Raw genomic sequence first — 144,179 nt, 5'->3', positions numbered from 1 at the left:
AGTAACTGTGCTACCTCATTAATGAAAAGATCCATCACAGGTTTCACCTAAATCAGGTATTACGGAGATGTAGATGGAAAACTCAATGTAAGCACTCACCATAGAGCACAAGATAAATTTGAACTGATTCAAAATGTTCTGTACCAAAAGCGCCACCAAATAGCATTCAACTAAACCCACAAAAACACAAGTCCCCACTCTGGTCTGTCATTGGTTAATGGAAATATAGGGGGCTTCCACATTACTGATAGCACAAAGACTCTGGAAAAACAGTCTGGCATCATTCCTCAAAAAAAGCAATCCTGCAAAATCTGTGCTCCCAGATAAAAATGGGGTATCTCTTCTGACCCCCACAATGTGGTCTAAACCACAGTTAGCATCCACATGTCTGGCATTGTTGTAGTGAGGAAAACCCACTTAAATGTACAGGGTGCATGTTTACAGAAGCACGAGCTGGGCACAATGCACGGGCACTACAGTGACTTGGGCACAACAAGGACTTATTTGCAATTTTTAAATCTTCAACAGTCACTTTGTTTGACACCATGGGTGTTTTCCCACAGATAATACAGTAATCACCAGTGACATTATGCACAGGAGCTCTGTATATAGTGTCAGCGTACAGATAATACAGTGATCACCATTGACATTATACACAGGGGCTCTGTATACTTTATAGTAGTGTGTGTGTGTGTGTGTGTACATGTAATACACTGACTTACCAGCGATGTCTCTAGCTGAAGTTATTCATCTTTGCTTTTCCTCTTCATCTGGCGCTGACCGCCATCACCTCTTCCTGCCATGACGCGACTCTACAGAAAATAACACGGTGACCTATAGCTGATCACTCCCAGAGCACATGCCACACTCCCCCCCCCAATTTCTACACTACATCAGACTTTTTTTCCCCATTGAAGACAGTTCCTCAAAATGAACCTATATTTAATCAGTAATAATGCCTCCTAATATGCCCCTACAGAATTATGTCCCCACATGCCACCATAAACCAATAATGTATGTTCCTCGTTCTTTTCCCATATAGCAATTATGTTCCTCATCCTTGCCCCCTTTTGTTTAACAATGTCCTTCATCATGGCCCTCTTTATTTAAAAATGTTTCCCCTTCTGCGCCCCTTTATTTAATAATGTCTGGGGAAACAAGGGGAATCAAAACGGGTTTTAATTGCTTCCTGCACAAAATATCCCCCTACACACTGCTCCTCTCAAAAAAAGCCCCACAAATTGCCCTTTTCCATAATGTCCCCTGAAACTTGCCCTTTCTATAATATCTCCCCAATAGTCTTTGCATAAAGTCCCCCCCGCTCTTCATTATACTATGCTGCCTTTCACAATCCCCTTTCTAATTCCCTAATAATATCCCCCATTGCCTCATAATGTCCCCATTTCCCCATAATGGCCCTCATTGCCCCATAATGGCCCTATTTATTCTATAATGTCTCCCACTGCCCCATAATGTACCAATTTATTTCATAACGTCCCCCATTTCCTCATACTGTCCCAATTTGCTCCACAATGTCTCTCATTGCCCCACAATCTACCAGTCTACTCTATAATGAACCCACTAACCTATAATGTCCCAATAGGCTTCATATGTCCCAATTTCCCCATAGTGTCCTAATTTGTTCCATAATGTGCCCTGTTGTGAATGTCATCCGAGTGGGTGCTGGTGTGGAGCTCCCTCTGGTGGCCAGGAATGGTAATGAAGCTGAGTCTGAATCTGTGACTCAAACAGGTGATGGAATTAATTAGGAATTCAGGAAGTCCTATTGCAGATCAGCCTAGTGTATTTAGGAGAGCATTTTCTGCCAGGCGGCGGCCAGTGATAAATGTTTCCTGCTGCTTCTGAAAATAGCTGGGAGTTTTCCCCTCAGTTTCTCCCATTTATTCTGTGCCTGAATCTACTGCAGATAAGTTTACGTGTTTCTGTGCTTAATTGCTGGAATTGCACTTAAGGGTGTTTCTGCTTATTCCATTTTGGTCTGTGTTTTGGTTTCTTGTTTGTGAGGATCTGTCTGTCTGCTTTTGTGAGCAGGGCAGTTCCTCCAGCAAGAAAGGGAGCTTGCTCACTGTTCATGTTTGGATTATTTGCACTTTAGAATATTATTTGTTATGTTATTTTGTTTCTTCCCATTATATCTGCAGTTCTGTTTAAAGTGTCTGGTACAAGAGTATCTGATATAGTGGGGGAGAGACCGTGTGGTCTAGGATCTTTTTTTCTATCAGGAGTTTGGAATTTTTTGCAGGGTTTTTTGCTGGCCGCAATCAGTTGTCTTTCCTGTCCTGTTGTGTCTAGTGAGTCGGGCTTCACCTTTGCTAATCTATATTTTCTGTGTATTGTGTTTTCTTACATCACCGTCGTTTACATGTTGGGGGCTTGCTATTTCTTTGGGGACTGCTCTGAGGCAAGTTAGGACTCCTCATTTCTATCTTTGAGGTGTAACAAGTTTTTCCGGCGGTGACGAGGTGTCTAGGTGTGTTAGGAACATCTCACTGCTACTTCTATTGTTGTCCAGTGGATGGGGGATTGTGGTCGGCTTAGTTTCCAACTACTCTTGTGGTTTTGTTTTTTCTTGATTGATGGGATTTTTTGTGATCGTCCACGGTTACCAGTTCATAAAAGTGCCCTATTTAGTCCTCCACTGCTCCATAATGTTCCCCATTGCCACATAAATTCCCCCATCGCCCCATAATGTAATTTTTAAAGTAATACTGCTCCTCTAAAATCACGGCCCCTGATCTCAAATTATTCTATATCATCTTTGGCTCTGGATGGAGCACTTACCTCAGCCCTGGCAGCAGTGTGCTGACAGTCACTACATGTCGGTGCGGGGCTGAGGAGCACCTCTGCCTCAGTCCTGTCACCAGGTGCACTGTTCAAATGTATGTGCGTCTGAATGACGTATGTACATTGAATAGAGGCACTGTCTCCAGGACCTGTGCACCGCATATGTTCAGGCCTGGATCACGCAGTGCAGGACCTTTGGCGAGTCCCATGACTGTGATGTCACTAAAGGTCATTCTGCAACCGCGGAAACTGCAGTGATAGTACTGAATTTGTACTATCACTGCAATTTATGATCTAAACACTGGGGCGTCTCAGTACAAGGGGGCCCTGGATCAGCTCCCCAATCTGCCCGCACATAACGCTGGCCCTGAGAAACAGATGGCCCCACAGTCCTGTACAGCCGCCCCACACTATAAAAGGTACGGGGACCCACTGAGGACACGGCGCCTACCGAGGGATTCCCCACTACCCCGGTGGCCCAGCCCGACCCTGGTTAGAGTTTCCTTGTCTCAAACACAGTTTTATACAAGTCATTGTCACTCTAACACAGACAGGCTCTTCCACGATGGTTGCAGACATGTTGCTTATCTATTCCCCACCAATATCTAACCATGCAGGTCCACGTGTTTCACTGTGACTATGATACTCGGCACTTCTATGCTACTTTTCCTGGAGTCACTACTACATTTGTTCCAGAGTCCTTCAGCCAAGCAGCTTCTTCCTATAGATTCCTGATACACACTGGCCTGACACTGTATCCGCACCTTTTCACACAGCTTGCCCTGTGGGGTCCCCCTTTTCCTTAGCCTGCCGCTGTAGAGCTACATCTGCACTGCAAGCCTGGTCACCTTTTTTAACCTCTTGCGAATGCCTTCTCCCTTTTCGCTTCCACTACACAACAATCCCCAAACCAGAAAATACCTCTTACTATATACCCCCTATTCCACCGCACTGTGGGCCATCTCTGCAGTTAACCCCTGCCAAGATTTCTCCTATTTCTACAGCATCCCATAAAAAAACAGGGAACAGTGGTATCTTGTGGCTGTAGGCGGTACTGAGGCCAAATACAGGGAACATACCAAAAATTACTGTACATTATATAATGCATAACATATTCTATCATAAAACTCTATATCATGCATTCCACATCTCTAGTTCTGCATTAAAATCATTGATGTCTTCAGGGGGGTGCACAAACATAGGTGACCCTCTTACACACAATGGAAGACATGTAGAAGAGGTATCATGGAGGATGAAATGACAGGTCAGGGACCCCTAGGCTGGCCCTCAGACTTTGGATTCTGTGCTGTTATCTGGGACGTAGGCTTGATAGTAGCCAGGTCCAAGCCCCAGTGTGACACTGACTCCTGTGTAAGCCCTGATCTTACTCCACCTCTTCTCTACCCTCGGGGCAGGCCAGGAAACCCAATATCAAAATCCCACAAAACAGCACGGACAAGGGAGAACTGAAACTTGTACACACTGCACTCAAAACACACAGGAGAGACAATAAGTGTACATGAGAGCAAAGAAAACCTGAATTAAGTAATGCACAACAGGGGAACGTTCACACCACTCAATATTGCACAAAGATCACCATCAATAGGTTCACCAACAAGACCGGTATGGAGCTAAAGCTGAAGCTATAATCAGCACTGAAGAGTGAGATCCAGGATCTTATATAGAAAGTAGATGACTTTGATTGGCAATTGGCAACCTGAGCTCCTAGCAGAGTTCCCCAGATCAGCAGGAATTAACTCCTGCAGGACTGAGGAACAGAGCACATTAAACAGCCGACACCCAGCTCTGGCTGAACAACTAGGAAACATCAGGTTGCCTGTCAGGCTCTGCAGTGTGAACAGAGCCTGACACTGCCATGACACCTAAGTCTCGACCTGAACACCACATGACAGGAGGGTCTCAAAATATTTTTTTTTTTACAACTTTAAAAAGAGTTTAAATAAAAATGTAAAGGAGGGATTGTAATACACCCTGGAATACACATAGAAGAGGGCCTCAGAATATTTTTTTTTTACAGTTTTAAAAAGAATGGGGCACCAACAGTTATAAAGCCTATACACTGAGTGCAAGGCCTAGCAAAAAAATTTAAATGAGGGATTGCAATTGTAATACACAATGGAATACAAGTAGACGAGGGTACATTTTTTGACAATTTAAAAAAGAGTGAGACTAGTACAGTGGTAAAACTAATGCACTAAATTGGAAGGCCATGCAAAATTTTAAAAAGAGTTTAAACAAAAATGTAAAGGAGGGATTGGAAGACAAGTAGAGGAAGGCCTCAGAATATTTTTTTTTTACAATTCTAAAAATAGTGAATGCCGGCAGAGCGCCAGCACTCACAGGAGATCAGCATTTCTGTTCATCAGAGCGATGCTAAAGCACAAGCGGTCAGACTGTTCAGTCATAAAAGGGGCTAGTAAAATCAGTAAATAAAAGTAAAAAGACTTAGTTTTAAAAAATGTTAAAAAAAAATAATAAAAGTTTAAATTACCCCCTTTGCCTTATTGAGAATACAATAAAAATTTTAAAAAATATATATATTTGGTATCACTGCGTTCAAAAATGCCCGAAATATCAACATCTAAAATCAGTTAATCTGAGTGGTACAACAGAGTAGCGAGAAAAATATTTGAAACGCCAAAACATTTTTATGGTTGCAGCAAAATTGCATTAAAATTCAATAACAGGAAATCAAAACATCGCATCTACACAAAAATGGTAAAATTAAAAATGGCAGCTCAAGACACAAAAAATAAGCTGTTACTGAGCCCAAGAGCCTGGAAAATGGTGACAAAAATGTGATTTTTTTTTTTAGACAAACCTCTGAATTCTTTGTCACGACTTAAGATAAAAGTAAAACTATACATGTTTGGTATCTATGAGCTTGTACTCACCTGAGGAATCATACTTCCAGGAAAGTTTTACCGTAGTGAACATGGTAAATAAAAAAACAATCAAGCAATTTTACTTCCTTTGCAATTTCACTTGGATTTTTTTTCTACGTTTTCCAGTACATTGTATGGTAAAACTAATGGTTTCATTCAAAAGTACAACTTGTCTCGCAAAAAAACAAGCCCTCATATGGCAATACTAATGGAAAAATAAAAAAAGTTATGGCTCTTGGAAGAACGAGAGGAAAAAATTAAAACAAAAAAACGGAAAATCGCAGAGGTGAAGGGGTTAAGGTGCAGCAGCAAGAACTGTAAGGAAATACTCCCTGCCTATACGTCTTTAACACTAGAACTACTGGACTCGTGACACCTATATAGAAATACATGGTGCAAAGTAGTCAAAATGACTACCTCAGCAGTTCTAGTGTTAATGCTAAAATAGTACACTGTCCCTTTCCAAGCAACTCTCCCTACACCAAATGCAGCTAACAGCGATATTAACACCTTCACGACTGGCCGATTTTTCGCTTTCCGTTTTTTTGTCGCCATTCTTCCTCCGAGAGACGTAACTTTTTTATTTATCAGTCAATATGGTCATGTGAGGGCTCATTTTTTGCAGAACAAGCTGTACTTTTAAATGAAACCATACGTTTTACCATATAGTGTACTGGAAAATGGCAAAAAAAAATCCAAATGCGGAAAAATTGCAAAAAAATAGCACTATTGTTTTTGAGATATTTTATTCACTGTGTTCACTATATGGTAAAAGTGATGTGTGGGTGTGATGCCTCAGGTCAGTGAGAGTTCGTAGACACCAAACATGTATAGTTTTACTTTTATATAAGGAGATAAAAATTCAGACGTTTGTCTGAAAAATGTGGCGCATGTTTTACGCCATATTCCTTGACCAGTAGCGTTATCATTTTTCGGGATCTATGGCTCAGTGATGGCTTATTTTTTGCTTATGTTCAGGCTTCCGTTTTTAACTGTTCAATTATTGTGCAGATGCTACGTTTTGATCGCCTGTTGTTGCATTTTGCGCAACATTTGTGGCGACCAAAAAACGTAATTTTGGCGTTTAGAATTTTTTGACGCTATGCCGTTTACTGATCAGATTAATTGACTTTATATTTTGATAGATCGGGCGTTTCTGAACTCGGCGATACTAAATGTGTGTATATTTTTTATTTTTTTAACCCTTTAACCCCTTCAGCCCCGGGGCACTTTCCATTTCTGCGTTTTTGTTTTTTGCTCCCCTTCTTCCGAGAGCCGTAACTTTTTTATTTTTCCGTCAATCTTGCTATATGAGGGCTTGTTTTTTGCAGGACAAGTTGTACTTTTAAATGAAACCATAAGTTTTACCATATGGTGTACTGGAAAGCAGCAAAAAAATGCCAAGTGTAGAAAAATTGCAAAAAAAGTGTGATGGCACAATAGTTTTTGGGATGTTTTATTCACGGTGTTCACTATATGGTAAAACTGATGTGTAGGTATGATGCCTGAGGTCAGTGCGAGTTTGTAGACACCAAACATGTATAGATTTACTTGTATCTAAGGGGTTAAAAAAAATTCACAAGTTTGTCCAATAAAAGTGGTGCACGTTTTGCGCCATTTTCCGAAACACGTAGCGTTCTTATTTTTTGGGATCTGTGGCTCAGTGAAAGCTTATTTTTTGCGTCTCGAGCTGATGTTTCTAATGGTAGCATTTTTGCGCAGATGCTACGTTTTGATCGCCTGTTATTGCATTTTGCGTAAAACTTGCGGCGACCAAAAAAACGTAATTTTGGCGTTTGGAATTTTTTTGCCACTATGCCGTTTACCAATCAGATTAATTGATTTTATATTTTGATAGATAGGGCATTTCTGAACGCGGCGATACCAAATATATGTATATTTATTTATTTTTTAACCCTTTAATTTTCAATGGGGGGAAAGGGGGGTGATTTGAACTTTTAGGTTTTTTTTTTTTTTTTTTATTTTTTAAAACTTTTTTTATTTTATTTTACTAGTCCCCCTAGGGGGCTATAGCGATCAGCAATCCGATTGCTGATCGCTATTTGCTGATCACAGCTATACCGCTGTAAACAGCAGAAATATTCACTTTCTTTTTTCCTCTGCTCCGTGCCGAGGAAGAATGAAAGTGAAACTTCATAGCAGCAGGCGTCATCACATGACCCTGTGCTACGATGGCAACCACCGAACGTCACGTGATCACTCACGTGACGTCCGGAGGGGGCGGCGGTAAGTAGAAAACATGGCCGCGCGCATATAGATCTCGCTGCCAGACTTTGGCAGCGAGATCTAAGGGGTTAATGTTCCGGGTGGAATGCGATTCCACTCGGAACATGTAGGCACACATGTCAGCTGTTGAAAACAGCTGATATGTGTGCCGATCCACGCCGCCTGCCCGCGGCAGGGGGCGGGGCTTACCGGGACACGATCCATGACGGAAAGATCCGTCCATGGTCGTGAAGGGGTTAATTTTCAGCAGGCGAAAGGGGGGTGATTTGAACTTTTAGTTTTTTTTTAAATTTTTTAAAACTTTTCTTTTACTTTGTTTGATTTTACTAGTCCCCCTAGGAGGCTATATGGATCAACAATCCGATCACTTTGCCATATCTGCTGATCACAGCTATACAGCTGTAAACAGCAGATATGCTAATTTTCTGCCTCACTCAGCTCTGAGCCGAGTGAAACCGAAAGTACTTCATGTGAGCTACAGGAGTCATCACATGACCCTGTGCTACCATGACAACCACCGGAAGTCACGTGATCATGTCACGTGACTTCCGGTATCGGTCGATAAGTAAATGTTTACCGCTGATGTCGTTATAATGGCGCTGTCACATATTGACAGCTCCATTTAATGGGTTAAACGGCATGAGCAATAACGATTCTGCTTGTGCCTGTCAGGCACACATCTCAGCTGTGAAAATCAGATTATATGTGCGCCGATCACGGCATGCTGCCGGCAGCAGACTGCGGTCAGTAACACTATGACCATTAGGATGTAATATTTCTGCCTGTAGTCGCTAAGGGGTTAATAGGAACTAGAATAGAATAAAGGTAGCCTTGAAAATCATTTTTGGTTTTACGTTGCAGCAAGGACTGTAAGGAAATAATTAGAGATGAGTGATCCTGCCAAGGATTGGATCAGTTCAGGATTGCCGAGCCCACCTGAGATCGCCGTTCAGATCTGCCATCCTAGCCAATTTGATCGCGGATCCTAGCCAAACCCACTAAATTCAATGGAAGGCAAAAGTAATGTGTTGTAAAATGGTGTAGGGGGCTGTAAGAGAAAGAAAATAAAAAAAGGGTTAAAGCAGTACATACTTACCGAGTCTCCCAGCGGCTGCATCGCTACTTCTAGGTCCGACAATTATCCCTAATGCATATTTGCATATTCACTTTTTTCCATTTCCAGTGGCGTCTCTGATTAATATAATAATAATAATAATCTTTATTTCTATAGCGCCAACATATTCCGCAGCGCTTTACAATTCAGGAGGCTCATATACATATCATATACATAAACATATACAAACAAGTAACAATTATAGAAGATACAATATTTAAAGGGAAAAAAGGCAACCCTGCTCGTGAGAGCTTACAATCTACAATGAGATGGGGGAGGGGCAAGGTACAAGTGCTTATTTACAATGAGAATCCAGCTATCTCAAGGAAATGGGGGATAGATAATTGGCTGGTATTGGACCACTCCCCCACTCTCTGAGACAGTGTCTGTGATTGGTTGGAATCAGTATTGACACTGTTTTGATGCAGTTTTATACCAGGTGGCGTAAATTTGGTGTTGAAATGCCTGTGCAATATTTCAGCACGAAATTTTCACCTCTTGGAAGGAAACTGCATTGAAACGGCGGCAAAGCTGTTTTTGTGTATTTTTTTGCTAAGAGATACAAATTTGATGCCTACATTTTTACACCATATTACTGAACCCAATCTGCACCTCCTGGCAAAAAATTGCATCACTACCGCATCATACCAAATGCTGTAGTCATGCAGTTTTTTTTGCCATGAGGTGTAGATTGGGTGCAAGAATAAGGTGTAAACATTTTAGCCCCAAATCTGCATCTCTTGGCAAAAAAATGCAGTTTGCTGCCAGGAGATGCGGGTGTGTGAACTCAGTGAGAGTTCATAGAGGTCCCCAGAGGTCAGCTTACATGGGAACCTCCAGCTGTGACCACAACTAACCTGAGTGACATCACCGCTCATTCTGTGGCTCAGTCTCTGCCTGAAGTTGCAGCATGCGGACATGTTTTATTGCCACACACACTGTTAGTTCCGATGTAGCAGAGCTGGAATCATTGTGGGACCATATGTAGATTACGTTGGACCTGGGTCTTTGGGGGTTAATAAAGTAGTGAAATAAGGTTTTTTGTATTTTATTTCAAATAAAGGACTTTTTCAGTATTTCTGCTTATTTACTTCCACTTACAGATTAGTAATGGGGGGTCTCATAGAAGCCTCCCATTACTAATCTAGGCCTTAGTCACAGCTGTGAGCTGCCATTAACCCCTTAATATCTCGATTGCCACCATACCAGGGCAATCGAGAAGACCCAGGTAAAGTGCTGGGCTTGTTGCATCTAATGGATGCAGCAATCTTGAACAGCTGCATTCTGCTATTTTTAGGCTGGGGAGCTCAATAACCATGGGTCTCCACCACTTGAGAATACCAGCCTTCAGTTGTCAGGCTTTATCATGGCTGGATATCAAAATTAGCGGGGACCACATGCCTTTTTTGTAAAAAAATTATTTATTTAAATGATTTAAAAGAAAGCCACATGCGGTTCCTCCGATTTTTATAAACAACCAAGATAAGGGCATGGCTGGGGCTGCAGCCTGTAGCCATGACTTTATCTGTGCTGGTATCAATAGATGGGGGGGTATACCCTACACCAATTGTTTTATTTATTTTATACTAGGATGGACACCCGCACACCGCATCTGTGATTCCAACCAATCATAAATGCTGTCTGGGGATGGGGTCTGACTGCAGCCAATCAGAGACGCTGTGGCCGGAAAAAGCAGTGAATATGGATAAGGGATAATTATCGGACCTGGATGTAATGCTGCAATGGCAGGGAGCCTCTGCAAGTATCTACTGCTTTAACCCTTTTGCTTAATTTTTTTTACAGTGGTCAATCACAGCCATGCCAATACTTGACATGGCTGTGATGAGCAGGGAGAGGATGGCTTTTGCCATCCAAATGTAGCCCCCCTGATCACATCAGGAGCTACAAGGTACTGCATCCTGTCAAAGATGCAGGGCCTACCACCAGGAACCGGAAGACCAGTGCCGGTAAAACCAAAACATAATATAATCCTAGTTTTTCCTCATCCCCAAGGACTGGTGACAGACTAGATTTGGACCCAAAGGATGGCCACCCAGGGGAGGAGCCGATCCAGTCCACTAGACAACAACCAAGTGGGAGGGGTCAGACAGTCAATAGAGTCGGAGAGAGTAAGTGGAAGTGAGAGGTGACGGACGTAACTGTACTGATAGGAGTGTGTGACGGTGACCTGAGGGCCCATGCGTGTAGTTGCCGATGGAGTACGGTGGCGTACTCCCAGAACCATAGCACCGACGGGGTACAGAGCCCTAGGTCAGGCAAACGCTCCAGGCAGACCTGATAAAATCTGCACAGTGATGGGACCATCCAGGACCTCACTGACCGTAAAGTCCGGGGGCATCAGCAGTGACGTCAGAACCAGGGACCGGAACAGAACACTGACCCTACAGGGTTCAAACAACCACCATACGGACTAAAGACTGAGAGACTACCAAGAGTGGACCCCCAGATGCTCCAAGCCATGGGGACCCACCAACAAGAGAAGGGTGCAGGGGAAAGAAGCCACCAGGTCACAAAACCAGCACTGGGACTAAGGGGACCAGTGGTGAGGACCAGCCTTCCTCTGGGTACCAGCTTTCAACCTGCTATGAGTAAAGAACCCAGTTACACTGCAATCCCTTGTGTGGCCTACCTACTTTCCGTGCCTATCTCCATCACCTACCCCCCTAAGGGCCCGGCCCTACTTGCGGAAGGCCCAACATCCAGGCTGCCACAACCTTCAGCCCCAGTGGTGAGAAACTGTGCAGCGGTGGTTCCATCACCATAACCGCAACTCACAAGTGGCATCACGATACAAACTTTGTAAACACTCCCCTATACTTAACCCCCTTCAAGTGACCCCCAGGGTCACGGAACCGGGCACCGGCCCCCCAGTGAACTGTCCCTGTACATATACGGCCCAGGACCGAGTACCCCATAGCCCTAGGGCGGTACACAAACATTTACCGATCCTTGACAAGATCGCCAACATTTGCGGTAAATGTTTAGATGTCCAATCCCGATATGATCTTGCCAAAAATGTGTTTTTAACATTTTCCGATCTTTGCTGATCAGGATCACTTATCTGAAGACATAATCCCTGCCTTAATGTCTTATATAGACTCGAAGCAATGTAGCTGTCCAATCATAGAAACGCCAGTAGCCAACATGGCTACGGCATAACTATGATTGGCAGGCAATGCCCACATATTTAGACACTGAAAAACAGTCACAATACATGTGGGCGAGACTAGAGCATGGCACTCAAGCACCCGGCATACTCGATTGAGTACAGACAGCACTTGAGCACACCAATGTTTGATCGAGTATCGAGCAGTGGCGTGCACATTTGCTCATCACTAGTTCAAATTATTGCTACTTGCATAATTTTAGAATGTTTGATAAGCATTTACATTTAAAGCTGTAACCCAACAATAAGCTATCCTTGTATATACCACTGATCATGTCAATGTGTATCTTATTAATTCAGGAATTTTGTATGTGAAGTTAAGAAAAATCTGCACCAATAACATTCTGAGCTTAGTGTTGCTGCCTCAATGATCAATTGTCTCTCACATAAATAGATATGTTTTTTCCATCACTCTTTTTTTTGTACATCTGCTGAACCCCATAAAGCAGCAACAACTGTGCAAAAACCTACATTTATTCAGTTACTAGTAATAAATTGTGAAATCTGTTGAGGTCATCCAACATAAACGCTGCAGTAAAGGGACGTGTCTATCTTTAGAAAACGTGAAACTGTTTGGTGCAGTGACCTAAAAAACGTGTGACTTCACCACCTGTGACATTATCTCTCGGTCAATTAAGGTGACCGACCTAACGTACACATTCTCAAATATTCAAGTGGTCACGATTGCGGAATTGGAAAACAAAAAATGTTCTATGTAGTTTATGAATTAAATCTAACAATTTAGGAAAAATGCAGCTTTAGATTTAGTTAGTACAAAGGCTCCTCTACTACATGGGAAGACACTGTTAATATAAATCGCACATGATAAGTGGGAGTTCTAATTTAGTCCTGAGGCTAGTATTTTTCAAGTTAGGTCTTAATATAAAGTGAAAGATACAGCATACTGATACAGCAGTGCTAACAGATAATTAAAGAAAATAAATTGTCATTATGTAATGAATAAACATTTGGTTCATACTCTTGAGATAAAGGTCCTTCAACTACTGATTCTGTGACGCCCTGGACTAGCCAGGTAGTCACATACATAACAACATACACACCCCCCACCCTAGACAGTAACAACAGTCAGACAAAAACCCTTGTTGCCTCCCTCCAGGGCCTGATGTCCACACCAGGTGGGGCGGAGCCAGGCGGTTGGCCCCACCCATCGAGGAGTTCACAGGCCTGGAGGCGGGAAAAGGAGTCAGATCAGTTTTGGAGGTGAAAGTGAGAGGAGTAAAACGTCTGCGTGTGCCTGGGTAGGAGCCCAGGCACTGACAGCAAGGTTGGCAGATGGTGGTGGCCGTCTGCAGGAGTTGGTGGAACTCTGCGAAGCCGTAAGAACCGGGGTCGGGCGTTTGCCCACCGGTACCGAACCGGGGAGCGGAGTGAAGCTAAGCACATAGGCAGAGCCATCGGACCCCGACCAGGCTTGGAGCCGCCGTCAATAGTCAAATCCGAGTGTGACAGGAACCCCAGGGGTTCCCCAACAACCAAGTCACAACAGAAGGCAACAGTCCAGGATATACAGCCACCGCCACAAGCTAGAGATCCAAGGGCCAGCGCCTGGGGGCAAAACGGGCTCCTACGTCACCTATACGCCGGGGAGCGGACTACCGGTGGGCAACCACAGGAGTCAGAACATTCTAAAAGGTGCAGGGAAAGACAGCCACCATCAGCCGTCCGGGGAGAGCACAACAACACTGCAGCCGGCTGCGGGACCCGTCCATCCGGCCGTTTTGGTTTACCAGCTACTCTGTCAGTGATTGTCTGAGTGAGTACACCAGTGCCGTCCGGCACCGCACCGCGCAGGCCCTGCACCCCAGCCATCCAGCCTCCCTGTTACATCCCCGAGCCCCAGGATCACCAACCCCCTACCCACGGAGGGGACAACATCCCAGGTGCACCCTACCATCTCTCCCGGGAACCCCGTTACCAGCAGCGGTGGTGCCATCATCACCACGTCCCGTGGGTGGCGTCACGAACAATCTCCCTAAACATTTCACCCCTTTTCACTCACGGGCGAGGAGCGCTGCTCGAGTCCCCGGGTCCGGCCCACCGCTCAAGCCACCGAGCAGCAGCAGCAGAAGCCCCGGACCCGAGCGTGGAGAGCGTGTCCCCTCCGCTCGCGACAATTCCACTGCAAATACTCTATATCACAGCTATTTAGACTGTAAGGGCGGCTTTGCACGTTGCGACATCGCACGTGCGATATCGGTGGGGTCAAATCGAAAGTCACTTTCGACATCTTACTGTGTAAATGCTAGATGATACGATGAACGAGCGCAAAAACGTCATTATCGTCTCATCGTTGCATTCACCGACATTTCCATAATGCCGGTGCCGCGACAGGTACGATGTTGTTCCTCGTTCCTGTGGCAGCACACATCGCTGTGTGTGAAGCCGCAGGAGCGAGGAACATCTCCTTACCTGCTGCCGGCGGCTATGCGGAAGGACGGAGGTGGGCGGGATGTTTACATCCTGCTCATCTCCGCCCCTCCACCGCTATTGGCCGCCTGCCGTGTGACGTCGCTATGACGCCACACGACCTGCCCCCTTAGGAAGGAGGCGGGTCGCCGGCCAGAGCGACGGTCGCAGGGCAGGTGAGTGCATGTGAAGCTGGCGTAGCGATAATTTTCGCTACGCCAGCTATCACACGATATCGTACCTGCGACGGGGGCGGGGACTATCGCGTGCGACATCGCAGCATTGGCTTGCGATGTCGCAACGTGCAAAGCCCGCCTTAGGGTTTACTTACATTTGCGTGTAAAATATAGGTCCATTGTTGCTCCTGAAATGTCTTGGATTAAGATGTGAGTGACATGCAAATATCATTCTGTATGTCATGCGAGTGCCATGCCAGTGCGATTTTCCCGCTCGCCTAGTCTCCATGTCATATCAGTGTGTCATCTGTGTGACGTCCGTGTAATCCATGTGATGTCCATATGACATCAGTTTTACATGCGTTTTTAACATGGAGTTTTACATACTGTATTGTCAAATGCTAGATAGTTAGATAGATAGATAGATAGATAGACACATATATAGATACATACATAATGTCCTACCCCCCTGCATATTGTAAGTTTGTACCCTTAAGTGCCTTTCATGTGGCACAAAAGTATGTTTAGCCTTATTTTTAGCCCCAAATTCCATCATTTCCATCCCCCTTATTTCGGTAGCCAGGTAAGGTAAAGCACTCAGCTGCAGCCTGCAGACCGCAGCTGGCAGCTCTACCTTGGCTGGTAATCCAAATCAGAGTTCACCCACGCTGTTGCTTTAAATTATTTACTTAAAATTAAATAAATAATACAAAAACAAAACGTGTGGTCCCTCGAAATTGGATCACCAGCCAAGGTAAAGGGGACTGGTATTCTCTGGGCTCACAGATTTTATACACAAATGTGATTGAACCCTTAAAGGGAATCTGTCACAAGGAATGTTGCTACCATATTTGAGATGAAAACCCAGGATGAAAATAATATGGACATACAGTATACCCTGCTGTAACTATAGTGTCTTGTACTCAGTACAAACAAGGTGTGGCGCCCTTTTCTCTGAATATTTCATTAATTGCTTCCCATGGCTGTGTGTAAATATTCGGGACCCAATCACTTTCTGCCCTTATTCAGATTGAGGTCCGTTCTGACACATATTAAGGTTTTAATATTAAAGAGTGCATGTACCGTCCCGATTTGGGTACACCTTGTCGTGGTGGGATGGCTTTACGCTTTTTTGATCAAAAATAGTGTTTACTAAATACCCTATGTTTATATGCACTATGCTTTTATTTAGTTACAGTAGGGTATATGTCCATATATTTTTCATCTTGGGTATTCTTTGTCTCATGGCCAGTGTAAAAATGCGTTTATAACAAACATGTAAACCAACTCTTGCTCTGGCTCATTCTTTTGGTTTTTCATATTTGAGATGAGCATAATATAGGGGCAGAGATCCTGTTTCCAGCAATGTGTACTAGGCAAAAATACTAGCAATCCAGCAATAATAGTAGGCTCCTTTCTGTCATTTTGATAAAATCACAGATTTCATTGCTGCAGATCTATCTGTTCTCTGCATGCTGAGCTCTGTATAACTCCACCAACACCACTGATTGTGTCACAGATGTTATGGAGAAAGCTAGAAACAGGGGCTCCTAGACTGACCCTCAGGGGACCCCAGCTATCCCCGATCTCAGAATTACCTCTGAGGGTGAAAATGTCTGAGCCGCCTTCCTGGCCCTGCTCCTGACCAGCCCTGGTCTTATATTCCCCCTTCCCCAGGGGAGGGCCTGGATAGGAGTGTGATTAAACCAACAGAGATAGACAAACAGTGGAAACCAAAACTCTATCTCACAACACGCTCACAAAGAGGTATAAGACAATAAATGGTAAGGAAGAAAATAGGAAAAGGGAGGAAACAACAAAATGTTGAGAGAACACAACTCCAAGAACCACGCAATATAATCACCAGCAGGACTGGGACACAACAGCATATAAACCAATGTGACGCCCTGGGCAAGCCAGGGGTCACAGGTCATGACACCACCACACCCTACACCCCGGATAGGTACACCAAAGCTAAACCAGAAACCCTTGTTGCCTTCCTCCAGGGGCTGATGTCCACACCAGGGGGTGGGCCAGGTGGTTGGCTCTGCCCACCGAGGAGTTCACAGCCCTGGAGGCGGGAAAACCAGGCAGTTTAGTGAGAGCTGAAGTTGAAGTTAGAGTGGCGTGGTAGAGGAGGAAGTGAGAGGAGTTGAAGTGAAGGAGAAAGTGGCAGTTTGAAAGCCTGAAGTTGGTCCAGGTGTGTGCCCCGGACTGAGACAGCAAGGTTAGCAGACGGCGGTGACAGTCTGCAGGAGAGGCTGATCGGAGGTTGCCGAAAGGACCGTGGACGGGTGGTGGCCCGGCGGTACCGGACCGGTATACGAAGAGAAGCCAGCACCATTGGCAGGGGCCTTTCGGATCCCGGCAAGGCTAGGAGTCGCCGTGAATTTGCCAAATCCGTCAGTGAAGGGGACCTCCGGTTCTCCCAGCAACTAAGTCCTGATTGAAGGCAACAGTCCAACCATAGGAGAGAGACACCGCCACCGCCAAGGCACCAGTTTCTCAGGGCCAGCACCTGCGGGCAAAGAGGGGCTCCTCCGGCCCATATCCAAGCCGGGGAGCGGGTTACCGGTGGTAACCCATCGCTATCAACATTACACTAGGTGCAGGGACAGAGACCGTCACCGTCAACTACCGGGGAAAAGCAACAGCAGCCGTCCGTGGGAACCGTCTTTCCAGCTGTGTGTTTTACCGAGAACTGTGTCAACGTCTCAGGCTGAGTGAGTACCACCGTGCCGTGCGGCACAGCGCTGCCCCCGTGACCATGCACCTCACCAGGCCCCGCGCCTGGCCTGCCATCCATCCCTACCCCATCACCGGGCCCCGGGACAACCAACCCCCTACCCACGGAGGGGAGAAATAACAACAAAGCTGCTCCCTGTCACGGCTCCCGGGATCCCTATACAGAGCAGCAGTGGTGTCCACACAATCACCACAACCGTGGGTGGCGTCACGGACAATAAATCCCCAAAACCAATCCCCTTTTCACTCACGGGCGAGGAGCGCTGCTCGAGTCCCCGGGATCCGGCCCATCGCTCGAGCCACCGAGCAGCAGAGGCTGCAGCAGCAGCGGCAGCCGGACCCGAGCAGTGGGAGAGCGCGGCGTCCCCTCCTCTGCCCGCGACAACTTGGCGTCACAAACAGGATCTTACCGCTCTGCCGTTGGGTAGAGGTGCGCCTTGTTACCGCCGGAGGTGTCCGGACAAAAAATTTCGGAAGTCGCCATCTTTGGCGCGAAAAGTTCCCGCTCGAGCGTCGAAGGCCAAAACCCCGCCCCGATAGAGGAGGGGCCAGAAAGAGGCTAAGCGGGACAAAATGGCGACGGGTCGTATGTAGCCGCGGCTATAAAAGTGGGGACGCCAGGACTCTGCAGCCATCTTGTTCCTGGGAGAAGCCGCCAGCAACATGTGGATGCCGTCCCGAAGCACCGTGGCCCCCACGTCTGGAACCGCGGCGTGGGTGGGAATCCGGACCGCGCAGCTCTACCAGAGGCTGCAGGTCAAAATGCAGCTCCTCATGGAGGAGTGGGAGACCGACATGGAGGATGTCATAGCGACCGTGCGGAGACGCGAGGAGGAAGCTGTGGAAGGGAGGGTGAGTGACCCACGCCCCGATGCCCTTGAAGGGCCGGTCATCGCGGCTGCGGGACCCGGTCTAAACCCTCTCGCCCTGCTACCTCCCTTGCCACCCGTCCCGGAAGCCATGACCCCGCCACTAGGCCCGCTGCCACCACCACCGGCAGCGATACCCAGCATGTCCGCCCAGGCGGACCGACCTGTAGCCGGAACCCATAGCCGACCGGAGGTGCTGCCGTGGAAAGCCCCGAAAACCGAACCGGAGGCGTCCCCCGAGAAAGTCCCCGAGCCGGAGCCGACAGCCCGCTCCGTGCCAAAGGCCCAGCAGAGGAAAGCCCCTGTGCCCATCCCCCACACCTCGGCTGAGGTTGCGCCAGGTTGCCGCTGCAAAGCGGCGTCCAAGGCCAAGACACCGCGGGACCTGCCACCCAGATCACCAGCAGTGGGCAGTGTCCAACAGGTCCCGCGGGGCTTGACCCATGCGCCGGAGCTCTCAGCAGCGCCGTACTGGGACAGGGAGCCGGTACCGTTGGGCCTGGAAATCGAGGAGAGAGAGAGAAGAAAGGCGGAGATGGTGGCCCGTACGATACGGGAGAAGAAGAGCCTGAGACAAGCGACTTTCCGTGTCCGGGGCCCGCTGTATGAGGGGCAGGTGAGGCGGTTTGATGTCCGCCGGGGCTATGGATTCATTTATGAACCGGGCCTGGAGGCCGAAGTGTTTATAGCCCGGCGGGATGTGAATGCTCACCTGCCAGAAGAGCACCCAGGCCGCAACTTGATGCCAGGGGACCTTGTACAGTACACCCGGCACTGCGGGGAGAGGGGGTGGTTTGCGCTGGATGCCAAGTTAAGGGGCAGCCAGGAGGCCCGTGTGAACGCTGCACCCCCTCCCTCAGGTGATGTCGAGGACTCAAAGTAAGGGCAGCGGAGCACCGTTGCACCGTCCCCGTTGGGACCACCTGTATATGTGTGTTTTAAAGTGTTGAAAGTTTTTGAGAATGAAAATGATCAATGAAGTCTCATCTGATTGTCAGCAACCGTGATTGAATCGGCCGTTGCCGGCACCGTTGTCCCCGTGGGGACCGTTTGAAAAGTTGCGTAAGGGACTCCTTACGGACAAGCCCGTGAACTTGCAGGGCAACCACAAACTTGTGGAATGTAAATAAAAAAGTTTTGTTGCAGCTAACCGTTACCGCCTCCGGAGAGGCAGGTTGGAGGGAGGGCCCGCAGTGGAGCAGGCTGGGGCCCAGCCACCACCGGAACCGGTGGCTACCCTCTGGAGGGGAAGGACAGATCCCGCTCGGGTGACTTGGTTCAGGACTGGGGTCAAGGGGTGCTGCCTGTTTCTTAGGGGCAGCATCAGGGCCAGGTTACTTGGGTGGGAGAGAGCGGCAGCCGCAACCATTACCGTAACGTTTAAGAAAAGTGCCTCCCGTTGTGGGATGATGTTCTTCTACTTGTATATGTTACCGTTTTTTATCTTTTTCAGAAAAATAAAACCGGTGTTGGACGGGCAGCCCGCGGACGGTCTGCATTTTGCTAAGGGGGAATGTGACGCCCTGGGCAAGCCAGGGGTCACAGGTCATGACACCACCACACCCTACACCCCGGATAGGTACACCAAAGCTAAACCAGAAACCCTTGTTGCCTTCCTCCAGGGGCTGATGTCCACACCAGGGGGTGGGCCAGGTGGTTGGCTCCGCCCACCGAGGAGTTCACAGCCCTGGAGGCGGGAAAACCAGGCAGTTTAGTGAGAGCTGAAGTTGAAGTTAGAGTGGAGTGGTAGAGGAGGAAGTGAGAGGAGTTGAAGTGAAGGAGAAAGTGGCAGTTTGAAAGCCTGAAGTTGGTCCGGGTGTGTGCCCCGGACTGAGACAGCAAGGTTAGCAGACGGCGGTGACCGTCTGCAGGAGAGGCTGATCGGAGGTTGCCGAAAGGACCGTGGACGGGTGGTGGTCCGTCGGTACCGGACCGGTATACGAAGAGAAGCCAGCACCATTGGCAGGGGCCTTTCGGATCCCGGCAAGGCTAGGAGTCGCCATGAATTTGCCAACTCCGTCAGTGAAGGGGACCTCCGGGTCTCCCAGCAACTAAGTCCCGATTGAAGGCAACAGTCCAACCGTAGGAAAGAGACACCGCCACCGCCAAGGCACCAGTTTCCCAGGGCCAGCACCTGCGGGCAAAGAGGGGCTCCTCCGGCCCATATCCAAGCCGGGGAGCGGGTTACCGGTGGGAACCCATCGCTACCAACATTACACTAGGTGCAGGGACAGAGACCGTCACCGTCAACTACCGGGGAAAAGCAACAGCAGCCGTCCGTGGGAACCGTCTTTCCAGCCGTGTGTTTTACCGAGAACTGTGTCAACGTCTCAGGCTGAGTGAGTACCACCGTGCCATGCGGCACAGCGCTGCATCCGCGACCCTGCACCTCACCAGGCCCCGCACCTGGCCTGCCATCCATCCCTACCCCATCACCGGGCCCCGGGACAACCAACCCCCTACCCACGAAGGGGAGAAATAACAACAAAGCTGCTCCCTGTCACCGCTCCCGGGATCCCCATACAGAGCAGCGGTGGTGTCCACACAATCACCACAACCGTGGGTGGCATCACGGACAATAAATCCCCAAAACCAATCCCCTTTTCACTCACGGGCGAGGAGCGCCGCTCGAGTCCCCGGGATCCGGCCCATCGCTCGAGCCACCGAGCAGCAGAGGCCGCAGCAGCAGCGGCAGCCGGACCCGAGCAGTGGGAGAGCGCGGCGTCCCCTCCTCCGCCCGCGACACCAACACAGCAATAAACTATAGTCGGCATGAGAAAACAGATTCCACCATCTTAAAAAGGAGGGGAGCAAATATGATAGGTTTCCAACAATATGTGGTCCCAGAGGTAACCAGCAGGCTAGCAGTGGTTAACTCTTGCTAGCCTGATCATGAATGAGTATACAGCTGGTTGATGCTCAAGCTTGCCTGAGTAGCTTAGAAACACCAGGGAAACCATAGGGTGGAGTGTCAGAATCTGTAGTATGAACAGCGCTTGATGTCGCCATGACAATCGGCATGATTTGAGCAAAACTCTTTGTGACAGATTGGCAGCTTTCTGCCCATGTATAGTGTACATGGCTGCCAATCAGTGGTGGGTGTGGGGTTATACAGAGTTGATGAATATGGAGGACCACCTGGCAGCAGTTTTAATAGTCCTCTGGTGATAATCTCCTGCTGATAAAACAGTGATTTTATCAAAACTACAGCAAGCAGCCCAGTAAGTAATACATCACTGGAATCAGGGTATCTGTCTCTACATTATGCTACTCTCAGATTAGGTGACAAATACCTTGTGATAGATTCCATGTAAAGGGTATATATTGTGCACTTATTTTTTATTTGGTAAAGTTCTTTCCATATGTCTCTTGCAGTGTTTTTAGATTACTGATAATCTGGGGTATGTATTTTTGTTCGTACAGTGAACATCATTTTTATTTTGATCAGCTGTACATAACATGTTTCCATATGTCCACAGTCCTCTTCAATACAAATATTTTTCGCCCCGTCTGCACATGTTTGTGAAATGCGAACCAGTTGCACAAGAATTACAGAGATTTAAGCAAATATATCTATTAGAGTGTCCTGTCCTCCAGTGAATGCGAACGTGCACATCGCATCAAAACTGTTCCTAGAATTGTCTCTTATTGGTTTACATGTAGATAAAAGAAACAAATTATTACAAGCGGTGACTTAAACTTATAATCCAACTTAAACTTAATAATGGTTTTCTATAGTGGGTTATTGAAATAAATTGCTTTTCAAGTTTTCCAAACCTCCGTTCCCCAAGAGTACCTGTAATCTCCAGGGGACGTCTTGAATGGATGGATAATGAGATGGAGGGATAGACTAAAGGCCACTTTACATGCTGCGATATTGTGACCGATATCGCTAGCGTGGGTATCCGCCCCCATCGGTTGTGCAACACGGGCAAATCGCTGCCCGTGGCGCACAACATTGCGCGTACCCGTCACACTACTTACCTGCCCTGGGACGTTGCTGTGACTGGCGAACCGCCTCCTTTCTAAGGGGGTGGTTCGTTCAGCGTCACAGCGACGTCACAGCAGCGTCACTGAACTGCCGCCCAATAGAAGCGGAGGGGCGGAGATGAGAGGGACGTAAGATCCCATCCACCTCCTTCCTTCCTCATTGCGGGCGGGAGGCAGGTAAGCAGAGGTTCCTCGTTCCTGCGGTGTCACACGGAGTGATGTGTGCTGCCGCAGGAACAACGAACTACATCGTTACTGCAGCAGCAACGATATTCGAGAATGGACCCCCTTGTCACCGATGAGCGATTTTGCACTTTTTTGCGACGATGCAAAAATCGCTCATAGGTGTCAAACGCAACGGCATCGCTAAAGCGACCGGATGTGCGTCACAAATTCAGTGACCCCAACGAGATCGCTTTAGCGATGTCGCAGCGTGTAAAGCGGCCTTAAGTCTGCCTGACCCAGGAGACTCCTAGTAAGGGCTCGGTTTCACTTGCATTTTGCATGGACAAGTGCAATCTGATAAAACATCGGACTGCACTCGCACAAGTGCAAAACTATGGGGCCATGTTCATCTGCAGCTGATTTCTCATGCCATAGTGGCATGAGAAATGAATCGTAGAATGCTGCATTTGGCAGCGATTCTCGGCTCACACACCCCTATACAAGTCTATGGATGCCTGTGAAACCTCGCACTACACTCGCATGTCATCCGACCACAGTGCGATATACGCAGAGACTGACAGTGGAGGAGATGGGAGAAAGTGCTCCCTCCCTCTTCTCCGCACCTGTGACCTGATCGCAAGGTAAAATCACAGTCGCATGACCCTCGGCTCGCAGCAGAGGGTCATTAGTAGAGTTGAGCGCGGTTCGCGGTTCGTGGTTCTCCAGTTCGCAGTTCGAGTGATTTTAGGGGGTGTTCTACATCGAACTAGAACTCGAGCTTTTTGCTAAAGCTCGATAGTTCTAGTTATGTTCGAGAACGGTTCTAGCAGCAAAAAGCCAAGCTAATTACTAGCTGGCTTTTCGCTGTAATAGTGTCACTCTGTGGCTCACATTATTATGAAATTTCAGTGTATAGTGTGCGGGAACAGATCACTGCTGCTTGGATAATGGCGATCACCATTTTTTTTTTTTCCCTTGTCTTCCTTCCCTAAGCGCGCGCGTGTAGTGGGGCGGGCCAGCATGTCAGCCAATCCCAGACACATACACAGCTAAGTGGACTTTTAGCCAGAGAAGCAACGGCATGTGTGATAGGATGTCCATGTCACATGTCCCTGCATTATAAAAACCGGTATCTGCCCGTTCGGACGCCATTATCTCTTCTGCGTCTGGGTGTCAGTCACCGCTGGCGTAGCTCCTGTCTCCGATACTGCTGTGTACGCTCTACACACAGCGCTATACAGAATAGGGATAGAAGTTTCCATTAGCCCTTGTAAGGGCTAATAACAGCAGGCTCAGAGCCATAGGTGACAGTCAGGTTTGTGGAAAGAGATTTTAACAGCTACAGAAGATAACAGCGTCTGTGTAGCTAAGCTCAGGGACTTCCTCGCTGCATTTCCCCATTAGGAGGGATAGAAAGTGAGGCTTCGTTTCCTGTACACTGACCCACAACCCTGCCACTGTACCCTCCTGCCCTTTACACACTCAAACTCATTGTTACTAAGCCACTATACTAGCAAACACTGAGTAAACTTAGTGGCATCCTAAAAGTGGCTGTTGGACTTCCATTAGTGTCCCACTAGTGCAAATCTATTTGCAGCACCTCTGCATTGCACACTCAAACTCATTGTTACTAAGCCATTATACTAGCAAACACTGAGTAAACTTAGTGGCATCTAAAAAGTGGCTGTTGTACTCCATTTGTGCCCCAATGGTGCCAAGCTATTTCTAACACCTCTGCATTACACCCTCCTGCTCTGTTTTTAATAAGCTATAATAATAGCAAAAAATGCTGCCAGTTAGTGGCAGCCAAAAAGTGGCTGTTGTACTCCATTTGTGCCCCACTGGTGCCAAGCTATTTCTAGCACCTCTGCATTACACCCTCCTGCTCTGTTTTTAATTAGCTATAATAGTAGCAAAAAATGCTGCCAGTTAGTGGCATCCAAAAAGTGGCTGTTGTACTCCATTTGTGCCCCAATGGTGCCAAGGTATTTCTAACACCTCTGCATTACACCCTCCTGCTCTGTTTTAATAAGCTATAATAATAGCAAAAAATGCTGCCAGTTAGTGGCATCCAAAAAGTGGCTGTTGTACTCCATTTGTGCCCCACTGGTACCAAGCTATTTCTAGCACCTCTGCATGACACCCTCATGCACATTTTGCAACGATATTTTTATAGCAAACTCAGGGAATTCCTTGCTGCATTTCATCATTAGGAGGGATAGAAAGTGAGGCTTCCTTTACTGTCCTGGTACACACAGAACACGGCCACTGTACCCACCTGCCCACTTTTGCCACGCTATTTAATTTGCCCAAAGAGCTGACACTTTTTCTGCCATCCTAAAATTGTCTGGAATACTAAGTTAGTGTTCCTTTGCTGCCAAGCAAGGTACAACACCTGTGCGTTTTACACTCCTTTCCATTTGTGGAACGCAATTATTAACTGCAGGTAGTCTAGCCAATATGTGACGAAGGTGCAGGCGTGGATATAATGTTTCCTTCATCCAATGGTGGTTCTCTCGATGTCTGACAGCTCAACAATAACATCTGTTTCCACTACCAAAACAAGTGACGATCGGCCAATCACACTCCCGCTTATGGGTAAAGGGGTGGAAGTTCATCGTGAAAAAGCATGTGTGACTGCTGTCCCCACAGTCACAGAAGATGAAGAGCATGCTGATGCACTTGATGGGGCAGGCGGTGGTTGCATTGTAGCACAGTGAAATTCACTTATGCTTTATTTTAAGTCTTGTATTTGGTGGGATCCACAGTATGCAGCAAAACCACGCAACATGAAAAGCACTGTTTGCAGTTGGGTTCATAAATGATTCTTTCACTTTCCCAAAACAAACAATAAGAACCATGTGTGGCGCCCTGGCCTAGCCAGGTCGTCGTCACAGATAACATTCAAACACCCCCACCCCCACCAGACAGGGACACCAGCCAAACACAAAACCCTTGTTGCCTCCCTCCAGTGTCTGATGTCCACACCAGGTGGGGCGGAGCTAAACAGTTGGCTCCACACACCGAGGAGTTCACAGGCCTGGAGGCGGGAAAAGTGACAGTTGGAAGTTGGAGTTGAAGTGAGAGGAGTGAACACTTGGGTGTCTGGGTTTGTGGCCCAGGCACTGACAGCAAGGTTGGCAGACGGTGGTGGCCGTCTGCAGAAGTGGTGGAGCAATGCAGAACCGTAGGATCGGGGACGGGCAACAGCCCGCCGGTACTGACCGGCGAGCGAAGTGAAGCCAGCACACACAGGTAGGGCCATCGGACCCCGACCAGGCTTGGAGCCGCTGACAATAGTCAGATCCGAATGTGACTGGAACCCCAGGGATTTCACAACAGCAAAAGTCCCGATTGAAGGCAACCGCCCACACCATGAGGGTATACAGCTACCGCCTAAGGCTAGAGACCCAAGGGCCAGCGCCTGCGGGCAAACGGGCTCCTACGGTACCCATACACCGGGGAGCGGACTACCGTTGGAAATCCATAGTAGTCAGAAGAAGAACATTAAGGTGCAGGGAAAGACAGCCGCCATCACCTGTCCGTGGAGAGACACTGCAGCCGGCTGCGGGACCCGTCCATCCAGCCGTTTGGTTTACCGAGGACTTCGTACCTTTCTTGCTGAGTGAGTACACCCGTGCCATCCGCCACCGTGCCGCGCTGTCCCTGCAACCCTGCACCTCACCGACCCTGTCTCTCCGTCACATCACCGGGCCCCGGGACCACCGACCCTTACCCACGGAGGGGGAAAACAACATCCCAGCTGCTCCCTACCATCGCTCCCGGGATCCCCGTCACCAGCAGTGGTGGTGCCTATCTTCACCACGACCCGTGCGTGGCGTCACGGACTAAATCCCCCAAACCAACCACCCCTTTCACTCACGGGCGAGGAGCGCCGCTCGAGTCCCCGGATCCGGCCCACCGCTCGAGCCACCGAGCAGCCAACTGCAGCAGCGTCGGACCCGAGCGTTAGCGAGAGCGCAGCAGCGACGGCGTCCTCCCCGCCTGCGACAACCTGGCGTCACGAACAGGATTGAACCCATCTACTTACTAGTAGAAGTGCGCCTTGTGATCTCCGCCGGCGGCGTCCGGCCGAAAATTTTGAAGCGCCGCCATCTTGGTGCTAAAATCTCCCGCTCGAGCATCTTCTCCGAGCAGGAAAGGCGCGAAAGTGAAGCCCCGCCCCCAACAAACGGAAGTGCTGAAGGGTACCAAGGGGGCGCGAAAGTGTGTCTGCCTGATGTAGCCGAGGCTATAAAAGCGGGGACGCCAGGACTTTGCAAACAATTGGTTCCTGGAACATGGCCACGCATGATGTCCCGTCCGTCCGGCACCGCGGAAGTCCCCGAGCCCACGCCAGGAACAGCGGCGTGGGTGGAAGCCCGGACCGCACAGATGTGCTGCCGCCTTCAAGCCCAGGTCCGGTTCTTGATGGAGCGCTGGGTGGCTGAGATGGAGGAAGTGGCGGCGGCCGTGCGGAGACGCGAGGTGGAGGCAGATTTGAAGGAGCGGGTAAGAGATTCACGCCCCTATGTCCGAGAAGGACCGGCCACTCTGGCTGAGGGGCCCGGCCTGCGCCCGCTCACCCTCCTGCTTCCCCCGCCATCCGTACCGGCTGCTGTTGCCCCTCCGCTCGGTCTGCTACCCCCAACACCGGTAGCGGAAGCCAACCCGTCCGCCCTAGAAGACCGGCCTGGGGGCGTTGTTCGGGAACGGCCTGTCTCCCTTCCGCTATCATGGAAGGCCCCACGGGAAGTAGCCGTCCGCGACAAGGAGCCATTGGCCCCGGAAGTTGCCGCACCTGAAGCCGTCCCGGCTCCGGCAGTCCGCCCGGCCATGGAAGAACCGGCCGCTGCTGGCCCGAAGGCTCAACCGGTGAGGTCAGCTAACCCTGAGTCCCCCACCTCGGCTGAGGCTGCGCCAGGCAGCAACTGCAAGGCCGCATTCAAGGCCATGTCACCGCAGGACCCTCACGGAAGAGAAGCAGTAGTGGCCGGTGTGGGTGCGGTCCAGCGAGGCCCGACCCTGGCGCAGGGGACTGCCAACGCCCCATACTGGGCCACGGAACCAAACCCGTTGAGCCAGGAGATTAGCAGAGGGCCGACGTGATGGCGAGGGTGATCCGAGAGAAAGATGCACTCCGCGAGGCCACCTTTCGGGTGCGGCGCCCGGTGTACGAGAGTCAAGTCCGGCAGTTCGACCAACGGAGGGGATTTGGCTTTATCTATGAGCTGGGCCTGGATGCCGAAGTATTCGTGGCCCTCCGTGATGTCCACTCACACCTCCCCACGGGCCATCCAGGTCGTGATCTGCTGCCGGGCGACCTAGTGACTTATACCTGCCATTGCGGGGAGAGGGGCTGGTTCGCCCTGGATGTAAAGCAGAGGAAGAGCCGCAGTGATTGGATGCAGCCCCAGCCCCCTCCTCCACCAAGCCATCCGGATGTGGAGCAGGAAGAGGTCCTGGAGGAGTATGACCTGAAGTAGTGGCAGCGGTCCGCCGTTGCAAGCAGTTGTCCCCCATTGGGACCCTCAGCAGTTTGATTGAATGATTTTAATGAACCGTGAACTTTACCTGATTGTCTACAAGTGATTATTCCGGCCGTTGCCGGCAAGTTGTCCCCGGAGGGACCCTGTGTTTACAACTTGCATGAGAGACTACTCATGGACATGGCCGAGAACTCGCAGGTCACCCATGAACTTGTGGGCTTGTAAATAAGTTGAGGGGTGATATTCCGTCGGAGCTGCCTCTGGAGAGGCGGATTGGAGGAAGGGCCTGCAGCAGAGCAGGCATGGGCCCGGCCACCTCCAGGACCGGTGGCCATCCTCTGGGGGTCAGGGGTCCCCCAAGGATGTGGGGTCCCCTGAAGTGACAGCCGGGTGCGAGTAACTGTACCCGTTCCCGCTCGGGCAGCCTGAACCTGGACTGGGGTCAAAGGGTGCTGCCCACTTCTTAGGGGCAGCATCAGGGCTAGGTTGCTTGGGTGGGAGAGTGGAAGACACCCGTCCGTCCGTCAGTATTAAAAATGCTTTATATGTGCAACGTTTAAGTGTCCTAACAAAAATTGCTTATATGTTTGAAATGCTTTACATGTTAATTTATATTTTTACAGTTGAAAAATAAAACCGGTGATAAACGGGATGGACGGGCAGCCCGCGGACGGTCTGCATTTCACCAAGGGGGAATGTGGCGCCTAGGCCTAACCAGGTCGTCACAGATAACATTCAAACACACCCACCCCCACCAGACACGGACACCAGCCAAACACAAAACCCTTGTTGCCTCCCTCCAGTGTCTGATGTCCACACCAGGTGGGGCGGAGCTAAACGGTTGGCTCCACCCACCAAAGAGTTCACAGGCCTGGAGGCGGGAAAAGTGACAGTCAGTTAGAAGTTGGAGTTGAAGTGAGAGGAGTGAACACTTGGGTGTCTGGGTTTGTGGCCCAGGCACTGACAGCAAGGTTGGCAGACGGTGGTGGTCGTCTGCAGAAGTGGTGGAGCAACGCTGAACTGTAGGACCGGGGACGAGTGACAGCCCGCCGGTACCGACCGGGGAGCGAAGTGAAGCCAGCACACACAGGCAGGGCCATCGGACCCCGACCAGGCTTGGAGCCGCTGACAATAGTCAGATCCGAATGTGACTGGAACCCCAAGGGTTTCACAACAGCAAAAGTCCCGATTGAAGGCAACCGCCCACACCGTGAGGGTATACAGCTACCGCCTAAGGCTACAGACCCAAGCGCCAGCGCCTGCGGGCAAACGGGCTCCTGCGGTACCCATACACCGGGGAGCGGACTACCATTGGGAATCCATAGTAGTCAGAAGAAGAACATTAAGGTGCAGGGAAAGACAGCCGCCATCACCTGTCCAGGAAGAGACACTGCAGCCGGCTGCGGGACCCGTCCATCCAGCCATTTGGTTTACCGAGGACTTTGTACCTTTCTTGCTGAGTAAGTACACCCGTGCCATCCGCCACCGCGCCGCGCTGTCCCTGCAACCCTGCACCTCACTGACCCTGTCTCCCCGTCACATCACCGGGCCCCGGGACCACCGACCCTTACCCACGGAGGGGGAAAACAACATCCCAGCTGCTCCCTACCATCGATCCCGGGATCCCCGTCACCAGCAGCAGTGGTGTCTATCTTCACCACGACCCGTGGGTGGCGTCACAGATTAAATCCCCCAAACCAACCACCCCTTTCACTCACGGGCGAGGAGCGCCGCTTGAGTCCCCGGATCCGGCCCACCGCTCGAGCCACCAAGCAGCCATCGCAGCAGCGCAGGACCCGAGCGTTAGCAAGAGTGCAGCAGCGACGGCGTCCTCCCCGCCCGCAAAGCTTGCATTAAATTGAAATAATAGAACAATCTATTCAGTTGCCTACTGCTTGCTAAGCCATCTGTGTAGCAGAAGTAATTGTGTGTTTGTGTGTGTTTGTGTGTGTGTGTGTGTGTGTGTGTGAAAACAACTTACTAGTGGCGCATCACAAGAGCTTCCCAGTTATCTAGCTAAACATAGACAAAACACATCACTCACCCTGAATACCCTTGTTAGCTGAAGCCTCACAGATAAGGCAGATGATAACAGTGTGAATGCAAACCACACAGCTCTGCAACACAGTCATGTAAATCTTGAAAAGAAACATTCAATGCAAACATGTGTCACTGTCCCTCTATGATTTAAACTATACGTGACAATTTGACAGTGCAGAGGCAGCAAGTGTGATTGTCTATATAGTCGTCCTACCCAGAACAGATATGTGTTTTCATAATAAAACAAAGTGTTGCGTGCACGCATTACTGTCTGGGCACAGCCTACCGTACCCGGGTAATGTGATGTCCAGTTGCCATAAATACAGACTTTACGCTCCTATCTAGAGTTGAGCACGGTTCGCGGTTCGAGGTTCTCCAGTTCTAGGCTCGAGTGATTTTGGGGCCTGTTCTAGATCGAACTAGAACTCGAGCTTTTTGCAAAAGCTCGATAGTTCTAGAAACGTTTGAGAACGGTTCTAGCAGCAAAAAAACAGCTAATTCCTAGCTTGGTTTCCGCTGTAATATTGTAAGTCACTCTGTGAATCACACTATTATGACATTTCAGTGAATAGTGTGCGTGAACAGCGCCTTCAGATCACTGCTGTTTCTATAATGGCGATCGCCATTTTTTTTTTTTTTTCCTTGTCTTCCTTCCCTAATTGCGCGCGTCTTGTGGGGCGGGCCAGCATGTCAGCCAATCCCAGACACACACACAGCTAAGTGGACTTTTAGCCAGAGAAGCAACGGCATGTGTGATAGGATGTCCATGTCACATGTCCCTGCATTATAAAACGGGACATTTTCCTCCAGGACGCCATTATCTCTTCTGCGTCTTTGGTGTCAGACATCACTGTCGCAGCTCCGTCCTCCTGAGTCCTATCGCCGATACAGCTGCATGCGCTCCATACACAGCGTTAGACAGCTTAGGGAGAGCACTTTCTATCAGTCCTTTTAAGGGCTCAAACCGGTAGGGTCAGAGCCATAGGTGACAGGTCCTGAAAACAGAGACAGCGTCTGTGTAGCAAAGGTCAGGGATTTCGTCGCTGCATTTCCCCATTAGGAGGGAATAGAAAGGCAGGCTTCCATTCCTCTACCCAGAGCCCCACAATCCTGGCACTGTACCCTCCTGTTCTCTGCACACTCCAACTCTTTTTAACTAAGCCATTATGCTAGCAAACAGTCAGTGTACCTAGTGGCATCCTAAACGTGGCTATTGTACTTTTGTCTAGTCACAGTATTGCAAAGATATTTGCAGCACCTCTGCCTGCATTGCACACTCAAACTTTTTTTAACTAAGCCATTATACTAGCAAACAGTCAGTGTACCTAGTGGCATCCTAAACGTGGCTATTGTACTTTTGTGTAGTCACACTAGTGGAAAGATATTTGCAGCATGTCTGCCTCCATTGCACACTCAAACTCTTTTTAACTAAGCCATTATACTAGCAAACAGTCAGTGTACCTAGTGGCATCCTAAACGTGACTATTGTACTTTTATGTAGTCACACTAGTGGAAAGATATTTGCAGCACGTCTGCCTGCATTGCACACTCCAAGTCTTTTTAACTAAGCCATTATACTAGCAAACAGTCAGTGTACCTAGTGGCATCCTAAACGTGACTATTGTACTTTTATGTAGTCACACTAGTGGAAAGATATTTGCAGCACGTCTGCCTGCATTGCACACTCCAACTCTTTTTAACTAAGCCATTATACTAGCAAACTGTCAGTGTACCTAGTGGCATCCTAAACGTGGCTATTGTACTTTTGTCTATTCACACTATTGTAAAGATATTTGCAGCACCTCTGCCTGCATTGCACACTCAAACTTTTTTTAAGTAAGCCATTATACTAGCAAACAGTCAGTGTACCTAGTGGCATCCTAAACGTGGCTATTGTACTTTTGTCTATTCACACTATTGTAAAGATATTTGCAGCATGTCTGCCTCCATTGCACACTCAAACTCTTTTTAACTAAGCCATTATACTAGCAAACAGTCAGTGTACCTAGTGGCATCCTAAACGTGACTATTGTACTTTTATGTAGTCACACTAGTGGAAAGATATTTGCAGCACGTCTGCCTGCATTGCACACTCCAAGTCTTTTTAACTAAGCCATTATACTAGCAAACAGTCAGTGTACCTAGTGGCATCCTAAACGTGACTATTGTACTTTTATGTAGTCACACTAGTGGAAAGATATTTGCAGCACGTCTGCCTGCATTGCACACTCCAACTCTTTTTAACTAAGCCATTATACTAGCAAACTGTCAGTGTACCTAGTGGCATCCTAAACGTGGCTATTGTACTTTTGTCTATTCACACTATTGTAAAGATATTTGCAGCACCTCTGCCTGCATTGCACACTCAAACTTTTTTTAAGTAAGCCATTATACTAGCAAACAGTCAGTGTACCTAGTGGCATCCTAAACGTGGCTATTGTACTTTTGTCTATTCACACTATTGTAAAGATATTTGCAGCACCTCTGCCTGCATTGCACACTCAAACGTTTCTTAACTAAGCCATTATACTAGCAAACAGTCAGTGTACCTAGTGGCATCCTAAACGTGGCTATTGTACTTTTGTCTATTCACACTATTGTAAAGATATTTGCAGCACCTCTGCCTGCATTGCACACTCAAACTTTTTTTAACTAAGCCATTATACTAGCAAACAGTCAGTGTACCTAGTGGCATCCTAAACGTGGCTATTGTACTTTTGTCTATTCACACTATTGTAAAGATATTTGCAGCACCTCTGCCTGCATTGCACACTCAAACTCTTTTTAACTAAGTCATTATACTAGCAAACAGTCAGTGCACCTAGTGGCATCCTAAACGTGGCTATTGTACTTTTGTCTATTCACAATATTGTAAAGATATTTGCAGCACCTCTGCCTGCATTGCACACTCAAACTTTTTTTAACTAAGCCATTATACTAGCAAACAGTCAGTGTACCTAGTGGCATCCTAAACGTGGCTATTGTACTTTTGTCTATTCACACTATTGTAAAGATATTTGCAGCACCTCTGCCTGCATTGCACACTCAAACTCATTTTAATTAAGTCATTATACTAGCAAACAGTCAGTGTACCTAGTGGCATCCTAAACGTGACTATTGTACTTTTATGTAGTCACACTAGTGGAAAGATATTTGCAGCACGTCTGCCTGCATTGCACACTCCAACTCTTTTTAACTAAGCCATTATACTAGCAAACAGTCAGTGTACCTAGTGGCATCCTAAACGTGACTATTGTACTTTTATGTAGTCACACTAGTGGAAAGATATTTGCAGCACGTCTGCCTGCATTGCACACTCCAACTCTTTTTAACTAAGCCATTATACTAGCAAACAGTCAGTGTACCTAGTGGCATCCTAAACGTGGCTATTGTACTTTTGTGTATTCACACTATTGTAAAGATATTTGCAGCACCTCTGCCTGCATTGCACACTCAAACTTTTCTTAACTAAGCCATTATACTAGCAAACAGTCAGTGTACCTAGTGGCATCCTAAACGTGGCTATTGTACTTTTGTCTATTAACACTATTGTAAAGATATTTGCAGCACCTCTGCCTGCATTGCACACTTTAACTCTTTTTAACTAAGCCATTATACTAGCAAACAGTCAGTGTACCTAGTGGCATCCTAAACGTGGCTATTGTACTTTTGTCTATTCACACTATTGTAAAGATATTTGCAGCACCTCTGCCTGCATTGCACACTCAAACTTTTTTTAACTAAGCCATTATACTAGCAAACAGTCAGTGTACCTAGTGGCATCCTAAACGTGGCTATTGTACTTTTGTCTATTCACACTATTGTAAAGATATTTGCAGCACCTCTGCCTGCATTGCACACTCAAACTCTTTTTAACTAAGCCATTATACTAGCAAACAGTCAGTGTACCTAGTGGCATCCTAAACGTGGCTATTGTACTTTTGTCTATTCACACTATTGTAAAGATATTTGCAGCACCTCTGCCTGCATTGCACACTCAAACTCTTTTTAACTAAGCCATTATACTAGCAAACAGTCAGTGCACCTAGTGGCATCCTAAACGTGGCTATTGTACTTTTGTCTATTCACAATATTGTAAAGATATTTGCAGCACCTCTGCCTGCATTGCACACTCAAACTTTTTTTAACTAAGCCATTATACTAGCAAACAGTCAGTGTACCTAGTGGCATCCTAAACGTGGCTATTGTACTTTTGTCTATTCACACTATTGTAAAGATATTTGCAGCACCTCTGCCTGCATTGCACACTCAAACTCATTTTAATTAAGTCATTATACTAGCAAACAGTCAGTGTACCTAGTGGCATCCTAAACGTGACTATTGTACTTTTATGTAGTCACACTAGTGGAAAGATATTTGCAGCACGTCTGCCTGCATTGCACACTCCAACTCTTTTTAACTAAGCCATTATACTAGCAAACAGTCAGTGTACCTAGTGGCATCCTAAACGTGACTATTGTACTTTTATGTAGTCACACTAGTGGAAAGATATTTGCAGCACGTCTGCCTGCATTGCACACTCCAACTCTTTTTAACTAAGCCATTATACTAGCAAACAGTCAGTGTACCTAGTGGCATCCTAAACGTGGCTATTGTACTTTTGTGTATTCACACTATTGTAAAGATATTTGCAGCACCTCTGCCTGCATTGCACACTCAAACTTTTCTTAACTAAGCCATTATACTAGCAAACAGTCAGTGTACCTAGTGGCATCCTAAACGTGGCTATTGTACTTTTGTCTATTAACACTATTGTAAAGATATTTGCAGCACCTCTGCCTGCATTGCACACTTTAACTCTTTTTAACTAAGCCATTATACTAGCAAACAGTCAGTGTACCTAGTGGCATCCTAAACGTGGCTATTGTACTTTTGTCTATTCACACTATTGTAAAGATATTTGCAGCACCTCTGCCTGCATTGCACACTCAAACTTTTTTTAACTAAGCCATTATACTAGCAAACAGTCAGTGTACCTAGTGGCATCCTAAACGTGGCTATTGTACTTTTGTCTATTCACACTATTGTAAAGATATTTGCAGCACCTCTGCCTGCATTGCACACTCAAACTCTTTTTAACTAAGCCATTATACTAGCAAACAGTCAGTGTACCTAGTGGCATCCTAAACGTGGCTATTGTACTTTTGTCTATTCACAATATTGTAAAGATATTTGCAGCACCTCTGCCTGCATTGCACACTCAAACTTTTTTTAACTAAGCCATTATACTAGCAAACAGTCAGTGTACCTAGTGGCATCCTAAACGTGGCTATTGTACTTTTGTCTATTCACACTATTGTAAAGATATTTGCAGCACGTCTGCCTGCATTGCACACTCCAAGTCTTTTTAACTAAGCCATTATACTAGCAAACAGTCAGTGTACCTAGTGGCATCCTAAACCTGACTATTGTACTTTTATGTAGTCACACTAGTGGAAAGATATTTGCAGCACGTCTGCCTGCATTGCACACTCCAACTCTTTTTAACTAAGCCATTATACTAGCAAACAGTCAGTGTACCTAGTGGCATCCTAAACGTGGCTATTGTACTTTTGTCTATTCACACTATTGTAAAGATATTTGCAGCACGTCTGCCTGCATTGCACACTCAAACTCTTTTTAACTAAGCCATTATACTAGCAAACAGTCAGTGTACCTAGTGGCATCCTAAACGTGGCTATTGTACTTTTGTCTATTAACACTATTGTAAAGATATTTGCAGCACCTCTGCCTGCACTGCACACTCAAACTTTTTTTAACTAAGCCATTATACTAGCAAACAGTCAGTGTACCTAGTGGCATCCTAAACGTGGCTATTGTACTTTTGTCTATTCACACTATTGTAAAGATATTTGCAGCCCCTCTGCCTGCATTGCACACTCCAACTCTTTTTATCTAAGCCATTATACTAGCAAACACTCAGTGTACCTAGTGGCATCCTAAACGTGGCTATTGTACTTTTGTGTAGTCACACTAGTGGAAAGATATTTGCAGCACGTCTGCCTCCATTGCACACTCAAACTCTTTTTAACTAAGCCATTATACTAGCAAACAGTCAGTGTACCTAGTGGCATCCTAATCGTGACTATTGTACTTTTATGTAGTCACACTAGTGGAAAGATATTTGCAGCACGTCTGCCTGCATTGCACACTCCAAGTCTTTTTAACTAAGCCATTATACTAGCAAACAGTCAGTGTACCTAGTGGCATCCTAAACGTGGCTATTGTACTTTTGTCTATTCACACTATTGTAAAGATATTTGCAGCACCTCTGCCTGCATTGCACATTCAAACTCTTTTTAACTAAGCCATTATACTAGCAAACAGTCAGTGTACCTAGTGGCATCCTAAACGTGGCTATTGTACTTTTGTCTATTCACACTATTGTAAAGATATTTGCAGCACCTCTGCCTGCATTGCACACTCAAACTTTTTTTAACTAAGCCATTATACTAGCAAACAGTCAGTGTACCTAGTGGCATCCTAAACGTGGCTATTGTACTTTTGTCTATTCACACTATTGTAAAGATATTTGCAGCACCTCTGCCTGCATTGCACACTCCAACTCTTTTTAACTAAGCCATTATACTAGCAAACACTCAGTGTACCTAGTGGCATCCTAAACGTGGCTATTGTACTTTTGTGTAGTCACACTAGTGGAAAGATATTTGCAGCACGTCTGCCTGCATTGCACACTCCAAGTCTTTTTAACTAAGCCATTATACTAGCAAACAGTCAGTGTACCTAGTGGCATCCTCAACGTGGCTATTGTACTTTTGTCTATTCACACTATTGTAAAGATATTTGCAGCACCTCTGCCTGCATTGCACACTTTAACCCTTTTTAACTAAGCCATTATACTAGCAAACAGTCAGTGTACCTAGTGGCATCCTAAACGTGGCTATTGTACTTTTGTCTATTCACACTATTGTAAAGATATTTGCAGCACCTCTGCCTGCATTGCACACTCAAACTTTTTTTAACTAAGCCATTATACTAGCAAACAGTCAGTGTACCTAGTGGCATCCTAAACGTGGCTATTGTACTTTTGTCTATTCACACTATTGTAAAGATATTTGCAGCACCTCTGCCTGCATTGCACACTCAAACTCTTTTTAACTAAGCCATTATACTAGCAAACAGTCAGTGTACCTAGTGGCATCCTAAACGTGGCTATTGTACTTTTGTCTATTCACAATATTGTAAAGATATTTGCAGCACCTCTGCCTGCATTGCACACTCAAACTTTTTTTAACTAAGCCATTATACTAGCAAACAGTCAGTGTACCTAGTGGCATCCTAAACGTGGCTATTGTACTTTTGTCTATTCACACTATTGTAAAGATATTTGCAGCACCTCTGCCTGCATTGCACACTCAAACTCATTTTAATTAAGCCATTATACTAGCAAACAGTCAGTGTACATAGTGGCATCCTAAACGTGACTATTGTACTTTTATGTAGTCACACTAGTGGAAAGATATTTGCAGCACGTCTGCCTGCATTGCACACTCCAAGTCTTTTTAACTAAGCCATTATACTAGCTAACAGTCAGTGTACCTAGTGGCATCCTAAACGTGACTATTGTACTTTTATATAGTCACACTAGTGGAAAGATATTTGCAGCACGTCTGCCTGCATTGCACACTCCAACTCTTTTTAACTAAGCCATTATACTAGCAAACAGTCAGTGTACCTAGTGGCATCCTAAACATGGCTATTGTACTTTTGTCTATTCACACTATTGTAAAGATATTTGCAGCACCTCTGCCTGCATTGCACACTCAAACTTTTCTTAACTAAGCCATTATACTAGCAAACAGTCAGTGTACCTAGTGGCATCCTAAACGTGGCTATTGTACTTTTGTCTATTCACACTATTGTAAAGATATTTGCAGCACCTCTGCCTGCATTGCACACTTTAACTCTTTTTAACTAAGCCATTATACTAGCAAACAGTCAGTGTACCTAGTGGCATCCTAAACGTGGCTATTGTACTTTTGTCTATTCACACTATTGTAAAGATATTTGCAGCACCTCTGCCTGCATTGCACACTCAAACTTTTTTTAACTAAGCCATTATACTAGCAAACAGTCAGTGTACCTAGTGGCATCCTAAACGTGGCTATTGTACTTTTGTCTATTCACACTATTGTAAAGATATTTGCAGCACCTCTGCCTGCATTGCACACTCAAACTCTTTTTAACTAAGCCATTATACTAGCAAACAGTCAGTGTACCTAGTGGCATCCTAAACGTGGCTATTGTACTTTTGTCTATTCACAATATTGTAAAGATATTTGCAGCACCTCTGCCTGCATTGCACACTCAAACTTTTTTTAACTAAGCCATTATACTAGCAAACAGTCAGTGTACCTAGTGGCATCCTAAACGTGGCTATTGTACTTTTGTCTATTCACACTATTGTAAAGATATTTGCAGCACGTCTGCCTGCATTGCACACTCCAAGTCTTTTTAACTAAGCCATTATACTAGCAAACAGTCAGTGTACCTAGTGGCATCCTAAACGTGGCTATTGTACTTTTGTCTATTCACACTATTGTAAAGATATTTGCAGCACGTCTGCCTGCATTGCACACTCCAAGTCTTTTTAACTAAGCCATTATACTAGCAAACAGTCAGTGTTCCTAGTGGCATCCTAAACCTGACTATTGTACTTTTATGTAGTCACACTAGTGGAAAGATATTTGCAGCACGTCTGCCTGCATTGCACACTCCAACTCTTTTTAACTAAGCCATTATACTAGCAAATAGTCAGTGTACCTAGTGGCATCCTAAACGTGGCTATTGTACTTTTGTCTATTAACACTATTGTAAAGATATTTGCAGCACCTCTGCCTGCATTGCACACTCAAACTCTTTTTAACTAAGCCATTATACTAGCAAACAGTCAGTGTACCTAGTGGCATCCTAAACGTGGCTATTGTACTTTTGTCTATTCACACTATTGTAAAGATATTTGCAGCACCTCTGCCTGCACTGCACACTCAAACTTTTTTTAACTAAGCCATTATACTAGCAAACAGTCAGTGTACCTAGTGGCATCCTAAACGTGGCTATTGTACTTTTGTCTATTCACACTATTGTAAAGATATTTGCAGCCCCTCTGCCTGCATTGCACACTCCAACTCTTTTTAACTAAGCCATTATACTAGCAAACACTCAGTGTACCTAGTGGCATCCTAAACGTGGCTATTGTACTTTTATGTAGTCACACTAGTGGAAAGATATTTGCAGCACGTCTGCCTCCATTGCACACTCAAACTCTTTTTAACTAAGCCATTATACTAGCAAACAGTCAGTGTACCTAGTGGCATCCTAATCGTGACTATTGTAATTTTATGTAGTCACACTAGTGGAAAGATATTTGCAGCACGTCTGCCTGCATTGCACACTCCAAGTCTTTTTAACTAAGCCATTATACTAGCAAACAGTCAGTGTACCTAGTGGCATCCTAAACGTGGCTATTGTACTTTTGTCTATTCACACTATTGTAAAGATATTTGCAGCACCTCTGCCTGCATTGCACACTCAAACTCTTTTTAACTAAGCCATTATACTAGCAAACAGTCAGTTATTGTACCTAGTGGCATCCTAAACGTGGCTATTGTACTTTTGTCTATTCACACTATTGTAAAGATATTTGCAGCACCTCTGCCTGCATTGCACACTCAACCTTTTTTTAACTAAGCCATTATACTAGCAAACAGTCAGTGTACCTAGTGGCATCCTAAACGTGGCTATTGTACTTTTGTCTATTCACACTATTGTAAAGATATTTGCAGCACCTCTGCCTGCATTGCACACTCCAACTCTTTTTAACTAAGCCATTATACTAGCAAACAGTCAGTGTACCTAGTGGCATCCTAAACGTGGCTATTGTACTTTTGTGTAGTCACACTAGTGGAAAGATATTTGCAGCATGTCTGCCTCCATTGCACACTCAAACTCTTTTTAACTAAGCCATTATACTAGCAAACAGTCAGTGTACCTAGTGGCATCCTAAACGTGACTATTGTACTTTTATGTAGTCACACTAGTGGAAAGATATTTGCAGCACGTCTGCCTGCATTGCACACTCCAAGTCTTTTTAACTAAGCCATTATACTAGCAAACTGTCAGTGTACCTAGTGGCATCCTAAACGTGGCTATTGTACTTTTGTCTATTCACACTATTGTAAAGATATTTGCAGCACCTCTGCCTGCATTGCACACTCAAACTTTTTTTAAGTAAGCCATTATACTAGCAAACAGTCAGTGTACCTAGTGGCATCCTAAACGTGGCTATTGTACTTTTGTCTATTCACACTATTGTAAAGATATTTGCAGCACCTCTGCCTGCATTGCACACTCAAACGTTTCTTAACTAAGCCATTATACTAGCAAACAGTCAGTGTACCTAGTGGCATCCTAAACGTGGCTATTGTACTTTTGTCTATTCACACTATTGTAAAGATATTTGCAGCACCTCTGCCTGCATTGCACACTCAAACTTTTTTTAACTAAGACATTATACTAGCAAACAGTCAGTGTACCTAGTGGCATCCTAAACGTGGCTATTGTACTTTTGTCTATTCACACTATTGTAAAGATATTTGCAGCACCTCTGCCTGCATTGCACACTCAAACTTTTTTTAACTAAGCCATTATACTAGCAAACAGTCAGTGTACCTAGTGGCATCCTAAACGTGGCTATTGTACTTTTGTCTATTCACACTATTGTAAAGATATTTGCAGCACCTCTGCCTGCATTGCACACTCAAACTCTTTTTAACTAAGCCATTATACTAGCAAACAGTCAGTGTACCTAGTGGCATCCTAAACGTGGCTATTGTACTTTTGTCTATTCACAATATTGTAAAGATATTTGCAGCACCTCTGCCTGCATTGCACACTCAAACTCTTTTTAACTAAGCCATTATACTAGCAAACAGTCAGTGTACCTAGTGGCATCCTAAACGTGGCTATTGTACTTTTGTCTATTCACACTATTGTAAAGATATTTGCAGCACGTCTGCCTGCATTGCACACTCCAAGTCTTTTTAACTAAGCCATTATACTAGCAAACAGTCAGTGTACCTAGTGGCATCCTAAACCTGACTATTGTACTTTTATGTAGTCACACTAGTGGAAAGATATTTGCAGCACGTCTGCCTGCATTGCACACTCCAACTCTTTTTAACTAAGCCATTATACTAGCAAACAGTCAGTGTACCTAGTGGCATCCTAAACGTGGCTATTGTACTTTTGTCTATTCACACTATTGTAAAGATATTTGCAGCACGTCTGCCTGCATTGCACACTCAAACTCTTTTTAACTAAGCCATTATACTAGCAAACAGTCAGTGTACCTAGTGGCATCCTAAACGTGGCTATTGTACTTTTGTCTATTAACACTATTGTAAAGATATTTGCAGCACCTCTGCCTGCACTGCACACTCAAACTTTTTTTAACTAAGCCATTATACTAGCAAACAGTCAGTGTACCTAGTGGCATCCTAAACGTGGCTATTGTACTTTTGTCTATTCACACTATTGTAAAGATATTTGCAGCCCCTCTGCCTGCATTGCACACTCCAACTCTTTTTAACTAAGCCATTATACTAGCAAACACTCAGTGTACCTAGTGGCATCCTAAACGTGGCTATTGTACTTTTGTGTAGTCACACTAGTGGAAAGATATTTGCAGCACGTCTGCCTCCATTGCACACTCAAACTCTTTTTAACTAAGCCATTATACTAGCAAACAGTCAGTGTACCTAGTGGCATCCTAATCGTGACTATTGTACTTTTATGTAGTCACACTAGTGGAAAGATATTTGCAGCACGTCTGCCTGCATTGCACACTCCAAGTCTTTTTAACTAAGCCATTATACTAGCAAACAGTCAGTGTACCTAGTGGCATCCTAAACGTGGCTATTGTACTTTTGTCTATTCACACTATTGTAAAGATATTTGCAGCACCTCTGCCTGCATTGCACACTTTAACTCTTTTTAACTAAGCCATTATACTAGCAAACAGTCAGTGTACCTAGTGGCATCCTAAACGTGGCTATTGTACTTTTGTCTATTCACACTATTGTAAAGATATTTGCAGCACCTCTGCCTGCATTGCACACTCAAACTTTTTTTAACTAAGCCATTATACTAGCAAACAGTCAGTGTACCTAGTGGCATCCTAAACGTGGCTATTGTACTTTTGTCTATTCACACTATTGTAAAGATATTTGCAGCACCTCTGCCTGCATTGCACACTCAAACTCTTTTTAACTAAGCCATTATACTAGCAAACAGTCAGTGTACCTAGTGGCATCCTAAACGTGGCTATTGTACTTTTGTCTATTCACAATATTGTAAAGATATTTGCAGCACCTCTGCCTGCATTGCACACTCAAACTTTTTTAACTAAGCCATTATACTAGCAAACAGTCAGTGTACCTAGTGGCATCCTAAACGTGGCTATTGTACTTTTGTCTATTCACACTATTGTAAACATATTTGCAGCACCTCTGCCTGCATTGCACACTCAAACTCATTTTAATTAAGCCATTATACTAGCAAACAGTCAGTGTACATAGTGGCATCCTAAACGTGACTATTGTACTTTTATGTAGTCACACTAGTGGAAAGATATTTGCAGCACGTCTGCCTGCATTGCACACTCCAAGTCTTTTTAACTAAGCCATTATACTAGCAAACAGTCAGTGTACCTAGTGGCATCCTAAACGTGACTATTGTACTTTTATGTAGTCACACTAGTGGAAAGATATTTGCAGCACGTCTGCCTGCATTGCACACTCCAACTCTTTTTAACTAAGCCATTATACTAGCAAACAGTCAGTGTACCTAGTGGCATCCTAAACGTGGCTATTGTACTTTTGTCTATTCACACTATTGTAAAGATATTTGCAGCACCTCTGCCTGCATTGCACACTCAAACTTTTCTTAACTAAGCCATTATACTAGCAAACAGTCAGTGTACCTAGTGGCATCCTAAACGTGGCTATTGTACTTTTGTCTATTCACACTATTGTAAAGATATTTGCAGCACCTCTGCCTGCATTGCACACTTTAACTCTTTTTAACTAAGCCATTATACTAGCAAACAGTCAGTGTACCTAGTGGCATCCTAAACGTGGCTATTGTACTTTTGTCTATTCACACTATTGTAAAGATATTTGCAGCACCTCTGCCTGCATTGCACACTCAAACTTTTTTTAACTAAGCCATTATACTAGCAAACAGTCAGTGTACCTAGTGGCATCCTAAACGTGGCTATTGTACTTTTGTCTATTCACACTATTGTAAAGATATTTGCAGCACCTCTGCCTGCATTGCACACTCAAACTCTTTTTAACTAAGCCATTATACTAGCAAACAGTCAGTGTACCTAGTGGCATCCTAAACGTGGCTATTGTACTTTTGTCTATTCACAATATTGTAAAGATATTTGCAGCACCTCTGCCTGCATTGCACACTCAAACTTTTTTTAACTAAGCCATTATACTAGCAAACAGTCAGTGTACCTAGTGGCATCCTAAACGTGGCTATTGTACTTTTGTCTATTCACACTATTGTAAAGATATTTGCAGCACGTCTGCCTGCATTGCACACTCCAAGTCTTTTTAACTAAGCCATTATACTAGCAAACAGTCAGTGTACCTAGTGGCATCCTAAACGTGGCTATTGTACTTTTGTCTATTCACACTATTGTAAAGATATTTGCAGCACGTCTGCCTGCATTGCACACTCCAAGTCTTTTTAACTAAGCCATTATACTAGCAAACAGTCAGTGTTCCTAGTGGCATCCTAAACCTGACTATTGTACTTTTATGTAGTCACACTAGTGGAAAGATATTTGCAGCACGTCTGCCTGCATTGCACACTCCAACTCTTTTTAACTAAGCCATTATACTAGCAAATAGTCAGTGTACCTAGTGGCATCCTAAACGTGGCTATTGTACTTTTGTCTATTCACACTATTGTAAAGATATTTGCAGCACCTCTGCCTGCATTGCACACTCAAACTCTTTTTAACTAAGCCATTATACTAGCAAACAGTCAGTGTACCTAGTGGCATCCTAAACGTGGCTATTGTACTTTTGTCTATTCACACTATTGTAAAGATATTTGCAGCACCTCTGCCTGCACTGCACACTCAAACTTTTTTTAACTAAGCCATTATACTAGCAAACAGTCAGTGTACCTAGTGGCATCCTAAACGTGGCTATTGTACTTTTGTCTATTCACACTATTGTAAAGATATTTGCAGCCCCTCTGCCTGCATTGCACACTCCAACTCTTTTTAACTAAGCCATTATACTAGCAAACACTCAGTGTACCTAGTGGCATCCTAAACGTGGCTATTGTACTTTTATGTAGTCACACTAGTGGAAAGATATTTGCAGCACGTCTGCCTCCATTGCACACTCAAACTCTTTTTAACTAAGCCATTATACTAGCAAACAGTCAGTGTACCTAGTGGCATCCTAATCGTGACTATTGTACTTTTATGTAGTCACACTAGTGGAAAGATATTTGCAGCACGTCTGCCTGCATTGCACACTCCAAGTCTTTTTAACTAAGCCATTATACTAGCAAACAGTCAGTGTACCTAGTGGCATCCTAAACGTGGCTATTGTACTTTTGTCTATTCACACTATTGTAAAGATATTTGCAGCACCTCTGCCTGCATTGCACACTCAAACTCTTTTTAACTAAGCCATTATACTAGCAAACAGTCAGTGTACCTAGTGGCATCCTAAACGTGGCTATTGTACTTTTGTCTATTCACACTATTGTAAAGATATTTGCAGCACCTCTGCCTGCATTGCACACTCAATCTTTTTTTAACTAAGCCATTATACTAGCAAACAGTCAGTGTACCTAGTGGCATCCTAAACGTGGCTATTGTACTTTTGTCTATTCACACTATTGTAAAGATATTTGCAGCACCTCTGCCTGCATTGCACACTCCAACTCTTTTTAACTAAGCCATTATACTAGCAAACACTCAGTGTACCTAGTGGCATCCTAAACGTGGCTATTGTACTTTTGTGTAGTCACACTAGTGGAAAGATATTTGCAGCACGTCTGCCTGCATTGCACACTCCAAGTCTTTTTAACTAAGCCATTATACTAGCAAACAGTCAGTGTACCTAGTGGCATCCTCAACGTGGCTATTGTACTTTTGTCTATTCACACTATTGTAAAGATATTTGCAGCACCTCTGCCTGCATTGCACACTTTAACTCTTTTTAACTAAGCCATTATACTAGCAAACAGTCAGTGTACCTAGTGGCATCCTAAACGTGGCTATTGTACTTTTGTCTATTCACACTATTGTAAAGATATTTGCAGCACCTCTGCCTGCATTGCACACTCAAACTTTTTTTAACTAAGCCATTATACTAGCAAACAGTCAGTGTACCTAGTGGCATCCTAAACGTGGCTATTGTACTTTTGTCTATTCACACTATTGTAAAGATATTTGCAGCACCTCTGCCTGCATTGCACACTCAAACTCTTTTTAACTAAGCCATTATACTAGCAAACAGTCAGTGTACCTAGTGGCATCCTAAACGTGGCTATTGTACTTTTGTCTATTCACAATATTGTAAAGATATTTGCAGCACCTCTGCCTGCATTGCACACTCAAACTTTTTTTAACTAAGCCATTATACTAGCAAACAGTCAGTGTACCTAGTGGCATCCTAAACGTGGCTATTGTACTTTTGTCTATTCACACTATTGTAAAGATATTTGCAGCACCTCTGCCTGCATTGCACACTCAAACTCATTTTAATTAAGCCATTATACTAGCAAACAGTCAGTGTACATAGTGGCATCCTAAACGTGACTATTGTACTTTTATGTAGTCACACTAGTGGAAAGATATTTGCAGCACGTCTGCCTGCATTGCACACTCCAAGTCTTTTTAACTAAGCCATTATACTAGCAAACAGTCAGTGTACCTAGTGGCATCCTAAACGTGACTATTGTACTTTTATGTAGTCACACTAGTGGAAAGATATTTGCAGCACGTCTGCCTGCATTGCACACTCCAACTCTTTTTAACTAAGCCATTATACTAGCAAACAGTCAGTGTACCTAGTGGCATCCTAAACGTGGCTATTGTACTTTTGTCTATTCACACTATTGTAAAGATATTTGCAGCACCTCTGCCTGCATTGCACACTCAAACTTTTCTTAACTAAGCCATTATACTAGCAAACAGTCAGTGTACCTAGTGGCATCCTAAACGTGGCTATTGTACTTTTGTCTATTCACACTATTGTAAAGATATTTGCAGCACCTCTGCCTGCATTGCACACTTTAACTCTTTTTAACTAAGCCATTATACTAGCAAACAGTCAGTGTACCTAGTGGCATCCTAAACGTGGCTATTGTACTTTTGTCTATTCACACTATTGTAAAGATATTTGCAGCACCTCTGCCTGCATTGCACACTCAAACTTTTTTTAACTAAGCCATTATACTAGCAAACAGTCAGTGTACCTAGTGGCATCCTAAACGTGGCTATTGTACTTTTGTCTATTCACACTATTGTAAAGATATTTGCAGCACCTCTGCCTGCATTGCACACTCAAACTCTTTTTAACTAAGCCATTATACTAGCAAACAGTCAGTGTACCTAGTGGCATCCTAAACGTGGCTATTGTACTTTTGTCTATTCACAATATTGTAAAGATATTTGCAGCACCTCTGCCTGCATTGCACACTCAAACTTTTTTTAACTAAGCCATTATACTAGCAAACAGTCAGTGTACCTAGTGGCATCCTAAACGTGGCTATTGTACTTTTGTCTATTCACACTATTGTAAAGATATTTGCAGCACCTCTGCCTGCATTGCACACTCCAAGTCTTTTTAACTAAGCCATTATACTAGCAAACAGTCAGTGTACCTAGTGGCATCCTAAACGTGGCTATTGTACTTTTGTCTATTCACACTATTGTAAAGATATTTGCAGCACGTCTGCCTGCATTGCACACTCCAAGTCTTTTTAACTAAGCCATTATACTAGCAAACAGTCAGTGTTCCTAGTGGCATCCTAAACCTGACTATTGTACTTTTATGTAGTCACACTAGTGGAAAGATATTTGCAGCACGTCTGCCTGCATTGCACACTCCAACTCTTTTTAACTAAGCCATTATACTAGCAAACAGTCAGTGTACCTAGTGGCATCCTAAACGTGGCTATTGTACTTTTGTCTATTCACACTTTTGTAAAGATATTTGCAGCACCTCTGCCTGCATTGCACACTCAAACTCTTTTTAACTAAGCCATTATACTAGCAAACAGTCAGTGTACCTAGTGGCATCCTAAACGTGGCTATTGTACTTTTGTCTATTCACACTATTGTAAAGATATTTGCAGCACCTCTGCCTGCACTGCACACTCAAACTTTTTTTAACTAAGCCATTATACTAGCAAACAGTCAGTGTACCTAGTGGCATCCTAAACGTGGCTATTGTACTTTTGTCTATTCACACTATTGTAAAGATATTTGCAGCCCCTCTGCCTGCATTGCACACTCCAACTCTTTTTAACTAAGCCATTATACTAGCAAACACTCAGTGTACCTAGTGGCATCCTAAACGTGGCTATTGTACTTTTATGTAGTCACACTAGTGGAAAGATATTTGCAGCACGTCTGCCTCCATTGCACACTCAAACTCTTTTTAACTAAGCCATTATACTAGCAAACAGTCAGTGTACCTAGTGGCATCCTAATCGTGACTATTGTACTTTTATGTAGTCACACTAGTGGAAAGATATTTGCAGCACGTCTGCCTGCATTGCACACTCCAAGTCTTTTTAACTAAGCCATTATACTAGCAAACAGTCAGTGTACCTAGTGGCATCCTAAACGTGGCTATTGTACTTTTGTCTATTCACACTATTGTAAAGATATTTGCAGCACCTCTGCCTGCATTGCACACTCAAACTCTTTTTAACTAAGCCATTATACTAGCAAACAGTCAGTGTACCTAGTGGCATCCTAAACGTGGCTATTGTACTTTTGTCTATTCACACTATTGTAAAGATATTTGCAGCACCTCTGCCTGCATTGCACACTCAATCTTTTTTTAACTAAGCCATTATACTAGCAAACAGTCAGTGTACCTAGTGGCATCCTAAACGTGGCTATTGTACTTTTGTCTATTCACACTATTGTAAAGATATTTGCAGCACCTCTGCCTGCATTGCACACTCCAACTCTTTTTAACTAAGCCATTATACTAGCAAACACTCAGTGTACCTAGTGGCATCCTAAACGTGGCTATTGTACTTTTGTGTAGTCACACTAGTGGAAAGATATTTGCAGCACGTCTGCCTCCATTGGACACTCAAACTCTTTTTAACTAAGCCATTATACTAGCAAATAGTCAGTGTACCTAGTGGCATCCTAATCGTGACTATTGTACTTTTATGTAGTCACACTAGTAGAAAGATATTTGCAGCACGTCTGCCTGCATTGCACACTCCAAGTCTTTTTAACTAATCCATTATACTAGCAAACAGTCAGTGTACCTAGTGGCATCCTAAACGTGACTATTGTACTTTTATGTAGTCACACTAGTGGAAAGATATTTGCAGCACGTCTGCCTGCATTGCACACTCCAACTCTTTTTAACTAAGCCATTATACTAGCAAACAGTCAGTGTACCTAGTGGCATCCTAAACGTGGCTATTGTACTTTTGTCTATTCACACTATTGTAAAGATATTTGCAGCACCTCTGCCTGCATTGCACACTCAAACTTTTTTTAACTAAGCCATTATACTAGCAAACAATCAGTGTACCTAGTGGCATCCTAAACGTGGCTATTGTACTTTTGTCTATTCACACTATTGTAAAGATATTTGCAGCACCTCTGCCTGCATTGCACACTCAAACTTTTTTTTAACTAAGCCATTATACTAGCAAACAGTCAGTGTACCTAGTGGCATCCTAAACGTGGCTATTGTACTTTTGTCTATTCACACTATTGTAAAGATATTTGCAGCACCTCTGCCTGCATTGCACACTCCAACTCTTTTTAACTAAGCCATTATACTAGCAAACAGTCAGTGTACATAGTGGCATCCTAAACGTGACTATTGTACTTTTATGTAGTCACACTAGTGGAAAGATATTTGCAGCACGTCTGCCTGCATTGCACACTCCAAGTCTTTTTAACTAAGCCATTATACTAGCAAACAGTCAGTGTACCTAGTGGCATCCTAAACGTGACTATTGTACTTTTATGTAGTCACACTAGTGGAAAGATATTTGCAGCACGTCTGCCTGCATTGCACACTCCAACTCTTTTTAACTAAGCCATTATACTAGCAAACAGTCAGTGTACCTAGTGGCATCCTAAACGTGGCTATTGTACTTTTGTCTATTCACACTATTGTAAAGATATTTGCAGCACCTCTGCCTGCATTGCACACTCAAACGTTTCTTAACTAAGCCATTATACTAGCAAACAGTCAGTGTACCTAGTGGCATCCTAAACGTGGCTATTGTACTTTTGTCTATTCACACTATTGTAAAGATATTTGCAGCACCTCTGCCTGCATTGCACACTTTAACTCTTTTTAACTAAGCCATTATACTAGCAAACAGTCAGTGTACCTAGTGGCATCCTAAACGTGGCTATTGTACTTTTGTCTATTCACACTATTGTAAAGATATTTGCAGCACCTCTGCCTGCATTGCACACTCAAACTTTTTTTAACTAAGCCATTATACTAGCAAACAGTCAGTGTACCTAGTGGCATCCTAAACGTGGCTATTGTACTTTTGTCTATTCACACTATTGTAAAGATATTTGCAGCACCTCTGCCTGCATTGCACACTCAAACTCTTTTTAACTAAGCCATTATACTAGCAAACAGTCAGTGTACCTAGTGGCATCCTAAACGTGGCTATTGTACTTTTGTCTATTCACAATATTGTAAAGATATTTGCAGCACCTCTGCCTGCATTGCACACTCAAACTTTTTTTAACTAAGCCATTATACTAGCAAACAGTCAGTGTACCTAGTGGCATCCTAAACGTGGCTATTGTACTTTTGTCTATTCACACTATTGTAAAGATATTTGCAGCACGTCTGCCTGCATTGCACACTCCAAGTCTTTTTAACTAAGCCATTATACTAGCAAACAGTCAGTGTACCTAGTGGCATCCTAAACGTGGCTATTGTACTTTTGTCTATTCACACTATTGTAAAGATATTTGCAGCACGTCTGCCTGCATTGCACACTCCAAGTCTTTTTAACTAAGCCATTATACTAGCAAACAGTCAGTGTTCCTAGTGGCATCCTAAACCTGACTATTGTACTTTTATGTAGTCACACTAGTGGAAAGATATTTGCAGCACGTCTGCCTGCATTGCACACTTCAAGTCTTTTTAACTAAGCCATTATACTAGCAAACAGTCAGTGTACCTAGTGGCATCCTAAACGTGGCTATTGTACTTTTGTCTATTCATACTATTGTAAAGATATTTGCAGCACCTCTGCCTGCATTGCACACTCAAACTCTTTTTAACTAAGCCATTATACTAGCAAACAGTCAGTGTACCTAGTGGCATCCTAAACGTGGCTATTGTACTTTTGTCTATTCACACTATTGTAAAGATATTTGCAGCACCTCTGCCTGCATTGCACACTCAATCTTTTTTTAACTAAGCCATTATACTAGCAAACAGTCAGTGTACCTAGTGGCATCCTAAACGTGGCTATTGTACTTTTGTCTATTCACACTATTGTAAAGATATTTGCAGCACCTCTGCCTGCATTGCACACTCCAACTCTTTTTAACTAAGCCATTATACTAGCAAACACTCAGTGTACCTAGTGGCATCCTAAACGTGGCTATTGTACTTTTGTGTAGTCACACTAGTGGAAAGATATTTGCAGCACGTCTGCCTCCATTGGACACTCAAACTCTTTTTAACTAAGCCATTATACTAGCAAATAGTCAGTGTACCTAGTGGCATCCTAATCGTGACTATTGTACTTTTATGTAGTCACACTAGTAGAAAGATATTTGCAGCACGTCTGCCTGCATTGCACACTCCAAGTCTTTTTAAATAATCCATTATACTAGCAAACAGTCAGTGTACCTAGTGGCATCCTAAACGTGACTATTGTACTTTTATGTAGTCACACTAGTGGAAAGATATTTGCAGCACGTCTGCCTGCATTGCACACTCCAACTCTTTTTAACTAAGCCATTATACTAGCAAACAGTCAGTGTACCTAGTGGCATCCTAAACGTGGCTATTGTACTTTTGTCTATTCACACTATTGTAAAGATATTTGCAGCACCTCTGCCTGCATTGCACACTCAAACTTTTTTTAACTAAGCCATTATACTAGCAAACAATCAGTGTACCTAGTGGCATCCTAAACGTGGCTATTGTACTTTTGTCTATTCACACTATTGTAAAGATATTTGCAGCACCTCTGCCTGCATTGCACACTCAAACTTTTTTTTAACTAAGCCATTATACTAGCAAACAGTCAGTGTACCTAGTGGCATCCTAAACGTGGCTATTGTACTTTTGTCTATTCACACTATTGTAAAGATATTTGCAGCACCTCTGCCTGCATTGCACACTCCAACTCTTTTTAACTAAGCCATTATACTAGCAAACAGTCAGTGTACATAGTGGCATCCTAAACGTGACTATTGTACTTTTATGTAGTCACACTAGTGGAAAGATATTTGCAGCACGTCTGCCTGCATTGCACACTCCAAGTCTTTTTAACTAAGCCATTATACTAGCAAACAGTCAGTGTTCCTAGTGGCATCCTAAACCTGACTATTGTACTTTTATGTAGTCACACTAGTGGAAAGATATTTGCAGCACGTCTGCCTGCATTGCACACTCCAACTCTTTTTAACTAAGCCATTATACTAGCAAACAGTCAGTGTACCTAGTGGCATCCTAAACGTGGCTATTGTACTTTTGTCTATTCACACTATTGTAAAGATATTTGCAGCACCTCTGCCTGCATTGCACACTCAATCTTTTTTTAACTAAGCCATTATACTAGCAAACAGTCAGTGTACCTAGTGGCATCCTAAACGTGGCTATTGTACTTTTGTCTATTCACACTATTGTAAAGATATTTGCAGCACCTCTGCCTGCATTGCACACTCCAACTCTTTTTAACTAAGCCATTATACTAGCAAACACTCAGTGTACCTAGTGGCATCCTAAACGTGGCTATTGTACTTTTGTGTAGTCACACTAGTGGAAAGATATTTGCAGCACGTCTGCCTCCATTGGACACTCAAACTCTTTTTAACTAAGCCATTATACTAGCAAATAGTCAGTGTACCTAGTGGCATCCTAATCGTGACTATTGTACTTTTATGTAGTCACACTAGTAGAAAGATATTTGCAGCACGTCTGCCTGCATTGCACACTCCAAGTCTTTTTAACTAATCCATTATACTAGCAAACAGTCAGTGTACCTAGTGGCATCCTAAACGTGACTATTGTACTTTTATGTAGTCACACTAGTGGAAAGATATTTGCAGCACGTCTGCCTGCATTGCACACTCCAACTCTTTTTAACTAAGCCATTATACTAGCAAACAGTCAGTGTACCTAGTGGCATCCTAAACGTGGCTATTGTACTTTTGTCTATTCACACTATTGTAAAGATATTTGCAGCACCTCTGCCTGCATTGCACACTCAAACTTTTTTTAACTAAGCCATTATACTAGCAAACAATCAGTGTACCTAGTGGCATCCTAAACGTGGCTATTGTACTTTTGTCTATTCACACTATTGTAAAGATATTTGCAGCACCTCTGCCTGCATTGCACACTCAAACTTTTTTTTAACTAAGCCATTATACTAGCAAACAGTCAGTGTACCTAGTGGCATCCTAAACGTGGCTATTGTACTTTTGTCTATTCACACTATTGTAAAGATATTTGCAGCACCTCTGCCTGCATTGCACACTCCAACTCTTTTTAACTAAGCCATTATACTAGCAAACAGTCAGTGTACATAGTGGCATCCTAAACGTGACTATTGTACTTTTATGTAGTCACACTAGTGGAAAGATATTTGCAGCACGTCTGCCTGCATTGCACACTCCAAGTCTTTTTAACTAAGCCATTATACTAGCAAACAGTCAGTGTACCTAGTGGCATCCTAAACGTGACTATTGTACTTTTATGTAGTCACACTAGTGGAAAGATATTTGCAGCACGTCTGCCTGCATTGCACACTCCAACTCTTTTTAACTAAGCCATTATACTAGCAAACAGTCAGTGTACCTAGTGGCATCCTAAACGTGGCTATTGTACTTTTGTCTATTCACACTATTGTAAAGATATTTGCAGCACCTCTGCCTGCATTGCACACTCAAACTTTTCTTAACTAAGCCATTATACTAGCAAACAGTCAGTGTACCTAGTGGCATCCTAAACGTGGCTATTGTACTTTTGTCTATTCACACTATTGTAAAGATATTTGCAGCACCTCTGCCTGCATTGCACACTTTAACTCTTTTTAACTAAGCCATTATACTAGCAAACAGTCAGTGTACCTAGTGGCATCCTAAACGTGGCTATTGTACTTTTGTCTATTCACACTATTGTAAAGATATTTGCAGCACCTCTGCCTGCATTGCACACTCAAACTTTTTTTAACTAAGCCATTATACTAGCAAACAGTCAGTGTACCTAGTGGCATCCTAAACGTGGCTATTGTACTTTTGTCTATTCACACTATTGTAAAGATATTTGCAGCACCTCTGCCTGCATTGCACACTCAAACTCTTTTTAACTAAGCCATTATACTAGCAAACAGTCAGTGTACCTAGTGGCATCCTAAACGTGGCTATTGTACTTTTGTCTATTCACAATATTGTAAAGATATTTGCAGCACCTCTGCCTGCATTGCACACTCAAACTTTTTTTAACTAAGCCATTATACTAGCAAACAGTCAGTGTACCTAGTGGCATCCTAAACGTGGCTATTGTACTTTTGTCTATTCACACTATTGTAAAGATATTTGCAGCACGTCTGCCTGCATTGCACACTCCAAGTCTTTTTAACTAAGCCATTATACTAGCAAACAGTCAGTGTACCTAGTGGCATCCTAAACGTGGCTATTGTACTTTTGTCTATTCACACTATTGTAAAGATATTTGCAGCACGTCTGCCTGCATTGCACACTCCAAGTCTTTTTAACTAAGCCATTATACTAGCAAACAGTCAGTGTTCCTAGTGGCATCCTAAACCTGACTATTGTACTTTTATGTAGTCACACTAGTGGAAAGATATTTGCAGCACGTCTGCCTGCATTGCACACTCCAACTCTTTTTAACTAAGCCATTATACTAGCAAACAGTCAGTGTACCTAGTGGCATCCTAAACGTGGCTATTGTACTTTTGTCTATTCACACTATTGTAAAGATATTTGCAGTACCTCTGCCTGCACTGCACACTCAAACTTTTTTTAACTAAGCCATTATACTAGCAAACAGTCAGTGTACCTAGTGGCATCCTAAACGTGGCTATTGTACTTTTGTCTATTCACACTATTGTAAAGATATTTGCAGCCCCTCTGCCTGCATTGCACACTCCAACTCTTTTTAACTAAGCCATTATACTAGCAAACACTCAGTGTACCTAGTGGCATCCTAAACGTGGCTATTGTACTTTTATGTAGTCACACTAGTGGAAAGATATTTGCAGCACGTCTGCCTCCATTGCACACTCAAACTCTTTTTAACTAAGCCATTATACTAGCAAACAGTCAGTGTACCTAGTGGCATCCTAATCGTGACTATTGTACTTTTATGTAGTCACACTAGTGGAAAGATATTTGCAGCACGTCTGCCTGCATTGCACACTCCAAGTCTTTTTAACTAAGCCATTATACTAGCAAACAGTCAGTGTACCTAGTGGCATCCTAAACGTGGCTATTGTACTTTTGTCTATTCACACTATTGTAAAGATATTTGCAGCACCTCTGCCTGCATTGCACACTCAAACTCTTTTTAACTAAGCCATTATACTAGCAAACAGTCAGTGTACCTAGTGGCATCCTAAACGTGGCTATTGTACTTTTGTCTATTCACACTATTGTAAAGATATTTGCAGCACCTCTGCCTGCATTGCACACTCCAACTCTTTTTAACTAAGCCATTATACTAGCAAACACTCAGTGTACCTAGTGGCATCCTAAACGTGGCTATTGTACTTTTGTGTAGTCACACTAGTGGAAAGATATTTGCAGCACGTCTGCCTCCATTGGACACTCAAACTCTTTTTAACTAAGCCATTATACTAGCAAATAGTCAGTGTACCTAGTGGCATCCTAATCGTGACTATTGTACTTTTATGTAGTCACACTAGTAGAAAGATATTTGCAGCACGTCTGCCTGCATTGCACACTCCAAGTCTTTTTTAACTAATCCATTATACTAGCAAACAGTCAGTGTACCTAGTGGCATCCTAAACGTGACTATTGTACTTTTATGTAGTCACACTAGTGGAAAGATATTTGCAGCACGTCTGCCTGCATTGCACACTCCAACTCTTTTTAACTAAGCCATTATACTAGCAAACAGTCAGTGTACCTAGTGGCATCCTAAACGTGGCTATTGTACTTTTGTCTATTCACACTATTGTAAAGATATTTGCAGCACCTCTGCCTGCATTGCACACTCAAACTTTTTTTAACTAAGCCATTATACTAGCAAACAATCAGTGTACCTAGTGGCATCCTAAACGTGGCTATTGTACTTTTGTCTATTCACACTATTGTAAAGATATTTGCAGCACCTCTGCCTGCATTGCACACTCAAACTTTTTTTTAACTAAGCCATTATACTAGCAAACAGTCAGTGTACCTAGTGGCATCCTAAACGTGGCTATTGTACTTTTGTCTATTCACACTATTGTAAAGATATTTGCAGCACCTCTGCCTGCATTGCACACTCCAACTCTTTTTAACTAAGCCATTATACTAGCAAACAGTCAGTGTACCTAGTGGCATCCTAAACGTGGATATTGTACTTTTGTGTAGTCACACTAGTGGAAAGATATTTGCAGCACGTCTGCCTGCATTGCACACTCCAAGTCTTTTTAACTAAGCCATTATACTAGCAAACAGTCAGTGTACCTAGGGGCATCCTAAACGTGGCTATTGTACTTTTGTCCATTCACACTATTGTAAAGATATTTGCAGCACCTCTGCCTGCATTGCACACTCAAACTCTTTTTAACTAAGCCATTATACTAGCAAACAGTCAGTGTACCTAGTGGCATACAAGAAGTGGCTGTTGTACTCCATTAGTGCCCCACTGGTGCCAAGCTATTTCTAGCACCTGTGCAGTACACCCTCCTGCTCTGTTTTTAATAAGCTATAATGATAGCAAAAAATACTGCCATTTAGTGGCATCATAGAACTGGCTGTTGTATTCCATTAGTGCCCCACTGGTGCCAAGCTATTTCTAGCACCTGTGCAGGACACCCTCCTGCTCTGTTTTTAATAAGCTATAATGATAGCAAAAAATACTGCCATTTGGTGGCATCATAGAACTGGCTGTTGTATTCCATTAGTGCCCCACTGGTGCCAAGCTATTTCTAGCACCTGTGCAGGACACCCTCCTGCTCTGTTTTTAATAAGCTATAATGATAGCAAAAAATACTGCCATTTAGTGGCATCATAGAACTGGCTGTTGTATTCCATTAGTGCCCCACTGGTGCCAAGCTATTTCTAGCACCTGTGCAGGACACCCTCCTGCTCTGTTTTTAATAAGCTATAATGATAGCAAAAATACTGCCATTTAGTGGCATCATAGAACTGGCTGTTGTATTCCATTAGTGCCCCACTGGTGCCAAGCTATTTATAGCATCTCTACATGACACCCTCATGCACATTTTGCTACGCTAATGTTATAGCAAACTCATGGAATTCATTGCTGCATTTGATAATTCGGAGGGATAGAAAGTCAGGCTTCCTTTAGCTTTTCCTTCTGTTCATAGACAGCATCTCCAAGAGCAATTTCCCCTCCACGTCTAAGTGTGGAGAGGCAGCTAGTGCGCATGCGTGTGCCGATTTACCCCAGCTGCAGCCTAATTACAGTGTTTCGCCTAGTGAGTATGCTCAGCCTGACTGTGCTATTCCTGATGCTAAGTCTTCATTTCGGGATACAGCGCATGCTCCCACACTAAGTGTGAAAAGCCTCTTTGCACAGGTGCTTGCATTCCGTGCCGGGTCTAAGTCCTGTTTTGTGCCTAGACACCATGCTAAAGCTGATAGTCTTTTTTCAGAGACTGTATTTCATGCTACTGAGCATGCTCAGGCACTTACTGCATCAGAGACTAGGTCCGGTAATGAACTCTTTGGCCCTGCCCCTGATGTGGGGGTCCCATATAGACCACAGGGCATCAGGTGTCCTCCCAAATGGCTTGCAGAGGCCCACCCCTATGACTTGTCACCGCATTATTGATGGTCAGACGATGACTGGTGAGGTGTTTGGGTCATGGCAGCCATGAGGTCATCATTGAAGTTGCGGTTCCAAATAGGACGCTAGTTATGCCACTCATGACGTGTCACTCTACTTTTGTCTCCAGGAGGTGCATTGTGGTTCACCCTGGTTTGGGGCGGACCCAGGTTATAAAAGGGGCTGGAGCCAACAAGGAGGTGCGCAGTCTTCTATTATGCTCCGAAAGAGCATACCTCCATGTGTTGAACCCATTGCGGCTTTAGGCCAGAGGTAGGCAAGGATAGGGTGTCGATGCAGGCCACCACCACAGTTGGTAACGCAGAACGGTTAAGACCAGCTCCTGTCCTACCAGTCCTGCTTGTGCAGCCCAGTGGCATTAACAGGCCTGCTGCTGCTGATGCGCCTGCTGTCCACAGGTGTGCCCCTACGCACACGGTCAGCGTACTCAATGGCCCCTGTGTTGTTAACAGGGAGTTCCTGGGCTGGGTGGGCATGTGGACCCTGTGACGCTAACAGGGCTCCCAGTCTCCAGATCCGAATGGCGTCTAACTCGGTTCAGGCTACTATTAGTTTCATAGCCACACAGCTCTGTATCCTCCACCAAACCTTCCAGTTGCCAACCTCTCCTTTTCCAACTGGGAGCACGGTGGACACTGACTGCTGATGGGGATATATTACTTTCTCTTTCTTTTCTTATTAATTTTCGTTATATAGCGGTAACATAGTATATACCACTTTATCCAAATCTGCCAGTCCCACTGTAACAGATGGTGTTTCTTCAGCAAATGTTACTGTTGCTTAACCACCAAATCCACGGACCAAAACTTTTTTCCCCTTTCCAACACACCTGTTCCCCTTTCCACCAGCATCTGTCCTTTTTCAACTCATTTTGGTATATGACCAAAAGTGCAACTCTGCAGGGACACCGTACTCAACGCCATCTCAGCACAGCAGCCAGCCCTCGGTCCCTCAGATGTGGACAAGTAAAAGACCATTTCCTCCTATCCATGACAAAGCGTTGAGATTCACTCTGTGCAGCACTGGTGTTTAGTGGAAAAGTAGATCTAAGATTGCGTACCACATTCTGCAGATACTCCTGTATACGTGCGTCCATTTCTACGACAGGAATTATTTTGCCAAATTTTGTCTTGTACCAGGGATCTAACAGTGTGGCAACCCAGTATTCTGGATTACTTCGAATTCGTACAATCCGAGGGTCATGTTGTAGGTAGTGCAGCAAGAAGGCGCTCATGTGTCTTGTGCATCCAGGAGGACTAAGTCCTTGGTGTGTTGGTGGCAGAGAGGTGAGAATCGTGCCTCCTTCCTCTGCCCTCTCCCCACAACCTCGCACAACCGAAATGTGAGCAAGCTCTCACTCATCTGCTGAGTCTTCCATGCCCATCGCCAGTTCGTCCTCTATTTCTTCATGGGCTCCTGCACCTTCCTCAACACTTTTTGCTGATACTATGCGCCCTTGTTAATCCCTCTCCCTCACCATGACTGCCGCATAGGTGCCGCTGACCATCTGGACCTCGTAGATCTTGTTATCCCTTCCGCATATGACTCCTCCTGTACTTCCTCCCCTTCCTCTTGTCCCAACACCTGACTCCGAATAATAATTACAGTGTGCTCCATCATGTAGATGACCAGAATTGTCACGCTGAGAATGACATTGCCAGTGCTAAACATCTTCGTCGACATTTGAAAACTGTGTAGCAGGGTGCATAGGTCCTTGATCTGACACCACTTCAGCAGCGTGATCTGCACCACCTCTGGATCAAGTTATCCCAGGCTATATGTCATAACTTATTGCAGCAGGGTTCGGCGGTGCTGCCACAAACGCTGCAACATGTGCAGATTCAAATTCCTGCGTGTGGGCACATCGCATTTCAGGCGTTTAACCACCAGACCTAAAGACTTCTGTAGCGACGAAAGTTGTTGAGCTGCTGTGTGCGCACGATGGAAGTGAGCACATAGCGAGCGTGCACGCTGCACAAGGCCATGTAGGCCGTGATGGTGTTTTAAAAATTGCTGGAGAATTAGGTTCAACACGTGAGCCATACAAGGCACGTGTGTCACATTGCCCTGACGATGGCCCGCAGCCAGGTTTGCATCATTGCCGCACACGGCTGTTAAGTCACCAACGGAGTCCGCTCCGTCAATTTGTACTCCGGTCGCCAGGTGACAATGTGTTCCTTTCATGAACAGTGCTGATGATGGGAGAGGATTCGATGCCAGCGGCGCAGGTGGACGCAGGTTATGCTCACCCACTGGGCTGCATTACCTTGACAGATGCAGAATCTCTGGCTGAATGTAGCTGGTGGGTATCTCACAGATGAAATACCATCATTCAGCTACAACCAATGGGAAGACACCACACCCTTTTTTATGCCCATCCTGTCTGCAGACCACTGCCAGACATAGCTCTGCTTTTACCCCCGGTTCAGTTTTATGATTTTGTGTGCTTGTTACCTGACTACTTTTCCTGCTTGCTGTTTATGTACCTTGTTGGCCGATTCGCATTTCACCTCTGCTTGCTTTCTGATTAAGTCCTGGCCGTCCCATTCTGTTCCTGTTCCTCAATTAATGTTTTGACCCTGCCTGACTACTATTCTCTGGAACTGCAACCTTCCACAGGTATTAATCACCTTGGGCCCTGTGCAATTCCTAATCCCTGTATAGGGGTTAAAGGGTTTCAGGGTTCTAGGGGTCCTGCTTGGTGAGTGGCTTCCCTCTAGCCTATCATTTACAGCCCATCTGAGTGTGTGGATCAAGGAAGGCGTTACACCGTGCTCTCTGCAGAAGGCCATGTGGGCCAGGATAGTGCTTTAAAAATTGCTGGACAACCAGGTTCAACACGTGAACCACACAAGGCACGTGTGTCACATTGTCACAGCGAAGGGCCGCACCCATGTTTGCATCATTGTCGCACCCGGCCTTCCCTGGCTGCTGGTTGAGTGGAGACAACCATTGATGAAACTCGGTCTCCAGAGCTAACCGTCCACAACTTCTCAGCGGTGTGACTCACATTTCCCATACATTTCAAAGTAAAACTTTGACCGCCTGATGGCATTGAGCTCTGCTGCCAGCATAGTAAGGAGGTGTGTGGTAGTCCTTGTGCGCAGTTACAAGGAAGGGTGGCCGGACCACACAGGGTTTGCGCCAAGGTGGAGGACCCACACGAGGTTGAAGAGGCAGAAGCAGTGTATTAACTTCTACATACAGAAGAAGGATTGAAACAACTCGTGGGGACGGCAAGACTTGTACAGCAGACCCTTCTCCATCTCTCCCCACAGTAACCCATTGCCCAGTCAGCGACATGTAACGCCCCTGTCCATGCTTACTGGGCCAATTATCTGTGGTGAAAAGCACCCTGTCACACAGAGTTTCTCAAGGAATCAGTGATGTTTAGTGCGACAAGCTGGTGTAGCGCGTGCACGCCTTTGTTGGAGAAGGAGTGGCGCCTGGGCATCGGCTCTTGGGGCACTGCGATGGGCATAAGGTCTCTAAAATCCTCGGTTAAAAAGGTTGGAAATGCAGCATTTTGGTAGCCAACAGTTTCCAGATGCTGAAAGTCAACCTCTAAGCCATGTCATGCCCTTCTAAAAGCATGTAAAACACAGCGAGGGGACTCCAACCACAGTCTCCCTCGTTTCCACTAACTGGGCCACACACACCCCACTTGCCTGGCATCGGTTGAGCCCCCTTTTGAAAAAGAAAAAGATGCTTTGCATGAAGCACTCTCAAAAATACGCGTGCCTTTCCCGTCCCCTGGCTGACCCAGGGGAAGAAAAGTCCTCTGAGAGCCATGACTTGTTCATCTTGGTTCTTTTAGAAACACAGCGAGGGGACTCCAACCACAGTCTCCCTCGTTTCCACTAACTGGGCCACACACACCCCACTTGCCTGGCATCGGTTGAGCCCCCTTTTGAAAAAGAAAAAGATGCTTTGCATGAAGCACTCTCAAAAATACGCGTGCCTTTCCCGTCCCCTGGCTGACCCAGGGGAAGAAAAGTCCTCTGAGAGCCATGACTTGTTCATCTTGGTTCTTTTAGAAACACAGCGAGGGGACTCCAACCACAGTCTCCCTCGTTTCCACTAACTGGGCCACACACACCCCACTTGCCTGGCATCGGTTGAGCCCCCTTTTGAAAAAGAAAAAGATGCTTTGCATGAAGCACTCTCAAAAATACGCGTGCCTTTCCCGTCCCCTGGCTGACCCAGGGAAGAAAAGTCCTCTGAGAGCCATGACTTGTTCATCTTGGTTCTTTTAGAAACACAGCGAGGGGACTCCAACCACAGTCTCCCTCGTTTCCACTAACTGGGCCACACACACCCCACTTGCCTGGCATCGGTTGAGCCCCCTTTTGAAAAAGAAAAAGATGCTTTGCATGAAGCACTCTCACAAATACGCGTGGCTTTCCCGTCCCCTGGCTGACCCAGGGGAAGAAAAGTCCTCTGAGAGCCATGACTTGTTCATCTTGGTTCTTTTAGAAACACAGCGAGGGGACTCCAACCACAGTCTCCCTCGTTTCCACTAACTGGGCCACACACACCCCACTTGCCTGGCATCGGTTGAGCCCCCTTTTGAAAAAGAAAAAGATGCTTTGCATGAAGCACTCTCAAAAATACGCGTGCCTTTCCCGTCCCCTGGCTGACCCAGGGGAAGAAAAGTCCTCTGAGAGCCATGACTTGTTCATCTTGGTTCTTTTAGAAACACAGCGAGGGGACTCCAACCACAGTCTCCCTCGTTTCCACTAACTGGGCCACACACCCCCCACTTGCCTGGCATCGGTTGAGCCCCCTTTTGAAAAAGAAAAAGATGCTTTGCATGAAGCACTCTCAAAAATACGCGTGCCTTTCCCGTCCCCTGACTGACCCAGGGGAAGAAAAGTCCTCTGAGAGCCATGACTTGTTCATCTTGGTTCTTTTAGAAACACAGCGAGGGGACTCCAACCACAGTCTCCCTCGTTTCCACTAACTGGGCCACACACACCCCACTTGCCTGGCATCGGTTGAGCCCCCTTTTGAAAAAGAAAAAGATGCTTTGCATGAAGCACTCTCAAAAATACGTGTGCCTTTCCCGTCCCCTGGCTGACCCAGGGGAAGAAAAGTCCTCTGAGAGCCATGACTTGTTCATCTTGGTTCTTTTAGAAACACAGCGAGGGGACTCCAACCACAGTCTCCCTCGTTTCCACTAACTGGGCCACACACACCCGTCTTGACTGGCATCAGTTGACCCAATTTTCAAGATGAAAAAGATGCTTTGCATGACGCACTCTCAAAAATACGCGTGCCTTTCCCGTCCCCTGGCTGACCCAGGGGAAGAAAAGTCCTCTGAGAGCCATGACTTGTTCATCTTGGTTCTTTTTTCAAAAGCGAGGGGACTCCAACCACAGTCTCCCTCGTTTCCACTAACTGGGCCACACACACCCCACTTGCCTGGCATCGGTTGAGCCCCCTTTTGAAAAAGAAAAAGATGCTTTGCATGAAGCACTCTCAAAAATACGCGTGCCTTTCCCGTCCCCTGGCTGACCCAGGGGAAGAAAAGTCCTCTGAGAGCCATGACTTGTTCATCTTGGTTCTTTTAGAAACACAGCGAGGGGACTCCAACCACAGTCTCCCTCGTTTCCACTAACTGGGCCACACACACCCCACTTGCCTGGCATCGGTTGAGCCCCCTTTTGAAAAAGAAAAAGATGCTTTGCATGAAGCACTCTCAAAAATACGCGTGCCTTTCCCGTCCCCTGGCTGACCCAGGGGAAGAAAAGTCCTCTGAGAGCCATGACTTGTTCATCTTGGTTCTTTTAGAAACACAGCGAGGGGACTCCAACCACAGTCTCCCTCGTTTCCACTAACTGGGCCACACACACCCCACTTGCCTGGCATCGGTTGAGCCCCCTTTTGAAAAAGAAAAAGATGCTTTGCATGAAGCACTCTCAAAAATACGCGTGCCTTTCCCGTCCCCTGGCTGACCCAGGGGAAGAAAAGTCCTCTGAGAGCCATGTCCACATTGTCAGTGGACAGACACGTGTGCTTATCTGCCAGCAGACCCCCAGCAGCACTGAAGACAGGTTCCGAGAGAACGCTGGCTGCAGGACACGACAAGATCCCCAAGGCGTACGTGGCGAGCTCAGGCAATTTATCAAGATTGGAAGCCTAAAATGAGCAGGGCTCAAGTTGCACAATAATGGAATCGACGTTTCCTTGCATATACTCATATATCTGTGTGTCCTCCTCTTTTTCCTTGTCCAGCTCTTTTGTTTTCGCATGAGTATATGTCCTTGTCACTTTCCCATGTGTTTGTGTTGTGTTGTGAGTTGTTTGTCACCTTTTGGACACCTTTGAGGGTGTTTTCTAGGTGTTTTTCTGTGTTTGTGATTGCCTGCCATTGTTTCCTATGCAGTTCGAGTTCGGTTCGTCGAACGTTCGACGAGCCGAACTCGATCGGGACCTCCGTTCGGCGAACCGACCTCGAGCCGAACCGGGACCGGTTCGCTCATCTCTACTCCTATCATGGTTAACAGTATAGACAGCACCGGAAGAATGTTGGTCCGTGGCACAGGATGCTGCTCACTGGCGTTACGGTACTCCTCACCAAACTCCAAAATGACTCCCCTCACAATTGAGCAAAGTGTTTCCATGGTTGCTCCTTCCTGTGTGCCGATTTACCCCAGCCGCAGCCTAACTCCAGTGTTTCGCCAACTGAGCATGCTCTGCCTGACTGTGTCATTCCTGAGGCAATGTCTTAATTTAGGGCTACAGCGCATGCTCGTTTGGACTGTGCCTGAGTCATTCTGCGACCTGCGGCTCAACACACTTACACAGGGCCCTGGTGCTTGACTCACTCTCAGGAGGCCACTAAAACTAACTGCACCCAACATCAGCCCCAGTTGTCCCCTTACACTGCAGTGGCGGTCCCCACTGACCGCAATACTGAGAGTGGCATCACGAAAATACATATAAAGAAGCAACCTAAGTGTGACCAGACTCTTCCTCCACGTGGAGTCCCTGAAGGTAATGCACCAACACAACACCTGTGGGGCTTCACACTGACTGAGAAAAGCCTCTTTGCACAGGTACTTTCACTCCGTGCCGGGTCTAAGTCCTGTGTTGTGCCTAGACAGCATGCTGAAGCGGATAGTCTTTTTTTCAGAAACTGTATTTCATGCTACTGAGCATGCTCAGGCACTTACTGCATCAGAGGCTAGGTCGGGTAATGAACTCTTTGGCCCTGCCCCTGATGTGGGGGGCCCATATAGACCACAGGGCATCAGGTGTCCTGACAATTTGGCCAGGCCACTCCCAACAGGCTTGCAGAGGGCCGCCCCTATGACTTGTCACCTCATTGTTGTTGGTCAGACAATGACTATTGAGGTGTTTTGGTTGTGGCAGCCATGAGGTCATCATTCAAGTGGCGGTTCAAAATAGGACGCTAGTTATGCCACTCATGACGTGTCACTCTGCTTTTGTCTCCAGGAGGTGCATTGTGGTCCACCCTGGTTTCGGCCGCAGGACACGACAAGATCCCCAAGGCGTACGTGGCGAGCTCAGGCAATTTATCCAGATTGGAAGCCTAAAATGAGCAGGGATCAAGTTGCACAGTAATGGCATCGATGTTTCCTTGCATATACTCATATATCTGTGTCTCCTCCTTTTTTTCCTTGTCCAGCTCTTTTGTTTTCACAAGAGTATATGTCCTTGTCACTTTCCCATGTGTTTGTGTTGTGTTGTGAGTTGTTTGTCACCTTTTGGACACCTTTGAGGGTGTTTTCTAGGTGTTTTTATGTGTTTGTGATTGCCTCCCATTGTTTCCTATGGGGTTCGAGTGGTTCGCCAAACCGGTTCACCGAACCGAACAAGAACGAGACCTCCGTTCGGCGAACCAAACTCGAGCCGAACCGCGACTGGTTCGCTCATCTCTAGTCATTAGTGTCTCGGACGTGAACTGCCCCAGCAGCGGTCGAACTGCCCAGATCCGGACGTCGCTACTCGTGGCTCGAGGGTCTCCAGACCCGGGGGGCTCGGGGTCACTCTGAAATGTGATAGGGGGTTATTTACAGGGGATTTTAGATAGTTTGTGACGCCACCCATGGTGTGCGGTAATAGGGAGTATCGCCGCTGCCGTTAGGAGTACCCTGGGTCATGGAGTGGGGCAGCTAGATGACGTTACCCTCCACGGGTAGGGAAAGGCCCTGGGCCCCTTGATGGTGAAATGGAGGGCAGGGGGAGTGCAGGTTCACTGGTTGCAGGCATTAATCAGGTACTCACTCAAAAGGAAAGCAGATGCTGACAACGTGGTATACCAAGTCTCTGGGTGCCTCCTCCCTCTTGGTGGAACTTGTCCGGGTTTCGTCCCCTGCAGCACTGCCTGGTGGTCTGTGGCCTGCCTCCATGCACAGTATTTTAGAGTGTCCAGATGGCCCGTAAGCTTGGAGCTTTCCGGTCCCTGCTCCCTACTATAAGTAGCAGAGGAGCTTGCTCTCACGAGCTCGCACTTGGGATTTAAGTGGGCTGCTTTGCTTGGAAAGCCCTATCCCCCTCGTTGTGCTAGTGCCCCCGATCTCTGAGTTTCGTTGGAACAGTCCATATAGTGTTAGAGAAGCCTTCCCATTTTTTTCTATTAAAGCAGTGTTATTTGATACACTACGGACTTGTCTTGTCTTGGTATGTTGAAGCGGTCACACTCAGAATCGGCCGATCCACCTCAGCTACCTGAGAGGAAAGAGTCCATCTTTAACAATAGGCCCTGTCCTCCACAGGTTAATTGCCGTGTTGCTTGAAGCTTCTCCCCGACCTAGGGTCCATGTACCCAGACGTGCCTTCGGTCCCAGCCCGGCTATTGAACTGCGGCTGCTGGCTATCCTGTAAGACTAGCCAGACACCCAGTCCCAATCTCCCACAACCGGGTCTCCAACTCCTCCGGGTCCAGACCACTGTCTGCGACCTAATCTGCTTCTTCCCTGGGAGCTCCAACTCCCAGCTTCCTTCGAGCTCCTCATGGCTGAGGGCTATCACTCCACACTTTGCTCCCCTGGAGCCGACTGACTTTTCACCTCCCACCTCCCTGCCTGACCCCTAGGTGGGCGGCCCCATTCGAGCTTAGCAGCCCACTGGTGTGCCTGACAGGGTGCGGTGCGAGGCCTGACTAGGACCTGTAGATGCTGGTGGAGGCAGTACTGCAAGACGGGAACCCATAACCATGGGCAGGGCTGTATTTTGCCTTCATGCTGCCCTAGGCACTTTAAGTGGTCGCGCCCCTTAGTGACAACGTAAAACTGAGTTTTCGTACACGACATCTGTTTAAGGCAGATCTACTCTGTAGCACACTTTAAAAAGTATCAATAAGAAACGAACCCCCCCCCCCAATGGGAATCACCACAGGCACATCAAAACATAGCATGAGTATAAAATATTCCCACCACACCGTCCCCACTTATATACTGTGACTGTGACACTGCCCCTAATAAACACCACACTGCCCTCCCTTATAAACTACTGTATATGCACCACACCTTCCTCGATTATGAAATATGATCTGTACATTGTGAGGAGGGAGCAGCATGATGTGAGGACAATGTCCCATGCATGCTGCCCCCTCCTCACAATCTCCCATGCATGCTGCCCCCTCCTCACAATGTCCCATGCATGCTGCCCCCTCCTCACAATGTCCCATGCATGCTGCCCCCTCCTCACAATGTCCCATGCATGCTGCCCCCTCCTCACAATGTCCCATGCATGCTGCCCCCTCCTCACAGTGTCCCATGCATGCTGCCCCCTCCTCACAATGTACCATGCATGCTGCTCCCTCGTCACAGTGTCCCATGCATGCTGCTCCCTCCTCACAATGTCCCATGCTTGCTGCCCCCTCCTCACAATGTCCCATGCATGCTGCCCCCTCCTCACAATGTCCCATGAATGCTGCCCCCTCCTCACAATGTCCCTTGCATGTTGCCCCCTCCTCACAATGTCCCATGCATGCTTCCCCCTCCTCACAATGTCCCATGCATGCTGCTCCCTCCTCACAATGTCCCTTGCATGCTGCCCCCTCCTCACAATGTCCCTTGCATGCTGCCCCCTCCTCACAATGTCCCATGCATGCTGCCCCCTCCTCACAATGTCCCATGCATGCTGCTCTCTCCTCACAATGTCCCATGCATGCTGCCCCCTCTTCACAATGTCCCATGCATGTTGCTCCCTCATCACAATGTCCCATGCATGCTGCCCCTCCTCACAATGTCCCATGCATGCTGCTCCCTCCTCACAATGTCCCATGAATGCTGCTCCCTCCTCACAATGTCTCATGCATGCTGCCCCCTCCTCACAATGTCTCATGTATGCTGCTCCCTCCTCACAATGTCCCATGCATGCTGCTCCCTCCTCACAATGTCCCATGCATGCTGCTCCCTCCGCACAATGTCTCATGCTTGATGCTCCCTCCTCACAATGTCCCATGCATGCTGCTCCTTCCTCACAATGTCCCATGCATGCTGCTCCCTCCTCACAATGTCTCATGCATGCTGCCCCCTCCTCAGTGTCCCATGCATGCTGCCCCCTTCTCACAATGTCCCATGCATGCTGCCCCCTCCTCACAATGTCTCATGCATGCTGCCCCCTCCTCAGTGTCCCATTCATGCTGCCCCCTTCTCACAATGTCCCATGCATGCTGTCCCTCTCCATGAGCTCCTAATGCTGCCTTCCTCTTTTCCATAATGAGACCTTCATGTTGCCCCACTCATGCTAAGACCACCACACTAACGCTTATGGTGAGACCCCCCCCACACACACTACCCCACTCTTGATATTGACTCCCCTACATTGCTCCACTCCATACTGATCCCACACATGCTGCCCCTTCTTCACAATGAGCTCCCAATGCTGCCCCCTCTTATTCTGAGTCCTTACACTCCCCCCACCCAATCGATTTTGTCATTGCACTATCCCTCATCCCTTGTCCTCTGTCTCTAGCATTAGCCCCTCTCTCCCACTCCCCCAGCATCAGCCTCTCTCCCCCAGCATCAGCCTCTATCTTCCCTCAGCATCAGCCTCTCTTCCCCAGTCTCAGCCTTTGCCTCCCCCCAGCCTCAGCCTACCCCAGTCTCTGCCTCAGCCTCCCTCCAGCCTCCCTCCAGTCTCAGCCTCAGCCTCCCTCAAGTCTCAGCCTCAGCCTCCCTCCAGTCTCAGCCTCAGCCTCCCTCCAGCCTCCCCCCAGTCTCTGCCTCTGCCTCCCTCCAGCCTCCCCCCAGTCTCTGCCTCTGCCTCCCTCCAGCCTCCCCCCAGTCTCAGCCTCAGCCTCCCTCCAGTCTCAGCCTCAGCCTCCCTCCAGCCTCCCCCCAGTCTCAGCCTCAGTCTCCCTCCAGCCTCCCCCCAGTCTCAGCCTCCCTCCAGTCTCAGCCTCTGCCTCCCTCCAGCCTCCCCCCAGTCTCTGCCTCTGCCTCCCTCCAGCCTCCCCCCAGTCTCTGCCTCTGCCTCCCTCCAGCCTCCCCCCAGTCTCAGCCTCTGCCTCTCTCCAGCCTCCCCCCAGTCTCAGCCTCTGCCTCCCTCCAGCCTCCCCCCAGTCTCTGCCTCTGCCTCCCTCCAGCCTCCCCCCAGTCTCTGCCTCTGCCTCCCTCCAGTCTCCCCCAGTCTCAGCCTCTGCCTCCCTCCAGCCTCCCCACAGTCTCAGCCTCTGCCTCCCTCCAGTCTCAGCCTCTGCCTCCCTCCAACCTCCCCCCAGTCTCAGCCTCTGCCTCCCTCCAGCCTCCCCCCAGTCTCTGCCTCCCTCCAGCCTCCCCCAGTCTCTGCCTCTGCCTCCCTCCAGCCTCCCCCCCGTCTCTGCCTCTGCCTCCCTCCAGCCTCCCCCCAGTCTCAGCCTCTGCCTCTCTCCAGCCTCCCCCCAGTCTCAGCCTCTGCCTCCCTCCAGCCTCTTCCCAGTCTCTGCCTCTGCCTCCCTCCAGCCTCCCCCCAGTCTCTGCCTCTGCCTCCCTCCAGCCTCCCCCAGTCTCAGCCTCTGCCTCCCTCCAGCCTCCCCACAGTCTCAGCCTCTGCCTCCCTCCAGTCTCAGCCTCTGCCTCCCTCCAACCTCCCCCCAGTCTCAGCCTCTGCCTCTCTCCAGTCTCAGCCTCTGCCTCCCTCCAGCCTCCCCCCAGTCTCAGCCTCTGCCTCTCTCCAGTCTCAGCCTCTGCCTCCCTCCAGCCTCCCCACAGTCTCAGCCTCTGCCTCCCTCCAGTCTCAGCCTCTGCCTCCCTCCAGTCTCTGCCTCCCTCCAGCCTCCCCCCAGTCTCTGCCTCTGCCTCCCTCCAGCCTCCCCCCAGTCTCAGCCTTTGCCTCCCTCCAGCCTCCCCCCAGTCTCTGCCTCTGCCTCCCTCCAGCCTCCCCCCAGTCTCTGCCTCTGCCTCTTTCCAGCCTCCCCCCCAGTCTCTGCCTCTGCCTCCCTCCAGCCTCCCCCAGTCTCTGCCTCTGCCTCCCTCCAGCCTCCCCCCAGTCTCAGCCTCTGCCTCTCTCCAGCCTCCCCCCAGTCTCAGCCTCTGCCTCCCTCCAGCCTCCCCCCAGTCTCTGCCTCTGCCTCCCTCCAGCCTCCCCCAGTCTCAGCCTCTGCCTCCCTCCAGCCTCCCCACAGTCTCAGCCTCTGCCTCCCTCCAGTCTCAGCCTCTGCCTCCCTCCAACCTCCCCCCAGTCTCAGCCTCTGCCTCCCTCCAGCCTCCCCCCAGTCTCTGCCTCTGCCTCCCTCCAGCCTCCCCCCAGTCTCTGCCTCTGCCTCCCTCCAGCCTCCCCCCAGTCTCTGCCTCTGCCTCTGCCTCCCTCCAGCCTCCCCCCAGTCTCAGCCTCTGCCTCTCTCCAGCCTCCCCCCAGTCTCAGCCTCTGCCTCCCTCCAGCCTCCCCACAGTCTCCGCCTCTGCCTCCCTCCAGTCTCAGCCTCTGCCTCCCTCTAACCTCCCCCCAGTCTCAGCCTCTGCCTCTCTCCAGTCTCAGCCTCTGCCTCCCTCCAGCCTCCCCCCAGTCTCAGCCTCTGCCTCCCTCCAGTCTCAGCCTCTGCCTCCCTCCAGCCTCCCCCCAGTCTCTGCCTCTGCCTCCCTCCAGCCTCCCCCCAGTCTCAGCCTCTGCCTCCCTCCAGCCTCCCCCCAGTCTCAGCCTCTGCCTCCCTCCAGCCTCCCCCCAGTCTCTGCCTCTGCCTCCCTCCAGCCTCCCCCCAGTCTCTGCCTCTGCCTCCCTCCAGCCTCCCCCAGTCTCAGCCTCTGCCTCCCTCCAGCCTCCCCACAGTCTCAGCCTCTGCCTCCCTCCAGTCTCAGCCTCTGCCTCCCTCCAACCTCCCCCCAGTCTCAGCCTCTGCCTCCCTCCAGCCTCCCCCCAGTCTCTGCCTCCCTCCAGCCTCCCCCCAGTCTCTGCCTCTGCCTCCCTCCAGCCTCCCCCCAGTCTCTGCCTCTGCCTCCCTCCAGCCTCCCCCCCGTCTCTGCCTCTGCCTCCCTCCAGCCTCCCCCCAGTCTCAGCCTCTGCCTCTCTCCAGCCTCCCCCCAGTCTCAGCCTCTGCCTCCCTCCAGCCTCTTCCCAGTCTCTGCCTCTGCCTCCCTCCAGCCTCCCCCCAGTCTCTGCCTCTGCCTCCCTCCAGCCTCCCCCAGTCTCAGCCTCTGCCTCCCTCCAGCCTCCCCACAGTCTCAGCCTCTGCCTCCCTCCAGTCTCAGCCTCTGCCTCCCTCCAACCTTCCCCCAGTCTCAGCCTCTGCCTCTCTCCAGTCTCAGCCTCTGCCTCCCTCCAGCCTCCCCCCAGTCTCAGCCTCTGCCTCTCTCCAGTCTCAGCCTCTGCCTCCCTCCAGCCTCCCCACAGTCTCAGCCTCTGCCTCCCTCCAGTCTCAGCCTCTGCCACCCTCCAACCTCCCCCCAGTCTCAGCCTCTGCCTCTCTCCAGTCTCAGCCTCTGCCTCCCTCCAGCCTCCCCCCAGTCTCAGCCTCTGCCTCCCTCCAGTCTCAGCCTCTGCCTCCCTCCAGTCTCTGCCTCTGCCTCCCTCCAGCCTCCCCCCAGTCTCTGCCTCTGCCTCCCTCCAGCCTCCCCCCAGTCTCAGCCTTTGCCTCCCTCCAGCCTCCCCCCAGTCTCTGCCTCTGCCTCCCTCCAGCCTCCCCCCAGTCTCTGCCTCTGCCTCCCTCCAGCCTCCCCCCCAGTCTCAGCCTCTGCCTCCCTCCAGTATCTGCCTTTGCCGCCTCCCCCCCCCCCGCATGCGCAGATCTCCGGTCTGCATTAGAGACACTCCCACGCTCCTTATGAATCCACTTACCTGCTCCAGTGCCCGCCGCCATCTTCCTGGCTCACGTGAGTATCCTCTTCTGACACCGGCTTCCATCACGGCGTCCTCCGCGGTGTCCTGTTGTGACCTCTGCATGTGATGTCCACACAGCAGTGGACGCAGCACAGAGGAAGGAGCTGATTGGCGCGCGCCTGTGACCCCGGAAGTGCAGGCGCCGGCAGTTCCGGGGTCAATCAGCTCCCTGTGCTCGGCGGCCACAAAAAAAAAAAATGTAAAAAAAAAAATGTAAAAAAAAAAAATAAGATAAAGATAAAGGAGATAAAGAGCGTTCAGTACCCTGTGACGACCTGACCAGTCCAGGGGCGTCACATTAGCATTTCGCTTCCGATGCTTTCGCATTGGAAGCTATGCACAAGTAGAACCAAGCTCTAAAACATATTAACATGGCTGTATGTCTAAATTGCCATAACACAGCATTTAGGTGATCTCCTCTCATGTACTTGTCTTTTTTGAGCCTCCTATTTATCTTATCTTTTCCTTTTTTTTTTTTTTCATGTTTTGCGAATGCGCACAGTGAAGATGTAAACTTCTATTTCCATCTTTGTCAAAAGTGTTGTCGTTTTTTTATTGGAATAAATGGGCTATTTTTTTCTTATACACCATTATAGAAAATATGCTCCTTTAAAGCACCACTCTAGCATATGTTACCACTCGAGTGGTGCTTCTAATCTAAGTTCCCTACATATAGTCTTTCACTTACCCGCTGTCGTCTTTACCTTCTATCACTGCTGGTCCCATTGGTCTCCAGCATTTTGTGATCTTCTGGATCTCTGTAGTGTTTGCTGTAACAAGCCGGAAGTCACTTTTCAATACAAGGTCATAAGTGCCTCATTATGGCTATCATAGACTTGTACTGAGAGCTTGTGATAATTACATATGACTTTCAGCAGTCAAAAGTTGCAGTCACAAGTCAGGGAAGACAAAAGGCCACTTTACACGCTGCGATATCAGTATCGATATCGCTAGCGTGGGTACCCGCCCCCATCGGTTGTGCGACACAGGCAAATCGCTGCCCGTGGCGCACAACATCGCCCAGACCCATCACACTACTTACCTGCTAGCGACGTCGCTGTGACCGGCGATCCGCCTCCTTTCTAAGGGGGTGGTCCGTGTGGTGTCACAGCGACGTCACTAAGCGGCCGCCCAATAGAAGCGGAGGGGTGGAGATGAGCGGGTCGTAACATCCTGCCCACCTCCTTCCTTCCTCATTGCGGGCAGACGCAGGTAAGGAGAGGCTCCTCGTTCCTGCGGTGTCACACATAGCGATGTGTGCTGCCGCAGGAACGAGGAACTACATCGTTACTGCAGCAGCAACGATATTCGAGAATGGACCCCCATGTCACCGATGAGCGATTTTGACCATTTTTGCGACGATTCAAAATCGCTCATAGGTGTCACATCCAAAGACATCACTAAAGCGACCGGATGTGCGTCACAAATTCCGTGACCCCAAGGAGATCGCTTTAGCGATGTCGTAGAGTGTAAAGCGGCCTAAACAGGGGAAAGTATAAAACTAAATGCAGGAACCTTAGATTAGGAGCACACTCTAGCGGTGAAAAAACCCAAAACCCTGAAGTGGTGCTTTCAGCATCATTTTTATCAGTCAAGAGATGGATTATGCATGAATTTGATGTTTCTGTTTCTATGATGGAACAGCGAAATATAATTCTTAACACAGATGTGAATTATGGCTAAAGCTGTCTGTACAGATATTAGAATGGTACTTGTAAGTTTGTAAATCTTTCAGAATTTTTCATATTTCTGCATAATTTAACCTAAAACTACATCAGATTGTAGGGGGTCAGGGTTATTCCCATCCCTGCAGAAGTAGCCGGCACACTGGTGGTCTACAGTATATCTAATGTGATAATATGTATGTGTATTGTGTAAATGGCCACCAGGTGGAAATGTGGTAGTATGCTGTTCTGCCACCTAAGTGAGCAGGGAAAGAGTTAAGGAAGAGGAGAGCAACATATATAGGAGGGTGAGATAGTAAGTAGACAGGAGGAGAGTCCCCCAGTAGCAGTGGTATACAGAAGCCCCATTGTTGATTCTGACCCTAAGCGTCACCACTACAATTGTGGACATGCAGAATCCTTTAAAGGTTTGGCTAAACACGTCCCCAGAAGCTGGGTATAGTCCGGTCAGTCAAGGGTTTGGCATGTAATTCTTCCTGGCTCGAAACACCCGAAGATTCCCTCCACGAGACCGAAAGTCAGTTGGGCCCTCAAGGAGAAGGGTATGTCTGGTTCCTGGCCTGAGGACGGATAGGGGAATGCCTTCATGTCTAGTCCTTCATGTGCGCAAGCAGTCCCTGTGGGTAGGGTGAAGTGGCCCAAAAGAGTGACGTTAAGCAGTGGGATGAGGGACCTAGCGATGTCTTATGGAACTCAGGTGCCAGAAGGACCGACAGCTGTTCAATTTAATACCAGTATGGAATGTAGAAGGAACCTTAATGAAACATGTAACAGTGCCGGTGTAATGTGGACCAAGGTTATTCAGGAGTTGAAGAACAATAAAGTCAGTTTGTTTAAAAGAAGAAATCATGCCTCGGCTTTATTGACTGTGAGCAAGAATGCAGTGTCGCCTGGACTGTTACAGAGTTCTCCTGTGAGTGGTGTGGCGACAGGGAGGTATGGGGTTAACAAGCGGCTGCGCTGCAGCCTGTTGACCCCTGCAGGCACGACTACTACTGCCTGCCCCGTGCCCGCCACCACATCTTGGCGTAGTCGACAGGATGGACTCTCGTGCCTTGCCCTACCCGCACGGCAGTGAGAAGACAAAGTCCTAAAATAAATAAAGACAACCACATCAAAGAAATGAGTAAAAAAAAAATTAAGTTTTTCGATTTTTAAATGAAAAAAATGATCTAGTATCATTTGTCTGTGAGTGGCAAAAGTATGTGAACCTTTCCTTTCATTATCTGCTGTTACCTGTTTTGTGCAGCAGTAACAGTATCTAAACTATATGGACTGTTATTATATAATTTTTTTTAAAGTGAACCTGACAGGTCCCCCATGCTCTTAAACCACCAGAAGTTGTTCCTATCTAAATTCCCTGCCTAGCAGGTCCTTTATTACATTGGACACATATAGTGATCTTTACAAAAGTGTTTCTAAAGTCTGTTTATGATATGCAAATGAACACTTTTACTAGTCGATGGAGCATTTGGTTCCTCAGATTTGAGGAATTTATATAGATATACACAACTGTTGGTGGTTTCGGGAGCACAGAGGACCTGTTAGGTTCTCTTTAAGTATTCTTTTTTTTTAATAACTTGTGTACCTTTGGTTGTCTTGCTACTGTATATTACCTATGTTCTCTTGAGATTCAGCTCAAGTATGGTTGTCCTGACATTTTCCTTTAAAGTTTGGTGGTATAATTCAGAAATCATTATTCCATCAATAATGGCAATTTATCCTGACTCAGATGCAGAAAACATGGTCAAACTATTATAGTACTACCACTGTGTTTCACACATTGTATGAGGGTTTTGTGCTGTAATGCAATATTTTTCTTCATCAAAACTAAATTTCTCATTTAAACCGAAATTTTTTTATTTTGGTCTCATCTGTACATAAAAGATTTTTCCAATAGCCTTCTGGCTTGTCAAAGTTTTCTGTAGCTATCTGAATATGTGCAGCAATGTTCTTTTTGCAGAGCAGTGTTTATCATGAACACCATTGTTGTTCAGTTTTTCCTGATGGTGGACTCCATTAATATTACCTCATGTGAAAGAGGCCTGTAGTTAATTAGAGGTCACCTTGAGTACCTTTGTTAGCTGTCTGATTCTTATACTCCATGTCATTGTAGTTGTGAGAATACAAAATATTTTTCTATATGCTTTTCTACTGTGAGAGTACAAAAGCATGTATAGAAACATATATATATATATATATATATATATATATATATATATATTTCTCCACATGCTTTTATATAGTCACTTTATACTGTGATAACCAAGTTTTCTTTTTTATATCAGTACAAAGGGACAGTCTGTTTTCGGATTACTGCTACATATCAGGAAAGCAAGTATGTGCACTGTATACCATGGTCACCAGCTGCAGACTGATACAAAGCAACTGAATGCAGATGTGATAAGAAAGACTGGCTATCTGCGCAAGTCCAAATTCAAAAATTCAAGGCTGAAGATGTAACGTGCATGAGACATTGCCAGAGATAGATTCAGAAAATAGGAGGCGCTGAGAGGAATTTTAAAAATAGATAAATGTGCCGCCCCTGCAGCAGTCGGACTGCTCGGATCCGGAGGTTTTGCTTTGGCTCAAGGGTCCCCGGTCCCGGGGCTCAGTGGCCACTCAAATAAAAAGGGGGGAGTTATTTACAAGGGACAGTTCGTAACGCCACCCGTAAGGGAGTACCGCCACTGCCGATGGGAGTACCTGGGGTGGATGGAGTGGGGCAGCGAGATGGTGGTCCCTCCACGGGTAAGGACAGCCCCGGGGCTCCATAGGGATGGTGAATGGGATGGTGGAGGTGGTTTGAGCAGGTCAGGACCCGGGGAGGCAAGTGTACTCACTCAGGCGATGCAATTGTTAGTGCAGCCAATAAGCAGACACAGAAGTAAACCAAGTCTCTGGGTGCCGCTGCCACTCTGGAGAGCCCATCCGGGTGTCCGTTCCCGCTGGCATTGATTAGTGGTCCGGAGCCTGCCTCCATGCACAATTGTGTAGATGTTCCTGAGTGACCCTTCAGCCTGAAGCTGTCAGGGTCCTGCTCCCTATAGTGAAATAGTGGACCTGTGCTCTCGATGGCTGACACTTGGAATTTTAGTGGGCTGCATAAGCTGGAAAGCCCTATCCCCCTCATTGTGTGGATGCCTTCGATCTCTGAGCTCTTGGGGAAAGTTCATAAAGAGACTGTCCTCCACAGGTTAATTATCAGGTTGCGTGAAGCTACTCCCCGATCTAGGGTCCTGTACTCCGCCGTGCTCAGTACCGGTCCGGTTACTGGATGTTCTTGTGCCGACCGTTCTCCAAAAATAAGTCAGTACACCCTTTCCAATATCCTGCGACCGGGTCTCCGACTCCTCCAAGGTGAAAACACGAAAAAAGTACGGCGCAACAATGGGGAGCACAACCAATATTAGATAATAAAAGGCAAACTTTATTTGTAGCAAAGGATAAAAACACTAAAACCAACAACACACCCGATAACACGGCATGCAGCCACCGCCCAACTCCCTAATAGTACAGCAAAAACACAACTATAGTGCAATATATATAGATCATTAGGCACAAAAGTAGGAACACATAATAATGATTACAAAAACATAGTGGTAAAGAAAATATATGCAGCTATAATGGTGCCAAGATCAATAATGTCAACCGACCTGCAAACCCCATACCTGCACAGAAGGGGTGACATAATAGCCCAGAGATGTCATAATACCCATAAAAGGAGCCGATGAAGGTACTATTTATTGGCCAGACAGATGGTCCTCTAAAGTACCTGCAGGAATGCATGGGACCAAGGCTCCGTCAGGAATGGTGAAGTAAGATGGGGAAAACAAAGAAGTGGGGGTGAGCATGGGATCCTGTGAGCAGGACCCACACATATCGCTGCAGGAAGTGGCTTCTTCAGGGCAGGCGTGTGCTATGCAACAAAAAAGGGGAAGTATAAATACATGCCTGTATAATAATAATTATTATATAAATCACCTGTTGGTGTGGTGGTGTTTGGTCCGGACCAATTCCATGTAGGGAGACAGGTGTGAAGAAGCGATGTGTGGTATGCGAGATGCACGCCGCCATCTTGGAAAATTCGCGCATGCGCGGGAAGTCCAAGACAGCCGCGTCACCATCTCTAGAAAATAGCGCATGTGCCAAGCAGCCGCAGCAAGAATGATTACACTGGGGAACAATTTGAAAAAAAAATTCTGTTGAGTTAGGTTTTTGAGCTGATTTATACTAAAATTGGCATGCTGATTCCAAAAATGTAGTCAGTTTTCTTCTATCACGTCAAGTTTTTCCTCCTCAACTTACCTGCCATAGAAGCACAATTGCACTGATTTCTGTAATAAGACTTGTTATCTGAGTACAATTCGACTCATATAGAGCTACGTGGCAACTTGTAAGAGTAGTCACAACTGAGACACTGTGGTGAGAGGTGTGTGCAGCTCCCAATACGTCATAATTATCAATATCTTTACACAAAAAATGTATCATAGTTGTAATTTATATATCTTTTATGATTTTTTTCTTTGTTAGTTTTCAAAGCTTGTAACTTTCTATCTCAGTGTTTTATTTACTTATGTACATATTTCCTTTGTTTCAGATCATGTCTGCTCCTTCTTCCTCTCATCGTAAATGCCTAAACAACCCTGACTCCTGCTATATTTGTGGTGTTTTCACCATTCCAGTTCAAAGGGCAAACATCAGTGCATTTGTCAAACAAGCAAAATTTGCATATTTTAAAGTAAAACTCGGAGATCAAGATAAGCCATGGGCCCCTCACATAGTGTGCAAGCAGTGTGTCGAGAGTTTACGGATGTGGACCAAAGGAACACGTGAAAAGTTGTCATTTGGTATCCCCATGGTGTGGAGAGAGCAAAAAAGTCATTCCACAGACTGTTACTTCTGTTTAGTGAAAACATCAGGATTTAACAGGAAAAATAAAAGTAAAATAGAATATCCAAATCTACCGTCAGCTATCAGACCAATGCCTCATTCAGCTGAAATTCCAGTGCCAGTTTTCGAACAGCTACCATCTCTAGAAGTTCTGAGTGACGTTGACGAACACAGTGACAGCAATGATGCAGAATTTGAAATTCACAAGGATTCAGTTCGTAAGGGATTTGATCAGCACGAGTTAAATGATTTAGCACGTGAATTGGGCTTATCAAAAAAAGCTTCAGAATTACTAGCATCAAGGCTGAATGAGAAACAGTTACTTGAACAAGGAGCGAAGGTATCATACTTTCGTACTAGAGAAAGTACATTTTTGCAGTACTTTCGGTGTGACAGCGGTTTTGTGTTTTGCCATAATATTCCTGGTTTACTACAAGAATTAGGGCTTTCAATGTACAATCCAAATGAATGGCGACTGTTTATTGATAGCTCAAAACGGAGTCTTAAGTGTGTCCTTCTACACAATGGCAATTTATTTGGTGCAGTCCCTATTGGGCATTCTGTCTCTCTTCGTGAAGAACATGGAGATGTAAAGAGAGTTATTCAGTTATTGAAATATGACACACACAATTGGATCATCTGTGTTGACCTTAAAATGGTTTGCTTCCTTCTTGGTCAGCAACGTGGGTACACAAAGTATCCCTGCTTTCTCTGTATGTGGGATAGCAGAGCTCGAGAAAAGCATTTGGTTGAGTCGAATTGGCCTCCAAGATCTGGTCTTAAACCTGGAGATCCTAACATTCTACATCAGCCACTTGTTGACAGGAAGAATATACTATTCCCACCTCTGCACATAAAACTAGTTCTCATGAAGCAATTTGTAAAAGCATTGCCAACTGACGGCGACTGTTTTAAGTACATCATGTTGGCACTTCCTGGATTGTCCATTGAAAAAATCAAGGCTGGTGTGTTTGATGGTCCACAAATTCGACAGCTCATCAAAGATGAACATTTCACCGGGACTATGTCAGATCTTGAGAAGAATGCTTGGTTATCATTCAAAGACGTCGTCAAGAACTTTCTTGGAAATACACGTGCAAGTAATTACAAAGAAATTGTTCAGAAACTATTAGAGAGCTACAAAGCGCTTGGTTGCAACATGAGTATTAAACTACATTTTCTGCATTGCCATCTTGCCAACTTTCCAGAAAATCTTGGTGCTGTTAGCGATGAGCAAGTTGAACGATTTCACCAAGATTTGAAGGTTATGGAAGACCGTTACCAGGGTAGATGGGATGTACATATGATGGATGACAATTGCTGGAGCATCAAACGTGATTGTCCTCATGTTAAACACTCCAGAAAAAGCTATAAATGTACATTTTTACCTTAAATACTTGCATATATATATATATATATATATATATATATATCTCCTTTGTAAAAAACATGATAGTGTTATAAAACATATTTGTCATGCCTATTTCTTATATATTTCATTTTTTGTTCATATTTGTACTATTTAAAAAAAAAACAAAACACTTGTTAGGTACAGTAGTTTACATATTTTTGAGAAGACAAAAATCCTATAGTTCAAAAACTTGACGTGATAGAGAAAAGCTGAGATAATTTCTGTATTCAGCATCCAAAAATTAATTAAGAACAGTTGTCTGACCTAACTCCTAAAAAATTGCGTTCCCCAGTGTTATAGACAAAGCACGCATGCGAAAAAGATGTAAACCAAGGCGATTTGCTAGTATGGGGAACCTGCACCTGCGTATACGATAGCAGCTATATCCAAAATGTTGAACGAAGCCCGTGTTCGAGTTCGGTTCGGCGAGCCGTTCAACAAACCTCTCGAACCCCATAGGAAACAATGGGAGGCAATCACAAACACATAAAAACACATAGAAAACTCCTTCAAAGGTGTCCAAAAGGTGACAAATAACTCAAAAGACAACACAAACACATGGGAAAGTGACAAGGACAAATACCCATGTGAAAAGAAAACAGCTGGATGAGGAAAAAGAGGAGGAGACACAGATTTAGGCATGGCATGCCCTTCTAAAATCATGTAAAACACAGCAAAGGGACACCAAGCGGAGTCTCCCTTTTTTCCAAAAATTGGACCCCTCAGACACCACTTCAGTGGCAGCACTTGTACCCCAGTTGTACACTTCACAGGTACATTTGTATCAAGCACATTCCAAAATACACCAGCCTTAACTATCCCCAGGATGACACTGGGGTAGGTAGCAAAGTCTTTGCTGAACCATGATTTGTTCATCTTGGCTCGTTTTTAAAAACACAACAAGGGGACTCCAAGCGGAGTCTCTCTTTTTTCCAAAAATTCGGCCCCACAGACACCACTTCAGTGGCAGCACTTGTGCCCCAGTTGAAAACTGGACAGGTTGATTTGCATCAAGCACATTCAAAAATACGCCAGCCTTAACTGTCCCCAGGATGACACCAGAGTAGTTAGCAAAGTCTTTGCTGATCCATGATTTGTTCATTTTGGATCGTTTTTAAAAACACAGCAAGGGTTACTCCAAGCAGAGTCTACCTTTTTTCCAAATATTAGGCCCCACAGACACCACTTCAGTGGCAGCACTTGTGCCCCAGTTGTACACTTCAAAGGTACATTTGCATCAAGCACATTCAAAAATATGCCAGCCTTAACTATCCCCGGGATGACACCGGGGTAGGTAGCAAAGTCTTTGCTGAACCATGACTTGTTCATCTTGGCTCATTTTTAAAAACACAGCAAGGGGACTCCAGGTGGAGTCTCACTTTTTTGCAAAAATTGGGCCCCACAGACACCACTTCAGTGGCAGCACTTGTGCCCCAGTTGTACACTTCACAGGTATATTTGCATCAAGCACATTCAAAAATACGCCAGTCTTAACTGTCCCCAGGATGACACCGGGGTAGGTAGCAAAGACTTTGCTGAACCATAACTTGTTCATCTTGGCTCGTTTTTAAAAACACATCAAGGGGACTCCAAGCGGAGTCTCTCTTTTTTCCAAAAATTCGGCCCCACAGACACCACTTCAGTGGCAGCAATTGTGCCCCAGTTGTACACTTCACAGGTACATTTGCATCAAGCACATTCAAAAATACGCCAGCCTTAACTGTCCCCAGGATGACACCGGGGTAGGTAGCAAAGTCTTTGCTGAACCATGACTTGTTCATCTTGGCTCGTTTTTAAAAACACAGCAAGGGGACTACAAGCGGAGTCTCCTTTTTTGCAAAAATTGGGCCCCACAGACACCACTTCAGTGGCAGCACTTGTGCCCCAGTTGTACACTTCACAGGTATATTTGCATCAAGCACATTCAAAAATACGCCAGCCTTAACTGTCCCCAGGATGACACCGGGGTAGGTAGCAAAGTCTTTGCTGAACCATGACTTGTTCATCTTGGCTCGTTTTTAAAAACACAGCAAGGGGACTACAAGCGGAGTCTCCTTTTTTTCCAAAAATTGGGCCCCACAGACACCACTTCAGTGGCATCACTTGTGCCCCAGTTGCAAACTGGACAGGTTGATTTGCATCAAGCACTGTCAATAAAACGCCAGCCTTTACTCTCCCCAGGATGACACAGGGGTAGTAAAGTCCTTGCGGATCAATGACTTGTTCATCTTGATGAACGTTAGTCTGTCCACATTGTCACTGGACACACGCGTGCACTTATCTGTCAGCACACACCCAGCAGCACTGAACACACGTTCAGAGACAAAGCTAGCTGCGGAACACGACAAGATCGCCAAGGCGTAAGTGGCGAACTCAGGCCATTTTTCAAGATTTGAAACCCAAAATGAGCAAGGCTCCAGGTGCAAAGTCATGGAATCGATGTTCATTTGGAGATACTCGTGTATCATCCTCTCCAGCCATTGACTATGTGTCAGACTTCTTGTCTCTTGTGGCGAAAAAAAGGGAGCCAGCACGATCTGAAATTGGCATGCATCATATAAAAAGTGAAAATTCACAGATTTATTCCAACTGTACTATAATAAAAAAAAAAAAAAGAGATTTTTAGCAAATAATTGATCAATTCTTTGAGCCACCCCTGCCAACGTCACGGCAAATCTCAATAGGGGGGTCATAACCTATATTACGTATTTCATGTGCCATGCGGCCTCCTAGATAAAGTTAAAAGCAGAACCATAATGGAGCACACATACCTGTAACCTGTATATAGCCGCTTCCATGTTGCAAAAAAGGCAATTGTGGATAGAGACCAGCCCAGGTCCCAGCATGTGGAGCAAGCTCAACACATACCAGGACTATATCAGAACTGACCCTCCCAGTGCCAGACAGCAACCATTGATAAAGGCGGACCAGATCCAAGAATGGTGCTTAATTAGCATTGCCTGTGGAAAGGGGTGAGGTAACTGAATCTGAACAGCTACCAACAGGAGGAATACATTGCAAACCAAAATCAGGCGTGCATGGTATGGTGATGGTCAGTCACCAGAAATTGTAGCATAACTACAGTCATAACAGAGAAAAAAAGGGTGCCAGCACGATCTGAAATTGGCATGCATCATATAAAAAGTGAAAATTCACAGATTTATTCCAACTGTACTATAATAAAAAAAAAAAAAATGAGATTTTTAGCAAATAATTGATCAATCTGTGAATTTGCACTTTTTATATGATGCATGCCATTTTCAGATCGTGCTGAACCCTCTCTCTCTGTTTGGTTGTAGTTATGCTACAAATGTCTGGTGGCTGGTCACCACCATGCTATGCACGCCTGATCTTGGTTTGCAATATATTCCTCCTGTTGGTAGCTGTACACATTCAGTTGCCTCACCCTTTCCACAGGCATTGCTAATTAAGCACCATACTTGGATCTGGTCCGCCTTTATCAATGGTTGCTGTCTGGCACTGGGAGGGTCAGTTCTGATATAGTCCTGGTATGTGTAGAGCTTGCTCCACATACTGGGACCTGGGCTGGCCTCTATCCACAATTGCCTCTTTTGCAACATAGAAGCAGTTATATATACAGGTTACAGGTATGTGTGCTCCATTATGGTTCTGCTTTTAACTTTATCTAGGAGGCCGCATGGCACATGAAATACAGAATATAGAGTAGGACCCCCCTATTGAGATTTGCCGTGACGTTGGCAGGGGTGGCTCAAAGAATTGATCAATTATTTGCTAAAAATCTCATTTATATTACAGTACAGTTGGAATAAATCTGTGAATTTGCACTTTTTATATGATGCATGCCATTTTCAGATCGTGCTGGCTCCCCTCTCTCTCTGTTTGGTTGTAGTTATGCTACAAATGTCTGGTGGCTGGTCACCACCATGCTATGCACGCCTGATCTTGGTTTGCAATATATTCCTCCTGTTGGTAGCTGTACACATTCAGTTGCCTCACCCTTTCCACAGGCATTGCTAATTAATCACCATACTTGGATCTGGTCCGCCTTTATCAATGGTTGCTGTCTGGCACTGGGAGGGTCAGTTCTGATATAGTCCTGGTATGTGTAGAGCTTGCTCCACATACTGGGACCTGGGCTGGCCTCTATCCACAATTGCCTCTTTTGCAACATAAAAGCGGCTATATACAGGTTACAGGTATGTGTGCTCCATTATGGTTCTGCTTTTAACTTTATCTAGGAGGCCGCATGGCACATGAAATACAGAATATAGAGTAGGACCCCCCTATTGAGATTTGCCGTGACGTTGGCAGGGGTGGCTCAAAGAATTGATCAATTATTTGCTAAAAATCTCATTTATATTACAGTACAGTTGGAATAAATCTGTGAATTTGCACTTTTTATATGATGCATGCCATTTTCAGATCGTGCTGGCTCCCCTCTCTCCTTGTCTCTTGTGGCGTTGCATTGGATGGTCTAAAAAAAATTATGAAACGATTCCATAAAATTGCTGTTACCAGCACCAGCTACGGTGTTGCTGGTACGGTTTGACTGATAATGACGAGACAGTCCCATGCTTGGCAAGTTACAACTAATAGATAACAGAAAGGGTTAGAGAGGGGTGATTTAATGCCGCGCCAAATGATCACTGTAAAACGGCAGATAACAGAAAGGGTTAGAGAGGGGTGATTTAATGCCGCACCAAATGATCACTGTAAAATGGCAGATAACAGAAAGGGTTAGAGAGGGGTGATTTAATGCCACGCCAAATGATCACTGTACACGGAAGATAACAGAAAGGGTTAGAGAGGGGTGATTTAATGCCGCGCCAAATGATCACTGTAAAGTGGCTGCAGCCTTGATCAAGTTGTACACGCGAGTTAAATAGTTGTGACTGTCACAACTGCATCTGGTGAGTATTATTACTCCCTCCTCCTCACCCCGCATATATTGGGGTAATACCCTATCTGCACTTTTATTTCCACAGCTTTTTCTGTTTGGCAAGTTACAACTGGGAGATTCACTCCGTGCACCACTGGTGTTTGGTGGAAAAGCCGAGCTAAGATTGAGTAACAGCTTCTGCTGATACTCCTGCATACGTGCATCCCTTTCTATGGCTGGAATTATTTCACCAAATTTGGATTTGTACCGGGGATCTAATAGTGTGGCAACCCAGTAGTCATCGTCACTTCTAATTTTGACAATCCGAGGGTCATGTTGTAGGTAGTGCAGCAAGAAGGCGCTCATGTGTCTTGCGCATCCATGCGGACCAAGTCCTCGCTGTTTGTGGCATAGAGGTGTTAACCGTGCTTTCTTCCTCTGACATCTCCCCCCAACCTCGTTCAACCGAACTTTTACCAAGGTCTCCCTCATCTGCTGAGTCTTCCATGTCCATCGAGAGTTCGTCCTCCATTTCTTCATGGTCTTCTGCACCTTCCTCAATATTTTGGCTGCTACCATGCACCCTTGTTAATCCCTCTCCCCCACCGTCCCATGTCTGCCTCCTTGGTGATGCTGAACGTCTGGACCTTGTAGATGTTGGCATCCCTTGCGCATATGAATCCTCCTGTACTTCCTCCTCTTCCTCTTGTCCCACCCCCTCACTCTGAATAGTGTTTAGCGTGTGCTCCAGCATGTAAATGACTGGAATTGTCATGCTGATAATGGCATTGTCAGCGCTAAACATATTCGTCGCCATGTCGAAACTGTGCAGAAGGGTGCATAGGTCCTTGATCTGAGACCACTCCAGCAGTGTGATCTTCCCCACCTCTGCATCTCGTTGGCCTAGGCTATACGTCATAACGTATTGCACCAAGGCTCGGCGGTGCTGCCACAGTCGCTGTAACATGTGGAGAGTCGAATTCCAGCGTGTCGATACATCGCATTTCAGGCGATGAACTGGCAGGCCGAAAGACTTCTGGAGCGATGCAAGTCAGTCAGCTGCGGCGATTGAACGGCGGAAGTTAGCAGAGAGTGACCGTGCCCTGTGCAGAAGCCCATCTAGGCCGGGATAGTGGGTTAAAAATTGCTGGACAACAAGGTTCAACACGTGAGCCATACAAGGCACGTGTGTCACCTTGCCCCGGCAAAGGGCTGCACCCAGGTTTGCAGCATTGTCGCACATGGCCTTCCCTGGCTGCAGGTTGAGTGGAGACAACCATTTACGAAACTCGGACCGCAGAGCTGACCACAACTCATCCGCTGTGTGACTCTTATTTCCAAGACATTTCAAGGTAAAGACCGCCTGATGCCGTTGAGCTCTGCTGCCAGCATAGTAAGGAGGTGTGTGGGATTCCTTGTGCGCAGTTACAATGCAGGTAGCCTGACCAGGCAGGCTTGGGGCGGAGGTGCGGGACCCAGATGAGGTTGAGGAGGCAGAAGCAGTGGAGGAACTTCGACATACAGAGGATTGACGCACAAGTCTTGGGGACGGCAAAACTTGCTCAGCAGACCCTTCTCCATCTATCACCATAGTTATCCAGTGCCCAGTCAGTGACATGTAACGCCCCTGTCCATGCTTACTGGTCCAAGTATCGGTGGTGAAATACACCCGGTCACACACAGAGTTTCTGAAGGAAGTGGTGATGTTGTGTGCGACATGCTGGTGTAGTGCAGGCAAACCTTTCTGGGAGAAGTAGTGGCAACTGGGCATCTGGTACTGGGGCACTGCGATGGACATAAGGTCTCAAAAATCCTCTGTGTCCAACAGGCGGAAAGGCAGCATTTCGGTAGCCAAGAGCTTACAGAGGGATAAAGTCAACCTCTTAGCTTTGTCATGGCTCGAAGGAAATGGCCTTTTATTTGTCCACATCTGAGGGACAGAGATCTGGCTGCTGTGTGGAGACGGTGGTGAGTAGGGTGTCCCTGGAAAAATGCAGGTCTGTGAGGAAAGTGCAGGCGGAGACATGATGTTGCCTTCATCCAAAGTTGGTGCTCTCGATGTCTGAGAGAGCTGTACACCAGCACTTGTTTCCCCTTCCAAACCAACTGACAACCTACCAAGCAAACTGCCTGTTGCGGTTAAAGTGGTGGAAGGTCTGCATGTAAAACCAGTTGTGACAGCTGTCCCCACAGTCATAGAAGATGAATAGCGTGTGGAGGAACTTGAAGGGGCAGACGGTGTTTGGCCCGCTCCGCTAGGCTGCATTGCAGCACGGTGAGCTTCCCACTGGGACTTATGCTTGTTATTCATGTGACGATTCATGGAAGAAGTTGTCAAACTGGTGAGTTTTTGGCCTCTACTTATAGATTGCCGACAAATTTTACAGATCACATGATTTGGGAGAGCCTTTGCAAGGTCAAAAAAGGACCAGGCTAGGCAAGGCTTAGAAGGCATGCGACCTGCAGAGCACACCGACTTGTGCTCAGAGGTAGAGATGTGGCTGAGGATGCAGTTGTAGACGTGCTTCCAGTACTCTGACTCTGTCCAGGAAGGCACAAGGTAACTTCGTCGTCAGTTGCATCCTCCTCCACTTCCTTTGGTGACCTCCTCGAGTGCCTGACTGTGGGTTGACAGTAAGTGGGATCTAGAACTTCATCATCAAGCGTTGTGTTTGCACTCCCCTTGCCCTCAGACCTAACCTCGTCCTGCGCTGACTGAATAGTTAAGTTGTCATCCCAATCAGGTATGTGCGTCTCATCGTCATCAGTATGTTCCTCATTGTCTTCACCAACAGGTGTTACAGTTTGGGAATGAGGGTGTACATTATGCTCAGAAATTTGGTCATCAGGGCCAGAATCTGAGTCGCAAAGCTTCTGGGCATCACTGCAGACCATTTCCTGGTCTGTACTCACTGTAGCTTGGGAGCAAACCTCTGAGTTACAGGCTATAGTGTGACTGAACAGCTCTGCAGACTCAGCCATCTCTGTTACACCATACTGTGCAGGGCGGGTGGAGACTTGAGAGCTAGGAGAAAGCAAGTGTGATTGGGATGACAACTCAGAGGACTGTTGTTTTTTGGATGTTGAAGTTGAGGTGGAGGAGAGGGCACTTGTTGGAGCACTTGAGATCCATTCAAGCATGTTCTTTTTTTGTGCATCATCTATCTTTGTTACAGTTGTTCGGGTCCGTAAAAAAGGGAGCACATCAGATTGTCCACGGAAAGTAGTAGACATCATACTTTTGCTAGAAGATGGCTTATCTTCAGCAGATGTTAATGTAGCTTTCCCACCTAACCCACGGACACAAACTTTTTTTCCTTTTCCAACACGCCTGTTCCCCTTTCCACCAGCATCTGTCCTTTTGCCACTCATTTTGTTAGCGACAAGATTGGCAACTTAAAATGTGGATGCAAAAATTGAGAGGTGGTGTAGATTGCAGAGGTGGTCTAGCTTTATTGACAGCTGGAGAACCAACACTGACTATCCCAGACAATTTTAGTATGCCCCTAACAGTGGCAGCACAGTTTGCAATTAGAATTGCGTATCAAAAATGGACAGGTGTGTACAATGCAGAGGTGGTCTAGCTTTATAGACAGCTGAAGAACCAACACTGACTATCCCAGACAATTTTAGCATGCCCCTAACAGTGGCAGCACAGTTTGAAAATAAAATAGCGGGGCAAAAGTGTGCAGGTGGGTACAGTGCCCGGGGTCTGTGGGTCAGTGGACAGGAAAGGAACACTAACTTAGTATTCCAGACACTTTTAGGATGGCACAAAAAGTGTCAGCTCTTTGGGCAAATAAAATAGCGTGGCAAAACTGGGCAGGTGGGTACAGTGCCCGGGTTCTGTTGGTCAGTGGACAGAAAACGAACACTAACTTAGTATTCCAGACACTTTTAGGATGGCAGAAAAAATGTCAGCTCTTTGGGCAAATAAAATAGTGTGGCAAAACTGGGCAGGTGGGTACAGTGCCCGGGCTCTGTGGGTACCAGGACAGGAAAGGAAGCTTCACTTTCTATCCCTCCTAATGATGAAATGCAGCAAGGAACAATGGAAAACAGCATTGAAAGAACAGAAGGGAACTTTGGAAAATGCAGGATTACTTGAGACAACCCAAGCTTGTATAGAGTAGCCAGCGCAATTATAAAAGAATGTTATATGTGAAGGAGGAAGTAAGTGATAAGAAAGGCAATGTATTGTGTTTTGCTTACTACAAGTTTTTGTCACCACCACCGCCCTATAATGGTGTCGATAGTCCCCATTCTTGGACCTGCACACACTTTTACCAGCAAAACCCTCCCATTTCTTTGTTCTGTTTCTTGTGGGACGGCCTGCCTTTCCCCAACACCATCCTGTATTTCCACACCCTCTGCCCCCTCTGATATCAAGCTGCCTTCACTCATTGATGTAGTCACCCATGCGGCAAGCTCCTCCCCAAACGGCCATCTTAGTGTACCCAATGTGCAGAGTACACCCAGTCCCAGCTATATTCCCTTATATCATTACTGGCAGCTAATGGAAGTTACTAGATTCCTCCAGAACATGTAGCAGCCCTGTTCCCACACTTAACTTCTCCGGAAAGTTTTTTTGATACTCCTGTTTTAAAAATGTTTTCTGCAAAAGATGTGATGTTATTGAACGCAGTGAGACTGTCCCTGATCCCAGCCAATCAGCTGCCCCTCCCAAGGAAACAGGTCTTTGTAGCGCCCTGGAAAACCAGGTAGTTGCACATGTAGGCCCCCGCAGAACACCTATCCCGCACAGGGTTAAAACAGCTGACCTGAAACCCTAGTCACCCCTCCTCAGGGAAGGACAGACACACCAGTGGGTGGGACCAGGTGGTTGGGAACGCCCACCTAGTGGTCTGGAGATCCCGGGGCGGGAGAACAGTGAGATAAGTTCAAGTTGGAGATGGGAGTGGAGGTCGTAGCCCTGACACCTTGGCTAGGTGGCAGACGGTAGCCAGAGTCTGCTGGAGACGGGAAGACGGCTAGGTGGATCAGAGGTGGACCGGGACAGGGTTGGAGCCCCTGGTACCGACACCGGAGAACCGACCTGGAAGCCGTGTGCACAGAGGGGGTACTTGGACCCCGAAGCCAGGACCGGCACCGATGGATTAGCTAATTAACCATTTGAGGGCAGGATTATAGGTCCTGTCCAAACCTAAGTCCTGAAAAGTAGACAACCACCCACCGAGAGGGATAGGGCTACTGCCAGGGCCCGTAGATCCCAAGGGTCAGCGTCAGATAGGCACGGCTCCCAACCAGAGGGTGCTAATCAGTATTTTTTTTATTTGTAGTACACTATTTTGTGAGTGAGCACTCCTCCCATCAGACTAGTGCATTTTTAATTAAAGCTGAAAGCTTCCTGCCCTTAAACTTATAGTCTTTCAGCCCCAGTAGAGGCATGTAAGGGTAGGGTCCCAATAAAGAGGTATACCTTGTCGCTGGCTGTTGGGCTCTCATGAATTTGCCAATTTGTGTACTAAGTTCCTAATTTTTTTAACAATGTGTGACAAGTGATGCAGCTCCAGATTTACATTTTCAATGTATACATATTCTAGCATTTGAGATTGCAGCTGTATTTTCTTGATATTGAATATTTGTCTCGGCTTGCATTTGTGACACTTATCTTATTCTGCTTGAAGTGTCAATGAATACAACAATACTTTTTTGTAATCCAATATTCCTATACCAAACAGACCATCTATGTAAAGATTTATTAAAATTCTGTCTCACGTTATTATCTAAAGCCTTCTGAGAAAGTGACTTATTGCAGTTTCACAATATTTTCCTCCGGTTACCAACCAGTTCTAACTCCTACTGTACAAACCCACATTTTCTGGTTTGAGTTTCAACATCCAGTATTATTTGCAAACAGGTAAAAGGGTTCAAACATGTGTTTTGGACTCATCAAACATGCCCATGCTTATGCCCAATTAAGTTTTATGTTTGATGAGGTTCATAAATTTATAGCGTAGAAATTAATCATTCATGTTTACGAGAAAGTTCAGTGACTATAAATCTAATATCTTACATCTTTAACCTGTAGGCTGAAAAACATTGTATTTTTTACTTGGCAAACTGATGTCATCATGCCACTCCACATTGACCACCAGCCTTGTCATCATGCCACTGACATTTTGGGGCAGAAGATAGGTCTGGTAAGAAAAGGCCAGGCTGTATCAGAGTGGAAGTAGGTGTGGCGCCCCTGACCTAATCAGGCACCACTGAGTACTGCACCCATGCTGGGACAGTGCTTCCAGGTAATTCCAAAGGCCAGAATGAGATGTGTACGCACAGACACATAGCAACCAGGTCTCCCACACCATTAGATGGGACCCTTGGGTAGCCTCTAGAGGAGACTAGCCTTCAATTCTTGTCAAGGGGTGTAGTGGAGGGGCTGGAAGCTAAGCTGCAGAGGCTGTCAGGAAAGAAGTGGAACGAGCCAGTCTGGTAGCAGTGAGTGGCGGTTGCTGAGACGCAGACGTGCGTGCACGCTAGTCAGACCCTGCACGTGAAGTAGCCGTTAGCGGGGGAGAACGGTTACCAGTTAGTCAGTCAGAAAGACACCTGGAGAGAGGCAGTCGAGTACGGGGACTGCTGGTGACTAGGCACACACGGGGAACAGGTCCCTAGAGTAGACGTCCATTTATTGATCTGCTAAACCTGCCGGTGAGGGGATTAGAGGTACCTCACCAACCATACAGAGTCTGAGCCTCAGCAGCAACGCAGGGACCCATAAGGATACAGAGCTTGAAGCCATCTCACCTGGTCCACACTACTGGCAAACGGGCCAAAAAGGGAGAAAAAGCAGTAACGACTCCCTGGATAGACCCCACGGTACTTCAAGTCACGGGTTATCCGAACAAAGAAGTGCTAGGAAGGCGAGTTAATGGCTACCCTCAGATCAGCCTGAAGATGTTCTTGGTTCCACCTGGTTTGTCTCAGCATCACCTGGGTTACCTCACGATAACAGCAAAAGTGAGTAAAAACAAGTTGAAAGACTTTCTGGACTGAGCCTGAGTTATTCTGGAACCTGTTGTTCTACACACCCGAGCCCCTGGGGCCAGCCTCACTCATGGGAGGCCATATCATCTGACTTCAGACTCCATCAGCCCCAGGTATAAATTTGCAGTGGCGGACACTCATATCCCTGACCGCAAACCGTGAGTGGCGTCACAACACATATATATACAAAACCGACATACCTGTTGCGATATATACCCAAATGAAGACCCTGTGGCGTCCCTGAAGGTGGAGTGATGTCCCTGGGGTGACTACTGCAGGTGGGCTTCACATAGGCACTGATGCAGTGAGCTGAGGAAGTTATTCACACAAGAGAACAAGAGTGTTGCGTGCAAAAATCTTTAGTATACAAAAAGTGGATCAAAAACAGCCATGCAATAAAACCACCATGTAAAAACAAGCATGAAGGGGAGGGGTGGAAAGCCAGTAACAATTAATAACTCATTCACACAAAATAGAGTAGCTAAAGTGGAGGGAAGTATAAACACAACTGTAATAAGGTAAGAATATAGATGTATATACAGTATACCAGCCCTCCACTCACCCAGATAAGACACTGCATATAGGATGTGAGAGACTCATTATAATTTCACTTAAAGTGCCAAACACCGGGGTACAGTTGGTGGGTGAATAAATATAAAGATCTGGCAAAAACCCATCTCAAATCAGCACTATATGTCACTAAGTAAGGCAAAGATATACATATTATGTAAAGTGCTCAGTGCAGGGGGATGTACAGAAGAGGTTCCAGCTGGTCACAATCGTCCCCACAGGACCTAGAGAACCCCAATTCATGTTTCGCTAGGGTTTTTGCTTCATCAGGGAGAGAGATCCTACTGTATTGGGAATGATAGATTAATGACCAACAGTTGCTAAAGAGTTAAAACGCCGTGCTATGCTTCACTAAAGTGACTTTCGCGTGTACGCTCTCTGGCCTTCCAACCTCACTGTCAGAGAGGATCTGTCTGCGCCTGGGCACCTGCTGGTCTACCTGGAAGCCACTTTAGTGAAGCATAAAACGGCTTTTTAACTCTTTACCAAATGTTGTTCATTAGCTATATTTGGTAATACTATTTAAATCACGTGTTGCATGGTCTGTTTTGGACGTCCATATGGCCATCCATGTGTCTGTGTGTCACCTGTGTGACATCCGTGGGCTGTCTGTATGTCCGTGTGACACGTTCATTTGTCATCCATGTGACCGGTACCAGAAAAAAAACACATGATACTCAAATGAGTGGTTTTTTATGTGTAAAAAATGTACAAAGCCAGAAATACGATAGATAAATGTTAGATAGATAGATAGATAGATAGATAGATAGATAGATAAGTATAGACTCGTGTCATTCATTCAACTATGAGTAACCAAACATCCCCTGGCACGTCCGGGGGCGCAGGCCCCTGCCATTGCCATCCCCTGTACAGAGACACTGGGCCCCGGGGCAACCATCCCTACCCAAGGAGGGGTTAACATCAAGCTGCCATTACATCTCCCCCGGGGTGTCCCACAACAGCAGCGGTGGTGCCACCTTTCACCACACACTGTGGGTGGCGTCACGAACTGAATACGGCAAAGTCCGTACAACTACGTCCCCCTTTTCATTTGACGTGTCCGTGTGACCCCCGGGTCCGAAGGATCTCTCGAGCCACACAGTGGGTCCGGATCCGAGTAGCCCGGCTGCTACAGGCGTGGGGGCGGCACACCCCTTTCCTTACACTGCATGTCCTTATATAACACTATTACTCCCCTATCTATCTCAACTACCTATCATTAACCGCTTCACTCCCGTCCACTAAAACACCATAATGACCGTGCCATTTTTTACGATTCTGACCACTGTCATTTTGATAGGTTAGAACTCTGGAACGCTTCCGGGGATTTTGAGACTGTTTTATTGTTCTTCATGATAGTTGTAAATTTAGACCACTATTTTTTGCATTTATTTGTGAAAATTTTGAAAATCTGGCAAAAATGTTGAAAATTTTGCAATTTTCAAACTTTGAAATATTATGCCCATACATATGAGAGTTATGTCACACAAAATAGTTACTAAACTCGATTTCCCACATGTCTACTAGAGATGAGCGAACCGGTTGCGGTTCGGCTCGAGTTCGGTTCGCCGAACGGGCGTCTCGTTCGAGTTCGGTTCGGCGAACGTTCGACGAACCGAACTCGAACCGCATAGGAAACAATGGCAGGCAATCACAAACACATAAAAACACCTAGAAAACACCCTCAAATGTGTCCAAAAGGTGACAAACAACTCACAACAGAATACAAACACATGGGAAAGTGACAAGGACATATACTCATGCGAAAACAAAAGGGCTGGACAAGGAAAAAGAGGAGGAGACACAGATATATGAGTATATGCAAGGAAACATCGATGCCATTACTGTGCAACTTGAGCCCTGCTCATTTTAGGCTTCCGATCTGGATAAATTGCCTGAGCTTGCCACGTACGCCTTGGGGATCTTGTCGTGTCCTGCAGCCAGCGTTCTCTCTGAACCTGTCTTCAGTGCTGCTGGGGGTCTGCTGGCAGATAAGCACACGTGTCTGTCCACTGACAATGTGGACATGGCTCTCAGAGGACTTTTCTTCCCCTGGGTCAGCCAGGGGAGGCGAAAGGCACGCGTATTTTTGAGAGTGCTTCATGCAAAGCATCTTTTTCTTTTTCAAAAGGGGGTCAACTGATGCCAGTCAAGTGGGGTGTGTGTGGCCCAATTAGTGGCAACGAGGGAGACTGTGGTTGGAGTCCCCTCGCTGTGTTTCTAAAAGAACCAAGATGAACAAGTCATGGCTCTCAGAGGACTTTTCTTCCCCTGGGTCAGCCAGGGGAGGCGAAAGGCACACGTATTTTTGAGAGTGCTTCATGCAAAGCATCTTTTTCTTTTTCAAAAGGGGGGTCAACTGATGCCAGTCAAGTGGGGTGTGTGTGGCCCAATTAGTGGAAACGAGGGAGACTGTGGTTGGAGTCCCCTCGCTTTTGAAAAAAGAACCAAGATGAACAAGTCATGGCTCTCAGAGGACTTTTCTTCCCCTGGCTCATCCAGGGGAGGCGAAAGGCACGCGTATTTTTGAGAGTGCTTCATGCAAAGCATCTGTTTCATTTTGAAAAGGGGCATCAACTGATGCCAGTCAAGTGGGGTGTGTGTGGCCCAATTAGTGGCAACGAGGGAGACTGTGGTTGGAGTCCCCTTGCTGTTTTTTACATGATTTTCGAAGTGCGTGACATGCCTAAGAGGTTTAGTTTCGGCATCTCAAACTTGTTAGCTACAGAAAGGCTGCCTTTACACCCTTTTGTCACCGAGGATTTTTGAGACCTTATGCCCATTGCAGTGCCCCAAGAGCCGATGGCCATTTGCCACTCCTTCTCCAAGAAAGGGGTGCCCGCGCTAACACAGCAGGTCGCACACAACATCACCGCTTCCTTGAGAAACTCTGTGTGTGACAGGGTGCATTTCACCACAGATACTTGGAACAGTAAGCATGGACAGGGGCGTTACATGTCGCTGACTGGGCACTGGGTAACTATGGTGATAGATGGAGAAGTGTCTGCTGTACAAGTCTTTCCATCCCCACGAGTTGTGTGTTTAACTCCTTCCTGTGTATGTACAAGTTCCTCCACTGCTTCTGCCTCATAAACCTCGTGTTGTTCCTGCACCTCAGCCCAAACCCTGTGTGGTCAGGCCACCCTTCCCTGTAACTGCGCCCAAGGAATCCCACACACCTCCTTACTATGCTGGCAGCAGAGCTCAAGGCCATCAGGCGGTCAAATGTTTACTTTGAAATGTAGGGGAAATGTGAGACACCGCTGAGGAATTGTGGACGGTTAGCTCTGTAGAGTGAGACCGAGTTTCATCAATGGTTGTCTCCACTCAACCAGCAGCCAGGGAATGCCGGGTGCGACAATGATGCTAAACAGTCTGCGGCCCTTCTTCAGGGCAATGTGACACACGTGCCTTTTATGGCTCACGTGTTGAATCCGAATCTCCAGCAATTTTTAAAACACTATCCCGGCCTACATGTCCTTCTGTCGAGGGCACGGTGTAACGCCTGCCTGGATCGACACACTCAGACGGGCTGTAAAGGATAGGCTAGAGGGAACCCACTCACCAAGCTGGACCCCCAGAACCCTGAAACCCTTTAATCCCTATACAGTGATGTTGAATGACACAGGGCCCAAGTTGATCAATACCTGTGGAAGGCTGCAGTTCCAGAGAATAGTAGTCATGCAGGGTCAAAACATTAATTCAGGAAGAGGAACAGAATGGGAGGGACAGGACTTAATCAGAAAACAAGCAGAGGTGAAATGCAAATCGGCCAACGAGGTACCTAAACAGCAAGCAGGAAAAGTAGTCAGGTAACAAGCACACAAACTCATAAAACTAAACTGGGGGTAACAGTAACCAGAGGTTCATAGCTATGTCTGGCAGTGGTCTTCAGACAGGAGGGGCCTAAAAAAGGGTGTTGTGTCTTCCCATTGGTTGTAGCTGAATGATGGTACTTCATCTGTGAGATACCCACCACCTGCATTCAGCCAGTGGTTCTGCATCTGTCAAGGTAACGCATCCCAGTGGGTGAGCAGAACCTGTGTCCACCTGCGCCGCTGGCGTCGACTCCTCTCCCATCATCAGCACTATGCGCGAAAGGAACACGTTGTCACCTTGCGACAGGAGTACAAATTGACGTAGCGGACTACGGTGGTGACTTAACAGCTGTGTGCGGCAATGATGCAAACATGGCAGCATGCCTTCGTCAGGCCCATGTGACACACCTGACTTGTATGGCTCACATGTTTAATCTGATTCTCCAGCAATTTTTAAAACAACATCCCGGCCTACATGGCCTTGTACAGCGGGCACGCTTGCTATGTGCTCACTTCCATCGTTCGCACCCAGTAGCTCAACAACTTTCATCACTCCTGAAGTCTTAAGGTCTGGCGGTTAAACGTCAGAAATGCGATGTTCCGACATGCAGGAATTTTAATCTGCACATGTTGCAGCGTCTGTGGCAGCACCGCAGAGCCCAGCTGAAATACGTTATTATGACGTATACCCTGGGCTAACTTGATCCAGAGGTGATGCAGATCACGCTGCTGGAGTGGTGTCAGATCAAGGACATATGCACCGTTCTACACAGTTTACAAATGTCGACGCAGATGTTTAACACTGGCGATGACATTCTCAGCGTGACAATTTAGGTCATCTACATGATGGAACACACTGTAAGTATTATTCGGAGTCAGGTGTTGGTCCAAGAGGAAGGGAGGAAGTACTGGAGGAGTCATATGCGGAAGGGATAATGAGATCTACAAGGTCCAGACGTTCAGCGGCACCTTGTCGGCAGTCATGGTACGGTGGGGGAGAGGGAGCATAGTATCAACAAAACAGTTGAGGAAGGTGCAGGAGCCCAAGAAGAAATGGAGGACGAACTGGCGATGGGCATGGAAGACTCAGCAGATTAGTGAGAGCTTGCTCACATTTTGGTCGTGCGAGGTTGTGGGGAGAGGGCAGAGGAAGGAGGCACGATTCTCACCTCTCCGCCACCAACACACCAAGGACTTGTCCTCCTGGATGCTCAAGACACATGAGCGCCTTCTTGCTGCACTACCTACAACATGACCCTCGGATTGTACGAATTAAAAGTCATGCTGACTACTGGGTTGCCACACTGTTAGATCCCCGGTACAACACAAAATTTTGTGAAATAACTCCTGCCATAGAAAGGGACGCACGTATGCAGGAGTATCAGCAGAAGGTGGTACGCAATCTTACATCTGCTATTCCACTAAACACCAGTGGTGCACAGAGTGAATCTCAACGTTTTTTCATCGATAGGAGGAAATGGTCTTACTTGTCCACATCTGAGGGACCGAGGGCTGGCTGCTGTGCTGAGACGGCGTTGAGTACGGTGTACCTGCAGAGTTACACTTTTGGTCATATACAAACTGAGTTGAAAAAGGACAGATGCTGGTGGAAAGGGGAACAGGTGTGTTGGAAAGGGTAAAAAAGTTTGTGTCCGTGGGTTTGGTGGTTAAGCAACATTAACATTTGCTGAAGAAACAACATCTGGTATGGTGGGACTGGCAGATTTGGATAAGGTGGTACATACTATGTTACCGCTATATCAAAAATATTAAGAAGAAAAGAAAGAGAAAGGTAGATATCCCAATCGCCATTCGGTGTCCACCGTGCTCATAGATGGAAAAGGAGAGGTTGGCAACTGGAAGGTTAGGTGGAGGATACAGAGTAGGTTGACTGTCAAACAAATAGTAGCCTGAACCGAGTTAGATGCAACTCGGATCTGGAGACTTGGAGCCCTGTTAGCGTGACAGGATCCACACGACCACCCAGCCCCGGAACTCCCTGTTAACAACACAGGGGCCATTGGTTACGCAGTCCGTGTGCGTAGGGGACACACCTGTGGACAGCAGGCGCATCAGCAGAAGCAGGCCTGTTTATGCCACTGGGCCGCACTAGCAGGACTGGTAGGACAGGAGCTGTTCTTAAACGTTCTGCGTTACCAACTGTGGTGGCGGCCTGCATCGATGACCTATCCCTGCCTACCTCTGACCTAAAGCCACAATGGTTTCAACACATGGAGGTGTGCTCTTTCGGAGCATAATAGAAGACTGGGCACCTTCTTCTTGGCTCCAGCCCCTTTTATAACCTGTGTCCGTCCCAAACCAGGGTGGACCACAATGCACCTCCTGGAGACAAAAGCAGAGTGACACGTCATGAGTGGCATAACTAGCGTCCTATTTTGAACCGCCACTTGAATGATGACCTCATGGCTGCCACAACCAAAACACCTCAACAGTCATCGTCTGACCAACAACAATGAGGTGACAAGTCATAGGGGCGGCCCTCTGCAAGCCTGTTGGGAGTGGCCTGGCCACATTGTCAGGACACCTGATGCCCTGTGGTCTAAATGGGCCCCCCACATCAGGGGCAGGGCCAAAGAGTTCATTACCCGACCTAGCCTCTGATTCAGTAAGTGCCTGAGCATGCTCAGTAGCATGAAATACAGTTTCTGAAAAAAAGACTATCCGCTTCAGCATGCTGTCTAGGCACAACACAGGACTTAGACCCGGCACGGAGTGCAAGTACCTGTGCAAAGAGGCTTTTCTCAGTCAGTGTGAAGCCCCACAGGTGTTGTGTTGGTGCATTACCTTCAGGGACTCCACGTGGAGGAAAAGTCTGGTCACACTTAGGTTGCTTCTTTATATGTATTTTCGTGATGCCACTCTCAGTATTGCGGTCAGTGGGGACCGCCACTGCAGTGTAAGGGGACACCTGGAGCTGATGTTGGGTGCAGTTAGTTTTAGTGGCCTCCCGAGAGTGAGTCAAGCACCAGGGCACTGTGTAAGTGTGTTGAGCCGCAGGTCGCAGAATGACTCAGGCACAGTCCAAACGAGCATGCGCTGTAGCCCAAAATTAATACTTTGCCTCAGGAATGACACAGTCAGGCAGAGCATGCTCAGTTGGCGAAACACTGGAGTTAGGCTGTGGCTGGGGTAAATCGGCACACAGGAAGGAGCAACTGCGGAAACACTTTGTTCAATTGTGAGGGGAGTCATTGTGGAGTTTGGTGAGGAGTACCGTAACGCCAATGAGCAGCATCCTGTGCCACAGACCAACATTCTTCCGGTGCTGTCTATACTGTTAACCATGATAGGAGCGTAAAGTCTGTATTTATGGCAACTGGACATCACATTACCCGGGTACGGTAGGCTGTGCCCAGACAGTAATGCGTGCACGCAACACTTTGTTTTATTATGAAAACACATATCTGTTCTGGGTAGGACGACTATATAGACAATCACACTTGCTGCCTCTGCACTGTCAAATTGTCACGTACAGTTTAAATCATAGAGGGACAGCGACACATGTTTGCATTGAATGTTGCTTTACAAGATTTGCATGACTGTGTTGCAGAGCTGTGTGGTTTGTATTCACACTGTTATCATCTGCCTTATCTGTGAGGCTTCAGCTAACAAGGGTATTCAGGGTGGGTGATGTGTTTTGTCTATGTTTAGGTAGATAACTGGGAAGCTCTTGTGATGCGCCACTAGTAAGTTGTCTTCGCACACACACACACACACACAAACACAAACACACACAAACACACAATTACTGCTTCTACGCAGAGGGCTTACCAAGCAGTAGGCAACTGAATAGATTGTTCTATTATTTCAATTGAATGCATGGTTCTTATTGTTTGTTTTCAGAAAGTGAAACAATCATTTATGAACCCAACTACATACAGTGCTTTTCATGTTGTGTAGTTTTGCTGCATACTGGGGATAACACCAAATACAAGACTTAAAATGAAGCATAAGTCGCAATGAGAATTTCACTGTGCTACAATGCGGCCTAGCGGGGCTGTGCAACCACTGGCTGCCCCATCACGTGCATCTGCATGCTCTTCATCCTCTGTGACTGAGGGGACAGCAGTCACACATGCTTTCTCAAACTGAACTTCCACCCCATTACCCGTAAGCGGGAGTGTGATTGGCAGGTCGTCACTTGTTTTGTAAGTGCAAACAGATGTTATTGTTGAGCTGTCAGACATCGAGAGAACCACAGTTGGATGAAGGAAACATTATATCCATGCCTGCACCTTCGTCACAGATTGGCTGGACTACCTGCAGTTAATAATTGCTTTCCACAAATCGAAAGGAGTGTAGTATGCACAGGTGTTGTACCTTGCTTGGCAGCAAAGTAACAATAACTTAGTATTCCAGACAATTTTATGATGGTAGAAAAAGAGTCAGCTCTTTGGGCAAATAAAATAGCGTGGCAAAAGTGGGCAGGTGAGTACAGTGGCCGTGTTCTGTGGGTACCAGGACAGTAAGAGAAGCCTCACTTTTTATTCCTCCTAATGATGAAATGCTGTAAATATCTTGGCAACTGTGGGGCACAAATGGAGTACAACAGCCACTTTTTGTATGCCACTAAGTTGCAGCATTTTTTGCTATTATTATAGCTTTTAAAAACAGAGCAGGAGGGTGTAATGCAGAGGTGCTGTAAATAGCTTGGCACCTGTGGGGCACAAATGGAGTACAACAGCCACTTTTTGTATGCCACTAAGTTACAGCATTTTTTGCTATTATTATAGCTTTTAAAAACAGAGCAGGAGGGTGTAAAGCAGTGGTGCTGCAAATAGCTTTGCACCAGTGGGACACTAATGGAAGTCCAACAGCCACTTTTAGGATGCCACTAAATGGCAGCATTTTTTGCTATTATTATAGCTTTTAAAAACAGAGCAGGAGGGTGTAATGCAGTGGTGCTGCAAATAGCTTTGCACCAGTGGGACACTAATGGAAGTCCAACAGCCACTTTTAGGATGCCACTAAATGACAGCATTTTTTCCTATTATTATAGCTTTTAAAAACAGAGCAGGAGGGTGTAATGCAGAGGTGCTGTAAATAGCTTGGCACCTGTGGGGCACAAATGGAGCACAACAGCCACTTTTTGTATGCCACTAAGTTGCAGCATTTTTTGCTATTATTATAGCTTTTAAAAACAGAGCAGGAGGGTGCAATGCAGAGGTGCTGTAAATAGCTTGGCACCTGTGGGGCACAAATGGAGTACAACAGCCACTTTTTCTATGCCACTAAGTTGCAGCATTTTTTGCTATTATTATAGCTTTTAAAAACAGAGCAGGAGGTTGTAATGCAGAGGTGCTGTAAATAGCTTGGCACCTGTGGGGCACAAATGGAGTACAACAGCCACTTTTTGTATGCCACTAAGTTGCAGTAGTTTTTGCTATTATAATGGCTTAGTAACAATAAGTTTGAGTGTGCAATGCAGAGGTGCTGCACATAGACTTGCACCAGTGGGACACTAATGGAAGTCCAACAGCCACTTTTAGGATGCCACTAAGTTTATTCAGTGTTTGCTAGTATAATGGCTTAGTAACAATGAGTTTGAGTGTGCAATCCAGAGGTGCTGCACATAGATTTGCACCAGTGGGACACTAATGGAAGTCCAACAGACACTATTAGGATGCCACTAAATTTACTCAGAGTTTGCTAGTATAATGGCTTAGTAACAATGAGTTTGAGTGTGCAATGCAGAGGTGATGCACATAGATTTGCACCAGTGGGACACTAATGGAAGTCCAACAGCCACTTTCAGGATGCCACTAAGTTTACTCAGTGTTTGCTAGTATAATGGCTTAGTAACAATGAGTTTGAGTGTCCAATGCAGATGTGATGCACATAGATTTGCACCAGTGGGACACTAATGGAAGTCCAACAGCCACTTTCAGGATGCCACTAAGTTTACTCAGTGTTTGCTAGTATAATGGCTTAGTAACAATGAGTTTGAGTGTGCAATGCAGAGGTGATGCGCATAGATTTGCACCAGTGGGACACTAATGGAAGTCCAACAGCCACTTTTAGGATGCCACTAACTTTACTCAGTGTTTGGTAGTATAATGGCTTAGTAACAATGAGTTTCAGTGTGCAATCCAGAGGTGCTGCACATGGATTTGCACCAGTGGGACACTAATGGAAGTCCAACAGCCACTTTTAGGATGCCACTAAGTTTACTCAGTGTTTGCTAGTATAATGGCTTAGTAACAATGAGTTTCAGTGTGCAATCCAGAGGTGCTGCACATGGATTTGCACCAGTGGGACACTAATGGAAGTCCAACAGCCACTTTTAGGATGCCACTAAGTTTACTCAGTGTTTGCTAGTATAATGGCTTTGTAGCAATGAGTTTGAGTGTGCAATGCAGAATTGCTGCCCATAGATTTGCACCAGTGGGACACTAATGGAAGTCCAACAGCCACTTTTAGGATGCCACTAAGTTTACTCAGTGTTTGCTAGTATAATGGCTTAGTAACAATGAGTTTGAGTGTGCAATGCAGAGGTGCTGCACATGGATTTGCACCAGTGGGACACTAATGGAAGTCCAACAGCCACTTTTAGGATGCCACTAAGTTTACTCAGTGTTTGCTAGTATAATGGCTTAGTTACAATGAGTTTGAGTGTGCAATGCAGAGGTGCTGCACATGGATTTGCACCAGTGGGACACTAATGGAAGTCCAACAGCCACTTTTAGGATGCCACTAAGTTTACTCAGTGTTTGCTAGTATAATGGCTTTGTAGCAATGAGTTTGAGTGTGCAATGCAGAATTGCTGCCCATAGATTTGCACCAGTGGGACACTAATGGAAGTCCAACAGCCACTTTTAGGATGCCACTAAGTTTACTCAGTGTTTGCTAGTATAATGGCTTAGTAACAATGAGTTTGAGTGTGCAATGCAGAGGTGCTGCACATGGATTTGCACCAGTGGGACACTAATGGAAGTCCAACAGCCACTTTTAGGATGCCACTAAGTTTACTCAGTGTTTGCTAGTATAATGGCTTAGTTACAATGAGTTTGAGTGTGCAATGCAGAGGTACTGCACATAGATTTGCACCAGTGGGACACTAATGGAAGTCCAACAGCCACTTTTAGGATGCCACTGAGTTTACTCAGTGTTTGCTAGTATAATGGTTTAGTAACAATGAGTTTGAGTGTGCAATGCAGAGGTGCTGCACATAGATTTGCACCAGTGGACACTAATGGAAGTCCAACAGCCACTTTTAGGATGCCACTAAGTTTACTCATTGTTTGCTGGTATAATGGCTTAGTAACAATGAGTTTGAGTGTGCAAAGCAGAGGTGCTGCACATAGATTTGCACCAGTGGGACACTAATGGAAGTCCAACAGCCACTTTTAGGATGCCACTAAGTTTACTCAGTGTTTGCTAGTATAGTGGCTTAGTAACAATGAGTTTGAGTGTGCAATGCAGAGGTGATGCACATAGATTTGCACCAGTGGGACACTAATGGAAGTCCAACAGCCACTTTTACGATGCCACTAAGTTTACTCAGTGTTTGCTAGTATAATGGTTTAGTAACAGTGAGTTTGAGTGTGCAATGCAGAGGTGATGCACATGGATTTGCACCAGTGGGACACTAATGGAAGTCCAACAGCCACTTTTAGGATGCCACTAAGTTTACTCAGTGTTTGCTAGTATAATGGCTTAGTAACAATGAGTTTGAGTGTGCAATGCTGTCAGGGCCAGGCGGTCGGGCAGACTCAGGAGGTGGATCCACTGGGCCGAACTCTAAGATGGTGGTAAGGAGTCCGGTAGCTGAAGCACTATGGGCAGTAGAACAGTCCGTGCCAGTGAGTGTAATGAAGAAGTCCCTGGGACCACGGAGTCACAGATGGTAGTCCGGGTGACGTAGCTCAGGTTCGGAAGCCGAGGTGATGTCAGGCGGGGTCCGGAACCTTTGGAGCGAGATGACGGGTCACCGCAGGGATCCGAGATGGTACGGACTGTCAGATGGCAGACGGACAGCGTGCGGGGTTCGGGATTCAGCAGGGCCGGATGGCGAGGCAGGATCAGCTCTAGAAGAGAGATACGTGAGTATGGCAAGAAGATACCAGGAGACCTGACTCCTAGCTTGGAAAACACGAAGATCAGGCCCCGCCCTCTTGGACAATACACCCCTTTATACCCTGTACCTGTTTAGCCTCATTTCCTGTTAATGGACGCTGGCCCTTTAAGAAAGGGTCAGTGACCGCGCGCGCGCCCTAATGCGCATGCGCGCAGCCCGGGTGCCAGAAGCCAGGGAAGGAGGCTGAGAAGAGGACGCAGGGGAGCCGGCCAGGGCCTGGGAAGCCGTCGGACGCCGCGATCGGAGACCAGGGGGCCTGGGGAGGACGGGCACCGGAGCCAAGGACCCGGGGAGCGTGGCAGGTGAGCCGGGGAGCGGGGCTGAGGACCCGGGGAGCGGAGCAGAAGACCCGGGGAGGGGAGCCCAGGACCCGGGGAGCGTGACAGTACCCCCCCCCCCACGCCCCGCTCCCCGCAACCGGGACATGAAGGCACGGATCAGAGGAGTGCCCACGTTCTCCCTGGGCTCCCAGGACCTATCCTCAGGACCATACCCCTCCCAGTCCACCAGGAAGAACTGTCGGCCTCGAACAGTCTTCATGGCCACGATATCCCTTACCGCATAGATGTCGTCATCGGCAATAGGTGGAGGAGCCGGACTGGCAGCAGCGGAGAAGGGACCAAGGACAACCGGCTTGAGCAGGGAGACGTGGAATGAGTTGGGTATCCTCATCGTGGCCGGGAGCTGTAGCTTGTAGGAGACCTCATTGATCTTGCAGAGGACCTTAAACGGCCCGATGTAGCGAGGGCCCAGCTTGTAGGAAGGTATCTTCAATCGGATGTACTGGGAAGCAAGCCAGACCAGGTCACCAGGAGAGAAACACGGAGGGTCCAGACGCCTCTTGTCAGCGTGTTTCTTCATCCGCTGGGAAGCGCGTCCAAGGGACGCCTTGACAGAGTCCCAAATGGTAGCGAAGTCACGGGCTACAGTATCAGCCGCAGGGACATCCGAAGAAGGGGATATAGGCAATGGAACGGAGGGCTGAAGTCCGTAAACGACATGGAATGGAGATTTGGAGGACGACTCACTGATGTGGTGGTTATGTGAGAATTCAGCCCAAGGCAGAAGCGTGGACCAGTCGTCATGATGGGCGTTGACGTAGTGACGTAAGAAGGATGTCAAGATTTGATTGACCCTCTCCACTTGGCCATTAGACTGAGGATGGTATGCGGAAGAAAAGTCCAGAGTTACTCCCAGATGTTTGCAGAGCGCCCTCCAGAAGCGGGAGGTGAACTGAGTTCCTCTGTCGGACACGATGTGGGATGGAAAGCCATGCAAGCGGAAGATGTGATGGATATAGGCTTCCGCGAGTTCCTGAGCAGAGGGCAGTCCAGCCATGGGGATGAAGTGAGCCATTTTGGAGAACCGGTCCACCACGACCCATATGACTGTGTGTCCAGAGGATAATGGCAAGTCCGTAATAAAATCCATCGCTATGTGTTGCCACGGAACTGAGGGTATAGGCAGAGGCAGAAGACGGCCATAGGGCAGGTGTTTGGGCGTCTTGTTCCTGGCACAAGAGGAGCAAGCAGAGACGAAAGCAGCGACGTCCGTGCGAAGGGATGGCCACCAGTAATGGCGTACAATCGCACCCCATGTCCTCTTCTGGCCTGCATGACCGGCTGTTTTTGAGGCATGACCCCAGTGTAACACTTTTTGCCTGTCAGTCTCAGAGACATAGGTCTTTCCGGGCGGTATCTGGGCCAGGGTGACAGGGGCCACCGAAATGATCTTGCTAGGAGAGATGATGGGTTGGGTAGTCTCTTCCTCCTGCTCCATGGGCATGAAAGACCTAGACAAGGCATCAGCGCGTACGTTCTTGTCCGCGGGTCGGAAATGGAGCTGGAAGTCAAACCTGGCAAAGAATAGGGACCACCTGGCTTGCCGTGGGTTCAGTCGCTGAGCGGACCGCAGGTATTCCAGGTTCTTGTGGTCCGTGTAGATAATCACGGGGTACACTGCTCCTTCCAGGAGGTAGCGCCACTCCTCCAGAGCCAGTTTGACCGCCAATAGTTCTCGGTCACCGATGGTGTAATTACGTTCCGGCGCTGAGAAGCTCTTGGAGAAGAAACCGCACGTCACCATCTTGCCAGAGGAGGACTTCTGCATGAGCACTGCTCCGGCTCCCGAGGAGGAGGCATCCACCTCCAAGGTGAACTGGCGGTTTAACTCCGGACGGTGGAGTACAGGAGCGGAGGCAAATGCTCGCTTCAGTGAGCAAAACGCGGCGTCGGCCGCAGGTGACCAGTCCTTTGGATTAGCCTCCTTTTTGGTCAAAGCGGAGAGAGGAGCAGTCAGGGCAGAGAAGTGAGGGATAAACTGGCGGTAGTAGTTGGCGAATCCCAGGAACCGTTGGATTGCCTTCAGTCCAGAAGGGGGAGGCCAGTTAAGTATGGAGGAGACCTTCTTTGGATCCATCTGCAGTCCAGTGCCCGAGATGATGTATCCCAGGAAAGGGAGAGAAGACTGCTCAAAGACACACTTCTCATATTTGGCGTAGAGACGATTCTCTCTCAGTCTTTGTAAAACCAGCTGTACGTTCTCTCTGTGGGTCTGGAGGTCCGGAGAGAAGATAAGGATGTCATCCAGATAAACTACTACACAGATGTAGAGGAGGTCCCGGAATATGTCGTTCACCAATTCTTGGAAGACTGCTGGTGCGTTACACAGGCCGAAGGGCATCACGCAGTATTCATAATGCCCATCGCGAGTATTAAACGCGGTCTTCCATTCGTCCCCAGAGCGGATACGAACTAGGTTGTAGGCACCCCGAAGATCCAGCTTGGTGAACACACGGGCTCCTCTGAGCCGGTCGAACAATTCGGGGATGAGCGGCAGAGGGTACTTGTTTTTGACGGTGATCTGATTCAGACCCCGGTAGTCGATGCATGGGCGTAGGTCACCCTCTTTCTTCTTAACGAAGAAGAAGCCTGCTCCCGCAGGAGAGGAGGATCTCCGGATGAATCCCTTTGCCAGGCTTTCTGTGATGTAGGTGGACATGGCCCTGGTTTCGGCTGGAGACAACGGATATATCCGTCCTCGAGGCGGTGTTGTTCCTGGGAGCAGGTCGATGGCACAATCGTAGGGACGGTGTGGCGGAAGTACCTCAGACTCCTTCTTGTCAAAGACGTCTGCGAAGGACCAATAGGCCGAGGGCAGTTCCGGCAGGTTCTCTGGAACCGGAGGTCGTCGGATGGGTTGTATGGACTTCAGACACTTCTCATGACAAGCAGGACCCCATCGGGTGATTTCGCCAGTACCCCAGCTGACTGATGGTTCGTGTGTCTGCAACCAGGGAAGTCCCAGCAGGATCTGGTGGGACATGTGTGGGAGGACGTAGAGAGCGATGTTCTCGGTGTGCAGGGCACCGATACGCAGTTCGACCGGACTGGTGACCCAGGAGATGGTATCAGAGAGGGGTCTCCCATCCACCGAGGCAATCACTAGGGGCTTCTCGAGTGGAGTAACAGGCAGCTGGTACTTGTCCACCGTGGCCTGCTGGATGAAATTGCCTGCTGCTCCCGAGTCGAGGTATGCCTCAGCCGTGAAGCGCGTCTCTCCCGTTGACACTTGCACAGTCCACATAACCGGGTCTGAGAGAGTCCCAGCACCTAGGGTGGCCTCTCCTACCAACCCTAGGCTTTGGAGTTTCCCGGCCTTTCCGGACAGGAACGCAGGAGGTGTGTGTCCTCTCCGCAGTAAAAGCAGAGACCCTTGGCGAGCCGCTCTGCTCGACGTTGTTCAGACTGTCGTACTCGGTCGATCTGCATGGGCTCGTGGACGGGAATCCCAGCTGTTGATGACTGAGATACGGAGGGCTTCCGTGGAGGAGAGGAATGCCGTACCGGACGTCTCTCACGAGACAGCTCTTTGGAGCGCTCCTGAAAACGAATGTCCACTCGAGTTGCTAGGGCAATCAGGGCATCTAGGGTGGAGGGCACGTCACGACCCGCCAACTCATCTTTGATGCGACTCGAGAGTCCTTCCCAGAAGGCGGCTGTTAGGGCCTCATTATTCCACCCGAGTTCTGAAGCCAAAGTGCGGAAACGGATGGCGTATTGGCCCACCGTCAGTGTTCCTTGACGTAAGCGGAGGAGGGATGAAGCAGACGCAGAGGCGCGTCCCGGCTCGTCAAAGGTGCTGCGAAAGGCCTGCAGGAACTCTTGAAGATCCTTGGTCATAGGGTCCTCCTTCTCCCACAACGGATTCATCCACGCCAGTGCCTCGCCCTCCAGGTGAGACATGATGAAGGCGACCTTGGCTTGGTCGGAGGCAAACAGATGTGGCAGCTGCGTGAAATGGAGGGAGCATTGGTTTATAAACCCCCTGCAGGACTTGGGATCTCCGGCGTACCAGGGTGGTGAGGCCAAACGCAGTCTGGAAGCATCCGAAGAAGCAGCCACGGGAGCGGGGGATGTGGCTTGACTAGTGGCGGCTTGGGATGTCGAAGACGTGACTGCCGCTTGTAGCGTGGTCAGGCGGGTGTCCACGGAAGTCATAAAGTTCAGCATGCGGGTCTGAACTTCACGCTGGCGTTGGAGTTCCTCTTGCAAGGCTGCTAGTGCTGCAGCGGGATCCATGGCCTGATCTTACTGTCAGGGCCAGGCGGTCGGGCAGACCCAGGAGGTGGATCCACTGGGCCGAACTCTAAGATGGTGGTAAGGAGTCCGGTAGCTGAAGCACTATGGGCAGTAGAACAGTCCGTGCCAGTGAGTGTAATGAAGAAGTCCCTGGGACCACGGAGTCACAGATGGTAGTCCGGGTGACGTAGCTCAGGTTCGGAAGCCGAGGTGATGTCAGGCGGGGTCCGGAACCTTTGGAGCGAGATGACGGGTCACCGCAGGGATCCGAGATGGTACGGACTGTCAGATGGCAGACGGACAGCGTGCGGGGTTCGGGATTCAGCAGGGCCGGATGGCGAGGCAGGATCAGCTCTAGAAGAGAGATACGTGAGTATGGCAAGAAGATACCAGGAGACCTGACTCCTAGCTTGGAAAACACGAAGATCAGGCCCCGCCCTCTTGGACAATACACCCCTTTATACCCTGTACCTGTTTAGCCTCATTTCCTGTTAATGGACGCTGGCCCTTTAAGAAAGGGTCAGTGACCGCGCGCGCGCCCTAATGCGCATGCGCGCAGCCCGGGTGCCAGAAGCCAGGGAAGGAGGCTGAGAAGAGGACGCAGGGGAGCCGGCCAGGGCCTGGGAAGCCGTCGGACGCCGCGATCGGAGACCAGGGGGCCTGGGGAGGACGGGCACCGGAGCCAAGGACCCGGGGAGCGTGGCAGGTGAGCCGGGGAGCGGGGCTGAGGACCCGGGGAGCGGAGCAGAAGACCCGGGGAGGGGAGCCCAGGACCCGGGGAGCGTGACAAATGCAGAGGTGCTGCACATAGATTTGCACCAGTGGGACACTAATGGAAGTCCAACAGCCACTTTTAGGAAGCCACTAAGTTTACTCAGTGTTTGCTAGTATAATGGCTTAGTAACAATGAGTTTGAGTGTGCAATGCAGAGGTGCTGCACATAGATTTGCACCAGTGGGACACTAATGGAAGTCCAACAGCCACTTTTAGGATGCCACTAAGTTTACTCAGTGTTTGCTAGTATAATGGCTTAGTAACAATGAGTTTGAGTGTGCAATGCAGAAGTGCTGCACATAGATTTTCACCAGTGGGACACGAATGGAAGTCCAACAGCCACTTTTAGGATGCCACTATGTTTACTCAGTGTTTGCTAGTATAATGGCTTAGTAACAATGAGTTTGAGTGTGCAATGCAGAGGTGATGCACATAGATTTGCACCAGTGGGACACTAAAGGAAGTCCAACAGCCACTTTTAGGATGCCACTAAGTTTACTCAGTGTTTGGTAGTATAATGGCTTAGTAACAATGAGTTTGAGTGTGCAATGCAGAGGTGATGCACATAGATTTGCACCAGTGGGACACTAATGGAAGTCCAACAGCTACTTTTAGGATGCCACTAAGTTTACTCAGTGTTTGCTAGTATAATGGCTTTGTAGCAATGAGTTTGAGTGTGCAATGCAGAATTGCTGCCCATAGATTTGCACCAGTGGGACACTAATGGAAGTCCAACAGCCACTTTTAGGATGCCACTAAGTTTACTCAGTGTTTGCTAGTATAATGGCTTAGTAACAATGAGTTTGAGTGTGCAATGCAGAGGTGCTGCACATAGATTTGCACCAGTGGGACACTAATGGAAGTCCAACAGCCACTTTTAGGATGCCACTAAGTTTACTCAGTGTTTGCTAGTATAATGGCTTAGTAACAATGAGTTTGAGTGTGCAATGCAGAGGTGCTACACATGGATTTGCACCAGTGGGACACTAATGGAAGTCCAACAGCCACTTTTAGGATGCCACTAAGTTTACTCAGTGTTTGCTAGTATAATGGCTTAGTTACAATGAGTTTGAGTGTGCAATGCAGAGGTACTGCACATAGATTTGCACCAGTGGGACACTAATGGAAGTCCAACAGCCACTTTTAGGATGCCACTGAGTTTACTCAGTGTTTGCTAGTATAATGGCTTAGTAACAATGAGTTTGAGTGTGCAACGCAGAGGTGCTGCACATAGATTTGCACCAGTGGGACACTAATGGAAGTCCAACAGCCACTTTTAGGATGCCACTAAGTTTACTCATTGTTTGCTAGTATAATGGCTTAGTAACAATGAGTTTGAGTGTGCAATGCAGAGGTGCTGCACATAGATTTGCACCAGTGGGACACTAATGGAATTCCAACAGGCACTTTTAGGATGCCACTAAGTTTACTCAGTGTTTGCTAGTATAATGGCTTAGTAACAATAAGTTTGAGTGTGCAATGCAGAGGTGATGCACATAGATTTGCACCAGTGGGACAGTAATGGAAGTCCAACAGCCACTTTTACGATGCCACTAAGTTTACTCAGTGTTTGCTAGTATAATGGCTTAGTAACAATGAGTTTGAGTGTGCAATGCAGAGGTGATGCACATAGATTTGCACCAGTGGGACACTAATGGAAGTCCAACAGCCACTTTTAGGATGCCACTAAGTTTACTCAGTGTTTGCTAGTATAATGGCTTAGTAACAATGAGTTTGAGTGTGCAATGCAGAGGTGCTGCACATAGATTTGCACCAGTGGGACACTAATGGAAGTCCAACAGCCACTTTTAGGATGCCACTAAGTTTACTCAGTGTTTGCTAGTATAATGGCTTAGTAACAATGAGTTTGAGTGTGCAATGCAGAGGTGCTGCACATAGATTTGCACCAGTGGGACACGAATGGAAGTCCAACAGCCACTTTTAGGATGCCACTAAGTTTACTCAGTGTTTGCTAGTATAATGGCTTAGTAACAATAAGTTTGAGTGTGCAATGCAGAGGTGATGCACATAGATTTGCACCAGTGGGACACTAATGGAAGTCCAACAGCCACTTTTACGATGCCACTAAGTTTACTCAGTGTTTGCTAGTATAATGGCTTAGTAACAATGAGTTTGAGTGTGCAATGCAGAGGTGATGCACATAGATTTGCACCAGTGGGACACTAATGGAAGTCCAACAGCCACTTTTAGGATGCCACTAAGTTTACTCAGTGTTTGCTAGTATAATGGCTTAGTAACAATGAGTTTGAGTGTGCAATGCAGAGGTGCTGCACATAGATTTGCACCAGTGGGACACTAATGGAAGTCCAACAGCCACTTTTAGGATGCCACTAAGTTTACTCAGTGTTTGCTAGTATAATGGCTTAGTAACAATGAGTTTGAGTGTGCAATGCAGAGGTGCTGCACATAGATTTGCACCAGTGGGACACTAATGGAAGTCCAACAGCCACTTTTAGGATGCCACTAAGTTTTCTCAGTGTTTGCTAGTATAATTGCTTAGTAACAATGAGTTTGAGTGTGCAATGCAGATGTGATGCACATAGATTTGCACCAGTGGGACACTAATGGAAGTCCAACAGCCACTTTCAGGATGCCACTAAGTTTACTCAGTGTTTGCTAGTATAATGGCTTAGTAACAATGAGTTTGAGTGTGCAATGCAGAGGTGCTGCACATAGATTTGCACCAGTGGGACACTAATGGAAGTCCAACAGCCACTTTTAGGATGCCACTAAGTTTTCTCAGTGTTTGCTAGTATAATTGCTTAGTAACAATGAGTTTGAGTGTGCAATGCAGATGTGATGCACATAGATTTGCACCAGTGGGACACTAATGGAAGTCCAACAGCCACTTTCAGGATGCCACTAAGTTTACTCAGTGTTTGCTAGTATAATGGCTTAGTAACAATGAGTTTGAGTGTGCAATGCAGAGGTGATGCACATAGATTTGCACCAGTGGGACACTAATGGAAGTCCAACAGCCACTTTTAGGATGCCACTAAGTTTACTCAGTGTTTGCTAGTATAATGGCTTTGTAGCAATGAGTTTGAGTGTGCAATGCAGAATATCTGCCCAGAGATTTGCACCAGTGGGACACTAATGGAAGTCCAACAGCCACTTTTAGGATGCCACTAAGTTTACTCAGTGTTTGCTAGTATAATAGCTTAGTAACAATGAGTTTGAGTGTGCAATGCAGAGGTGCTGCACATAGATTTGCACCAGTGGGACACTAATGGAAGTCCAACAGCCACTTTTAGGATGCCACTAAGTTTACTCAGTGTTTGCTAGTATAATGGCTTAGTAACAATGAGTTTGAGTGTGCAATGCAGAGGTGCTGCACATAGATTTGCACCAGTGGGACACTAATGGAAGTCCAACAGCCACTTTTAGGATGCCACTAAGTTTACTCAGTGTTTGCTAGTATAATGGCTTAGTAACAATGAGTTTGAGTGTGCAATGCAGAGGTGCTACACATGGATTTGCACCAGTGGGACACTAATGGAAGTCCAACAGCCACTTTTAGGATGCCACTAAGTTTACTCAGTGTTTGCTAGTATAATGGCTTAGTTACAATGAGTTTGAGTGTGCAATGCAGAGGTACTGCACATAGATTTGCACCAGTGGGACACTAATGGAAGTCCAACAGCCACTTTTAGGATGCCACTGAGTTTACTCAGTGTTTGCTAGTATAATGGCTTAGTAACAATGAGTTTGAGTGTGCAACGCAGAGGTGCTGCACATAGATTTGCACCAGTGGGACACTAATGGAAGTCCAACAGCCACTTTTAGGATGCCACTAAGTTTACTCATTGTTTGCTAGTATAATGGCTTAGTAACAATGAGTTTGAGTGTGCAATGCAGAGGTGCTGCACATAGATTTGCACCAGTGGGACACTAATGGAATTCCAACAGGCACTTTTAGGATGCCACTAAGTTTACTCAGTGTTTGCTAGTATAATGGCTTAGTAACAATAAGTTTGAGTGTGCAATGCAGAGGTGATGCACATAGATTTGCACCAGTGGGACAGTAATGGAAGTCCAACAGCCACTTTTACGATGCCACTAAGTTTACTCAGTGTTTGCTAGTATAATGGCTTAGTAACAATGAGTTTGAGTGTGCAATGCAGAGGTGATGCACATAGATTTGCACCAGTGGGACACTAATGGAAGTCCAACAGCCACTTTTAGGATGCCACTAAGTTTACTCAGTGTTTGCTAGTATAATGGCTTAGTAACAATGAGTTTGAGTGTGCAATGCAGAGGTGCTGCACATAGATTTGCACCAGTGGGACACTAATGGAAGTCCAACAGCCACTTTTAGGATGCCACTAAGTTTACTCAGTGTTTGCTAGTATAATGGCTTAGTAACAATGAGTTTGAGTGTGCAATGCAGAGGTGCTGCACATAGATTTGCACCAGTGGGACACGAATGGAAGTCCAACAGCCACTTTTAGGATGCCACTAAGTTTACTCAGTGTTTGCTAGTATAATGGCTTAGTAACAATAAGTTTGAGTGTGCAATGCAGAGGTGATGCACATAGATTTGCACCAGTGGGACACTAATGGAAGTCCAACAGCCACTTTTACGATGCCACTAAGTTTACTCAGTGTTTGCTAGTATAATGGCTTAGTAACAATGAGTTTGAGTGTGCAATGCAGAGGTGATGCACATAGATTTGCACCAGTGGGACACTAATGGAAGTCCAACAGCCACTTTTAGGATGCCACTAAGTTTACTCAGTGTTTGCTAGTATAATGGCTTAGTAACAATGAGTTTGAGTGTGCAATGCAGAGGTGCTGCACATAGATTTGCACCAGTGGGACACTAATGGAAGTCCAACAGCCACTTTTAGGATGCCACTAAGTTTACTCAGTGTTTGCTAGTATAATGGCTTAGTAACAATGAGTTTGAGTGTGCAATGCAGAGGTGCTGCACATAGATTTGCACCAGTGGGACACTAATGGAAGTCCAACAGCCACTTTTAGGATGCCACTAAGTTTTCTCAGTGTTTGCTAGTATAATTGCTTAGTAACAATGAGTTTGAGTGTGCAATGCAGATGTGATGCACATAGATTTGCACCAGTGGGACACTAATGGAAGTCCAACAGCCACTTTCAGGATGCCACTAAGTTTACTCAGTGTTTGCTAGTATAATGGCTTAGTAACAATGAGTTTGAGTGTGCAATGCAGAGGTGCTGCACATAGATTTGCACCAGTGGGACACTAATGGAAGTCCAACAGCCACTTTTAGGATGCCACTAAGTTTTCTCAGTGTTTGCTAGTATAATTGCTTAGTAACAATGAGTTTGAGTGTGCAATGCAGATGTGATGCACATAGATTTGCACCAGTGGGACACTAATGGAAGTCCAACAGCCACTTTCAGGATGCCACTAAGTTTACTCAGTGTTTGCTAGTATAATGGCTTAGTAACAATGAGTTTGAGTGTGCAATGCAGAGGTGATGCACATAGATTTGCACCAGTGGGACACTAATGGAAGTCCAACAGCCACTTTTAGGATGCCACTAAGTTTACTCAGTGTTTGCTAGTATAATGGCTTTGTAGCAATGAGTTTGAGTGTGCAATGCAGAATATCTGCCCAGAGATTTGCACCAGTGGGACACTAATGGAAGTCCAACAGCCACTTTTAGGATGCCACTAAGTTTACTCAGTGTTTGCTAGTATAATAGCTTAGTAACAATGAGTTTGAGTGTGCAATGCAGAGGTGCTGCACATAGATTTGCACCAGTGGGACACTAATGGAAGTCCAACAGCCACTTTTAGGATGCCACTAAGTTTACTCAGTGTTTGCTAGTATAATGGCTTAGTAACAATGAGTTTGAGTGTGCAATGCAGAGGTGCTGCACATGGATTTGCACCAGTGGGACACTAATGGAAGTCCAACAGCCACTTTAAGGATGCCACTAAGTTTACTCAGTGTTTGCTAGTATAATGGCTTAGTTACAATGAGTTTGAGTGTGCAATGCAGAGGTACTGCACATAGATTTGCACCAGTGGGACAATAATAGAAGTCCAACAGCCACTTTTAGGATGCCACTGAGTTTACTCAGTGTTTGCTAGTATAATGGCTTAGTAACAATGAGTTTGAGTGTGCAATGCAGAGGTGCTGCACATAGATTTGCACCAGTGGGACACTAATGGAAGTCGAACAGCCACTTTTAGGATGCCAGTAAGTTTACTCAGTGTTTGCTAGTATAATGGCTTTGTTACAATGAGTTTGAGTGTGCAATGCAGAGGTGCTGCACATAGATTTGCACCAGTGGGACACTAATGGAAGTCCAACAGCCACTTTTAGGATGCCACTAAGTTTACTCAGTGTTTGCTAGTATAATGGCTTAGTAACAATGAGTTTGAGTGTGCAATGCAGAGGTGCTGCACATAGATTTGCACCAGTGGGACACTAATGGAAGTCCAACAGCCACTTTTAGGATGCCACTAAGTTTTCTCAGTGTTTGCTAGTATAATTGCTTAGTAACAATGAGTTTGAGTGTGCAATGCAGATGTGATGCACATAGATTTGCACCAGTGGGACACTAATGGAAGTCCAACAGCCACTTTCAGGATGCCACTAAGTTTACTCAGTGTTTGCTAGTATAATGGCTTAGTAACAATGAGTTTGAGTGTGCAATGCAGAGGTGATGCACATAGATTTGCACCAGTGGGACACTAATGGAAGTCCAACAGCCACTTTTAGGATGCCACTAAGTTTACTCAGTGTTTGCTAGTATAATGGCTTTGTAGCAATGAGTTTGAGTGTGCAATGCAGAATATCTGCCCAGAGATTTGCACCAGTGGGACACTAATGGAAGTCCAACAGCCACTTTTAGGATGCCACTAAGTTTACTCAGTGTTTGCTAGTATAATAGCTTAGTAACAATGAGTTTGAGTGTGCAATGCAGAGGTGCTGCACATAGATTTGCACCAGTGGGACACTAATGGAAGTCCAACAGCCACTTTTAGGATGCCACTAAGTTTACTCAGTGTTTGCTAGTATAATGGCTTAGTAACAATGAGTTTGAGTGTGCAATGCAGAGGTGCTGCACATGGATTTGCACCAGTGGGACACTAATGGAAGTCCAACAGCCACTTTAAGGATGCCACTAAGTTTACTCAGTGTTTGCTAGTATAATGGCTTAGTTACAATGAGTTTGAGTGTGCAATGCAGAGGTACTGCACATAGATTTGCACCAGTGGGACAATAATAGAAGTCCAACAGCCACTTTTAGGATGCCACTGAGTTTACTCAGTGTTTGCTAGTATAATGGCTTAGTAACAATGAGTTTGAGTGTGCAATGCAGAGGTGCTGCACATAGATTTGCACCAGTGGGACACTAATGGAAGTCGAACAGCCACTTTTAGGATGCCAGTAAGTTTACTCAGTGTTTGCTAGTATAATGGCTTTGTTACAATGAGTTTGAGTGTGCAATGCAGAGGTGCTGCACATAGATTTGCACCAGTGGGACACTAATGGAAGTCCAACAGCCACTTTTAGGATGCCACTAAGTTTACTCAGTGTTTGCTAGTATAATGGCTTAGTAACAATGAGTTTGAGTGTGCAATGCAGAGGTGCTGCACATAGATTTGCACCAGTGGGACACTAATGGAAGTCCAACAGCCACTTTTAGGATGCCACTAAGTTTTCTCAGTGTTTGCTAGTATAATTGCTTAGTAACAATGAGTTTGAGTGTGCAATGCAGATGTGATGCACATAGATTTGCACCAGTGGGACACTAATGGAAGTCCAACAGCCACTTTCAGGATGCCACTAAGTTTACTCAGTGTTTGCTAGTATAATGGCTTAGTAACAATGAGTTTGAGTGTGCAATGCAGAGGTGATGCACATAGATTTGCACCAGTGGGACACTAATGGAAGTCCAACAGCCACTTTTAGGATGCCACTAAGTTTACTCAGTGTTTGCTAGTATAATGGCTTTGTAGCAATGAGTTTGAGTGTGCAATGCAGAATATCTGCCCAGAGATTTGCACCAGTGGGACACTAATGGAAGTCCAACAGCCACTTTTAGGATGCCACTAAGTTTACTCAGTGTTTGCTAGTATAATAGCTTAGTAACAATGAGTTTGAGTGTGCAATGCAGAGGTGCTGCACATAGATTTGCACCAGTGGGACACTAATGGAAGTCCAACAGCCACTTTTAGGATGCCACTAAGTTTACTCAGTGTTTGCTAGTATAATGGCTTAGTAACAATGAGTTTGAGTGTGCAATGCAGAGGTGCTGCACATGGATTTGCACCAGTGGGACACTAATGGAAGTCCAACAGCCACTTTAAGGATGCCACTAAGTTTACTCAGTGTTTGCTAGTATAATGGCTTAGTTACAATGAGTTTGAGTGTGCAATGCAGAGGTACTGCACATAGATTTGCACCAGTGGGACAATAATAGAAGTCCAACAGCCACTTTTAGGATGCCACTGAGTTTACTCAGTGTTTGCTAGTATAATGGCTTTGTTACAATGAGTTTGAGTGTGCAATGCAGAGGTGCTGCACATAGATTTGCACCAGTGGGACACTAATGGAAGTCCAACAGCCACTTTTAGGATGCCACTAAGTTTACTCAGTGTTTGCTAGTATAATGGCTTAGTAACAATGAGTTTGAGTGTGCAATGCAGAGGTGATGCACATAGATTTGCACCAGTGGGACACTAATGGAAGTCGAACAGCCACTTTTAGGATGCCAGTAAGTTTACTCAGTGTTTGCTAGTATAATGGCTTTGTTACAATGAGTTTGAGTGTGCAATGCAGAGGTGCTGCACATAGATTTGCACCAGTGGGACACTAATGGAAGTCCAACAGCCACTTTTACGATGCCACTAAGTTTACTCAGTGTTTGCTAGTATAATGGCTTAGTAACAATGAGTTTGAGTGTGCAATGCAGAGGTGATGCACATAGATTTGCACCAGTGGGACACTAATGGAAGTCCAACAGCCACTTTTAGGATGCCACTAAGTTTACTCAGTGTTTGCTAGTATAATGGCTTAGTAACAATGAGTTTGAGTGTGCAATGCAGAGGTGATGCACATAGATTTGCACCAGTGGGACACTAATGGAAGTCGAACAGCCACTTTTAGGATGCCACTAAGTTTACTTAGTGTTTACTAGTATAATGGCTTAGTAACAATGAGTTTGAGTGTGCAATGCAGAGGTGATGCACATAGATTTGCACCAGTGGGACACTAATGGAAGTCCAACAGCCACTTTTAGGATGCCACTAAGTTTACTCAGTGTTTGCTAGTATAATGGCTTTGTAGCAATGAGTTTGAGTGTGCAATGCAGAATTGCTGCCCATAGATTTGCACCAGTGGGACACTAATGGAAGTCGAACAGCCACTTTTAGGATGCCACTAAGTTTACTCAGCGTTTGCTAGTATAATGGCTTAGTAACAATGAGTTTGAGTGTGCAATGCAGAGGTGCTGCCCATAGATTTGCACCAGTGGGACACTAATGGAAGTCCAACAGCCACTTTTAGGATGCCACTAAGTTTACTCAGTGTTTGCTAGTATAATGACTTAGTAACAATGAGTTTGAGTGTGCAATGCAGAGGTGCTGCACATGGATTTGCACCAGTGGGACACTAATGGAAGTCCAACAGCCACTTTTAGGATGCCACTAAGTTTACTCAGTGTTTGCTAGTATAATGGCTTAGTTACAATGAGTTTGAGTGTGCAATGCAGAGGTACTGCACATAGATTTGCACCAGTGGGACACTAATGGAAGTCCAACAGCCACTTTTAGGATGCCACTGAGTTTACTCAGTGTTTGCTAGTATAATGGCTTAGTAACAATGAGTTTGAGTGTGCAATGCAGAGGTACTGCACATAGATTTGCACCAGTGGGACACTAATGGAAGGCCAACAGCCACTTTTAGGATACCACTAAGTTTACTCAGTGTTTGCTAGTATAATGGCTTAGTAACAATGAGTTTGAGTGTGCAATGCAGAGGTGATGCACATAGCTTTGCACCAGGGGGACACTAATGGAAGTCCAACAGCCACTTTTAGGATGCCACTAAGTTTACTCAGTGTTTGCTAGTATAATGGCTTTGTAGCAATGAGTTTGAGTGTGCAATGCAGAATTGCTGCCCATAGATTTGCACCAGTGGGACACTAATGGAAGTCCAACAGCCACTTTTAGGATGCCACTAAGTTTACTCAGTGTTTGCTAGTATAATGGCTTAGTAACAATGAGTTTGAGTGTGCAATGCAGAGGTGATGCACATAGCTTTGCACCAGGGGGACACTAATGGAAGTCCAACAGCCACTTTTAGGATGCCACTAAGTTTACTCAGTGTTTGCTAGTATAATGACTTAGTAACAATGAGTGTGAGTGTGCAATGCAGAGGTGCTGCACATAGATTTGCACCAGTGGGACACTAATGGAAGTCCAACAGCCACTTTTAGGATGCCACTAAGTTTACTCAGTGTTTGCTAGTATAATGGCTTTGTAACAATGAGTTTGAGTGTGCAATGCAGAGGTGCTGCACATAGATTTGCACCAGTGGGACACTAATGGAAGTCCAACAGCCACTTTTAGGATGCCACTAAGTTTACTCAGTGTTTGCTAGTATAATGGCTTAGTAACAATGAGTTTGAGTGTGCAATGCAGAGGTGCTGCACATGGATTTGCACCAGTGGGACACTAATGGAAGTCCAACAGCCACTTTAAGGATGCCACTAAGTTTACTCAGTGTTTGCTAGTATAATGGCTTAGTTACAATGAGTTTGAGTGTGCAATGCAGAGGTACTGCACATAGATTTGCACCAGTGGGACAATAATAGAAGTCCAACAGCCACTTTTAGGATGCCACTGAGTTTACTCAGTGTTTGCTAGTATAATGGCTTAGTAACAATGAGTTTGAGTGTGCAATGCAGAGGTGCTGCACATAGATTTGCACCAGTGGGAGACTAATGGAAGTCCAACAGCCACTTTCAGGATGCCACTAAGTTTACTCAGTGTTTGCTAGTATAATGGCTTAGTAACAATGAGTTTGAGTGTCCAATGCAGATGTGATGCACATAGATTTGCACCAGTGGGACACTAATGGAAGTCCAACAGCCACTTTCAGGATGCCACTAAGTTTACTCAGTGTTTGCTAGTATAATGGCTTAGTAACAATGAGTTTGAGTGTGCAATGCAGAGGTGATGCACATAGATTTGCACCAGTGGGACACTAATGGAAGTCCAACAGCCACTTTTAGGATGCCACTAAGTTTACTCAGTGTTTGGTAGTATAATGGCTTAGTAACAATGAGTTTGAGTGTGCAATGCAGAGGTGATGCACATAGATTTGCACCAGTGGGACACTAATGGAACTCCAACAGCCACTTTTAGGATGCCACTAAGTTTACTCAGTGTTTGCTAGTATAATGGCTTTGAAGCAATGAGTTTGAGTGTGCAATGCAGAATTGCTGCCCATAGATTTGCACCAGTGGGACACTAATGGAAGTCCAACAGCCACTTTTAGGATGCCACTAAGTTTACTCAGTGTTTGCTAGTATAATGGCTTAGTAACAATGAGTTTCAGTGTGCAATCCAGAGGTGCTGCACATGGATTTGCACCAGTGGGACACTAATGGAAGTCCAACAGCCACTTTTAGGATGCCACTAAGTTTACTCAGTGTTTGCTAGTATAATGGCTTTGTAGCAATGAGTTTGAGTGTGCAATGCAGAATTGCTGCCCATAGATTTGCACCAGTGGGACACTAATGGAAGTCCAACAGCCACTTTTAGGATGCCACTGAGTTTACTCAGTGTTTGCTAGTATAATGGCTTAGTAACAATGAGTTTGAGTGTGCAATGCAGAGGTGCTGCACATAGATTTGCACCAGTGGGAGACTAATGGAAGTCCAACAGCCACTTTCAGGATGCCACTAAGTTTACTCAGTGTTTGCTAGTATAATGGCTTAGTAACAATGAGTTTGAGTGTCCAATGCAGATGTGATGCACATAGATTTGCACCAGTGGGACACTAATGGAAGTCCAACAGCCACTTTCAGGATGCCACTAAGTTTACTCAGTGTTTGCTAGTATAATGGCTTAGTAACAATGAGTTTGAGTGTGCAATGCAGAGGTGATGCACATAGATTTGCACCAGTGGGACACTAATGGAAGTCCAACAGCCACTTTTAGGATGCCACTAAGTTTACTCAGTGTTTGGTAGTATAATGGCTTAGTAACAATGAGTTTGAGTGTGCAATGCAGAGGTGATGCACATAGATTTGCACCAGTGGGACACTAATGGAACTCCAACAGCCACTTTTAGGATGCCACTAAGTTTACTCAGTGTTTGCTAGTATAATGGCTTTGAAGCAATGAGTTTGAGTGTGCAATGCAGAATTGCTGCCCATAGATTTGCACCAGTGGGACACTAATGGAAGTCCAACAGCCACTTTTAGGATGCCACTAAGTTTACTCAGTGTTTGCTAGTATAATGGCTTAGTAACAATGAGTTTCAGTGTGCAATCCAGAGGTGCTGCACATGGATTTGCACCAGTGGGACACTAATGGAAGTCCAACAGCCACTTTTAGGATGCCACTAAGTTTACTCAGTGTTTGCTAGTATAGTGGCTTTGTAGCAATGAGTTTGAGTGTGCAATGCAGAATTGCTGCCCATAGATTTGCACCAGTGGGACACTAATGGAAGTCCAACAGCCACTTTTAGGATGCCACTAAGTTTACTCAGTGTTTGCTAGTATAATGGCTTAGTAACAATGAGTTTGAGTGAGCAGAGTGAAGGCAGATAGCCATAACGTACATGACTGAGGCAGTGATAGATCCAGGAAAGGGTTAAGGAGTAAGGGATGGGGGTTTTACCTAAGGAATGCGGTGGGGGGGGGTGAGTGAGCAGGAGGAGAGACGGGGGCAGGGGCCATATAAGAGATAGGTCCCATGTTAAGGTGTCATTCCTTTGTCCTGGACTCAAAGACTGAACCAGCAGTTGTCCTCTGATCCTTCTTACAAACCAGGAAGGAAACTACAGTACAAGAATAACAAAGGACAGAGAAAAGAGCCCGACCATCTAACCAGAGAGACACCAAGAAGTGCAAGGAGAAAGTCCAGCTCTACTGATGTGCCAGCCAGAGAAGCAGCCACACAAGCTACAACTGACGTGACCACAGTCCACCATGAATCCTTAGAACTTCCTCAACAAACTTTGTATCATTCTAGAGGACATCATACGGCCTTACCCCAGGAAATGAACCAACACGGGGGGACGGGCTTAGGACACACAACATTTCCGGATCCGGGTTCTCATTACACGAGGAGTGGTAGGAATCCAAAAAGACAACTGCGCAAAAGTACTTTAACCAGACAAAGACTTCATCAGCCGGCTCAGGATGTGAGTCAAGCAATAAATCTACAGCTACAAGACTCAGAAGAGATTCCAGACAATGACTATGACACAGATAACGACTCCCCACTAGAGGGCAGCAGCACGCAGCACTTCAATAATGAAGGGGCTGTAGAGACTATAACTAATACGTCACGGACGGCTGGTCAACCTAGGACGCAGCCAGGTATTGGTGAGGGACGGCTGGTCAACCTAGGACGCAGCCAGGTATTGGTGAGAACACTTTTTCTTATCCTATATCTAGTGTAACAACACCTGTAATGAGTCCAGTGGGCGCAGTTGGGGGTACAGTTCCCGGCAATGTAGGATGGGATCTTAATTCAGTAGTACAGCAATTAGTGTCAGGGGTTAAGGAGGCTTTGAGTCAGTCTAGCTTACCCATAACTTCTTCTCCTATTGCTGCATGGTGCGGGAATGGTCGCCGGACATCGGAGGTGGTAAGTCAGTCGTGTGCTGATCCAGAGACACAGGAGAACGCAGTAATTTCACAAGGGGTTACATTATCTGATGCAGCAAAAGGAGAATTATATGTATGTTTTGAGGGTCCTCTAGGAATTCATTTGAAACAGGAGGTTAGGGAGAAGATTTGGGCCGACGAATATGTGGAAATATTTTCATTATTGCCCTTAGAAAAATATAACTTGGATAGAGTAAGGTTTGATGAGAGAAAAAGAGAGGAACAAGAAAGACGGTATTGTCTCATCCCCCAAACATTTAGCAATTGGTTCCAGGCTTTTGCCATATTAGCAAGTGTAATAGGCCAAAAAACTCCTGAACATTGCTCTGCCTTATTTTGTTACATGAATTCTATCGGGGAGGCGCACCGTGTGTATGGAGGTTTAGCATGGCTGCGCTATGATGAGCAGTTTCGCCAACGAAAGGCTGGTCGCCAAGGGATTTGTTGGGATCACAAAGATATTGGTTTATGGATGAGTCTCATGACAGCGCCACGTGGGGTTAATCAGCCCTTTCAGGGCTATGTCGGCAGATCATCAGCAATCGGATTGTCGGCAGCAAACAGAAAAGGTTGCTGCTGGCAGTTCAATGATAGCCAGTGCAGATTCGGAAACACATGCAGGTACAAACATGAATGCAGCTTCTGTAGTGGAAACCATAGCCTATCAAAATGCTTTACACGAAATAAAACCCCAACAGCAGAGATTAACCAAAAAGGGGGAAACCCCAATTAGACTCGGGGAGATGGTGGGCTATCTAAGCAGGTACCCAGATAGAAAAGCAGCACAATTGCTGGGGGAGGGTTTCTCAGAAGGTTTTAAGATCCCATCTACTTCAGGCCCATTAACCTGTTCTCGTAACCTTGCTTCAGCTTATACATATTCTCACATTGTCTCCACAAAACTAAACAAAGAAATTGACCTGGGCCGCATGGCAGGCCCATTCCCCAAAATGCCAATAGAAAACTTAAGGGTCTCTCCATTGGGGGTGGTCCCAAAGAAGGAACCCAATAAGTTTAGGCTGATCCATCATCTGACCTTCCCTCATGGAAGCTCAGTTAATGATGGAATCAATCAGGAACTTTGCACAGTCTCGTATACTTCATTTCATACAGCGATTGCATGGGTTCAGAAGTACGGCAGAGGAGCTTTAATGGCAAAAACAGACATTGAAGCTGCCTTTAGACTCTTACCAGTCCATCCACAAAGCTTCCATCTCTTGGGTTGTCAGTGGCAGGTTTTATGTAGACTTGTGTTTACCGATGGGCTGCTCCATCTCATGCTCCTTGTTTGAATCATTTAGCACATTTTGGAGTGGGTAGTAAAGAAGGAAGCCGGCGTGCGTTCTGTCCTGCATTATCTAGATGATTTCCTATGTATTGGTCCACCAAAGTCATTTGTTTGTGCTTCATTATTGGCAGCGATTCAGTCGGTTTTTAAGCGTTTCGGAGTACCGTTAGCATCAGATAAAACAGAAGGCCCGTCTACACTTATCAAGTTTTTAGGAATTTTAATTGACAGTGAAGCAATGGAGTGCAGATTACCAGATGACAAGGTCAGTGATCTGCTGGAGGCAGTCAGAGAAGCTAGATCTCACCGTAAGATCAGATTAAAGGATCTACAATCGCTGTTAGGAAAAATGAATTTTGCGTGTCGCATTATTCCAATGGGTAGAGTTTTTTGTAGGCGCCTAGCTGCAGCTACCTCAGGCATAACCTTTCCACATCACTTTGTGCGGCTGGCTAGAACATTAAAGGACGATCTGGCGGTATGGGAACAGTTCTTAATGGAGTTTAATGGGAGGTCATTGTGGATCAGACCACCGGTTTCAAATTTTGATCTAGACATCCACACTGATGCAGCGGGGTCAACTGGTTTTGGTGCATATTGTTCTGGACAGTGGTGTGCAGATAGGTGGCCAGAGAGTTGGAGAAACAATGGGTTAACACGAAACTTAGTACTCCTTGAATTGTTCCCCATAGTGGTTGCTTGTGAAATTTGGTGCAATATTTTCCGAAACCGAAAAGTGAGATTTCATTGTGATAACTTGGGAGTTGTAGAAGTCATCAACAAACAATCAGCTTCTTCCCTGCCTGTTGTTATGTTGCTCCGTCATCTAGTGCTGCGCTGTTTAAAGTCACATTGTCAGATTACAGCTGTGCATGTCCCCGGTGTTTGCAATTCTGTGACTGATGCTCTGTCTCGTTTTCAGTGGGACAGATTCCGTTCGTTAGCCCCGATGGCAGAGGTACAAGGCAAGAAGTGTCCGGATTTTCTGTGGTCACTGCCAGTGACACCGCATACGCTCTGATAGAACGGTCTGTGGGTGTAAGCACATGGCAGAGGTACCAGTCAGCATGGAGGGAATGGGAAGACTTGTGTGCTCTAGTGGGACATGATGCCAGGTTACATGATAATGTTTCCTTGTTGTTATTTTACATTAGCAGGGCCTTTGTGGATGGTACTTCATTGTCCAGTATTGATAGTAAAATGTCTGGATTAGCTTTTTGGTTTAAGTTGCACGACTTCACTGATTACACAAAGCATTTTTTAGTTAAGCAGGCTCTAAAGGGTTACAGGAAAAGTTGTAAGAAGACCAGAGATAAACGGCGTCTGATTTCTTTCCAGTTATTACAGCAGATGCTGAGTGTACTAGGCCGAGTCTGGAGCAGTCCGTTTGAAGTGTTACTCTTTAGTTGTGCATTCACACTGGCCTTCTTTGGAGCTTTTAGAGTCAGTGAGTTAGTGTCGAGTAGCTCCACCAGAAGTGGGGGTCTACAAGCCGAGGACGTGCATCAGTACACAGACAGATTGGGTCTACAAGCCGAGGACGTGCATCAGTACACAGACAGATTGGAATGTTTTCTAGCAAAGTCAAAAACTGATCAACAGGGTAGAGGAAAATGGATCACATTGTTTCCTTTAAGCGGTTCCAGGGCCTGCCCGGTCATCTGTTTTAGAAACTATGTCTTAAGAAGGCCAAATATCCAAAGTTCATTACTAATTCATGAGGATTGTAAGTCATTGTCACAATTTCAATTCACAGCAGTTCTTAAAAAATGCCTGACAATATTGGGAGAGTCTCCAAACGCATTCACTTCACACTCATTTAGGATAGGAGCAGCCACAGAAGCTGTAGATGGGGCTTAGGGCCTGACATAGTTAAAAAAATCGGGAGATGGGAATCGAGCAGATTTAAGAGCTACATTAGATTACATTTATTATAAATGGCGTACATGTATATATATGGGTACATTTATTATAAATGGCGTACATGTATATATATATATATATGTGTACATTTTGGTAATCTTATAGTAGTTGTGTCTTCATTTAGACAATTGTGTGATAATTGTGTTTTTTGTTTTAGCTGAACAGCAATGCCTGGTTTGGATCATGGGACATTCATTTGTTTTTTGGGGGGCCTTACGTGCAGCAGTCAGGCCTAATGGTAAACAGTTGGGGTTGCCCAGTTCCTTGGCACGGGTGACATGGATAGGAAAGAGGGGAATGCAGTGGCATCAGCTGTTAAAAGAAATCCAGTATCATGTGGAGTTCTACCGCCCCCCGGACGTCTTACTTATCCATTTAGGTGGTAATGATTTAGCAATAAGAACATCAAGACATTTAGTTAGGAACATAAAGCTCGATATGTTGAATTTATGGAGGTCTTACCCAGAAACAGTGGTGGTCTGGTCGGATATAGTAGCTAGACAAATGTGGAGAACAGCGCGATCAGTGGCTCGCATCAATAATACAAGGATAAAGGTTAATAAAAAAATAACAAAATTTGTGTTGGAAAATGGAGGGGTGGCCATACGTCACCAGATGCTGGAAAATACAAAGGAACATTTTTGGAGAGATGATAAGGTACATCTTAATGACATTGGCATTGATATATGGATGTTGGGAATACAAGAAGGAGTAGAACGAGCCATTAAGTTGTGGAGGAACTCACTCTTGTAAGGTGTCACAAGAGCGAGTCTTGGCGGGATGTGGTTGTTTAAACCCCCTCTTTGTTGGTTGGAGAATTATGTTTTTAATGAGGTCCCTGGGCCAGAGCTCAGCGGACAGTGGAATATGGGTCCCTGGGGAGGAGCTCAGTGGACAGTGGAATAGATGGGTCCCTGGGGAGGAGCTCAGCGGACACAAGGAAAATGATCAAGGGGTATACCCAGATTCCCCCTTGAGCTAGGTGTACACGGCGGAGGGGGATATGGGGCTGGGATTTATAACAACCACATCTCTGGGCCGATAATCTTGTTTTTTCTTGTTGATGTTTTTTCTTATAAAAAATAAAGGGCTGCTGTGGCCAAAATTTTAATCCATGTCACGCAGTGTGTGGTGTCTTATTTATTAGGTTACCAGGAGCGCAATTCACTAGTCCATCAGTCAAGCAGAGTGAAGGCAGATAGCCATAACGTACATGACTGAGGCAGTGATAGATCCAGGAAAGGGTTAAGGAGTAAGGGATGGGGGTTTTACCTAAGGAATGCGGTGGGGGGGGGGTGAGTGAGCAGGAGGAGAGACGGGGGCAGGGGCCATATAAGAGATAGGTCCCATGTTAAGGTGTCATTCCTTTGTCCTGGACTCAAAGACTGAACCAGCAGTTGTCCCACCCACCCTCCCTATAATAAAGGGAAATGTATCAATATCAGGACTTTGCAACACTGTCAATATCTAACAATGTTTTGGTATTCGTACCGTTAATGATTGTTGTACGTATACCCTCTTTCACTTGTAAAGCGCCATGGAATAAATGGCGCTATAATAATAAATAATAATAATAATAATAATAAAGTATTCAACATCATCGGTATTTTTATCAACATTATTAGTATTGTATCAATTGTTATCAGTAATGTATCCAAATTGACAATGTCATATCAACATATTAATATTGTATTAACTTTTAATATTGTATGTTACAGCAGCATTTGGCGGCGGGATGTGGTTGTTTAAACCCCCTCTTTGTTGGTTGGAGAATTATGTTTTTAATGGGGTCCCTGGGCCAGAGCTCAGCGGACAGTGGAATATGGGTCCCTGGGGAGGAGCTCAGTGGACAGTGGAATAGATGGGTCCCTGGGGAGGAGCTCAGCGGACACAAGGAAAATGATCAAGGGGTATACCCAGATTCCCCCTTGAGCTAGGTGTACACGGCGGAGGGGGATATGGGGCTGGGATTTATAACAACCACATCTCTGGCCCGATAATCTTGTTTTTTCTTGTTGATGTTTTTTCTTATAAAAAATAAAGGGCTGCTGTGGCCAAAATTTTAATCCATGTCACGCAGTGTGTGGTGTCTTATTTATTAGGTTACCAGGAGCGCAATTCACTAGTCCATCAGTCATGCAATGCAGAGGTGCTGCACATGGATTTGCACCAGTGGGACACTAATGGAAGTCCAACAGGCACTTTTAGGATGCCACTAAGTTTACTCAGTGTTTGCTAGTATAATGGCTTAGTTACAATGAGTTTGAGTGTGCAATGCAGAGGTGCTGCACATGGATTTGCACCAGTGGGACACTAATGGAAGTCCAACAGCCACTTTTAGGATGCCACTAAGTTTACTCAGTGTTTGCTAGTATAATGGCTTTGTAGCAATGAGTTTGAGTGTGCAATGCAGAATTGCTGCCCATAGATTTGCACCAGTGGGACACTAATGGAAGTCCAACAGCCACTTTTAGGATGCCACTAAGTTTACTCAGTGTTTGCTAGTATAATGGCTTAGTAACAATGAGTTTGAGTGTGCAATGCAGAGGTGCTGCACATGGATTTGCACCAGTGGGACACTAATGGAAGTCCAACAGCCACTTTTAGGATGCCACTAAGTTTACTCAGTGTTTGCTAGTATAATGGCTTAGTTACAATGAGTTTGAGTGTGCAATGCAGAGGTACTGCACATAGATTTGCACCAGTGGGACACTAATGGAAGTCCAACAGCCACTTTTAGGATGCCACTGAGTTTACTCAGTGTTTGCTAGTATAATGGTTTAGTAACAATGAGTTTGAGTGTGCAATGCAGAGGTGCTGCACATAGATTTGCACCAGTGGACACTAATGGAAGTCCAACAGCCACTTTTAGGATGCCACTAAGTTTACTCATTGTTTGCTAGTATAATGGCTTAGTAACAATGAGTTTGAGTGTGCAAAGCAGAGGTGCTGCACATAGATTTGCACCAGTGGGACACTAATGGAAGTCCAACAGCCACTTTTAGGATGCCACTAAGTTTACTCAGTGTTTGCTAGTATAGTGGCTTAGTAACAATGAGTTTGAGTGTGCAATGCAGAGGTGATGCACATAGATTTGCACCAGTGGGACACTAATGGAAGTCCAACAGCCACTTTTACGATGCCACTAAGTTTACTCAGTGTTTGCTAGTATAATGGTTTAGTAACAGTGAGTTTGAGTGTGCAATGCAGAGGTGATGCACATGGATTTGCACCAGTGGGACACTAATGGAAGTCCAACAGCCACTTTTAGGATGCCACTAAGTTTACTCAGTGTTTGCTAGTATAATGGCTTAGTAACAATGAGTTTGAGTGTGCAATGCAGAGGTGCTGCACATAGATTTGCACCAGTGGGACACTAATGGAAGTCCAACAGCCACTTTTAGGAAGCCACTAAGTTTACTCAGTGTTTGCTAGTATAATGGCTTAGTAACAATGAGTTTGAGTGTGCAATGCAGAGGTGCTGCACATAGATTTGCACCAGTGGGACACTAATGGAAGTCCAACAGCCACTTTTAGGATGCCACTAAGTTTACTCAGTGTTTGCTAGTATAATGGCTTAGTAACAATGAGTTTGAGTGTGCAATGCAGAAGTGCTGCACATAGATTTTCACCAGTGGGACACGAATGGAAGTCCAACAGCCACTTTTAGGATGCCACTAAGTTTACTCAGTGTTTGCTAGTATAATGGCTTAGTAACAATGAGTTTGAGTGTGCAATGCAGAGGTGATGCACATAGATTTGCACCAGTGGGACACTAAAGGAAGTCCAACAGCCACTTTTAGGATGCCACTAAGTTTACTCAGTGTTTGCTAGTATAATGGCTTAGTAACAATGAGTTTGAGTGTGCAATGCAGAGGTGATGCACATAGATTTGCACCAGTGGGACACTAATGGAAGTCCAACAGCTACTTTTAGGATGCCACTAACTTTACTCAGTGTTTGCTAGTATAATGGCTTTGTAGCAATGAGTTTGAGTGTGCAATGCAGAATTGCTGCCCATAGATTTGCACCAGTGGGACACTAATGGAAGTCCAACAGCCACTTTTAGGATGCCACTAAGTTTACTCAGTGTTTGCTAGTATAATGGCTTAGTAACAATGAGTTTGAGTGTGCAATGCAGAGGTGATGCACATAGATTTGCACCAGTGGGACACTAATGGAAGTCCAACAGCTACTTTTAGGATGCCACTAACTTTACTCAGTGTTTGCTAGTATAATGGCTTTGTAGCAATGAGTTTGAGTGTGCAATGCAGAATTGCTGCCCATAGATTTGCACCAGTGGGACACTAATGGAAGTCCAACAGCCACTTTTAGGATGCCACTGAGTTTACTCAGTGTTTGCTAGTATAATGGCTTAGTAACAATGAGTTTGAGTGTGCAACGCAGAGGTGCTGCACATAGATTTGCACCAGTGGGACACTAATGGAAGTCCAACAGCCACTTTTAGGATGCCACTAAGTTTACTCATTGTTTGCTAGTATAATGGCTTAGTAACAATGAGTTTGAGTGTGTAATGCAGAGGTGCTGCACATAGATTTGCACCAGTGGGACACTAATGGAATTCCAACAGGCACTTTTAGGATGCCACTAAGTTTACTCAGTGTTTGCTAGTATAATGGCTTAGTAACAATAAGTTTGAGTGTGCAATGCAGAGGTGATGCACATAGATTTGCACCAGTGAGACAGTAATGGAAGTCCAACAGCCACTTTTACGATGCCACTAAGTTTACTCAGTGTTTGCTAGTATAATGGCTTAGTAACAATGAGTTTGAGTGTGCAATGCAGAGGTCATGCACATAGATTTGCACCAGTGGGACACTAATGGAAGTCCAACAGCCACTTTTAGGATGCCACTAAGTTTACTCAGTGTTTGCTAGTATAATGGCTTAGTAACAATGAGTTTGAGTGTGCAATGCAGAGGTGATGCACATAGATTTGCACCAGTGGGACACTAATGGAAGTCCAACAGCCACTTTTAGGATGCCACTAAGTTTACTCAGTGTTTGCTAGTATAATGGCTTAGTAACAATGAGTTTGAGTGTGCAATGCAGAGGTGCTGCACATAGATTTGCACCAGTGGGACACGAATGGAAGTCCAACAGCCACTTTTAGGATGCCACTAAGTTTACTCAGTGTTTGCTAGTATAATGGCTTAGTAACAATAAGTTTGAGTGTGCAATGCAGAGGTGATGCACATAGATTTGCACCAGTGGGACACTAATGGAAGTCCAACAGCCACTTTTACGATGCCACTAAGTTTACTCAGTGTTTGCTAGTATAATGGCTTAGTAACAATGAGTTTGAGTGTGCAATGCAGAGGTGATGCACATAGATTTGCACCAGTGGGACACTAATGGAAGTCCAACAGCCACTTTTAGGATGCCACTAAGTTTACTCAGTGTTTGCTAGTATAATGGCTTAGTAACAATGAGTTTGAGTGTGCAATGCAGAGGTGCTGCACATAGATTTGCACCAGTGGGACACTAATGGAAGTCCAACAGCCACTTTTAGGATGCCACTAAGTTTACTCAGTGTTTGCTAGTATAATGGCTTAGTAACAATGAGTTTGAGTGTGCAATGCAGAGGTGCTGCACATAGATTTGCACCAGTGGGACACTAATGGAAGTCCAACAGCCACTTTTAGGATGCCACTAAGTTTTCTCAGTGTTTGCTAGTATAATTGCTTAGTAACAATGAGTTTGAGTCTGCAATGCAGATGTGATGCACATAGATTTGCACCAGTGGGACACTAATGGAAGTCCAACAGCCACTTTCAGGATGCCACTAAGTTTACTCAGTGTTTGCTAGTATAATGGCTTAGTAACAATGAGTTTGAGTGTGCAATGCAGAGGTGATGCACATAGATTTGCACCAGTGGGACACTAATGGAAGTCCAACAGCCACTTTTAGGATGCCACTAAGTTTACTCAGTGTTTGCTAGTATAATGGCTTTGTAGCAATGAGTTTGAGTGTGCAATGCAGAATATCTGCCCAGAGATTTGCACCAGTGGGACACTAATGGAAGTCCAACAGCCACTTTTAGGATGCCACTAAGTTTACTCAGTGTTTGCTAGTATAATGGCTTAGTAACAATGAGTTTGAGTGTGCAATGCAGAGGTGCTGCACATAGATTTGCACCAGTGGGACACTAATGGAAGTCCAACAGCCACTTTTAGGATGCCACTAAGTTTTCTCAGTGTTTGCTAGTATAATTGCTTAGTAACAATGAGTTTGAGTGTGCAATGCAGATGTGATGCACATAGATTTGCACCAGTGGGACACTAATGGAAGTCCAACAGCCACTTTCAGGATGCCACTAAGTTTACTCAGTGTTTGCTAGTATAATGGCTTAGTAACAATGAGTTTGAGTGTGCAATGCAGAGGTGATGCACATAGATTTGCACCAGTGGGACACTAATGGAAGTCCAACAGCCACTTTTAGGATGCCACTAAGTTTACTCAGTGTTTGCTAGTATAATGGCTTTGCAGCAATGAGTTTGAGTGTGCAATGCAGAATATCTGCCCAGAGATTTGCACCAGTGGGACACTAATGGAAGTCCAACAGCCACTTTTAGGATGCCACTAAGTTTACTCAGTGTTTGCTAGTATAATAGCTTAGTAACAATGAGTTTGAGTGTGCAATGCAGAGGTGCTGCACATAGATTTGCACCAGTGGGACACTAATGGAAGTCCAACAGCCACTTTTAGGATGCCACTAAGTTTACTCAGTGTTTGCTAGTATAATGGCTTAGTAACAATGAGTTTGAGTGTGCAATGCAGAGGTGCTGCACATGGATTTGCACCAGTGGGACACTAATGGAAGTCCAACAGCCACTTTAAGGATGCCACTAAGTTTACTCAGTGTTTGCTAGTATAATGGCTTAGTTACAATGAGTTTGAGTGTGCAATGCATTGGTGCTGCACATGGATTTGCACCAGTGGGACACTAATGGAAGTCCAACAGCCACTTTTAGGATGCCACTAAGTTTACTCAGTGTTTGCTAGTATAATGGCTTAGTTACAATGAGTTTGAGTGTGCAATGCAGAGGTGCTGCACATGGATTTGCACCAGTGGGACACTAATGGAAGTCCAACAGCCACTTTTAGGATGCCACTAAGTTTACTCAGTGTTTGCTAGTATAATGGCTTTGTAGCAATGAGTTTGAGTGTGCAATGCAGAATTGCTGCCCATGGATTTGCACCAGTGGGACACTAATGGAAGTCCAACAGCCACTTTTAGGATGCCACTAAGTTTACTCAGTGTTTGCTAGTATAATGGCTTAGTAACAATGAGTTTGAGTGTGCAATGCAGAGGTGCTGCACATGGATTTGCACCAGTGGGACACTAATGGAAGTCCAACAGCCACTTTTAGGATGCCACTAAGTTTACTCAGTGTTTGCTAGTATAATGGCTTAGTTACAATGAGTTTGAGTGTGCAATGCAGAGGTACTGCACATAGATTTGCACCAGTGGGACACTAATGGAAGTCCAACAGCCACTTTTAGGATGCCACTGAGTTTACTCAGTGTTTGCTAGTATAATGGTTTAGTAACAATGAGTTTGAGTGTGCAATGCAGAGGTGCTGCACATAGATTTGCACCAGTGGACACTAATGGAAGTCCAACAGCCACTTTTAGGATGCCACTAAGTTTACTCATTGTTTGCTAGTATAATGGCTTAGTAACAATGAGTTTGAGTGTGCAAAGCACAGGTGCTGCACATATATTTGCACCAGTGGGACACTAATGGAAGTCCAACAGCCACTTTTAGGATGCCACTAAGTTTACTCAGTGTTTGCTAGTATAGTGGCTTAGTAACAATGAGTTTGAGTGTGCAATGCAGAGGTGATGCACATAGATTTGCACCAGTGGGACACTAATGGAAGTCCAACAGCCACTTTTACGATGCCACTAAGTTTACTCAGTGTTTGCTAGTATAATGGTTTAGTAACAGTGAGTTTGAGTGTGCAATGCAGAGGTGATGCACATGGATTTGCACCAGTGGGACACTAATGGAAGTCCAACAGCCACTTTTAGGATGCCACTAAGTTTACTCAGTGTTTGCTAGTATAATGGCTTAGTAACAATGAATTTGAGTGTGCAATGCAGAGGTGCTGCACATAGATTTGCACCAGTGGGACACTAATGGAAGTCCAACAGCCACTTTTAGGAAGCCACTAAGTTTACTCAGTGTTTGCTAGTATAATGGCTTAGTAACAATGAGTTTGAGTGTGCAATGCAGAGGTGCTGCACATAGATTTGCACCAGTGGGACACTAATGGAAGTCCAACAGCCACTTTTAGGATGCCACTAAGTTTACTCAGTGTTTGCTAGTATAATGGCTTAGTAACAATGACTTTGAGTGTGCAATGCAGAAGTGCTGCACATAGATTTTCACCAGTGGGACACGAATGGAAGTCCAACAGCCACTTTTAGGATGCCACTAAGTTTACTCAGTGTTTGCTAGTATAATGGCTTAGTAACAATGAGTTTGAGTGTGCAATGCAGAGGTGATGCACATAGATTTGCACCAGTGGGACACTAAAGGAAGTCCAACAGCCACTTTTAGGATGCCACTAAGTTTACTCAGTGTTTGGTAGTATAATGGCTTAGTAACAATGAGTTTGAGTGTGCAATGCAGAGGTGATGCACATAGATTTGCACCAGTGGGACACTAATGGAAATCCAACAGCTACTTTTAGGATGCCACTAAGTTTACTCAGTGTTTGCTAGTATAATGGCTTTGTAGCAATGAGTTTGAGTGTGCAATGCAGAATTGCTGCCCATAGATTTGCACCAGTGGGACACTAATGGAAGTCCAACAGCCACTTTTAGGATGCCACTAAGTTTACTCAGTGTTTGCTAGTATAATGGCTTAGTAACAATGAGTTTGAGTGTGCAATGCAGAGGTGCTGCACATAGATTTGCACCAGTGGGACACTAATGGAAGTCCAACAGCCACTTTTAGGATGCCACTAAGTTTACTCAGTGTTTGCTAGTATAATGGCTTAGTAACAATGAGTTTGAGTGTGCAATGCAGAGGGGCTACACATGGATTTGCACCAGTGGGACACTAATGGAAGTCCAACAGCCACTTTTAGGATGCCACTAAGTTTACTCAGTGTTTGCTAGTATAATGGCTTAGTTACAATGAGTTTGAGTGTGCAATGCAGAGGTACTGCACATAGATTTGCACCAGTGGGACACTAATGGAAGTCCAACAGCCACTTTTAGGATGCCACTGAGTTTACTCAGTGTTTGCTAGTATAATGGCTTAGTAACAATGAGTTTGAGTGTGCAACGCAGAGGTGCTGCACATAGATTTGCACCAGTGGGACACTAATGGAAGTCCAACAGCCACTTTTAGGATGCCACTAAGTTTACTCATTGTTTGCTAGTATAATGGCTTAGTAACAATGAGTTTGAGTGTGCAATGCAGAGGTGCTGCACATAGATTTGCACCAGTGGGACACTAATGGAATTCCAACAGGCACTTTTAGGATGCCACTAAGTTTACTCAGTGTTTGCTAGTATAATGGCTTAGTAACAATAAGTTTGAGTGTGCAATGCAGAGGTGATGCACATAGATTTGCACCAGTGGGACAGTAATGGAAGTCCAACAGCCACTTTTACGATGCCACTAAGTTTACTCAGTGTTTGCTAGTATAATGGCTTAGTAACAATGAGTTTGAGTGTGCAATGCAGAGGTGATGTACATAGATTTGCACCAGTGGGACACTAATGGAAGTCCAACAGCCACTTTTAGGATGCCACTAAGTTTACTCAGTGTTTGCTAGTATAATGGCTTAGTAACAATGAGTTTGAGTGTGCAATGCAGAGGTGCTGCACATAGATTTGCACCAGTGGGACACTAATGGAAGTCCAACAGCCACTTTTAGGATGCCACTAAGTTTACTCAGTGTTTGCTAGTATAATGGCTTAGTAACAATGAGTTTGAGTGTGCAATGCAGAGGTGCTGCACATAGATTTGCACCAGTGGGACACGAATGGAAGTCCAACAGCCACTTTTAGGATGCCACTAAGTTTACTCAGTGTTTGCTAGTATAATGGCTTAGTAACAATAAGTTTGAGTGTGCAATGCAGAGGTGATGCACATAGATTTGCACCAGTGGGACACTAATGGAAGTCCAACAGCCACTTTTACGATGCCACTAAGTTTACTCAGTGTTTGCTAGTATAATGGCTTAGTAACAATGAGTTTGAGTGTGCAATGCAGAGGTGATGCACATAGATTTGCACCAGTGGGACACTAATGGAAGTCCAACAGCCACTTTTAGGATGCCACTAAGTTTACTCAGTGTTTGCTAGTATAATGGCTTAGTAACAATGAGTTTGAGTGTGCAATGCAGAGGTGCTGCACATAGATTTGCACCAGTGGGACACTAATGGAAGTCCAACAGCCACTTTTAGGATGCCACTAAGTTTACTCAGTGTTTGCTAGTATAATGGCTTAGTAACAATGAGTTTGAGTGTGCAATGCAGAGGTGCTGCACATAGATTTGCACCAGTGGGACACTAATGGAAGTCCAACAGCCACTTTTAGGATGCCACTAAGTTTTCTCAGTGTTTGCTAGTATAATTGCTTAGTAACAATGAGTTTGAGTGTGCAATGCAGATGTGATGCACATAGATTTGCACCAGTGGGACACTAATGGAAGTCCAACAGCCACTTTCAGGATGCCACTAAGTTTACTCAGTGTTTGCTAGTATAATGGCTTAGTAACAATGAGTTTGAGTGTGCAATGCAGAGGTGATGCACATAGATTTGCACCAGTGGGACACTAATGGAAGTCCAACAGCCACTTTTAGGATGCCACTAAGTTTACTCAGTGTTTGCTAGTATAATGGCTTTGTAGCAATGAGTTTGAGTGTGCAATGCAGAATATCTGCCCAGAGATTTGCACCAGTGGGACACTAATGGAAGTCCAACAGCCACTTTTAGGATGCCACTAAGTTTACTCAGTGTTTGCTAGTATAATGGCTTAGTAACAATGAGTTTGAGTGTGCAATGCAGAGGTGCTGCACATAGATTTGCACCAGTGGGACACTAATGGAAGTCCAACAGCCACTTTTAGGATGCCAGTAAGTTTTCTCAGTGTTTGCTAGTATAATTGCTTAGTAACAATGAGTTTGAGTGTGCAATGCAGATGTGATGCACATAGATTTGCACCAGTGGGACACTAATGGAAGTCCAACAGCCACTTTCAGGATGCCACTAAGTTTACTCAGTGTTTGCTAGTATAATGGCTTAGTAACAATGAGTTTGAGTGTGCAATGCAGAGGTGATGCACATAGATTTGCACCAGTGGGACACTAATGGAAGTCCAACAGCCACTTTTAGGATGCCACTAAGTTTACTCAGTGTTTGCTAGTATAATGGCTTTGTAGCAATGAGTTTGAGTGTGCAATGCAGAATATCTGCCCAGAGATTTGCACCAGTGGGACACTAATGGAAGTCCAACAGCCACTTTTAGGATGCCACTAAGTTTACTCAGTGTTTGCTAGTATAATAGCTTAGTAACAATGAGTTTGAGTGTGCAATGCAGAGGTGCTGCACATAGATTTGCACCAGTGGGACACTAATGGAAGTCCAACAGCCACTTTTAGGATGCCACTAAGTTTACTCAGTGTTTGCTAGTATAATGGCTTAGTAACAATGAGTTTGAGTGTGCAATGCAGAGGTGCTGCACATGGATTTGCACCAGTGGGACACTAATGGAAGTCCAACAGCCACTTTAAGGATGCCACTAAGTTTACTCAGTGTTTGCTAGTATAATGGCTTAGTTACAATGAGTTTGAGTGTGCAATGCAGAGGTACTGCACATAGATTTGCACCAGTGGGACAATAATAGAAGTCCAACAGCCACTTTTAGGATGCCACTGAGTTTACTCAGTGTTTGCTAGTATAATAGCTTAGTAACAATGAGTTTGAGTGTGCAATGCAGAGGTGCTGCACATAGATTTGCACCAGTGGGACACTAATGGAAGTCGAACAGCCACTTTTAGGATGCCAGTAAGTTTACTCAGTGTTTGCTAGTATAATGGCTTTGTTACAATGAGTTTGAGTGTGCAATGCAGAGGTGCTGCACATAGATTTGCACCAGTGGGACACTAATGGAAGTCCAACAGCCACTTTTAGGATGCCACTAAGTTTACTCAGTGTTTGCTAGTATAATGGCTTAGTAACAATGAGTTTGAGTGTGCAATGCAGAGGTGATGCACATAGATTTGCACCAGTGGGACACTAATGGAAGTCCAACAGCCACTTTTAGGATGCCACTAAGTTTACTCAGTGTTTGCTAGTATAATGGCTTAGTAACAATGAGTTTGAGTGTGCAATGCAGAGGTGATGCACATAGATTTGCACCAGTGGGACACTAATGGAAGTCGAACAGCCACTTTTAGGATGCCACTAAGTTTACTCAGTGTTTACTAGTATAATGGCTTAGTAACAATGAGTTTGAGTGTGCAATGCAGAGGTGATGCACATAGATTTGCACCAGTGGGACACTAATGGAAGTCCAACAGCCACTTTTAGGATGCCACTAAGTTTACTCAGTGTTTGCTAGTATAATGGCTTTGTAGCAATGAGTTTGAGTGTGCAATGCAGAATTGCTGCCCATAGATTTGCACCAGTGGGACACTAATGGAAGTCGAACAGCCACTTTTAGGATGCCACTAAGTTTACTCAGCGTTTGCTAGTATAATGGCTTAGTAACAATGAGTTTGAGTGTGCAATGCAGAGGTGCTGCCCATAGATTTGCACCAGTGGGACACTAATGGAAGTCCAACAGCCACTTTTAGGATGCCACTAAGTTTACTCAGTGTTTGCTAGTATAATGACTTAGTAACAATGAGTTTGAGTGTGCAATGCAGAGGTGCTGCACATGGATTTGCACCAGTGGGACACTAATGGAAGTCCAACAGCCACTTTTAGGATGCCACTAAGTTTACTCAGTGTTTGCTAGTATAATGGCTTAGTTACAATGAGTTTGAGTGTGCAATGCAGAGGTACTGCACATAGATTTGCACCAGTGGGACACTAATGGAAGTCCAACAGCCACTTTTAGGATGCCACTGAGTTTACTCAGTGTTTGCTAGTATAATGGCTTAGTAACAATGAGTTTGAGTGTGCAATGCAGAGGTACTGCACATAGATTTGCACCAGTGGGACACTAATGGAAGGCCAACAGCCACTTTTAGGATACCACTAAGTTTACTCAGTGTTTGCTAGTATAATGGCTTAGTAACAATGAGTTTGAGTGTGCAATGCAGAGGTGATGCACATAGCTTTGCACCAGGGGGACACTAATGGAAGTCCAACAGCCACTTTTAGGATGCCACTAAGTTTACTCAGTGTTTGCTAGTATAATGGCTTTGTAGCAATGAGTTTGAGTGTGCAATGCAGAATTGCTGCCCATAGATTTGCACCAGTGGGACACTAATGGAAGTCCAACAGCCACTTTTAGGATGCCACTAAGTTTACTCAGTGTTTGCTAGTATAATGGCTTAGTAACAATGAGTTTGAGTGTGCAATGCAGAGGTGATGCACATAGCTTTGCACCAGGGGGACACTAATGGAAGTCCAACAGCCACTTTTAGGATGCCACTAAGTTTACTCAGTGCTTGCTAGTATAATGACTTAGTAACAATGAGTGTGAGTGTGCAATGCAGAGGTGCTGCACATAGATTTGCACCAGTGGGACACTAATGGAAGTCCAACAGCCACTTTTAGGATGCCACTAAGTTTACTCAGTGTTTGCTAGTATAATGGCTTAGTAACAATGAGTTTGAGTGTGCAATGCAGAGGTGATGCACATAGATTTGCACCAGTGGGACACTAATGGAAGTCGAACAGCCACTTTTAGGATGCCACTAAGTTTACTCAGTGTTTACTAGTATAATGGCTTAGTAACAATGAGTTTGAGTGTGCAATGCAGAGGTGATGCACATAGATTTGCACCAGTGGGACACTAATGGAAGTCCAACAGCCACTTTTAGGATGCCACTAAGTTTACTCAGTGTTTGCTAGTATAATGGCTTTGTAGCAATGAGTTTGAGTGTGCAATGCAGAATTGCTGCCCATAGACTTGCACCAGTGGGACACTAATGGAAGTCGAACAGCCACTTTTAGGATGCCACTAAGTTTACTCAGCGTTTGCTAGTATAATGGCTTAGTAACAATGAGTTTGAGTGTGCAATGCAGAGGTGCTGCCCATAGATTTGCACCAGTGGGACACTAATGGAAGTCCAACAGCCACTTTTAGGATGCCACTAAGTTTACTCAGTGTTTGCTAGTATAATGACTTAGTAACAATGAGTTTGAGTGTGCAATGCAGAGGTGCTGCACATGGATTTGCACCAGTGGGACACTAATGGAAGTCCAACAGCCACTTTTAGGATGCCACTAAGTTTACTCAGTGTTTGCTAGTATAATGGCTTAGTTACAATGAGTTTGAGTGTGCAATGCAGAGGTACTGCACATAGATTTGCACCAGTGGGACACTAATGGAAGTCCAACAGCCACTTTTAGGATGCCACTGAGTTTACTCAGTGTTTGCTAGTATAATGGCTTAGTAACAATGAGTTTGAGTGTGCAATGCAGAGGTACTGCACATAGATTTGCACCAGTGGGACACTAATGGAAGGCCAACAGCCACTTTTAGGATACCACTAAGTTTACTCAGTGTTTGCTAGTATAATGGCTTAGTAACAATGAGTTTGAGTGTGCAATGCAGAGGTGATGCACATAGCTTTGCACCAGGGGGACACTAATGGAAGTCCAACAGCCACTTTTAGGATGCCACTAAGTTTACTCAGTGTTTGCTAGTATAATGGCTTTGTAGCAATGAGTGTGAGTGTGCAATGCAGAGGTGCTGCACATAGATTTGCACCAGTGGGACACTAATGGAAGTCCAACAGCCACTTTTAGGATGCCACTAAGTTTACTCAGTGTTTGCTAGTATAATGGCTTTGTAACAATGAGTTTGAGTGTGCAATGCAGAGGTGCTGCACATAGATTTGCACCAGTGGGACACTAATGGAAGTCCAACAGCCACTTTTAGGATGCCACTAAGTTTACTCAGTGTTTGCTAGTATAATGGCTTAGTAACAATGAGTTTGAGTGTGCAATGTAGAGGTACTGCACATAGATTTGCACCAGTGGGACACTAATGGAAGTCCAACAGCCACTTTTAGGATGCCACTAAGTTTACTCAGTGTTTGCTAGTATAATGGCTTAGTAACAATGAGTGTGAGTGTGCAATGCAGAGGTGCTGCACATAGATTTGCACCAGTGGGACACTAATGGAAGTCCAACAGCCACTTTTAGGATGCCACTGAGTTTACTCAGTGTTTGCTAGTATAATGGCTTAGTAACAATGAGTTTGAGTGTGCAATGCAGAGGTGCTGCACATGGATTTGCACCAGTGGGACACTAATGGAAGTCCAACAGCCACTTTAAGGATGCCACTAAGTTTACTCAGTGTTTGCTAGTATAATGGCTTAGTTACAATGAGTTTGAGTGTGCAATGCAGAGGTACTGCACATAGATTTGCACCAGTGGGACAATAATAGAAGTCCAACAGCCACTTTTAGGATGCCACTGAGTTTACTCAGTGTTTGCTAGTATAATGGCTTAGTAACAATGAGTTTGAGTGTGCAATGCAGAGGTGCTGCACATAGATTTGCACCAGTGGGACACTAATGGAAGTCCAACAGCCACTTTTAGGATGCCACTAAGTTTACTCAGTGTTTGCTAGTATAATGGCTTAGTAACAATGAGTTTGAGTGTGCAATGCAGAGGTGCTGCACATGGATTTGCACCAGTGGGACACTAATGGAAGTCCAACAGCCACTTTAAGGATGCCACTAAGTTTACTCAGTGTTTGCTAGTATAATGGCTTAGTTACAATGAGTTTGAGTGTGCAATGCAGAGGTACTGCACATAGATTTGCACCAGTGGGATAATAATAGAAGTCCAACAGCCACTTTTAGGATGCCACTGAGTTTACTCAGTGTTTGCTAGTATAATGGCTTAGTAACAATGAGTTTGAGTGTGCAATGCAGAGGTGCTGCACATAGATTTGCACCAGTGGGACACTAATGGAAGTCCAACAGCCACTTTCAGGATGCCACTAAGTTTACTCAGTGTTTGCTAGTATAATGGATTAGTAACAATGAGTTTGAGTGTCCAATGCAGATGTGATGCACATAGATTTGCACCAGTGGGACACTAATGGAAGTCCAACAGCCACTTTCAGGATGCCACTAAGTTTACTCAGTGTTTGCTAGTATAATGGCTTAGTAACAATGAGTTTGAGTGTGCAATGCAGAGGTGATGCACATAGATTTGCACCAGTGGGACACTAATGGAAGTCCAACAGCCACTTTTAGGATGCCACTAAGTTTACTCAGTGTTTGGTAGTATAATGGCTTAGTAACAATGAGTTTGAGTGTGCAATGCAGAGGTGATGCACATAGATTTGCACCAGTGGGACACTAATGGAAGTCCAACAGCCACTTTTAGGATGCCACTAAGTTTACTCAGTGTTTGCTAGTATAATGGCTTAGTAACAATGAGTTTCAGTGTGCAATCCAGAGGTGCTGCACATGGATTTGCACCAGTGGGACACTAATGGAAGTCCAACAGCCACTTTTAGGATGCCACTAAGTTTACTCAGTGTTTGCTAGTATAATGGCTTTGTAGCAATGAGTTTGAGTGTGCAATGCAGAATTGCTGCCCATAGATTTGCACCAGTGGGACACTAATGGAAGTCCAACAGCCACTTTTAGGATGCCACTAAGTTTACTCAGTGTTTGCTAGTATAATGGCTTAGTAACAATGAGTTTGAGTGTGCAATGCAGAGGTGCTGCACATGGATTTGCACCAGTGGGACACTAATGGAAGTCCAACAGCCACTTTTAGGATGCCACTAAGTTTACTCAGTGTTTGCTAGTATAATGGCTTAGTTACAATGAGTTTGAGTGTGCAATGCAGAGGTGCTGCACATGGATTTGCACCAGTGGGACACTAATGGAAGTCCAACAGCCACTTTTAGGATGCCACTAAGTTTACTCAGTGTTTGCTAGTATAATGGCTTTGTAGCAATGAGTTTGAGTGTGCAATGCAGAATTGCTGCCCATAGATTTGCACCAGTGGGACAATAATGGAAGTCCAACAGCCACTTTTAGGATGCCACTAAGTTTACTCAGTGTTTGCTAGTATAATGGCTTAGTAACAATGAGTTTGAGTGTGCAATGCAGAGGTGCTGCACATAGATTTGCACCAGTGGACACTAATGGAAGTCCAACAGCCACTTTTAGGATGCCACTGAGTTTACTCAGTGTTTGCTAGTATAATG

Source organism: Anomaloglossus baeobatrachus, chromosome 5 (assembly GCF_048569485.1).
Source record: "Anomaloglossus baeobatrachus isolate aAnoBae1 chromosome 5, aAnoBae1.hap1, whole genome shotgun sequence".
Taxonomy (NCBI): Eukaryota; Metazoa; Chordata; class Amphibia; order Anura; family Aromobatidae; genus Anomaloglossus; species Anomaloglossus baeobatrachus.
Note: the sequence above shows the minus strand (reverse complement) of the source record.